This window comes from Mobula hypostoma, chromosome 10 (assembly GCF_963921235.1).
Source record: "Mobula hypostoma chromosome 10, sMobHyp1.1, whole genome shotgun sequence".
NCBI lineage: Eukaryota > Metazoa > Chordata > Chondrichthyes > Myliobatiformes > Myliobatidae > Mobula > Mobula hypostoma.
In genome coordinates this window covers 14,520,134-14,664,312 of record NC_086106.1, presented here as the reverse complement: position 1 = coordinate 14,664,312, position 144,179 = coordinate 14,520,134, and the positions used below count along the sequence as shown (strand labels likewise).

Here is a 144,179-nt window from a genome sequence, read left to right as displayed (position 1 = left end):
GACCGGAAGCTGAGCCTCTGGCCCTGTGGGTGTGGGGTCGGGCTTCCTGTCCTGTCCAGTTGGCGGACCATCCTCCTTGTGCCTCTTGCTGCTCTGATCTCCCCCTGCGGCCACAGGACCAGCAGAGTTCGGGATGATACCCACCATGATCAGCTTGCAGGGTGACTCCTTCCCAGCGGCAGAGGCCTGGCTGCTCTGGGGCTTGGGTGCCCCTGCCTCAACCTGGGAGGCCTGAGACACTGGGGCCCTTTTGCCTGCTTGGCCCTGGCCAGCTGGGGGGTGGATTTGAGATGGGACGCCAGTGGGCTCTCCCCGGCCCCTTCGCTCCAGGCCACGGCAAGCCTTAAGACCCGAACTGTCAGAGGGCTCCTGAACCCCAATCTCTGGGCCCCCACCGAGGTAGTCGGTCCGCGATGACACTTCTGGCTGGAGGGATCCAGGAGGTGCCCTGCCCTGGTCTGCTGTGCCCATCGGATGCAGCTTCTCACTCGCTAGCTTGCCCTCCACCGTTGTCACTGGCTCCTGGCCCGAGGCCCACTTCCGGGCCTTGACGATCTTCCTCTTCTTGCTCTGGCACAGCTTGGCCTTGGTGTCGGCAGAGGAGCCACTGCCCAGCGCCTGGAGGTCGCCCAAGCCCACCTGGGGATTGGCATCGCCCTCCTCAGCCTGGGGGCCCGGATCGCGCTCCAGGCTGCCGGCCAGGGGCGGCATTGTCTTTGGCTGCTCGTTCTTGCTGAAGTTTGTGCCCTGGCCGGCTTTCTCATTCTCCCTGTCCTTCAACGGCACCTCGGCGGCCTGCGGTGGGACTTCCTGTTCCCGCGGGGGGATGGGAGTCTCTGAGTGTGTGTTACCCATTCTCGGCGCTAGTCGGGGCCCACTTGGTCATCTGGAAACAGAAGCATTTCACTGGGTTAGAGAGGATTGTCACTGAGGGCTAGGAGGGCTAGGGAGGGCTTGGTTAGGTTGGGAGTGTTTTCCCTAAAGCGTAGGAGGCTGAGGCCTGGCATTAAAGAGATTCATAAAATCACGAGGGGGCATAGATAAACGAAATGGTCACATAGGATTTTTTTTAATGGGTGCAGAAGTAGGCCATTTGGCCCTTCGAGCCAGCACCGCCATTCACTGTGATCACGGCTGATCATCCACAATCAGTACCCTTTTCCTGCCTTCTCCCCATATCCTTTGACTCCACTATCTTTAGGAGCTCTATCTAACTCTTTGGAAAGAATCCAGAGAATTGGCCTCCACTGCCTTCAGAGACAGAGCATTCCATAGAACCACAACTCTCTGGGTGAAAAAGTTTTTCCTCAACTCCGTTTTAAATGGTCTACCCCTTATTCTTAAACTGTAGCCTCTGGTTCTGGACTCCCCCAACATCGGGAACATGTTTCCTGCCTCTAACGTGTCCAATCCCTTAATAAACTTATATGTTTCAATCAGATCCCCTCTCATCCTTCTAAATTCCAGTGTATACAACCCCAGTCGCTCCAATCTTTCAACATATGACAACCTGCCATCCCGGGAAATAACCTCGTGAACCTACGCTGCACTCCCTCAATAGCAAGAATGTCCTTCCTCAAATTTAGAGACCAAAACTGCACACAATTCAAATTTAGAGACCAAAACTGCAACTGATGTTTCCCAAGGTGGGGGTGGGGGGCGCAGAATCAAAGACCAGAGGACACAGCCTCAGAATAGAGGGGCGTCCAATTAGAATGGAGATGAGGAGATATTTATTTAGCCTGAGAGTGGTATATCTGTGGATATCTTTGCCACAGGTGGCTGTGGAGGCCAAGTCTTTGGGTATATTGAAGGCAGAGGTTGATGGATTTTTGAATGGTCAGGGCATGAAGAGATACGGGGAGAAGGCAGGAGATTGAGGCTGAGAGGGAAAACGGATCAGCCTTGATGAAACAGTGGAGCAGATTCGATGGGCCAAATGGCCTAATTCTGCTCCTGTATCTTACAGGTCTATTTTATCCGCCCTCCCCCCAGGGTAGGCGAGTATAAAATGAGAGGGTGGGTGGGGGGGGGGTAGATTTAAGAGAAGCCCGAGGAGCAACGTTTTCATGCAGACGATGGTGTGTGTATGGAGTTTGCGTGTTCTGCCTGTGACTGCACAAGAGTTCCTCCAGGTACTGCGGTTTCCTCCTATATTCCGAAGACCTAAATAAAATTCTCAATGAATTTCTGTGACGTAGCCGTCGTCACGATGCAGGAAGTGGGGTTAGTCGGCCCGGCCAAGGCAACATTCCAGGGCAGAGTAATCTTCCGCTAGCACGCACAAAACACCGGAGGAACTCAGCAGGCCAGGCAGCATCTGTGGAAAAGAGTCAACAGTCAAGGTTTCGGGCCGAGGCCCTTCGTCAGGACTGGAGAGGAAGAGGAAAGGTCAGAGTGAGAAGGTGGGGGTGGGGAGGGAAGAATTACAAGGTGGAAGGTGATAGGTGAAACTGGGAGAGGGGAGGGGTGAAGTAAAGAGCTGGGAAGTCGATTGGTGACAATGATAAAGGGCTGGAGAAGGGGGGATCGAATAGGAGAGGACAGAAAGCCATGGAAGAAAGGGAAGCGGAAGGTGACGGGCAAGGTCGCAAGTGAAGGTGTGAGAGGGAAACAGGAATGGGGAACAGCTGAGGGGGTACAATTACTGGCAATTACCCCCTGCCCTTCCCTCACACACCTATGTCAGGATGCTGTTCATGACCTGGATCTGGGCCGTACCCTCCAAATATCCGGACCTGCCTCTCAGTTTTTTTGCACTACCTTACTTTCCCTTTTCTATTTTCTATTTATGATTTATAGTTTAAATTTTTAATATTTACTATCAATTTGTACTCCAGGGAGCGCGAAGCACAGAATCAAATATCGCTGTGATGATTGTACGTTCTAGTATCAATTGTTTGGTGACAATAAAGTATAAAGTATAGATCAGCATTTAATACCAGCATTCCCACAATCCTGATTGAGAAGTTGCAGAACCTGGGCCTCTGTATCTCCCTCTGCAATTGGATCCTCGACTTCCTAACCGGAAGATCACAATCTGTGCGGATTGGTGATAACATATCCTCCTCGCTGATGATCAACACTGGTGCACCTCAGGGATGTGTGCTTAGCTCACTGCTCTACTCTCTATACACACATGACTGTGTGGTTAGGCATAGCTCAAATACCATCTATAAATTTGCTGATGATACAACCATTGTTGGTAGAATCTCAGGTGGTGACGAGAGGGCATACAGGAGTGAGATATGCCAACTAGTGGAATGGTGCCACAGTAACAACCTGGCACTCAACGTCAGTAAGACGAAAGAGCTGATTGTGGAGTTCAGGAAGGGTAAGATGAAGGAATACATACCGATCCTCATGGAGGGATCAGAAATAGAGAGAGTGAGCAGTTTCAAGTTCCTGGGTGTCAAGATCTCAGAGGATCTAACCTGGTCCCGACATATTGATGTAGTTATAAAGAAGGCAAGACAGCGACTATACCTTATTAGGAGTTTGAAGAGATTTAGCATGTCAACAAATACACCCAAAAGCTTCCATAGTTGTACCGTGCAGAGCATTCTGACGGGCTGCATCACTGTCTGGTATGGAGGGGCCACTGCACAGGACTGAAAGAAGCTGCAGAAGGTTGTAAATCTAGTCAGCTCCATCTTGGGCACTAGCCTACAAAGTACCCAGGACATCTTTAGGGAGCGGTGTCTCAGAAAGGCAGCGTCCATTATTAAGGACCTCCAGCACCCAGGGCATGCCCTTTTCTCACTGTTACCATGAGGACTGAGGTACAGGAGCCTGAAGGCACACACTCAGCGATTCAGGAACAGCTTCTTCCCCTCTGCCATCCGATTCCTAAATGGACATTGAACCTGTGAACACTACCTCATTTTTTAAATATACAGTATTTATGCATTTGCACATTTAAAAAAAATCTATTCAATGTACATATACTGTAATTGATTCACTTGTTTATTTATTATTATTTATTTATTATTTTTCTCTCTCTCTGCTGGATTATGTATTGCATTGAACTGCTGCTGCTAAGTTAACAAATTCAACCTCACATGCCGGTGATAATAAACCTGATTCTGATTCCTTCACGCTGCCTGGCCTGCTGAGTTCCTGCACCATTCTGTGAGTGAGCGCGTTGCTTTGGGTTTGCAGCATCTGCAGATCTCCTCATGTTTGTGACCTCTCAGTATTGCTGGAGAGAGACCAACTTTGTTCGGGACCCAGGGTGGGGGGAACTCCTGAGGCCACTTTGACACGACTGCCCGTACAGCCTGGAGCCTGCGTGTTCCCGGTGAACATACTCGTCGGCACATGATCCCCAAATCCAGTAACAGCAGCATCGGCAGTGTGGTCTGCTACCCGGTATCCGAGCCCTGGAAATCCTCAAAACACCTCCCTGTCTTTCTTCCAAAGTTCAAAGAAAATTTATTATCATCATATTTTTTAAGGCATCCGTTAGTCTTGCGAGACCATGGATCTGCGCCTGGAAAGTCTTCACTCTCCAGGTCGCAGGCCTGGGCAAGGTTGTATGGAAGACCAGCAGTTGCCCATGCTGCAAGTCTCCACTCTCCACGACACTGATGTTGTCCAAGGGAAGGGCATTAGGACCCATACAGCTTGGCACCAGTGTCGTCGCAGAGCAATGTGTCATTATGTGCCTTGCTCAACACAACACGCTGCCTCGGCTGGGGCTCGAACTCACGACCTTCAGGTCACTAGTCCAATGCCTTAACCACTTGGCCACGTGCCCACTATCACCATATACTACCTTGAGATTCAGGTTTTTGCAGCCATTCACAGCAGAATAAAGAAATAAAATAGATTAAGTCCATAAGTTATGGGAGTAGAATTAGGCCATTTGGCCCATCAATTCTGCTCCACCATTTCATCATGGCTGATCCATTTTCCCTCTCAGGCCCAATCCATCAACTTCTTGCTAGGTTCAAGTATAGCGTCACAGAATCACTACACACAAAGACTGACAAACAACCAATGTGCGAAAGACAGTGTGTGAATACCAAAAAAAAAATAGTACACATATGTCACCATATACAACCCCCTACTTCTGTAAAACCCACCTTTTCAACCAATCCTCTGAGCAGATCCAATTCTCTGTCTACGCCCTGTGGACTTGCTGAGGCAATGTGGCTTGTTTTACCAAGGTAGGGGGTGGATGAGGTCATTACCCGAGAGCTATTGTTCAGCCTGGTGATGTCATAGCTGGAGTTGTGATGTCACGGGGGCAATGCCACACAGGCTCGCCGTTGAGGGACACCCGCCATAACTTTTTATACGGTCGTGCCTCCAATAACATATCCATAGCAGCTCCCCCCCCTTATCTCCACTCACCATGTGGCTTTCTCCATTCCCCCGTTCCTCTTTGTCTCCTTCCACCAGAGACCCCCGTCCCGAGGAATGCTCTCTGTCCAGGAACCCCGCTCTGGGACCCTCCCACCCCTCTCCCAATCAACAGTCCTTGCCCTTAAGGGGCGGGTTTCACAGTCTGAGGGTTTTACTTTCTTAGAAATGTTCCCACCGCCAATGGACTGCTTATTCATTGATATCGTTGTCTCTTTTTTTTGCACCTGCTCTGTTTGCCATCTTCTGCACTCTGGTTGAAGGCCCTAGTTCACTGATTCTGCTATAGCTACTAATCTATAGATTTACTGAGTATGCCCACAGGAAAATCAACCTCAGGGTTGTATACGGTGACATATATGTACTTTGATAATAAATTTGCAGGAGGGGAGGAGAAGATGACGGCGCGACGCAGCGCACACGGCCGCTCCAAATGATATCATATTTGTGAAGTAGGATGCCGTGCACAATGCTGATTTGGTGGAGGCAGCCATGAGAAGCACAGAGGAACATCTAGACAAACTTCTGAAATGCCCGGTTTGCTGCCGCTGCTACTGTGCGATCGAGAATCTCCGGAGGGGAAGGCCCCAAATCCTCGGCTTTGCCTATTGCCTGGGGCCGGGGTTGAAGTGCTCGGCAGAGATGGTACTCGGTGCTCGGTGTCGGAGAGCTGGTTGGAGGCTCGGAGTTTTCCGACGGACTCGGAGTCGGACTGTGGTCGGGTGCTTCCAGGATGCTGCATCGGCAAGTTTGCGGCGCTGGAAGCTCATGGCAGGGAGAGTTTCTCCCTTCAACCATCTGCGTGAGATGATGGGACTTTCGAGAGACTCTGAGACTTTTTTTACCGTGCCCATGGTCTGTTCTTCATCAAATTACAGTATCGCTTTGCACTGTTGTAACTATATGTTAAAATTATGTGGTTTTTGTCAGTTTTTTTAGTCTTGGTTTGTCTTGTGTTTCTATGATATCATTCTGGAGGAATATTGTATCATTTCTTAATGCATGCATTTCTAAATGACAATAAAAGAGGACTGTGTGTCCTCATAATCTAAAAAAAATGTAAACTTAAACTTAGAGATATAGCACAGTAACTGGCCATTCTGTCCGTCCCACAAGCCTGCACTGCCCAATTACACCCATGTGACTAGCTAACCCATAATCCTTTGGGACGTGGGAGGAAACCAGAGCACCCAGAGGAAACCCATGCATTTATTGGGAGATCACACAAACTCTGTACAGACAGTGGCGCTATCGAACCCGGGTCGCTGGCGGTGAAATAGCGTTACACTACCGTGCCGCCCAAAGCATTGTTCTAAAGCATGCTGTGGCCACTGGAGTCCGTTTGCAATGTGGATGCTGTTGTACTGTAGGAAGCCTGAGACTGATTTGCGCATCACAAACTCCTTTCAACAGGGAGGTTACAATGTTCAGAATATTCAGACCTTCTACTTCAGAATCAGAATCAGGTTGATTATCACCGGCGTGTGTCGTGAAATTCGTTAACTTAGCAGCAGCAGGACAATGCAATACTTAATATAGAAGGAAAAAAAAACAGTAAAACAATTACAGTATACATATATTGAATAGATTAAAAACCGTGCAAAAATAGGACTAATATATATTTTTAAAAGTGAGGTAGTGTTCACGGGTACAATGTCCGTTTAGGAATCGGATGGCAGAGGGGAAGAAGCTGTTCCTGAATCACTGAGTGTGAGCCTTCAGGCTTCTGTACCTCCTTCCTGATGGTAACAGTGAGAAAAGGGCATGCCCTGGGTGCTGGGGGTCCTTAATAATGGACGCTGCCTTTCTGAGACACCGCTCCCTGAAGATGCCCTGGGTACTTTGTAGGCTAGTGCCCAAGATGGAGCTGACAAGATTTATGACCCTCTGCAGCTTCTTTCTGTCCTGTGCAGTAGCCCCTCCCCCCATACCAGACAGTGATGCAGCCTGTCAGAATTGAAAAGAGATTGAATTTATCCGGGAACAAGCCGGAGAGGAGCCACCCTCTTCATGGACTGAGATGGTGCAATCACAGCAACTTGGAGCGGAGTGCCCTCAAAACTGCAGAGATGCACATCGGCTTCAGGAGAAAAGCGCATCTCCGTCTGCACTGTGAGGCCTGGTGATGAGTGGTAGGCTTTACAGTAGGGGTTCAGTTCCCGCTGGTACTTGTAAGGAATTTGAACATTTTCTCTCCCGTGACCCCGTGGGTTTCCTCCGGGTGCTCCGGTTTCCTCCCACAGTCCAAAGAGGCACTTATTGGTAGGTTAATTGGTCATTGTAAGTTGTCACATGATCAGGCTAGATCGGGAGGTTGCTGGGCTGTGCAGCTCAAGAGCCAGAAGGACCTATTCTACGCCATAACTCAATAAAGATCAAATAATGAATAAATAAGGAGGAGGAGAAGATGGCGGCGCGACGCAGCTCGCAGCGGCCACTCCGGTAAATGATATCTGTCATCTGTCAAGTAGGGTGCCGTGCACAATCCTGATTTGATGGAGACGGATGTGAGAGCACGGAAGAACATTTGGTGAAACTTCTGAAATGCCTGCTTCACTGCTGTTGCTACTGTGTGATCCGGAATCTCCGGAGGGGAAGGCCCTGAGTCCTCGGCTTTGCTTGTTGCTCGGCGGCCGGGGCGGGGTCGAAGCGCTCAGCAGAGGATGGTGCTTGGAGAGGTTGTGTCGGAGGGGCTGGTCAGAGGCTCGAAGTTTTCGGACGGACTCAGAGTCGGCTGTGGTCGGGTGCTTCCAATGCATCGGCAGTTGTCGGCGCCTGGAGGTTTATGGCAGGGGGAGTTTCTCCCTTTTGCCGCCTGCTATCGGGGCTATCGGGAGTCGATCGGAACTTTGAGACTTTTTCTTACCGTGCCCATGGTCTGCTCTTTATCAAATTACGGTATTGCTTTGCACTGTTGTAACTATATGTTATAATTATGTGGTCTTGTCAGTGTTAGTCTTTGGTTTGTCTGGTTTTTTTTGTGATATCACTCTGGAGGAACATTGTATCATTTCTTAATGCATGCATTTCTAAATGACAATAAACGAGGACTGAGTGTCCTCGTAATCTAATCTAATAACGTATCTCCTCTGCAACCACTCAGCATCAATAACCCTACATTCAGCAGCATTCCAACATTCAGGTCCCTGGCCACCGTGACTTTGCAGGGCCTCATGTGGAAGAACCGTATCTCCTTTGTTAACAAGAAGGCTCGGCAGAGGACGTGCTTCCTGCAGCAGGGAGTAAAATTCCATCTTGGCCAGAACATGCTGGTGCAATTCTACACTGCCATTCAAGGAGAGTGTCCTCGCATCGGCCATTACACATTGGAGCATGTAGTGAAATGTCGGGTCGGCATTAAATCCTCATACAGGGACCAGGAGTGGAGAGAGTGAGCAATTTCAAGTTCCTGGGTGTCAATTTCTCTCAGGACCAAACCTGGACCGGACATATTGACACAGCAATAAAGAAGGCAAGACATTTACATTTCATTAGGGGTTTGAGAAGATTTGGTATGTCACCAAATGCACTCACTGATTTCTACAGATGATTCGAACCAGCTGCATCACTGTCTGGTATGGGGCTGGGGGGGTTGGCTGTTGTACAGGATTAGAGTAAGCTTCAGAGAGTTTGTAAGCTTAGTCAGCTCCATCGCGGGCACTAGCCTCCATAGTATTTTGACCGTGGAATGATTGTTGGTGCCAGACAGGGTGGCTTGAGTATCTCAGAAACTGCTGATCTCCCGGGATTTTCATGCACAACAGTCTCTAGTTTCGCAGAGAATGATGCGAAAAACAGCAAAAAAAAAAAATTCAGTGTTCTGTGAGTGAAAACACCTTGTTAATGAGAGAGACGGGAGGAGAATGGCCAGACTGGTTCTAGCTGACTGGAAGGCGTCAGTAACTCAGATAACCACGCGTTACAACACTGGTCCTCCAAGAGGGCCACAATCTTTCCGTAGTTCGGAGGCTTGTGTGCCTCGATGACCCGGAGAGCTACGTCGGCAGGAGTCAGGGCTTTATGCGTTGGCTTTTGGGAGGGTCACCCTTGCCAAACAGGTCAAAGGGCAGAGGTCAGATAAAGAGGTTCAGGGGTTCAGCTAACATCCGGTGAAACAGAATTGTTATGGAAACAGCAATGAAGAATCCTTCTACATCTGAGTGTGATGGTATTCCTGAGTCTCCACCCGGGACTTGAATGACTGAACAGTAGTGAAAACCGAGAGGAAGCGACTCTCATGATGAAGGAAGCCCTGAGGTAAAGGACCATTATGACTGCTCTGAACACCAGCGACGTAACGGGCTGTAGTAATTACAACAGGAGAGCATCTCTGAACACACGATGCGTGGAAAGGTAGCAGAAGACCGCACACATACGCTCAGTGGCTGCTTTATTAGGTACAGGAGGCAGCTAATAAAGTGGCCACCGAGAGTCTATGGGAACAAAGCTGATGCTTGATCCTTGATGAGAAGAGACCTGTTTATGCAGGGGGGGCCTGAAGGAGATCAGGCACCAAATAAATAAATTCAGGACTGAGACTGGTGGGTTTTTTTTTGGCCTAAAGCAATCGGAGTGGGCTAGGAACTGGACAGGATTAGTCCCAATCCAACTGTCAGAGCGGGGTTGAGGCTCCCTCTGCCTGCTCTGCTTGAGATATTCTGATCATCAATGGGAACCAAGTTGCATCTTCAATCCCACTCTGTATCTAGATGAATACAGATTTGCCCTAGATATCAGATGTATTTTATAGGCTATTTCCAATTACAATATATAAACATTGCCACTATATCAAATTATCAGAGGGGGATAACTATCGAGGGTGGGTGGATAACCATGGGGGGGGGATAAACATCGGGGAGGGGGGTTGTTGATGCTTTTCCCTACCACTGTGTAAAAAAAAAGCTACCTCCGATATCCCCCCTCCTATATTAAGCTGGAGAGTTTTCTTTGGACGGGGGTGGAGTGGGGTGGGGTGGGGGGGGTAAACATCAGGAAGGATACAGGGAGCAAACGCACATAGAAAACATACAGCTCAGTACAGGCCCTTCGGCCCACAAAGCTATGTTGAACATGTCCTTACCTTAGAAATGACCTAGGGTTACCCATAGCCCTTTATTTTTCTAAGCTCCATGTACCTATCCAGGGGTCTCTTAAAAGACCCTATCGTATCCGCCTCCACCACCGTCGCTGGCAGCCCATTCCACACACTCACCACTCTCTGTGTAAAAAACTTACCCCGACGTCTCCTCTGTACCTACTCCCCAACACCTTAAAACTGTGCCCTCTCGTGTTAGCCACTTTAGCCCTGGGAAAAAGCCTCTGACTATCCACGCGATCAATGCCTCTCATTATCTTATACACCTCTATCAGGTCACCTCTCATCCTCCGTCGCTCCAAGGAAAACAGGCCGAGTTCACTGCACGTAACTTGGGGTTTTTATTCTCGGGAGCGCCGGAGGCTAAACGGGAGATTTGATAGAGCTTTACAAGATTATGGGGCGTAGATAGAGTAGACAGGGAGTATCTGCTTCCCAGGGTCGAAACCTCTAATACCCGAGGGCATGCATTGAAGGTGAGACGGGGCAGTTAAGGGGTGAGTGATGGATGCCTGGAATCCGCTGCCTGGTATGGTGATAGAGGCTTTTAAGAGACGTTTGGATAGGCAGGTGGGGTGGGGACTTGGAAGATACTGTAAACTGACAGGACTTGGAAGGAGTTAACCTGTAGAGGGTAGGGAAATGACTTGCAGAGGGCCGGTACGGACAAAACGGGACCAATCGGTCGTCACTCCGTACCCTTACCATTTCGTGATTCGTGCAAGGTCCAAAACCCCCTCCAGTCCAGGGACACCCCTTTCTCTCCCCCTCCCCCGACCCCCTCCACGGAACGCTGTTCTCCCGTTCCCTGGGATCTCCTCACCTGCTCGGGTACGCTCGCCTCGCTTCGCCGCCGCTCCGAGGGGATTTGTTTAACAGCAACGGTGCGTTCTCTCCGCCCGTTCTGGAACGCGGCCCCCCGCTCAGAAAACAACATCGCCGGCGCTGAGCCCGGCAGGAACCTAGACACACGGACCAACGGCACAGGCTGGAACTCCCAGTACCGGCCCCTCGTTCCACCCCCACCCCCGAATACCCTATCTTCAGACTGCTGGTGGAGCCCCACCGTTCACCGCGACCAGATGCTGCCTGGCCCACTAAGTTCTTCCAATTTTTTACCCCCTTGTTTCTGTAAAGTTAACTGCTGTAAAGTCCCGCAACTTGTAACCGAACCTCGCGCTACCGAAGCCTGTCTTTGGGATTTGACTATAAACATCCACATTTGTAGAAGTCCCTTGCGGTACGGACATCATTGCCCTCCCGCCCTCTCGTAATCACACGACACTCATATACATTCACATGTCCGGACACCCCCTGTGCACCCACACTCCGCGGCGTTGCTGTAAGTAACCTCAATCGTGGCCGGTCCTTCAGCGGACAACTCACCCACCAACCCGCACATCTTTGTCACGGGGGAGGAGACTGGAACAAGAGTGTGGTGGGGGTGTGGGGGGTCAGGTCACTCGTCTGAGTGCTACTGGGACCATGTAACCCAGTACTACCTGTCGCACGGTTGGGAGGTCGGCGACTAAACCGGCTCCCCCACCAGGCTTGCCCGGTGAGGAGGGTGGCTGGACACCCTGCAGGATGAAAAACAAGACCTGTCGAAGGGCGGATGAACCCTCTCGTAGGGTCATTGGCCATCTGGCAAACACGTGCGGAAAGGGCACCCCTTGCTTCGAAGCTTGGTCTGACCATTCACTGCAACAGAACTTCCCCCAGCCGTCTTGGACCCCACCACGCCGCTGGATCCGGGAGGGGATGTCGAGAGGCTGGGTCCGGACCTGTGCAACCCCCTACTCACCTAAAATCCACTCACGCACACGCTGTTCCTTTCTGAAGAGTGGGGTATCCTCCAAACCCCACTAACTGACTGAAAGGAACCATCATCGTCCTATGGGGAAGGAATCACATGGCCACAAGGAGAAGGTGCAAACTTCTGTAGTTGCACAGGGGAGAGTATCCTGACTGGATGCGTCACAGCCTGGCATGGAGACGCCGATGTCCAGGAACGGTAAAGTCTGTAGAAAGTGGCGGCTACAGCCCAGTCCATCACAGGCAAAGCCCTCTCCACCACTGAGTACGGTTAGGTATGGAACTGCCAGAAGAAAGCAGCATCCTCCACCAAGGACCCTGGCTGTCCAGACCATGCTCTCTTCTCCCTACTACCAATGGGCAGGAAGCACAGGAGCCTTGGGTCCCACTCCGCCAGGTTCAGGAACAGTTATTAGCCTTCGAGCATCAGGCTCTTGAACAGGATAACTTAACTCACCCCAACTCAACTGATTCCACAACCCACAACCCCATTTTAAAGGACTCTACAACTCAGTATTACTTTTTCTTCTTTTGCACCCTGCTTGCTTGCTTATGTATAGTTTTTCATAAATTCTTTATTTTCCTATCGATGTCTGCAAGAAAATGAAGCTCAAGGTAGAGCCTGCATATGGGAACAAATACATTGCTTAGGAAAGCCCACCACCGCTTCCGGGACATAGGCAGCCCAGAGCAGCTCGCCAGAGTTCTCTACCCTGGGCCAGACTTTCAAGTTGTCCCCCAGGTGTAGCCCATCTTCATAGTGTGTCCTTCCTGTCCCAAGGTCTTTGGAGCTTCTGTTGGTGATCTGGCATGTCAAGAAATACACTCAAAACTTCTATAGTTGTACTGTGGAGAGCATTCCGACAGGCTGCATCACTGTCTGGTATGGAGGGGCTACTGCACAGGACCGAGAGAAGCTGCAGAAGGTTGTAAATCTAGTCAGCTCCATCTTGGGCACTAGCTTACAAAGTACCCAGGACATCTTTAGGGAGTGGTGTCTCAGAAAGGCAGCGTCCATTATTAAGGATCTCCAGCACCCAGGGCATGCCCTTTTCTCACTGTTACCATCAGGTAGGAGATACAGAAGCCTGAAGGCACACACTCAGCGATTCAGGAACAGCTTCTTCCCCTCTGCCATTTGATTCCTAAATGGACATTGAACCTATGAACACTACCTCACTTTTTAAATATATATTATTTCTGTTTTTCCGCACGATTTTTAATCTATTCAATATAGGTATACAGTAATTTATTTATTTATTTATTTATTTATTTATTCTCTTCTATATTATGTATTGCATCGAACTGCTGCTGCTAAGTTAACAAATTTCACGACACGTGCCAGTGATAATCAGCCTGATTCTGATTCTGCAGCACTGGGTTTTTACAAGATGGGGTTGCCAGCCCTATGCTCAATCCAGCTGGGCTTGAGACTATCTGTGGTGGAGGTTAACATAGAGTCACAAAGAAGAACAGCACAGAAACAGGCCCTTCGGCCCATCTATTCCATGCCAAACTAATCAGACTGTCTACTCCCAGCAACCTGCACCGAGACCATTGCCTTCCAAACACCTCCCAACAACATTCCATAAGACCTTTAGGATATAGGAACGGAATTAGGTCATTTGGCCTCCACAGCTGCCTGTGGCAAATAATTCCACACAGTCACTACTCTCTGGCTAAAGAAATTCCTCCTCATCTCTGTTCTAAAAGGATGTCCCTCTATTCTGAGGCTGTGTCCTCTGGTCTTAGGTTTCCCCACCATAGGAAACACCTTCTCCACGTCCACTCTATCATGGCCTTTCATCAGTCGATAGGTATCAATGAGGTCGCCCCTCATTCTTCAGAACTCTACTGAATACAGGCTCAGAACCATCAAACACTCTTCATATGACAAGCCATTCAATCCTGGAATCATTTTCGTGAGCCTCCCTAGAATTCTCTCCAGTTTCAACACATCCTTTTAAAGATAAGTGGCCCAAAATAGCTCACAATACTCCAAGTGAGGCTTCACCAGTGCTTTATAAAGTCTCAACATTACATCCTTCCTTTTATATTCTAGTCCTCTTGAAATGAATGCTAACATTGCATTTGCCTTCCTCACCTCAGACTCAACCTGCAAATTAACCTTCAGGGAATCCTGCACAAGGACTCCCAAGTCCGTTTGTGCTTCAGTTTTTGTATTTTCTCTCAATTTAGAAAATAGTCAACCTTTTCACTTCTTCTACCAAAGTGCATGACCATATACTTCCCAACAATGTATTCCATCTGCCATTTCTTTGCCCATTTCCCTAATCTGTCCAATTCCTTCTGCAGCCTCTCTACTTCATCAAAGCTACCTGCTCCTCAAACTATCTTCATACTGTCTGCAAACTTTGCAACAAAGCCATCAATTCCATCATCCAAATCATTGACGTACAACGTAGGAAGAATCTATCCCAACACAGACCCCTAGTCACTGGCAGCTAATCAGAAAAGGCTCCCTTTATTCCCACTCTTTGCCTCCTGCCAATCAGCCACTGCTTTATCCATGCTAGAATCTTTCCTGTAATACCATGGGGTTGTAGCTTGTTAAGCAGCCTCATGTGTGGCACCTGGTCAAAGGCCTTCTGAAAATCTTAGTACACAACATCAACTGGTTCTCCCTTGTCTATCCTGCTTGTTATTACCTCACAGAATTCCAGCAGATTTGTTGGGCAAAATTTTCCCTTGAGGAAACCGTGCTGACCATGGCCTATTTTATTATGTTCCTCCAAGTACCTTGAAACCTCATCCTTAACAATCGACTCCTAATCTTCCCCACCACAGAGGTCAGACTAACTGGCCTATATTTTCCTTTCTTCTGCCTCGCTCCCTTCTTGAAGAATGGAATGACATTTCCAGTCTTCCAGAACCATTCCAGAATCTAGTGATTCTTGAAAGGTCATCATGATCGCTTCAGCCACCTCTTTCAGGAACATTGGGAGTACACCAACTGGTCCAAGTGACTTATCTGCCTTCAGCCCTTTCAGTTTCCCAGGAACTTTATCTCTAGTTATGGTAACTTCACACACTTCATGACCCCTGACACCTGTAACATCCACCACATGGGTTGTTGACGTACCTATACAAACTTCTCTTAAACTCTAAAATTGAGCTTGCATGCACCACTTGCACTGGTAGCCTAATGGCTGACGGGTAAAAACTAAGGCTCCTGTGCCTCCTTCTTGATGGCAGCAGCGAGAAAAGGGTATGGCCTGGACAGCGGGCATCCTTGATGATGGATGCTGCTTTCTTGTGGCAGCGACTCATGTCGATGTGCTCAATGGTGGGGAGGGCTCTACCCGTGATGAACTGGGCCATATCCACTACTTTTTGTAGGATTTTCCATTCAAGGGCTTTGGTGTTTCCGTACTAGACTGTGATGCAGCTGGTCAATTTACTCTGTACCTCACATCTACAAAAGTTTTGTCAAAGTTTTAGATGACATGCTGGATCTCTGCAAAATTCTAAGAAAGTTGTGGTGCTGCCATGCTTTCTTGATGATGGCACTTATGTGTGGGACGGATCCTCTGAAATGATAAAGTAAAGGCATCCGTTAGTCTTGCGAGACCATGGATCTGTGCCTGGAAAGTCTTCACTCTCCAGGGCGCAGGCCTGGGCAAGGTTGTATGGAAGACCAGCAGTTGCCCATGCTGCAAGTCTCCCCTCTCCACGACACCAATGTTGTCCAAGGGAAGGGCATTAGGACCCATACAGCTTGGCACCAGTGTCACCGCAGAGCAATGTGTGATTAAGTGCCTTGCTCAAGAACACAACACGTTGCCTCAGCTGGGGCTCGAACTCACAACCTTCAGGTCACTAGTCCAATGCCTTCACCACTTGGCCACGTGCTCACATGATAACAGGGAATTTAAGGTTTCTGACCCTCACCACCTCTGATGCCCCAATGAAGAATGGCTCGTGGACCTCTGGTTTCCTCTGCCTGAATTCAGTAATCAGCTCCTTGGTCTTGCTGACATGGACTGAGAGGTTGTCGATGTGGTGCTCTGCTGCCCTCTCTGTACACGTGTACAAAGCTGGGCAGGGAGTTAAAGCTTTCTTCAGGGTTTCTAGCGCAGAAAGTTAAATTTGCATTAAATTCAGTACGGGTTTGTCACACGTCTGAATATTCTCATACTGATTATTCTCATGATCAGTGTTAACTAAGTTAAGGCTTAGATCCCAGGAAAGGCATTTCTCAGCTAGATTTTCAATCATCAGGAAGGAGGTACAGAAGCCTGAAGCCACACACTCAGTGATTCAGGAACAGCTTCTTCCCCTCTGCCTTTCAGTTTCTGATTGGACATTGAACCCATGAACCCTACCTGACTACTTTTTTTATTTGTTATTTTGTACTACTTATTTTAACTAATTAATAGACATATATGTGGGCACGTGGCCAAGTGGTTAAGGCATCGGACTAGCGACCTGAAGGTCGTGAGTTCGAGCCCCAGCCGAGGCAGCGTGTTGTGTCCTTGAGCAAGGCACTTAATCACACATTGCTCTGCAATGACACTGGTGCCAAGCTGTATGGGTCCTAATGCCCTTCCCTTGGACAACATTGGTCTCGTGGAGAGGGGAGACTTGCAGCATGGGCAACTGCCGGTCTTCCATACAACCTTGCCCAGGCCTGCGCCCTGGAGAGTGAAGACTTTCCAGGCGCAGGTCCATGGTCTCACAAGACTAACAGATGCCTTTATTATTATTACTTACTGTAATTTATTTTTTTTCTCTATATTTATTTATCATGTATTTCTTTGAACTGCTGCCGTAAAGTTAACAAATTTCACGACATATGCTGATGATATTAAACCTGATTAATTCCCTCTGTTGTGCCAATGCATCCTCATCTTTGAGTCGGCTGACGGCAGTGCTGTTGTTAGCAAACTTAAATATGGCATTGGAGCCACACTTAGACCCACAGTTGTAAGTATAAAGTGGGTAGAGCAGGGGCTAAGCACACAGCCTTGTGGTCCACCTGTGCTGATGGAGATTGTGGAGGAGATGAGTTTGAAGAGAAGATGGCGGCGCGATGCAGCGCGCAGTGGCCACTCCGGAATGAATATCTATTATTTGTTAATTAGGGTGCCATGCACAATCCTGATTTGATGGAGACGGACGTGAGAAGCACAGAGGAACATCTGATAAAACTTCTGAAATGCCCGCTTCGCTGCTGCTGCTACTGTGCGATCGAAAATCTCCGGAGGGGGAAGGCCCCGAATCCTCGGCTTTGCCTGTTGCCTGTTGCTGGGGCCGGGGTCGAAGTGCTCGGCAGAGATGGTGCCCGGTGCTCGGTGTCGGAGGGCTGGTCGGAGGCTCAAAGTTTTCAGACGGACTCAGAGTCGGCTGTGGTCGGGTGCTTCCAGGGTGCTGCATCGGCAAGTTTGCAGCACTGGAGGTTCATGGCAGGGAGAGTTTTTCTTCTTTCTACCGTCTGCGTGAGATGTTGGGGCTATCGGGACTCTGAGACTTTTTTTTTACCGTGCCCATGGTCTGCTCTTTATCAAATTACGGTACTGCTTTGCGCTGTTGTAACTATATGTTATAATTATGTGGTTTTTGTCCGTTTTAGTCTTGGTCTGTCTTGTGTTTCTGTGATATCATACTGGAGGAACACTGTATCATTTTTTAATGCATGCATTTCTAAATGACAATAAACGAGGACTGAGTGTCCTCATAATCTAATCTAATCTAAGATGTTGTTGCCAATCCCATCCGACTGGGATCTGAAGTCAGGGATCTGGTTAACGGGGGGGTGTGGTATTGAGACCTAGGACTTGAAGCTTATTGAGTAGTTTTATGAGGATGATGGTGTTGAATACTGAGCTGCAGTCGATGAAGATTGAATACTGAGCTGCAGTCGATGAAGATTGAATACTGAGCTGCAGTCGATGAAGAGCATCTCATTGTGTGCACCTTCGCCGTCCAGATCTTCTGGGGTTGAATGAAAAGCCAGTGAGATGGCGTCTGCTGTGGACCCATTGTGACAGCAGGCAAACTGGAGTGGGTCCAGGTCGCTTCTCAGCTGGGAGTTGATGTGCTCCATCACCAAACTCTCAAAACACTTTGTCGCTGTCAAGTGCTACTGGACGATCGTCAATGAGGCAGGCTTCCACGTTCTTCTTGGGCACCGGTGTAATTGAAGGCTGCTTGAAGCAGACGGGTAGCTCAGACTGCCAAAGTGAGAGGTTAAAGGTCTCAGTGAACACTCCAGCTAGTTGATCAGCACAGGTCTTTAGTACTCAGCCAGGTATCCCCACCGGGACAGATGTTCTGTGGGTTCACCCTCCTGAAGGATGATCTCATGTTGGCGTCGGAGACTGGAATCACAGGCTCGAATAACATGGCCACTGAGTGAACTTGCTAATTGTTTTTCCAAATGTGTTGTCCCTTCTTAACCTTTAGCCCAGACAACCCACTATATTTATGCGGCCATTTCTGCCATAACACTAAGTCAGATCTTCACTCTGCACAGAGATGACTTGACCTGCTGGCCACCTCCAGCACTCTCCCCGCGGTTTCAACCCCTGACCTGCATTTTCACAGTTCTTCACGTCCCAGTTGCCAAAGCCAAGCTCTAGAGAGCATAGCTGGACGGAGTGAGGGGGAAATGTTAAAGGAGATTAACGAGGCAAGACTTATTTACACAGAGACATGATTCATTTATTGCAACACACACAGAATGCTGGAGGAACTCAGCAGGTCGGGCAGCACCTGTGGAGGGGAATAACCATATAACAACTACAGCACGGAAACAGGCTATTTTGGCCCTTCTAGTCCATGCCGAACTCTTACTCTCACCTAGTCCCACCGACCCGCACTCAGCCCATAACCCTCCATTCCTTTCCTGTCCATATAGCTATCCAATTTAACTTTAAATGACAACATCGAACCTGCCTCAACCACTTCTGCTGGAAGCTCATTCCACACAGCTACCACTCTCTGAGTAAAGAAGTTCCCCCTCATGTTACCCCTAAACTTTTGCCCTTTAACTCTCAACTCATGTCCTCTTGTTTGAATCTCCCCCACTCTCAATAGAAAAAGCCTATCCACGTCAACTCCGTCCAATTTTATCCCTCACTATCCTTTTGCTATTAATATAACGGTAGAAACCCTTGGGATTTATTTTCACCTTATATGCCAAAGCAACATCATATCTTCTTTTAGCTTTTCTAATTTCTTTCTTGAGATTCTTTTTTACATTCTTTATATTCCTCGAGCACCTCATTTACTCCAAGCTGCCTATATTTATTGTAGATATCTCTCTTTTTCCGAACCAAGTTTCCAATATCCCCTGAAAACCATGGCTCTCTCAAACTTTTAACCTTTCCTCTCATCCTAACGGGAACGTAAAGAATAAACAAGTGAAGTTTGCCATCTACTAGATTTCATTAGGAGTTTGAGGAGAATTGGTACCAAAGATACTCGCAAATTTCTACCCGTGCCCCCGGAGGGCATTCTAGCTGGTCGCATGGAGGGGCCGCTGCACAGGATTAGAAAAAGCTGCAGAAAGTTGTAAACTCAGCCAGCTCCATCACGAGCACTAGCCGCCCCAGCATCCAGGCCGCTTTCAAAAGGCGGTGTCTCAAAAGAAAATGGCGTCCACCTCTAAGGAGCCCCATCACGCAGGGCATGCCCTCTGCTCATTGCTATCATCAAGGAGCCTAAAGTTACACACGCAATGATTCAGGAACAGCCTCTTCTCCTCTGCCATCCGGTTTCTGAATGGACATTGAACTCATGAGCCTCCGTATTTTTTCTTCTCTTAAAATAAATAAGTTATATTTTATTGTAATTTATAGTTTTTATTATTAGGTAGTGCATTGCGCTGCTGCAAGACAACACGTCCCTTGACAAATTCCAGTGATGTTAAACCTGATTCTGAATTCTGAAATTCTTAGCAACCATCCCAACCCAAGGACGTGCTGGGGACGGCCCACGGGTTTTGTCACACATCCCCACAGTGCTCAGCAGAACAATCAGTGTTCGTCCATCGTCAATGTCGATGAGGACCTCGACACCATTATGGTGGTGTCGAGACTAGCGTGTGACTTGGATTTAAGTGAGGGAGAGTTGTGCAGCGTCAGCCTCACTCTCTCTTCCCAATTCCCATCTGGATCCAGTGGTAAGACAGAGTCGAGATGGCTGGAGATGGGACGAGGCGCAGTGGATGACCAGGACGTCTTCTGTGTCTTGTCCTGCTCTGCACGTTCCACGACGCTTGCAGAGACCGCCTTCTTGACCGTTGGACCTTCCATTGGTCTCGTCCGCTCAATCCGCCGGAGTCTGTCTTCACATGCTGGGATAGACAACTCCCTGTCTCACCGAGGGTTTGAGACCCGTCGGCTGCCCTCACCTGATTTAGCCGGCTTGTCGAAGCCGTTGGCCGGGGTGTGGCCGCTGTCGCATGCAAACAGCTACGGGGAGCTACAGGTGAGAGCTGAGTGCCAGGTGGGGACCAAAGGTGGACTAACCGCCCTGAAAAGGACGCGACATGTTCCCCCACCAGAGGTGCTACCCCTCCCTGACACCCCAGACAGCCATTGTGCCTGCAGATTGGAGACAGTCTGTTTTCAACTCCATATACGTCCTCCCTCATCCGGGCGGGAAGGCCTCACAGAAACTGTTAGCTCTGAGGTTTGCGTGGCGCGGCCTCAGAAAGGACTGTAGACTGGGTGGAGTGGAGTGCCAGAAAGTAAAAACTAACCATCATATCCAGGCGCCACTGGCACCTTTTGAGGTCCCTGAGCGACGGTTTTGACCATGTCAATGTGGACCCTGTTGGTCCTCGTCCTCCCGCGGTTTCACGCACCTTCTAACCATGGTGGACCGCATCACCAGGCGGCCGGAGGTCGTCCCTTTAGCATCGTCGATGGCCGCAGACGTGGCTTAGGCATTCACCAGCACTGGGGTCGCATGGTTTGGCACCCCATCAGATATTTCCTCTGAGCACGGTCCCCGAATCACTTCAGACCTCTTGGCTGCGATGGCCCAGAGCCTCGGCTTCAGGCTACACAGCAACGCGGCGTATCACCCGCAGTCCGGTGGCCTATGCGAGTGGTTTCACCGCTCCTTAAAGGCTGCTCTGATGGACGAGTGTTGGCATGATCGTCTCCCGTGGGCCCTGCTGGGGCTCAGAACAGCTCCAAAGCAGGACCTGCGGTTGACCGTGGCTGGGTTGGTATACGGGAAGCCAGGTGATTTCATTCCTGACGCCTGGTCAGCCTCTTTATAGCGTTCCACCCTCCTCAGTAAATTCAATTCCTTCTCGCCTATCCTTACCTCCCATCAGGGCGTACAGCACTCTTGGGTTCCTGTTGACCAACATTCTGCCTCCCTTGATTTTGTCCGCCGTGACGCCCTCCAACATCCCCTCCTGACGGCTCATTCTGCGTTTTGAAACGGGGAGAACAGAATTTTAATCTTAGATAAGAGGGGGTAAACCTGGATGTATTTCAGCAGATCACCTTGAAGCGGCCCACCAAGATTTGGAAGATTGCGCTCCCATGCCCCCCGGCATCACAACATGACCAGGAGCGTGTCAACGCGCCTCTGGATAAGCCTGCAGTTCCTCCACCCATGGAATATAGGACCTGAGCCGGGCGGCTTATCCGAGCTCTGCCGGCTCGCAGTGCCGGTTTTAGTGAATTCTGAGGGGCGGGGGGCTGCTGAGTAGGGTAACGCATTGGAGAGAAGTGTACATAATTCACAACCTCCGATATTCATTTGGGGTTTCGCTTTAAGCGGCTGGTCTGACGTGATGACATTGTTAAAGGTTTTCAGCGTGCTTTTGGAGTTCAATAAAATGTGTTATGGGTTTCATTAAACACAAAATGCCTCACATCGTTTTATTTGTGAAAATCTACATTAGACGTTAAGATGGGCACGTGAATATGAGGAAGATGGGGGGGATATGCATATTGTGTAGATGGGAGGGATAAGTGTTTGTGAGTTTTTGATTTGCTTTTTAGCGGGTTAGACACAATGTAGTGGGCCGAATGGCCTGCTCCTGTGCTGTACTTTTCTATGTCTCTATCAGTTTATCATCTAAACTCTTCCACTCTGGTGGAATGTCCTCCCTTGCCCCCGTCCTTGAACACTTCCGATCCCCAGCGTCTCCAGCGCTCGCCTTCCTTTGGCAAACCCTCTCTTTCTCTCACGCAATCCCCACTGGAGTTTACAGCCCTGCTTTCCTTCATGAACTACAGCCGTTCAGTGGGGGGGGGGGGCAGAGTCATCCAGGCCCTTCTGCCCCACCCACACTGACTATCCAACACTTACACTGTGGTGTACGTCCACTCGAACAACGAGGCCAAAAGCTGACAAGTGCAAAATGTGTTTTATTAGAAAAACTTTTTTTAAATACATTTTTTTTCATTTGCCACAAACCCATCATCTTCCTCACTCACGTTTTTAAATAACACTTTTTGATTTTTTTTTAAAAATGGACTCATAACACAGTGTCAGGGGACGTGCCTCCTTTTCAAACCTGCTCAACGAAGCAGGGGGTCGTCCCCCACCCCCCCTCACCCCACCGAGGTCCTCATCCAGACACAAGACAAGGCTTTACGATACAGAGTGTACAAAGCAGCAGATATGGGACAATAAAATTATATTGCAACCCACAAAAGGTTCATCGTATCTCGTAAAAACACTGGTTGAACACCTTCAATACATGAGACACCCTTCAACTTCTTGAAGGTCCTGGACTGACATGGTGCAGGGTTGAATCAGTACAATTATATGCAAGTTTCAGATATATGCGAATCACGTATACAAAATCCAGATACCTCTTTATCCATACATATAATTATTATCTTATAAAGTGTTTTCTTGCCACACCTCCTGCCCCCATCACAGGGATCCCCACGGGTTAAGTAATAACGTGTTCCCCAGTTCACCTTTCCCGTACCGGGACACGCGTGAGACACGTTCTGTACATTGTTACCCACAGTGTCTGGCTGGGCTGCTCTTGGCCTGTGTTGAATCGTCCCCCTTTCCCCCCAGTTCAGTGCGCAGGTCACAGGCCCGTACCTCCCTCGAGCAGCAAACGATGGAGCTGCCTCCGATCGCGGCGCGATTGCTGCCTTGGGGTCTGGGTTAAACTTTCACCCCCTTGGAGCTGCAGATTGGTGCACTGCCCTGTCCCTCCCTCCCTGACCCCTCCTGTCGATGATGTATACCAGGCAGAGGGGTCTGGGAATATAACCGTCTCTAACAGTGTAATCTACAGTACTGTGCAAAAGTCTAAGGCCATTGTGTAAAAAAAAATCTGGAAAGCGAAGTGCTTTCAAAAATAACGAAAAATCTTGAAACGTCGGGAAATTGACTATAGCAGTAAACAGCAAAAAGCTAAATCAAATTGATATTTGGTGCGACCATCCTTTGCCTTTAAAACAGCATCAATTCTCTTAGGTGCCCTGTCGTGCAGTTTTATATGAAAATCGGCTGGTAGGTTGTTCCAAGCATCTTGGAGAACTTGCCACAGTTCTGCGGACGTTGCCTGTCTCACTTCTGTCTCTCCAGGTAATCCCAGACAGCCTCGATGATGTCGAGATCACCTTCTGAAACCATATACAGAACCTAGCAGGCCTCAGACGTTTTCACAGTACTGTATGTGCATTTAAGCGTTCTGCTGCTGATAAAGTCAAAAATCTATAAGGTATACGAGGATTTTTAGTACATTGGAGACTGGCAGAGGTAATTTTTTTGTTAACGAAATGCCTTAAGAGGTTGAAAGTGATAAAAGTGCCATTTTGACTGCCAGCCAGTTTCAGATTACAACGCACTGAGGAAAACTAATAGTATCAAAAGGATCTTCTGTGACATCACGCAGATGATATCCAATGGCATTTACATCTATCCCATGACATCACACTAAGGATAACCAATCACATCAAGGATATCCCTTGGCACCAGGGCAACAGTCTGCAAATATCCAGACGTGGTGGACTCCATGGCATCTTGCTGCAATATGACGTCACACTGCGAGTACGCGCCAATACTCGGTGAACTGATGACATCAGGATGGGGGTGAGCAAGAAGTTGCGAGAAAGGGACGACAGAGACAGAAAGAACAGAAGAGATTCAAGTATGAGGAATGTGTCGAAGGGGTAGTCAGCTGTGGACACAGATCCAGGCCCTTCGGCCCATCTGCTCCATGCTGAACAAGATATCCATCTAAGCCAGTCTCATTTGCCTGCTTTTGGCCCACATCCCTCTAAAGCAGGGGTTCCCCAAACTTCTTTTATGCCATGGACCAATACCATTACGCAAGGGGTCTGTGGACCCCAGGGTGGGAATGTGTGCGCTAAATCTTTCCTATCCGTGTACCTGCTCAAGTACTTTCTAACTGTTGTTAATGTATTAACTGTTGGTAGTGTAACGTAGGGGCTGGAGGCTTGCATGCCTCAGCGGCTTTCTCTGGTAACACATCCCACATACTGAGCACCCTTTGGGAGAAGAGGTTGCCCCTCGCGTTCCTTTTAAATCTCTCAAACCAGTGCCGTCCAGCTCTTGATTTCACTGACTGCTCACACTGACCCTACCTATGCCCTTTGGAATTTTATACAGCTCTGTACGGTCATCCCTCCTCCTACGCCCCAACGTAAAAAGTCCCAACTTTCTCAACTTCTCTCTGTAACTCAGTCCCTCGAGTCCCAGCAAGAGTGTGACTCTCTCCTATCTATGCCCCTTGGAGTTTTATACACCCCAGTAGAGTCATCCCTCCTCCTACACCCCAACATAAAAAGTCCCAACCTTCTGAACTTCTCTCCGTAACTCAGTCCCTCAAGTCCCAGAACCTCCTTTGCCATTTTTCCATCTTAATGGTATGGCAGAAAAAAAAAACAGCTGGACTTCAGGGGGTGCAGGAGGTGGTAGAAGAGAAGAGTCAGAACAAGGGAGAGACGGATGTAGAGAACTTAAAAGCTTGAGCTAAGGACAAGAAACGAGACAAAGGAATGGCTGTAGGAATCGAATAAACAAGTGGGATAGGAAAATGCAAAGGAGGTATATAGCAGGGTGGAGAGAGGGAGAGAGATATAGACACAGGGAGCAACGTGGGAGTAGAATGGCAGAAGGAATAAAGTGAATGGATAGCACCTTTTTCCCAGGGTAGAAACATCTAATCGTCCAAGAGGACCACAATCTTGTCATGAGGGTTGGAGGCTTCCATGCCTCAATGACCTGGAGACCCATGTTGGCTGGAGTCAGGGCTCTGTGCCTGTTAGAAGGGTCACCCACGCTAAACAGGTCAAAGGGTAGAGGCCAGACCAAGAGTAGTCCACCGGTCCTCCAGGTTCTGACTAGCAAAACAAAGCTGTTATGGAAACAGCAATGAAGAATCCTTCTACATCTGAATGTGACGGTATTCCTGAGTCTCCACCCAGGACTTGCATAGCTGACAGTAGTGAAAACCAAGAGGAAGATACTGACATGATGAAGGAAGCCTTGAACACCGCCAGAGATTGCTGTCCTAAACGCCAGGGACGTAACGGGCAAAAAGTAAAAAATGTCTAATACAAGAGGATGTGTATTGAAAGTGAGAGGAGATAGGTTCAAAGGGGATGTGAGGGGTAGGTTTATTTCACTCAGAGAGTGGTGGATGCCTGGAATGGTGGTAGAGTCAAAAAAATTATAGATGTTTAGATAGGCACATGAATATGAGGAAGATGGAGGGATATGGGCATAGGCATGATTAGTTTCTGGGTTATTTAAAATTTACTTTTTAGATGGTTTGGCGCAACATCGTGGGCATGTTCCTGTGCTGTTCGATGTTGACAGAGAAGATAAATTAGTACTAAAAACAGAGAATGAAAGATGAATAAGGGAGACGTGGGTTAGAAAGAGAGAGGCAGATAGGGATGAGAGGGAAGCAAAGAAAGAAGGGTTCCTAGGACTAGTGTTGAGATAACCACTGGGGAGAGAGAGATCGAGAGAGAGAGTAAGGGAGATGGACACCAAAGGAGGCCAAATAAGGCAGAGGGGATGAAAGGGAAGAGCGAGGGAGGGATGTTGAGGTGAGTGGAGTGATAGGTTGAAGGGGGGAAAGGATGGCGTGAAATTTGTGAAGAGTTGTTAGGAGGGAATGAGCAAGAGGAGGGGAGATGGTGGGAGGTGATTATCATGGGTGACAGTGTTGGTGAGGAGGGAGGGGGAGAGTTGGAGGGTGGCTTGCAGAGATCAAGTGAGGGGAGAGATGAGGAAGGAGATTGGTATGGATTGGAGTATAGGTGTTCTGGAGTAAATGGGGGGAGTTGGAAGGAGGGAAAGATGAAAGAGGGGAGCAGAGACTAGGGGAATGAGGAATGAAGATATGATCTCAGGCAGGAGGATGAAGAAGATTTGCAAGGGAAGACAATTAGAGAGAAAATGGGAAAGTACAGTTTGATATGGGTAGGGGGAAGTTACGACAGAAAGAAACAAAAGGAGGGCATTAAGGGGGCAGGAGAACAAATGTGAGAAGAAGGAGGGACAGGGAGAAGGGATGTATTGACATCAAAGATCAAAGGAACAAGGTGGTCGACATTGTACAGGAGAAGCTCATGGGAGGGAGAGAGAGCCGAACAAAACAGTTATGGAAACAGCAATGAAAAATCCTTCAACATCTGTGTGGGACAATATTCCTGAGTCTGCACCGGGGACTTGCATGACTGATGGTAGTGAAGATCAAGCTACTGACGTGATGAAGGAAGGCGCTGAAAACTACCAGAGATAGATGACCGTTGTTGCTGCCTTAATCACCAGTGGCGTAACGGTGAGTGAGGAGGTAAATACCAGGGGACACAGCTGGATCTAAGAGGGTAGTGGTCGATGCCAATGCCATGGGGCTACCATTTGTACATGGTGAGTTCTATGACATCAACTGCTTCTGGTTCCTGTTGAGAACCCCAACTCACAATTAGACTCCATTAGACAAACAAGGACTTCATTCACCAGCTGAGCTACAGGTTTGACTGTTGAAGGCAACACAAAGGCCCTAACATCAGAATTTAGCCACTATTCCCTGCTTTTCTTTCAATATCCTTCCCGATCTCTTGCCTCCTCTCCGGATTGGGCTCATGGCCTCTTCTGCAAAGTGCGTAATGGATGTCATAAGTGTTTAGTTGTTACTGTGTTAGTGCACGACAGGATTGCAGGTTAGAGTTTTCTTGCGGCCAGGGTGGTGCTGGTGTGCTGGTTGAGGAATGGATGCTGGTCGGGCCGGTTCCTCGCCTTCACATAAAACTAGTCTTTCCCACTGCTGGTAGCAGGAAGCTAACTGGCTGACATAGAGCTTTACTGCTGGTCTCTCAGTCGACACCATCAAAAGAGCAAGGGCATGTCAGTTATTTCTATAGAAAGACTAATTGTGATGCACGGTGCAGGGTGTGTGAGATGGGACAACATCAGCTCGCATTCTGGCCGTCATTTCTGACGTGGCCAGAGTCAGAAGGGAGAGCAGTTGGGAGCCCTGCCTACCTGTGTCCATGGCAACCAGAACATTGCCAGGGATCTTAGATTAATCGCCAGGACCCTGCCATAATCAATAAGCAGCCGGGAAGGAGAAGGAGGTCAAAAAATTGCACTTTGTAATTCTTGGGAGCTTTCCAAGTGTTATTGGTGGAAAGTTTGAGAACGTAGAAGTTTTTCAGAGAAAACATCCAGCTGGAGAAGAAAATGGAGGAAGTGGTGGAAGCTGAGTTTCTGACAGCACTTCAGAAGTGTCTAGACAAATACTTCAGATCACCTTCGCACTGAGGCTGCAGACCAAGTGCTGGAAGATTTGATGCATATAGAGAGGTGCCCATTGGTTGATGTGGACCTGGTGGGTCAAATGGCCTGACCTGATGCTGTATTCCTCTCCCTACGAGCCTGTTGCTTTCCCTATTGGCCGTGTTTGGGTGACAATTGGGAAGTTGGTAGAGATGTGTTGGTGATGGCACTTCTGGTAGGTAAGTTGGTGAGGATGGGCCAGTTAGTGTTAACAGGGTCATTTGGCAGTGGGACTGGCTGATGAAGATGGGCCAACAGGAGGGGATGGAGATCAGTGATAGTTTGTCTGGGTGGTGATAATCAATCAGTGATGAAGGGTTGGTGATTGGACACGTTGATATTAATATGACAGTGATGGTCCAACCAATAGGTTTTTTTGGTAATGTTGATCTGATGCTGTCGATGTATGTGATGGGAGATGTAAGAGATTGATGGAGATGATGGAACCGGTCAGTGTTGGGACGGTGTTGGTCAGTTGATGACAATGTGCCAGATCAGTAAAGGGGGAGTACTGAGGGGGGAGTCAGGAATGGTGAGTAGGTGATGGTGGGAAGAGTTGGTGTGTTGACATTGGTAGGGTAGGTCAGTGACTGGAGGACAGTGATGATGGAGAATTGGTGAAGAATATTGATGGAGTGATGGTGATGGGGATGGTAACAGTGGAGTGGTGATGGTGATGATGACGATGACAGTGTTGGTTATGGTGACAGTGATGGACAGTTTGGTGATGGTGTTGGTGATGTTGATGATGACGGTGATGGTGATGATGATGGTAATGGTGACGGTGATGATGGTAACAGTGATAATGATGATGGCGGTGATGTTGATGGCGATGTTGATGGCAATGCTGATGGTGATGGCAACAGTGATGCTGAACTGATGGAGATGGTGATGATGACAGAGATGGGGATGGTGACTAATGATGGCAGTGACGATGATGACAATGACGGTGATGGTGATGATGAAGACAGTGATGTTGAAGGTGATGACGACAGTGAGGAAGATGGTGATGGTGACAGTGATGGGTGATGACGGTGATGTTGATGGTGCTGGTGATGTTAATGATGACAGTGATGGTGATGATGTTGGTGATGGTGACAGATATGGTGACAAAGATGATGTTGATGGTAACGGTGACAGATATGGTGATGGTGTTGATAATGGTGATGGTGACAGTGATATTGGTGGTGACAATGACAGTGATGGTATCGATACTGGTGATGGTGACCATGATGACGGATATGGTGACAGTGACAGTGATGGGATGATGATGGTGACTGTGACGGTGATGTTGATGGTGATGGAAGTGGTGATGCTGACGATAAGGGTGATGTTGACAGTGATGGTGATGATGTCGGTGACGTTGACAGATATGGTGACAAAGATGCTGATGATGACAGTGACAGATATGGTGACGAAGACGTTGATGGTAACGTTGATCGTGATGAAGATGTTGATGACAGTGACAGATATGGTGATGATAACAGAGATTGTGATGGTGTTGATGATGGTGATGATTACAGTGACTGTAATGGTGATATTGATAGTGACCATGATGGAGATGGTGACAGTGGCAGTGACGGTGATGGTGACGGTGCTGGTAACAATGATGTTGATGCTGCCAGTGATGGTCATGATGATGGTGATGGTGACTGTGACGGTGACCATGACAGCAACGTAGATGGTGATGATGACAGTGATGGTGACAGTGTGGGTGACGGTGATGTTGAAGGTGATGGTGATAGTAAGGGTAACAGTGACATTGACGATAATGGTAACTGTAATGGTGATGTTGATGTTGACTGTGATGATCATGATGGTGTTGATGGTGAAGGAGATGGTGATGACGGTGATGGAGATGGTGATGAAGATGATGATGATGATGGTAATGATGACAGTGATAGTGACAAAGATGGTGATGATGACGGTGACAGTGATGATGTTGATAATGGTGGCGGTGACTGTAATGGTGATGGCGATGTTGATGGTGACAATGATGGTGATGTTGATGATAGTGACGTTGACAAAGATGATGATGACGGTGATGGTGATGATGGTGATGATAATGATGATGGTGACAGTGAGAGTGATGTTGATTGTGACAATGACGATGATGGTAATGGTGGTGGTGATGGTGATGCTAACAATGACGGTGATAAGAAACGGTGATGGTGATGTTGACGAAGATGATGATGATGGTGTCAATGACGGTGATGGTGACTGTCATGCTGATGGTGATGGTGACAGTGAGGTGATGTTGATGGTGATAATGACGATGATAATGGTGATGGTGATGCTGATAATGACGGTGACAAGAAACGGTGATGGTGACAGAGAGGGTTACTGATGATGGTGACAGTGATGGTGATGTTGACGAAGATGATGATGATGGTGTCAATGACGGTGATGGTGACTGTGATGCTGACGGTGATGGTGATAGTAATGGTGACAGTGATGATGATGGTGAGAGTGATGTTGATGGTGACAGTGACGGTCTGCCAGTCAGTAATGGATGTGTGGAGATGTCTGTTCTGGTGTTGATGGAGATCTCTGCTGGACAGTTGTGGCGGGACAGGACAGTGATGTTGATCGGAGATGGGGTGGACCCCTGTGCCAGTGATGAGCAGATTAGTGGTACAAGGGTCACAGCTGATGGGACAGTTTGATAGCGATGGTACCAATGGGCTCTGGTCCTTTATTTTTGTCTGGGTCAATGTCGAGGGTCAGTCAGTGATGGTGGGCCAGGTCCATGAACATGGGCTGTGCGCGCGGAGTGGGTCAAAGGAGAGGGGCTGGGGTGAGCCGGAGGTGTTGGGGGAGTCAGAGTGACGATGTGTCATGGAATGGCCAAATCTCAATAGTGAGTGTGTGTGTGTATGCGTGTGTATGCGTGTGCAATGTGTATGTGTGTATGAGAGAGTGTTTTGAATGATGTGGACATAGGACGTAGGTGTGTGGACAAGCGTGTCAGTGTCAGTGTGGGTGTGTGTGTGGGGGGGCAAAAGCATGTATGAGGTTTGCGTGGGGTATGGATGATGAGTACATGACAGGGGGTTTGGTGGGTGACGAGTGGGGGACGGATCTTGGGTGGGTGATGAGTTGGATGGGGGATGGGTGGCTGATGGGGTGTTGGGTGGCTGATGGGGTGGTTGGGGGAGGGATAATGGGGGTTGGAGATTGGATATTGGGTGGATGGGCCTTGGGTGTTGTGTGGGGGTTGAGGTGGTTGGGTTATGGGTGACCAGGTGGATGGTGATCGGAGTGAGTGTGTGTGTGTGTGTGTGTGTGTGTGTGTGGGTATATGTGTGTGTGTGAGTGTCTGGTGTGTGTGTGTGTGTATATGTGTGTGTGTGAGTGTCTGGTGTGTGTGTGTGTATATGTGTGTGTGTGAGTGTCTGGTGTGTGTCTGTGTGTGTGTGTGTGTGTGTGTGAGTGTCTGTGTGTGTGTGAGTGAATGTGTGTGAGTGTGTGTGTGTGTGTGTGTGTGTGTGTGTGAGTGTGTGTGTGTGTGTGTGTGTGTGAGTGTCTGTGTGTGTGTGAGTGAGTGAGTGAGTGAGTGAGTGAGTGAGTGAGTGTGTGTGTGTGTGTGTGTGTGTGTGTGTGTGTATATGTGTGTGTGTGAGTGTCTGGTGTGTGTCTGTGAGTGTCTGGTGTGTGTCTGTGTGTGTGTGTGTGTGTGTGTGTGTGTGTGTGTGTGTGCACACGCGCGCAGCACAAACCCATCACCTTAGTAGCCAACAGCACCCTGACCTGGTCTCCCAGGGGACAAGCAGAGGCCTCTGGACACGTGTATCAGTCCCACCCCTCAGTGGGCGATTCCCAAACTCTCAGCTGAAGACCAACTCTAAGAATGGCTGTTGGTGCTCTGGCACCTGAAACATCTATCTCTGCCACTGGGAGCAATACAACCCCGTCCCTCCCGTAACCACTATCCAACTAATCCAGCAGGGATACTATCTTTCTGGGGCCCATCACCTCACAGGAGCCTCGGCCATCAGCACTGGGGGTCTTTGGTCTCCATCCATGGAGGGAAGCCGTCACAACTAAGCTGGCATCCCGTCTCTGCGGTCTGGCTCTCATTCTGGAAGCTTCTAGGGGATTCTGGGTTAACTTCTATTCACATAAGAGAGAGGGAAAGCACAATTTCAGTTTAGTAGCGTTCCTCGGTGAGAAATTCTGAACTTCTCCCGTGGGGAAGGACAGCCAGCCCCAGAGTACTCAAACCGAGTATTAAAATTGATTTAGTACAGAATATTACGGTCAAATATTAATATAAAAGCTCTATTAAATATTAGCGAATTCCAAATATTATTCTATTTTGGAAGTGAGAAGTATCTTTGACATACTCTCAATTACTTGGCCCCACTTTGAAAACAAGCATTAAAACTGATAACTGTTATGCAGACTGCTATTATGAAATATTATTTGTAAGATTAGTAAGATTATCAAAGATTCATACTGAATATTAATAGTGTTACTATCAAATACTGAGTGTTATTAACAACACTGAGCAGTGGAGGGGTGAGGAGGAATTTCTTTAGCCAGAGAGTGGTGAATCTGTGGAATTCGTTGCCACAGGCAGCTGTGGAGGCCAAGTCATCGGGTATATTTAAGGCAGAGGCTGATAGACACTTGATTAGTCAGGGCAGGAAGGGATACAGGGAAAGGGCAGAAGATTGGGGCTGAGAGGGGAAAATGGATCAGCCATGATGAAATGGCAGAGCAGACTCGATGGGCCAAATGGCCTAATTCTGCTCCTAGATCTTATGGTCTTTTAAGAACACAAATGAAACATTAATATAAATATTAACTGAATATTAACTTAGGTGTGAGAATGCTCAGTCTAACTGTTAGAAATCAGGATAAAGGGAAGCAAATTGAAAAAGAGAATTTTGACTATTGTTTGGCCCAAATGTGATGGAGTTAAGTGACAGGCGATTAGTACAAATCCTCACATCTACAGTATGTGTGCAACACTACAGATATTACTTCATTACAGATGCTAAAAAACAACTGTGGGGAGAGTCGGGTGAGAAAAAGCGATCCATTTCCCCAGGATTGTCCAAGCAGTCACAAGTAACTATGGATTGCTGCCCCACACTGCCTGCCCGGTCAGTAGAGCAGAGTTTCCCAGCCTTCCTTATGCCATGGACCGACGCCACTACGCAATGGGTCCATGGACCCAGGTTGGGACCTCCTACTCGAGTGGGGTCCCCGGACCCCTTGGTTAATGTTAGGGGTCCATGCCATATAACGAAAGCTGGGAAGCCCTGTAGTGGAGGTACAGGTGCAGACCAGGATCAATACAAGCAACCACCAGTCACCAACCTCACCGGGAAACCACCAGTTTCGTCGTAACCAACCCGCAAAGACAAATCAAAAAGATCCCGTTCCCAGTCTCACAAGCTATCTCCAAATGTCCCACACCTGGATCACGCTGACTCTGAACAGATTTTTTTGGAACTGACTGCAACTGGGGAAGGCACCACCCAACCCTGAGCGCTCCCCTGGAGGCCATTCAGTCCATTCCAGTTTGCACCCAACTCTCACACAGCAGTCCTAGCGATCCCAAATCCACCCCTCCCTCCCCACCTCTCTTCTCCCCACAGCCCACGGTGGCCAGGCAGTGGAGAGGACCTTTCGAAAATCCAAAATCCATGCATACTACCTCACAAAGAAGGGGTCAAGTTAGATCCCAATGTACGTTACCTCACAAGGAATGGGTGAAGGTTGAATCCCGCTAGTTTTTCTCTCTCTTTGCATTACTTATTTAATTTCATATATACATATTTATTATTGTAATTTATATTTTTTTTACTGCTGCCCCAAAACAACAAATCCTGCAGTGATACTAAATTTGATTCTGAGCGTGGACGAGGAGCAAGAAGGGTACATTCACCACCCACATCGTCACTTCCAGCGGAAGTTGAACCGTTCGGAAATCCCCCACGCGGGCTACGGCGTAAAGCGGGTGAGACGAGGTGGGGGGGTGGGAACTACCGAGCAGGTTGCTTGCACGCTGGTCTTCAATCGCAGCTGCGTGCCAGGGCGGGACGAGGGGTCAGACCGTAGGGCCACGGGTGAAGGGGGTGGCGGGAAGTCGGAGAGGTAGGCGTGCGTGTCGGAGGGAGGGAGAGCGAAGATGAAGCACCTTCACGCAAGAGGCGGGCCAGGTGGCGCGTATATACAACGGGAGAGAGCCCGTGTTCCTGGAGCGAAACCCAAACCACTGGACAAGGGAACACCGGCGCCCACACTGATCTGCTGTACAAAGGTAGTTCGGAAGATGAACCGCAAGTATATAAAGGAGGGAAAGAATTCCGCAGAACTCTTCCCCGAGCTCAGGGGCAACCACGTTACTGTAGCAGTGGAGGAAACCTGGACCTCCCATTAGAACAAATTTCACCAGGTACAAATCGGGGGTAATAGATTCTGATGCTGGCCCATCCGTCGGTCCCTGGGTGGGCCTGGGTAGGTAGGGGTCAGTTTGTGAGGGGGAACTGACTTCTAATGACAAGGTACCACCTTATTTAAGTGCATCACACAAGACAGACTGACTTCTAAAGTTAGCCCCCAGTGTCCCATGGACGAGGGGTGCAGTCAAACCAACGCTGCCCTCTCCGGTGCCCGGGTCAGTAAAGACTGGCTAAGGTGAGACAGACGCACAGCCTCAGACTCCGCCACACAGCCGTCCAGACGTCGCCGCGGGACGGCCGCCGCCGTCAAAGCGCCCGTTTGCTTTGCCTTGTTGGAGCCGCTCTCCCCGGGCGGCCGCTCAGCGCACGGCCTTGTGTTTGCCCCCGCAGCAGCCCCAGCGCTCGCCGCAGCGGTGGCAGGCCTGCAGCGGGAGGTAGCAGCACATGCAGGGGGCGAGGAGGGAGAGGGCGGCCAGTGCCAGCCAGCGGGCGCAGAAGTGGCGGCTGCTGGTGTCGCAGGAGCAGGGGTCCGAGTAGTCGCCCTCCGAGTCGGCCATGCAGTGGTAGAGCAGGCTCTCAGCGCACCACATGCAGCTCAGCTGGTGCACGCAGCGCTGCCCGGGGTCGGGCGCGTCCTGGCAGCGGCCCCACCCGTTCTCGCGGTCGCGGAACACGCCGCGGCAGTACACGCAGCGTGACGGGGCGGCGTCCTCCTCGGCGGCAGCGGCGGCGCCCGCCTTCTTCAGGCAGGGCGAGGAGGCGGCGGCGCCGCGGACCCGGCAGGCGGGCGAGCCCCGCGGTGGGCACTCGGACAGGCCGCCGGCGCCCTCCCCCGCCTCGCCCTTGGCGAAGTGCACGCTCAGCTCCGGCTTGTCCTGCTCGCCTGGATGGCCGTGCAGGGCGGCCCTGCGGTAGTCCTCATAGCCCTTGGCCACCCACGGCTCCTTGCAGGGGTTGATGGCCTCCAGCTCCTCCTCCTCGTCTGGCCGGGACGTCCTGCCGGGGACCTGGGGGCACAGAGCACAGCGGCAGCTCCTGACCCACTTCAACTGGCCGAAGGGTGGGGGTGACGGGGTGGAGGTGAGGGTGGGGGTGACGGGGTGAGGGGGGTGACAGGGTGAGGGGGGTGGGGTGAGGGGGGTGGGGGTGACGGGGTGAGGGTGACGGTGAGGATGACGTGGGGTGAGGGTGGGGTGAGGGTGACGGGGCGGGGTGAGGGTGACAGGGTGAGGGTGACGGGATGGGGTGAGGGTGATGGGATGGGGTGAGGGTGACGTGGTGAGGGTGGGGGTGACCGGGTGAGGATGATGTGGGGTGGGGGTGAAGGGGTGGGGTGATGGGGTGAGGGTGACAGGGTGGGGCTGACAGGGTGAGGGGGATGGGGTGGGGTGGAGGTGAGGGTGACGGGGTGGGGTGAGGTGAGGGGGCGGGGGTGGTGGGGTAGGTGTCGTCGCCCACTGCATCCCCTCCCCACCCAGAAAGCAGTCCAGCTCATCCAGTCTACGCCTGCCCCTCGAAAAGTGATCCCACCCATTCCGTTCAGCAAACGAGAGGGTCTGCAGTTGCTGGATAGATACATGGATGGGAGAGGACTGGAGGGTTATGGACTGGGTGCAGGTCGATGGGACTAACGGAATAAAGTTTCGGCACAGACTAGAAGGGCCGAATGGCCTGTTTTCTGTGCTGTAGTGTTCTATGGTTCTATGGAAAACCGAGCATCACACGCACTCAAAATGCTGGGGGAGCTCAGCAGGCCAGGCGGCATCTCTGGAAAAAAGTACCGTCGACGTTTCGGGCCGAAAACCTTTGGCAGGACTCATCCAGCATTGATCCCAATCAACTCTCCACTCCAGCCCACCTATCTTCACCCCACAGCACCCTGGGTGCCCCAGGCAGTGGCCGGGTCCAAGAGGGTAGCACGATTGAATGTCGCTGACTGGCTTGCCCCATCATGAGCTGGCACAGTCTCACTGGGCAGAGTGGCCCAGGTTTTGAACTTCAATGGCTCTTCCTGTTCTACAGTGCCAGACCACCAGTGGAGAAAGACGGTTTGGCAAGCCGGCAGAGAGGCAGAAACTAAGAGCTGCCTCCTGCGGTCAGCTCTCACCAGTAAGCATTGATGCCTGTGGTAATCCGCCCCACGCATTCGGGAGAGGGGCCAAACGCAATGTACCCACTCTGATATCTAAAAGACTTTAGATACTAAATGGAGATATATTTTAAAAAACTGAAAGCTTGGATCAAGAATAACGTGTGATAAAAACACTCAGGAGGTCATGCAGTACCTGTGGAGACAAAAACTGTGTTAAAGTGCCAGGTAGGAAAGAGCGTTAGTTTAAAGCTGCACAGAAATTGTCGGGAGTGGATAGGACAAAGGGAATATCTGTGAGAGGGTGAGGTACGGGTTGCCGTGAGGGTAGGTCGTCTCTTCAAATGGGTTAAGGAGGGCAGCTGAAGGATAAGCACCCCACACAAAATGCTGGAGGAGCTCAGCAGGTCAGGCAGCACCCATGGAATTGAATAGGCAGTTGTTGTTTCGGGCCGAGACCCTTCCTAAGGAATGGCGTTTCTCCGCCTTCTGTGTTACCCATAGACGGGTTAGGGTGGGACATGCTTAGTAGGGCAGTCTGTGATATTTTAATGTTTCCTGTGAGAGAATTTAAATACCAGCCCTTGATGGAACCCCCTGAAAGATTCCCCAGAAGGGATGGACCGGGCGTGATCCTTCACAGCTCACACACAACCCACACGGTTCAGGCCTCAGTTTACCCCCTCTCTCCTTGCACACAGCATCTTGAAGGGAGGGCCAAGCTCCCAGGCTCACAATCCCCCTCAGCTCCACCAGGTAGGGGTCTGGCCTTTCTGCCCCTCACTGCCGGATGGCCCTAGCCCAGTGGGGCCACCCCCTCCGTCCACCGTGGAACACATTGCCCTGCCTGTAGGGAAACCGGAGCAGCAGACATCTCGGTGGACTACAGGCTTGGTGGTTTAAGGGAACACAGAGGAAAAATGCCACTATTACACGGTAAATTCTCAGTTTCTCTCACCATATAGGAGGCCATTTGGCCCATTAAGTCAACACCAGCTCTCAAGAGCATTCAAGGCAGAGATAAATAGGTTTTTGATTAGCCAGGGCATCAAAGGGTGAAAGCAGGGGAGTGGGGATGACTGGAAGAATTGGATCAGCCCATGATTGAATGGCGGAGCAAGCTCGATGGGCTGAATGGCCTACTTCTGCTGCTATGTCTTAAGGTATCTTAATATCATTCCCCAATTATTTCCCTGTAACCTTATCTCTCACCCCTCCCCCCAATTCACACACCAGGAGCAATTTACAGTGACCAATTAACCCATCAGACCTGCACATTCTTGGGATGTAGTTGGAAACCAGAGCTCACGGAGGAAACCCAGGGAGTACGTGCGGACTCCAAGTTGAGGCGGCACTGGAGAAGCTGCTGAGGAGATTCTCCAGGGACGGAGCAGAGACGCTGCGCCGGTTCTATCTGGGGCACAGGTGAGTGAGGGGCGATGTGATTGAGGTAGGTCAGACTATGAGGCATACAGACAGTCAGGGCAGACTGTACCCCTGACAGAGGCAATAAAAACAGAGGCGACTGATTTGGGGCAAGGTGGAAGACATTTAGAGGGGATCTGTGAGAGTCCCTTTTCAACCAGAGTGTGCTAAGTACCCGAAACACATTGCCAGAGATACTGAGAGCAGGACCCCCATCACCCAGGCCATGCCTTGTTCACATTGCTACCATCAGGGAGGAGGTACAGAAGCCTGAAGGCACACACTCAGCGATTCAGGAACAGCTTCTTCCCCTCTTCCATCAGATTTCTGGATGGACATTGATCCCATGAACACTACCTCACTACTTTTTAAAAACAAAATTCCTATTTTTTGCATTATCTATTTAATTTAAGTAATCTACACATATAGTAATTCACAGTTTTCTTTCCCATGAACCATCTTGCTCTCTTTTTGCACGACTTTTTATTATATACAGTACTGTAATTTGCAGTATTTGTCATGTTTGCTACGCACTGCCGCCACAAAACAACAAATTTCACAAGATATGTCAGTATCAAAACCTGATTCTCATTCTGTTTCTGAGCAGGGAGGGAATGACGAATCTGTGGAATTCGTTGCCACAGGCAGCTGTGGAGGCCAAGTCATTGGGTCTATTTAAGGCAGAAGTTTATAGATTCTTGACTGGTCAGGGCATGAAGGGATACGGGGAGAAGGCAGGAGATTGGGGCTGAGAGGGGAAATGGATCAGCCATGATGAAATGGTGGAACGGACTCGATGGTCCGGATGGCCTAATTCTGCTCTTACGGTCTAAGTGGTCACTTGAATTGCCTAGATACAGAAAGCTACTAGTCAAGTGCTGGAAAACTGGACTATTACAGATGGTTCCCCCATGGGTTGGTGTGGTCATGATGGGCCAAATGGCCTGCTTCTGAGACTCAAGACACTGGGAGTCAGATTGTCCCGCGGTCACTGTGGGACAGCAGTACTACCTGCTGAACCATTAACTGCCCAAAATAGTAAGGAGCAGAGAAAATGAATAATAATTTAAAGTAGATACAGAGTTTGCAGATTGCACTAAGAGTGTCTGAGACAGGTTAGGTCCTGAAGGGCAACTGTCCACTGAACTCCTCCAGCCCTGTGTGTGATCCATGTTCCATCATCTGCAGTCATGTGTCTGCCTTCTGTTGCTATTTAATTCCATGACTCTTAATAATTTTTTTCAAGACTGTCTATGATGCAGTTTTATCATTGCGAACCATGCCGGGTCTGACTCCTGGCCTCATGTTCAACGTTCAGTCTGGGTTTAGACCCTGTGTGCGTCACTGCCTGGTATGGAAACACCAATGCCTTTGAATGGAAAATCCTACAAAACAGCGGATTCGGCCCAGCCCATTGCGGGCAAAGCCCTCCCCACCATTGAGCTGTCTATGTGAAACGCTGTTGTAGAAAAGCAGCATCCATCAACAGGAATCCTCACCACCTAAGCCGTGCTCTTTTCTCACTGCTGCCGTCAGGTAGAAGGTACAAGAGCCTCAGGATTTGCACCACCAGGTTCAAGAACAGTTACTACCTCTCAACCATCAGGCTCTTGAATAGAAGTGAGTAACTATACTCACTTTCCCATCCATTGAGATGTTCCCACAACTAATGATCTCACTTTTAGGACTCTTTATCTCATTATCTCATGTTCTCGTTATTTATTGCTATTTATTCCAATGTGGAATAAATTGTGGCTATTTATTGCTATTCCCACAACTAATGATCTCTTTATCTCGTTATCTCATGTTCTCGTTATTTTATTGCTATTTATTTATATTTGCATTTGCACAGTTTGTTGTCTTCTTCCCTCTGGTTGATCTTTCACTGATCCTGTTATAGTTACTATTCTACAGATTTGCTGACTATGCCCACAAGAAATTGAATCTCAGGGTTATATGTGGTGACATAGATGTACTCTGAGATTATAAAATTGACTTGGAACGTTGATGTCTGCAGTACTAACAAATACCAGCAGGTGGCAATGGTGAGCCATTACTGACCCTCCCAACAGCGCCACCGGCAGGCGGACCATCATACTACAATCTGAAGCCATTTGATCTTCTATCACTGGGGCCATTCTGACAGCTTCCCCTCTTGTTGAGTGCTACAACAGGCCAAAGGGACTGAATGGCCAGCTTCTATTTTTTACACGACAGATAGTTGGGCGGGGGAAAAGAACTTTGGTAATGAATAAAGCTGCAGATACTGGAAATTTGACAACCAGGAAAAAAACACGACAGGTCAGAGGAGGAATGAACAGGTGTATAGGTTGCTGAGTATTTAAAAAAAACAGACTCGCTTTTATTGTAATTCTTTAAAAGTAGTTCCTTAGTGTTTTATGTCTAATAAGAGCATTTGAAGTGTAGCACAACAGAAATGGTGCCAGAGGAACTCGGGAATGAACAGAGACTGTGGGAAGTAAAGGATTGGGTCGAAACCCAGCAGGAGACTTTGAGGAGGTGGTCTCCAGAAATTACCCAGCCTCTGACCTGTGGAATTTAAGGAGGCTTTAGTGGTGATCCCCAGTTGCTGATGGTGTGAAGGGCAGGTATGTAGACTCTCTTGGAGGCCAGTAAATACACAAGGTGTGACAGGCCAGGGCCAGAGAGGAGGCAGGTGGAATATAAGGGTGTCAGACGACAGAAGCTAACTATTCCAGGGCCGAGAGGGAGTCAAATTCAGTGGTGAGTCAGGAAGTTTGTAACATGCCGAGTCAAAATGTGAGGTTTTAGCTCACTTTGGTCCACACTGGAATAGTGCAGGACAGGTGAGCCAGAGTAGGAATGGGTTGGAGAACTAAAGAGGTTGGAAACTCAGAGTCATGCTTGTGACTGAGGCGACGCGGGAGAGCGAATCGTCAAGATGGCTGTCGGAGGCCTCCCCACTCTCTCTCTCTTTCGATGGTGAGTGGGAGTTTGCTGATTCTCGAGTCAGGGGAACTTGAATAAGGGACGGTGCACATTGTAACATTGAAACAGCGTTGTCGCCCCCCCCCCTTGCTGCAGAAGGAGTGATATCTCTCCTTAGAGAGAGAGAGAGCACCTGTTGGGATGGACAGTAGTTTTTGATGGACTCTAGTTCATGGTCTCTGGGAGCTTGCTATTGTTTGCCTGGTGAGTGGTGGTGGTGGTGGGGGAACTGATGCTTTTTGCTGGAACAAGTAGGGTAGGGGGTGGATTGTTGCTTTGCTGCTGTTTGTGTGTGGGAAGAACGAGGTCGCTTTGGGGTTCTAACGCTTTTCTGTAATTTATTCTTTGGGATTTTTTTCCCTGTGTTTCGAGGATGTCTGTGAAGAGTAAGAATTTCAGGTTGTATACTGTACACGTTCTCTAACATTGAATTGAACCATGGACCATTGAATGGAGGTGTTCTGCGAGGAGCTCCCAGTACAGGAAACAGCCTCTCCTCTATGAACTCTGCCTATACTTCTCACTGACTCGGTGAAGCAGCTGATATAATCAAAGGCATTCTCTCTTCTCCCATCCTACCTTTGGGCAGAAGATACAGGGCAACACACACAAAATGCTGGAGGAACTCAGCAGGTCAGGCAGCATCCATGGAAATGAACAAGCAGTTGACATTTTGAGCTGTGACCCTGCTTCAGGACTGGAAAGGAAGGGTGGGTGGGGGGGGGCGGGAGAGACGCCAGAATAAAATAGTGGGGGGAGGGGAAGGAGGCTAGCTGCAAGGTGATAGGTGAAGCCAGGTGGGTGGGAAAGGTCAAGGGCTGGAGAGGAAGGAATCTGATAGGAGAGGAGAGTGGACCCTAGGAGAAAGGGAAGGAGGAGAGGCACCAGGTAGAGTTGATAGTCAGGTGAGAAGAGTGGGGAATAGAAGAGGAGATGGGGAAGGGAATTTTTTTTACTAGAAGGAGAAATCGATATTCATGCCATCAGGTTGGAGGCTACCCAGATGGAATATAAGGTGTTGCTCCTCCACCTCGAGAGTGGCCTCATTGTGCACAAGATGCAAGAAGATATTAAAGCCTGAATGCACATACTACCAGGGTGAAGGACAGCTTCTATTCCACTGTTACCAGACTCTTGTACGATCAGATGGACTCTTGACCTCACAATCTACCTTGATACGGTCTTGCACTTTATTGTTCTGCACTGCACTTTTTCGGTAGAGTTTACACTTTATTCTGCATTGTTATTGTTTTACCTTGGTCTAACCTCAATGCACGGTATAATGATCTGATCTGTATGCAAGGCAAGCTTTTCACTGTGACAATATTAAACCAGTTCCAATACCCTCATCTGTGTTTCATTTTGCCAGAGTGGAGGAGAGAAGCATTGCGAGCAAGGCACTGAACCCTTTAGAGCTGAGCGTGGACTGTAGATTAAATTTAAAATGCAACTCTGGACAAGAGGGTCCTAGAGTTGTGATACCACAGTTGATTGAAAACCAGACTCTGCTGATTAACATTAACCTTGGGTGTCTGGACTGTGTGTGTGAAGAAGGGGGTGTGAAGGTTGTACGTAATTCAAAGGAAGCATTGTAAATATAGAATTGTCCTTTGATCTTTAGCATATAAAATATCATGTCATTTCTTCCTCTGATAGGGTCTCAATGTGATGCCTGCTGCTCATTTTTGTTGAATAAAACAGTTAGTATCCTCTCTGGTGACTTTGTGTCTGTTTCTGTGTGTGTGTGTGTGTGTGTGTGTGTGTGTGTGTGTGTGTGAGAGAGAGAGAGAGAGAGAATGTGAGAGAAAGAGAACAGGCCCTTCAGCCCGACTGGTCTGTGCTGACCCAGACGACCCATCCAAACCAGTCTCATTTGCTAGTGGTTGGCCCATAACCTTTTAAACCAGGGGTTCCCAACCTGGGGTCCATGAACGCCTTGTTTAATGGTATTGCTCTGTGGCCCAAAAAAAAGGTTGGGAACCCTTGTATTAAACCTTTCCTATCCAGGTACAATAACAACTTCTAAAACAATCATGGTAATGGGACCATGATTGCCTACGTCACACAACATGGCTCACAATGATGATAAGTTCTCCTCCCAGTCTCCTACACTTTGAGGAATAAAATCCTAGCCTGTCCAACTCAGTCCCTCAGGTACTGGCTAAATCATTGTCTATCTTCCCTGCACTTTTTCCAGCTTAATATCACCTTTCCTATGGCAGGGTGCCACCAGGAGGACCACAACCTTGTCGTAGGGTTTGGAGGCTTGCGAGCCTCACTGACGCGGAGAGCTACGTTGGCTGGAGTCAGGGCTTGGTGCTTTGGCTCTTGGTAGTGTCGCCAGTGCCAAAAAGGTGCAACAGCCCGGGAGAGGTTTCACTGCTAACGTAATGGTCGTTCTGTAGATGCCATGTTTGGGTTAGGGTTAGAGATAACGGGTGCTCTGGAAGGGGAACCCCCAATAGGGGAGTGCGTTTTTGTGTTGTCTGCCTGACGCTGGTGTGGAGCTGGGGTCTTTGTTCGGCGGGAGAGGAAGAGAAAAGACACTGGAGAGAACCGGTTGCAGGATTCAACCCGATGGGGGACCATGGCTCGATGGAGCAAGATGCCGAGGTCTACTGAGGATCGGTGAATATGACTTTTGGGAAGAGTTGAGCTCCAACTTGCGCATATCTGACTTTTTAAATTACAATGGGCCATTTTTGTTTTTATCTTATTTTTCTCTTTACTAACCCTTTAGTTAAGATTCATAACTATAATTCCTTTAATCGTATGCAGTGTGCTGTCTGTTATTCGTTGGCACCGAGTTGTAACAGGGCAGCAAATTACACAGCATCCACACAAACCGGGGTTCGGGATGGGAGAGCCGTCCCAATCTCACGGTTTTGGCGGGACTGGAGTGCGTATTCCCGAGACTCACGCAGCCCAAGGAAACCAGAGGGGCTTTCGCAGGTCAAAAGGTAGAGGCCAGATCAGTGTGACTGTGTAGGTACGTCTCTCTGTGTGTAGGTGTGTGTCTTTCTGTGTGTAGGTGTGTGGCTGTGTGTAGGTGTGTGACTGTGTACGTGTCTGACTGTAGGTGTGTGACTGTGTAGGTGACTGACTGTAGATGTGTGACTGTGTGGGTGTGTGTAGATGAGTGTAGGCTTTTTTTGTCTGTGTTTAAAGGTGTGTGCCTATATGTAAACATGTGAGTGTGTGTTTCTGTGTGTGTCTGTGTATAAGTGTATGACTGTGTAGGTGTGTGTCTCTCTGTGTATAGGTGTGTGACTGTAGATGTGTGACTGTGTGGGTGTGTGCAGATGAGTGTAGGCTTTTTTTGTCTGTGTGTAGGTGTGTGGGTGTGTGTAAGTGTGTGACTGTGTAGGTGTCTGACTGTGTAGGTGTGTGACTGTAGATGTGTGGGTGTGTGCAGATGAGTGTAGGCTTTTTCTGTCTGTGTGTGAAGGTGTGTGTCTATATGTAAGCATGTGAATGTGTGTTTCTGTGTGTGTGTGTGTGTGTGTGTGTGTGTGGGGTGTAGGTGTGATGTGTGTGTGTGGGGTGTAGGTGTGATGTGTGTGCGTGTGTGTCTGGATACAATTGAGTGGAGTACTCAGCCACATCGCCTCTCAAAGATCCACGTCAGGGAAGAAAGGACACTGACCCTGGAAGCGGAAACTACCCGCATGCCTGCAGGCGAGGGAGTGGGTGACCGAAGTGGCTGTTAGTACAACAGGCTTCACAGTGACAGGGACGTCCAGTTACAATCGTACACGACCAATGTGTGGCATCTCCTTGAGGAAAGGCGTGCTCTGGAGAACCCCCTGGAGTTCATTGCCACCACTGGCTGTCAAGGCCAGATCATTGGGTTATTTGCAATGAAGGCTGGTAGGTTCTTGATTGGTGGGAGAGAGGTTGAGAGGGTAAGTGGATCAGCCATGATCGAGTGGTGGGGTGAAATTGATGGGCTGAATGGCCTAGTCCTGTTCCTATATCTTATTAACTTACGGTCTTCGTATAGTGGGAGTTCAGCGAAATGTCACCACTCTGTTTCCCGGATCGGAGGGCTGACATGGTGAGGTGGGCTTGGTTGAAACCTGGAGTTCAGAAGAATGAGGTGGGGCAGGAAGGATCAGATACAGAAGTTCTGGTGACGGTGGTGTCGTGGACCAGAGATCACTATGGCAAGAAGCAACGGGAGGCCATTTGGCACTGGGATAAGGAGACATTTCCCTGGGATGAGGAGAACCCGGGGCATTCTCTATCACGGGGGGGGCATCTGAGGTTGAATCACCACATGTGGTTAAATAGGCCACAGTTATCAGCCGAGGTCTGAATGAAGAAGCTGTCTGATCATTAAAATCCCACAATTCCGGGCGACTTGAGGATTTTGACAGGCCGAGGGACTGTAAGGCCATGGGGGGAGGGGTCTCTGGGGATCTAATGTTTTTTTTCTGTCAATCATTCTTTGGGTTCTTTTTCGTGGATGTCTGTGAAGAGTAAGAATTTCTGGGTGTATACTGTATACATTCTCTGATACCAAATTGAACCATTGAAACTTGGGTTGTTCTCATTGGATCATCAGAGGCTAAGGGGAGACCTGGCAAAAGCTTATAAAATTATGGGAGGCAGGGATAGAGTAGACAGTCCGAGCCTTTTTCTGGGGGGAATGTCAAACTCTGGAGGACATGCCTCAAAGTGTGGACGAAATCACCCTACATTCCGACTGGGAAACCTCCAACCTGATGGCATGATTATCTATTTCTCTTTCTGGTAAAAAGAAAATTCCCTCCTCCTCCCCACTTCCTCTATTCCCCACTCCGGCCTCTCGCTTCTTCTCACCTCCAACTCCCTCCTCCTTCCTCATTCTCCCATGGTCCGCTCTCCTCTCCTATCAGAATCATTCTTCTCCAGCCCTTCACCTTTCCCAAACACCGGCTTCACCCATCACCTTTCCAGCTTTCCCTCTCCCCCCACCTCTTATTCGGGCACCTTCCCCCCCCCCGCCACCCCGACCCCCACTTCTCAGACCCGAAGAAGGGCCTCGGCCCCGAAACACCGACTGTTTGTTCGTTTCTGTCGACGCTGCCTGGCCTGCTGGGTCCCTCCAGCGTTTCGTGCAGCGTTGCTGGAAGGCGCGAGGCGGGAAGTTGAAGGGAGACGCGCAGGGCGGTTTTGGCGGCTGCCGGGGTGTGGCGGTGGAGGCCGCTCCGACGGAGGCGGGGAAGGTGGAGACAGGGACCGTGTACAGGCCGAAGGGATTAACTTTAATTCAGCATCATGTTACGGCACACACATTATGGGCCTGAGCTGTACCATTCTCTGCTGTGCGTTAAAAGGTAATTCAAGGAGCTGGCCATGGATTGATGGGCTGAATGGCCTCCTGCTCCTTGTCACTACTACAGAACGCTCTCCCCCTGGGTCACCTGGGCCTTACAGCATCATCCTCCCTGAGCCTCAATCCAATGTGGCGTGAAGGGGTCTGGAGATTCAGACTCGCCCCACCATGCCTCGGGCCTACTGAGGTGGGAAGGCCACACTACTACAGAGGTGGTGGGGAAGAGGCGGAGGAAAGGCGGCGGGTACGGGTGGGACGCCGGTGACCGGTTACCTGGCCGTGTGGCGTGTCTGCCTCGGTGTGACTGAGCCAGAATTCATCGGAGACGGGAGACCGGATATAGCAGCTGCAGGACGATTCGCTGGTTACTATGGTGATGTGTTTCGGGAGCATCTCCTTCCTGCTGTTGGACGATGACTCGCTGTCCGTGCGCGTCTAAAAGGCAAATGAAGACCGTCGGAGAGGCGGGTACAGGGCCCGGGCCACCGGCTCCAACGCCTGGACGTGGGCCCCACGTTTCCACTGGATCCTCCCTCTCTGCTTTCGGCATCAGCGTCTCCGATCACCCTCCTTCACTCCCGGCACTCTGTCCTCCCTCCACCGGCCTCCCTCATTCCCTAGTGTCCACCCTCTCATTCCCCAAGGGCCCCTCCTCTGCACGCCTCTATTGACCCCTCTCTTTACCCTCATCTCCTGCCCCCTCCCAAACACCTCATTCCACAGTTTCCTCTCCCTCCCTCTATTTCTGTTTCCCCCTCTCCATCCGCTCTAATCTCTCCATTCCCATCCCCTCCCTCCCTTCCAGCACCCCTTTCCCCTTCATTGGGACTGTGAGGGATATTAATTCAGCCTCGATTGAATGGCGGGGCAGACTCGATGGGCTGGATGGCCCAAGTCTGCTGCCATGTCTTATGGTCATGATCTTGTACCTTCCCTCCACGACCTCTCAACCCCCTTCCCTCCACGACCTCTCAACTCCCTTCCCTCCACGATCTCTCAACTCCCTTCCCTCCACGACCTCTCAACTCCCTTCCCTCCACGATCTCTCAACTCCCTTCCCTCCACGACCTCTCAACCCCCTTCCCTCCACGATCTCTCAACTCCCTTCCCTCCACGACCTCTCAACCCCCTTCCCTCCACGACCTCTCAACCCCCTTCCCTCCACAACCTCTCAACTCCCTTCCCTCCACTCCTCCACTCGCCTGCCCCTCTATATTTTTTCTCATTCCCCACTCCCCTTTTTACTTCCAACTTTCTTACACCCTGCTCTCCCCGTCTTAATTTCTCACACTTACCCTCACCTTTTATCCTCTCTCTCGACATGCCTATGTTTCCATTGTCTCCCTGTCCTTCCCAATCCCCTATGGTCCATCCCTTCCCTCCCTGTCTTTCCCATTCTCCTCCCTGTCTCTCCCGGTCCACTCCCTGTCTCTTCCTGTCTCTCCCAGGCCCCCCCTGGTCTATCTCGGTCTCGCCCATTCTCTTCCCTGACCTTCCCAGACCCCTCCCTGCCCCATTCACCATTCTTCATCTTCCCCAATTCCCAGTGGCCGACGTTCCATCTCGTAATCGCACACCCACATCCCACCCACCTGCACTCCCTCCCTTCACGTTAACCCTTCGCACTCGCTCCTCCTCACTCTAAACATTGATACTCCCTCCTCATGCTCCCCTACCCTCCCTTCACTTTCATTCTTCCTCCCCCATTCCCTGTCCCAAACATTCCCACCACCCACCGTGATCTCCAGCTCACACTCCCCCTCCCCCTCTTCCCTCACACTCCCTCCCCTCTCCCCTCACACTCCCTCGCCTTCTCCACTCACACTCCTCTACCCCCTCCCCTCACACTCCCTCCCCCTCACACTCCCCCTCCCCCTCACACTCCCCCCTCCCCTCACACTCCTCTCCCCGCTCCCCTCACACTCCCTCCTCTCCCCCCACACTCCCCTCTCCCCTCACACTCCCCTCTCCCCTCACATTCCCTCCCCCTCTCCCCTCACACACCTTCCCCCCTCCCCTCACACTCTCTCCCCTCACTTTCATTCTCCCTCCCCCATTCCCTGTCCCAAACATTCCCACCACTCACCGTGATCTCCAGCTCACACTCCCCCTCCCCCCTTCCCTCACACTCCCTCCCCCCTCTCCCCTCACACTCCCTCCCCTCTCTCCTCACACTCCCTCGCCTTCTCCACTCACACTCCTCTCCCCCTCTCCACTCACACTCCTCTCCCCCTCTCCCCTCACACTCCCTCCTCCTCCCCCTCACACTCTCTCCCCTCTCCCCTCACACTCCTCTCCCCCTCTCCCCTCACACTCCCTCCCCCTCACCTCACACTCCCCCTCTCCTCACACTCCCTCCCCCTCTCCCCTCACACACTCTCCCCCCTCCCCTCACACTCTCTCCCCTCACTTTCATTCTCCCTCCCCCATTCCCTGTCCCAAACATTCCCACCACTCATCGTGATCTCCAGCTCACACTCCCCCTCCCCCTCTTCCCTCACACTCCTCTCCCCCTCACACTCCTCTCCCCTCACACTCCCTCCCCTCTCCCCTCACACTCCCTCGCCTTCTCCACTCACACTCCTCTCCCCCTCTCCCCTCGCACTCCCTCCCCCTCACACTCCTCTCCCCTCACACTCCCTCCCCCCTCTCCCCCACACTCCCTCCCCTCTCCCCTCACACTCCTTCGCCTTCTCCACTCACACTCCTCTCCCCCTCTCCCCTCACAATCCCTCCCCTCTCCCCTCACACTCCCTCGCCTTCTCTACTCACATTCCTCTCCCCCTCTCCCCTCACACTCCCCTCTCCCCTCACACACCCTCCCCCCTCTCCCCTCACCCTCCCCTCACCCTCCCCTCTCCCCTCACACTCCCTCCCCACTCTCCCCTCACACTCCCTCATCTCTCCCCTCACACTCCCTCGTCTTCTCCACTCACACTCCCTCCCCCCTCTCCCCTCACACTCCCTCGCCTTCTCCACTCACACTCCTCTACCCCCTCCCCTCACACTCCCTCCCCCTCACACTCCCCCTCCCCCTCACACTCCCCCCTCCCCTCACACTCCTCTCCCCCACTCCCCTCACACTCCCTCCTCTCCCCCTCACACTCCCCTCTCCCCTCACACACCTTCCCCCTCCCCTCACACTCTCTCCCCTCACTTTCATTCTCCCTCCCCCATTCCCTGTCCCAAACATTCCCACCACTCACCGTGATCTCCAGCTCACACTCCCCCTCCCCCTCTTCCCTCACACTCCCTCCCCCCTCCCCTCTCTCCTCACACTCCCTCGCCTTCTCCACTCACACTCCTCTCCCCCTCTCCCCTCACACTCCCTCCTCCTCCCCCTCACACTCCCTCCCCTCTCCCCTCACACTCCCTCGTCTTCTCCACTCACACTCCTCTCCCCCTCTCCCCTCACACTCCCTCCCCTCTCCCCTCACACTCCCTCCCCTCTCCCCTCACACTTCCTCCCCCTCTCCCCTCACACACTCTCCCCCCTCCCCTCACACACTCTCCCCCCTCCCCTCACACTCTCTCCCCTCACTTTCATTCTCCCTCCCCCATTCCCTGTCCCAAACATTCCCACCACTCACCGTGATCTCCAGCTCACAGTCCCCTTCCCCCTCTTCCCTCACACTCCCTCCCCCCCCTCTCTCCTCACACTCCCTCGCCTTCTCCACTCACACTCCTCTCCCCCTCTCCCCTCACACTCCCTCCTCCTCCCCCTCACACTCCCTCCCCTCTCCCCTCACACTCCCTCGTCTTCTCCACTCACACTCCCTCCCCTCTCCCCTCACACTCCCTCCCCTCTCCCCTCACACACTCTCCCCCTCCCCTCACACTCTCTCCCCTCACTTTCATTCTCCCTCCCCCATTCCCTGTCCCAAACATTCCCACCACTCATCGTGATCTCCAGCTCACACTCCCCCTCCCCCTCTTCCCTCACACTCCTCTCCCCCTCTCCCCTCACACTCCCCTCTCCCTCCCTCCCCCCTCTCCCCTCACACTCCCTCCCCTCTCCCCTCACACTCCCTCGCCTTCTCCACTCACACTCCTCTCCCCTCACACTCCCTCCCCCCTCTCCCCTCACACTCCCTCCCCTCTCCCCTCACACTCCCTCACCTTCTCCACTCACAATCCTCTCCCCCTCTCCCCTCACAATCCCTCCCCTCTCCCCTCACACTCCCTCGCCTTCTCTACTCACATTCCTCTCCCCCTCTCCCCTCACACTCCCTCCCTCTCTCCCTCACACTCCCTCCCTCTCTCCCTCACACTCCCTCCCACTCTCCCTCACACTCCCTCCCTCTCTCCCTCACACTCCCTCCCACTCTCCCTCACACTCCCTCCCTCTCTCCCTCACACTCCCTCGCCTTCTCCACTCACACTCCCTCCCCCCTCTCCCCTCACACTCCCTCGCCTTCTCCACTCACACTCCTCTACCCCCTCCCCTCACACTCCCTCCCCTCTCCCCTCACACTCCCTCGTCTTCTCCACTCACACTCCCCCTCTTCCCTCACATTCCCTCCCCACTCCCCTCACACTCCCTCCCACCTCCCCTCACTCCCTCCCCCTCCCCTCACTCTCCCTCCCTCTCTCCCTCACACTCCCTCCCACTCTCCCTCACACTCCCTCCCACTCTCCCTCACACTCCCTCCCTCTCTCCCTCACACTCCCTCCCTCTCTCCCTCACACTCCATTCCCCCCACCTCTCACACTCCCTCCACCTCTCCCCTCACACTCATCCACTCTCCCCTCACACCCCCCTCCCCCACACTCCCTCCCCTCTCCCCTCACATTCCATCCACCTCTCCCCTCACACTCCACCTCTCCCCTCACACTCACTCCCCCAACACTCCCCCCTCCCCTCACACTCCACCTCTCCCCTCACACTCCCTCCCTCTCTCCCCTCACACTCCCTCCCTCTCTCCCTCACACTCCCTCCCTCTCTCCCTCCAACACTCCCTCCCTCTCTCCCTCACACTCCCTCCCTCTCTCCCTCACACTCCCTTCCCTCTCCCCTCACTCCCACCCCCACTCCCCTCACACTCCCTCCCCACTCTCCCCTCACACTCTCTCCCCCCTCTCCCCTCACACTCCCTCCCCCTCCCAACACTCCTTCCCCTTTCCTCCCACTCTCCCCCTACCCCTCTCCCCTCACACTCCCTCCCCTCATACTCCTTCCTCCTCCCCCTCACACTCCTTCCCCCTCCCCCTCACACTCCCTCCCCCTCACACTCCCTCCCCCTCCCCCTCACACTCCCTCCTCCTCTCACACTCCCCTCTCCCCTCACACTCCATTCCCCCCAACCCTCACACTCCATCCGCTCTCCCCTCACACTCCATTCCCCCCAACCCTCACACTCCCTCCCCTCTCCCCCACACTCCATTCCCCCACCCCTCACTCCCTTCCCTCTCCCCTCACACTCCATCTCCTCTCCCCTCACACTCCATTCCCTCTCCCCTCACACTCCATCCGCTCTCCCCTCACACTCCATTCCCCCCAACCCTCACACTCCCTCCCCTCTCCCCCACACTCCATTCCCCCACCCCTCACTCCCTCCCTCTCTCCCCTCACACTCCCTCCCCCTCTCCCTCACACTCCCTCCCCTCTCCCCTACACTCCCTCCCTCCTCTCCCCTCACTCCCTCCACCTTTCCCCTCACACTCCATCCCCCTTCTCCCCTCACAATCCCTCCCCCTTCTCCCCTCACACTCCCTCCCCCTTTCCCCCCACACTTCCCCTCCCCCTCTCCCCACACTCCCTTCTCTCTCCCCTCACACTCCCTCCCCCACTCTCCTTACACTCCCTCCCCTCACACTCCTTCCCCCTCCCCCTCACACTCCCTCCTCCTCTCCCCTCACACTCCCTCCCTCTCTCCCTCACACTCCCCTCCCACTCTCCCTCACACTCCCTCCTCTCCCCTCACTCCCTTCCCTCCTCTTACCTCACACTCCCTCCCCTCTCCCCTCACACTCCTTCCCCCTCCCCCTCACACTCCCTCCTCCTTTCCCACACTCCCTCCTCCTTTCCCTCACACTCCCCTCCCACTCTCCCCTCACAATCCCTCTCCCCTCACACTCCCTCCTCTCCCCTCACACTCCCCCATCTCCCCTCACACTCCCCTCCCTCTCCCCTCACACTTCCTCCCCCCTCAAACTCCTTTCCCTCTCCCTTCACACTCCTTTCCCTCTCCCCTCACACTCCCCTCCCCTCCTCTCACACTACCCCTTCTCCCCTCACACTCCCTCCCCACTCCCCTCACACTCCCTCCCTCCCCCTCACACTCCCTCCCTCTCTCCCTCACACTCCCTCCCTCTCTCCCTCACACTCCCTCCCTCTCTCCCTCACACTCCCTCCCACTCTCCCTCACACTCCCTCCCTCTCTCCCTCACACTCCCTCCCTCTCCCCTCCCACTCTCCCCTCAACTCCCTCCCCCTCTCCCCTCAACTCCCTCCCCCTCTCCCCTCACATTCCATTCCCTCTCCCCTCACACTCCTTCTCCCCTCTCCCCTCATACTCCTTCTCCCCTCTCCCCTCATACTCCCTCCCCCTCACACTCCCTCCCCCTCTCCCCCCACACTACCCCTCCCCTCACACCCTCCCCCCTCCCGTTTGGAGGAACACGATGTTGAAAGAGAATTTGCCTCCTCGCCCAGCATCACTGGGGCTACGTGGTAGCCTGGCAACACGGGAGCACGATGGTTGCTGTGACGCTACTACAGCTCGGGAGTTCGGAGTTCAATTCCAGCGAAAGTTTGTACTTTCTCCCTGTGACCGTGTAGGTTTCCTCCAGGTGCTCCAGTTTCCTCCCACAGTCCAAAGACGTACCGGTTGGTAGGTTAATTGGTCATTGTAACTTGTCCCGTGATCAGGCTAGGGTTAAATTGGGGGTTGCTGGGCAGTGGGGCTCAGTGGGCCAGAAGTGTCTATTTTTGCACCGTATCTCAATTAAATAAACTTAACGTACCCAATCACATGCAGCGCAGGTCACGTGACCCATTGTTCCAGACGGCTGAGGTGAGTTGGGGATTAGGAGGTGCATCCTAGGATTGAATTGCGCCTCACTCTGGTGGTCCACGGCTCATTCAGTGAGCAGATGCTGACCTGTGACCTCAGTCCACCTCCTGCCACCCACCACCCCCCCCCGAACCTTTGCTTCGTAGAAGTATCTCAGATTTAAAACTAACTATTGATTACCATTCATCAAAGAGCTTCTCTATGTATGGAAGTTTTTTTTAAGCCAAATTCTCAGCCATCTTCCCCAACACTTGGAGAACTTTCACCACGTTCCCTCTAATTCCAGTTCAGGAGGCACTTTGTCTTTGAGAGCATTTTGCTCTAAAGCAACTCTTTCCATGTCCATATTTCCACGTGGTCTTATGATTATAGGCCATTCAGCCCATCTAGATCATGCTGGCCCACAGAGTATTCCCACATCACCCCCCCCACTAATTTTCCCTGTAACTGTCTTCCCCAAACTCCCATCAACCCACCCCAGAGTCTACCACTTAGCTACAGACTGGGGAGCAATTTACGGTGTCCAATTAGGCCACCGTCCCGCAAGTCTTTGGGATGGGGGGGGGGTGGGGAACTGGAGCAACTGGTCACAGGGAGTGCATGCAAACTCCACACAGCCAGCACCAGAGATCAGGATTAAACCCGGGTCTCTGGATCAGTGATATCTCTCTATCTTTGGCTACATGGAAGGAATCCTCATTGCTATTTCCATAACAATTTTCTTTTCCCAGTCAGGGTTGTTTTCCCAATCTGGAGGACCAGTGGACCACACTTAGTCTGGCCTCTGCCCTTTGACCTGTTTGTCATGGGTGACCCTGCCAAGAGCCAAAGCACAAGGCCCTGACTCCAGCCGACATCGCTCTCCAGGTCATTGAGGCACGCAAGACTCCAAACCCTACGACAAGGTTGTGGTCCTCTTGGAGCTGTGCCCTGCAGGAAGTAAATCAAACGCACCAGCTCTGAAAGGTCTCTGAGCTTGGTTTCTGCCTCCACAGATGCCGCCTGTTCCTAACATTGTTTTTATCCCTTGCTGCAGGAGGTGGACGGCGATGCTCCAAGTGTGGCCTACCCAGGGCTATACAGACTGCAACGTTAACTCGCGGGTCTTGAACTCAATCCCCTGACTAGTGAAGGCCAACACGCCATACGCCTTCTTAACCATCCCCTCAGCTTAAGGGGTCTACGGAGATTTTGCAGCTGGTCTTACCTGCACTGGGACCACGGGCGGATCCAGGCTCACACCAATGCATTTAATGCTTTAGCTGCACCCTGAGATGCATTGCCGTGCCACTTGCTGGGCTTCAAGCTGTTCAGGGAGACTAGCGCCAGCTTCTTGGGGGAACCCGAGGACGGGCAGAGGCTGGGTGTGCCAGCGGTGCCCACATGCTGAAGGAGCGCAGCAAAACACCAGAGCAGAGGCCACCCCAGCGATCGGCGGCCGTTTACTTACGGCAGTGATGTCCTCGGCGGCGTCAGCTCCTCCCTGACTCGGTGAGGAAGAGGTCAGAGACCCTGCGGGGAGGACGGAGAGGCGAGTGAGCGGGTGGTGGAGGAGTGGGGGGGGGGGAAGCGAGGCTGTCACAGCACGTCAGACGCATCGTTACCCCACACTGAGTGCCCGGGGTCCACGCCACAGCTACAGCGAGCTGGGCGCAGGTTACAGATTTGATAATGGGCACCGATGGGAGGTAAAAGTTATAGTCTCGAACCCCGGAGGTGGGGTATACAAAGCTGCTGATCTCCAGGAAGGATTTATAGTTGGAAATAATTCAAAGATTTGGAGGAATTGCCAATTCCCTGCAAATGATTGCCAAATCTGCTGAGAGGACCTTAAGACCATAAGACATAGGACAAGAATTCAGCCAATGGACTCATTGAGTCTACTCCACCATTCCACCAGGTCTGATTTATTATCCCTCTCAACCCCATTCTCCTGCCTTCTTCCCGTAATCTTTGACTCCCTGATTAATCGAGAGCCTATCAACCTCAGCCTTAAATGCACCCAAAGACCTGGCCTGCACAGCTGCTTGTGGTAATGAATTCCATAGACTCACAACTGTCTGGCTAAAGAAATTTTTCCTCATCTCTGTGCTAAATGGGCATCCCTCTACCCTGAGGCTGTGTCCTCTGGTCCTGGCCTCCCCCACTAAAGGAAACATCTTCTCCACACCCACCCCATCTAGGCCATTCAATATTTAACAGGTTTCACTGAGATCCCCTGCACCACCCTCCTCATTCTTCTAAACTCCAGCGAGTACAGACCCAAAGCCATCAGATGTTCCTCATACATTAACCATTTCATTCCTGTGAACCTCCTCTGGACTCTCTCCAATGCCAGCACATCTTTTCTTAGATAAGTGGCCCAAAACTGCTCACAATACTCCAAGTGTGGTCTGACCAATGCCTTATAAGGCCTCAGCGTTATGTCCTTGCTTTTGCATTCCAGTTCTCCTGAAATGAATGCTAGCTTTCCATCTGCCTTCCTTAACTCATTCTGCATGTTAACCTTTAGTGAATCTTGCACGAGGACTCCCAAGTCGCTTTGAACCTCTGATTTTTGAACTTACTCCCCATTTAGAAAACAGTCTATGCCTATGTTCCTTCTGCCAAAGTGCTTGACAATGATCTTCCCCACACCATATTCCATCTGCCCCTTCTTCACCCATTCGCCCAATCTGACTAAATCATTCCATAGACACCTTGCTTTCTCAACACTGTTTGCCCTCCCCACCTATCTTCATATCATTCACAAACTTGACTACAAGGCCATCAATTCCTTAATCCAAATCGTTGACACATAATGTGAAAAGAAGTGGTCCCAGCATTGACCCCTGACGCACACTTCCAATCACCGGCAGCAAACTGCAGGGGGGCCCCTTTATTCCCACTCTTTGCCTCCTGCCAGTCAGCCAATCTTCTGTCCATGATACTTTCCACGTAATACCATGGGCTCTTATCTTGTTAAGCAGTTTCATGTGTGGTACCTTGTCAAAGGCCTTCTGAAAATCCAAATACCAACACCCACTGACTCGTCTTTGTCTATCCTGCATATTATTTCCTCAAAGAATTCAAGTAGCTTTGTCAGGCAAAATTTCCCCTTAAGGAAACCATGCTAACCTTGGCTTACTTCATCAAGTGCCTGCAAGTACCCTGAAACCCCATCCTTAAAAATGGATTCTAAAATCTTTTCAACCACTGAAGTCAGGCTAACTGGCCTATAATTTCATTTCTTTCGCCTCCCTCACTTCTTAATGAGTAGAGTGACATTTGCAATTTTCCAGTCCTCTGGAACCATTCCAGAATCTAGTGATTCTTGAAAGATTATTACTAATGCCTCCACAATCTCTCCAGCTACCTCTTTCAGAACCGTGGGGTGTAGTCTAGCTGGTCCAGGTGACCTATCTACATTCAGAGTTTTCAGCTTCCCGAGCACCTTCTCCTCAGTTATGGCAAAGACACCCACTTCTGCCTCCCGACAGTTTCACACCTCCGGCGTACTGCTAGTGTCTTCCACAGTGAAGACCGATGCAAACTACTTATTCAGCTTGTCTGCCATTTGTTTATTTCCTCTTACCACCTTTCCTGCATAGCTTTTCTGCATACGCTGTAAATCTAGTCAGCTCCATCTTGGGTACTAGCCTACAAAGTACCCAGGACATCTCAGGGAGCGGTGTCTCAGAAAGGCAGCCTCCATTATTAAGGACCTCCAGCACCCAGGGCATGCCCTTTTCTCACTGTTACCATTGGGTAGGAGGTACAGAAGCCTGAAGGCACACACTCAGCAATTCAGGAACAGCTTCTTCCCCTCTGCCATCTGATTCCTAAATGGACATTGAATCTTTGGACACTACCTCACTTTTTTTAAAAATATACAGTATTTCTGTTTTTGCGGTTTTTAAAATCTATTCAATATAGGTAATTGATTTACTTGTTTATTTATTATTATTATTTTTATTTTTTTTTTCTCTGCTAGATTATATATTGCATTGAACTGCTACTGCTAAGTTAGCAAATTTCACATCACATGCCGGTGATAATAAACCTGATTCTGATTCTTTCCAGCAGTCCAATATTACTAGAGTCTCTCTTCCACCCATTAGAGATATTTATGCAGAGCACTGTGAATGCAGGGCCCTTAGCATGGTCAATGACCCCTCCAATTGCCCAATGATCTCTTTGATCCCCTACCATCAGGCAGGAGGTATCATAGCATTAGGATGAGAAACAGCTTCTTCCCCAAGTCTGTAGGACTACTGAACTCCCTGACAACACCCAGGTCTCTTCACGAACGAAGCGCCAGTAGCGTGATTTAGCGGCCAGTAGTTTGGAAATCGATCAAATAACCTTGCGCTCTGCTGGATCCGGACAGGACCGAGAACATGAGCTACCTCGAGGAAAAGGCCAGAGACGGGGTGTGGGGCCGTGAACGACTCCATTCACATTTGTACCTGGTGCGGCATTCGCTCTTCACGGAAGGACTGAGACTGTGTAACCGCTCTCCTCGAAAGCTGACGGAAGGATGTTATCGATATTCTGAGATTCATGTGACTATTGGATTGTATTTTCTACTGGTCTCCTTCAGTCTCCGGTGTTTTTCTTTCTTGTTGCCGATTGGCAGGTGGGCGATCTGTTACTTTTTACGTGAGGGAGGATTTGGGGTCTGATGTTCTTGTTGGTGGTTTTCTGTGTGGGGGGGTGTTGGGGGTTTTGACGCTATTGTCGCTTTTTTTTCTGCGAGGAGGTGGTCGGGGATTTGATGTTATCGTCACTGTTTTTTTTTTGCGAGCGAAGGAGTTGGGGATTTGGTTTTTTTGGAGGTGCGGGCAATCCAATAGTTTTTTGTGTAAGGGAGGGGAGGGGTTTTGGGGGTTTGCAAGATATGGTTCTTTTTCTTTCTTGTGTTGGGGGGGTAAGTGATGGCTTTTGTTTTCAACAACACCTGTGTTTTTTCTGTACTTCATGACTATCTGGAGAAGACGAATATCAGAGTTGTATTGTACATGCATACTTTGACAATAAAATGAACCTTTGTTTCCTTTTTAACTTGCATTGTATATGCACCTTATCATTTACTTGTGATATTACTTTATGTGTTATATGTCTGAGTTGTATGTATTGTGTTGTGCACCTTGGTCCGGAGGAACATTATTTCATTTGGGGGTATACACGTTAACGGCTGAATAATAATAACCTTGAACTGGACCTTGAACTTGAGTTTATATTTATGCACCAACTGAAATATTAACTCTGCTTCTCTCTCTACAGATACTGAATGACCTGTTGGGTTTTTCCAGATTTCTTTGATTTAGCAATGGACATCTGGGAAGGAGCTACAGGCTGGAAAATGATAAAGAACTTTGAAAGGTTTATAATATGCTTGAAATCCTGAGTTTTTGGCTCCCTGTCTAAGAAAGGATGTGCTGGCATTGGGCAGGGTCCAGAGGAGGTTCACAAGAACGATCCCAGGAATGAAAGGGTTAATGTATGAGTTGCGTTTGATGGCACTGGCTCTGTACTCGCAGGAGTTTAAAAGAATGAAAGTTCAAAGTTCAAGTTACTATCAAAGTACATTTATGTAACCATACACAACCCTGAGGTTCATTTTGTTGTGGGCATACTCAATAAATCCAAGAAAAACAATAGAATCAATGAAAGACCACATCCAACAGGGCAGGCAAACAATCAGTATGTAAAAGACAACAAACTATGCAAATATAAAAGAAAATAACAATAATAATAATAAAATAAGCAATACATCAGAATCAGATATCACCGGCAGGTGTCGTGAAATTTGTTAACGCCAAATTTGTTTAATCTCTGGTGATATTAAACCTGATTCTGATACCCATTGAGAGCAGAAAATGAAGAGTCCTTGAAAGTGCGTCCGTAGGTTGTGGGAACAGTTCAGGGACGAGGGACCTCACTGAAACCTATCGAATATTGAAACGCCTAGATGGAGTGGATGTGGGGAATCTGAGGAAAGGCAGTGGATGTTCCCAGGCATCTAGGACCAGAGGACACAACCTCAGGACCCATTAGAATGGAGATGAGGAGGAATTTCTTGGGCCAGAGGGTGGTAAATCGATGGAATTCATTGCCATAGATGGAGGCCAAGTCATGGGTATGTTTAAAGGGGAAGTTGATAGGATCTTGATTGATAAGAGTGTCAAAGATTATGGGGAGAAGACTAATGGGTTTGGGAGGGATTACAGATCAGCCATGATTGAATAGTGGAGCAGACTCGATTCTACTCCTACATTATCAAAGAACCTCACCAGCCAGGCCGTGCTCTTTTCTCGCTGGTGCCATCAGGTGGAAGGTACAAGAGCCTCAGGTCTCGCACCACCCAGTTCAAGAACAGTTACGACCCCTCAACCATCAGGCTCCTGCATAGAAGTGAATAACTACACTCACTTGTCCATCTACTGAGATGTTCCCAAAACCAATGATCTCACTTTAAGGACTCATTATCTTGTTGTTTCATGTTCTCGCTATTTATATTTGCATTTGAACAGTTTGTTGTCTTCTGTACTCCGGTTGATCTTTCACTGATCCTGTTATAGTTACTATTCTAGAGATTTGCTAAGTATGTCCACAGGAAAATGAATCTCAGGGTTGTATATGGTGACATGTATGTACTTTGATAAAATTTACTTTGAACTTTACTTTGAATCATGTGGTCTGCTCCAGTTTATTATTTCTTATACTTGGCTGACTGCCCTGAATTATGGAGGACCGGCGTTGTGCCTCAGGCCAGTGTTGGGGACCCTACCCCACAGACACAGGGGAAATTTGCTTCATTGCTGAGGCAGTGAGACATCCGCAGGCAGCTGATGGATCTTCTGCCCCTGCCTTCCCCACTTCTCCCTCTAGCCGTGTGCTGTCAGGCTTTCTAATGGCATCTTGGTCATGCGGTAATGAGGGGAGCAAGATCAGGTCCATCTCGATCACCCTTCTCTTTCTGATGGGACTGATTGTACTGATGCTGTCACAGTGAGAGTGATGTCAGAACGCAGAATAGTTCAACACAGGAAGAGTCCCTTTGACCCACAATGACTGTGGCAAATTCATTCAATCAGTAACGAAATGCTAATGAAACAAAGCCTCTCTGCCTACACAGGTCAACATTCCACCAACCTTCACACTCACATGCCTATCTAAGAGCTTCTTCAATGCCTCCACCGCCACTCCGGCAGTGCAATCCAGACCCCCACTCAGTGTCCGTGTAAAAAAAAACTTAACCATACCTCTCTTTTAAACTTACCTTTCTCAACCTAAAGCGTAATACCCCTCTCTCCCTCGTTAGTGAGAGAGAGAGAGAGAGAGAGAGAGCGCGCGCACACATGGGCGCCTGTGGGATGAACAGTTTGTTTTTGATGGACTCTAGACCATCAAAGTCTCTTTTTGGGGACTTTGCTGTTGCTGGCATGGTGGGTGGTGGTGGTGGGGCGGGGGGGCTGATGCTTTTGCTGAGGTGGGGTAGATGCTTTGCTGCTGCTTGTGCTGGGAGGGGGGGGAGGGAAGCTTTGAGGTTCTAGCATTTTTCTTTCATTCGTTCTTTGGGTTTTTTCCCTTCTGTTTTGTGGATGTCTGTGAAGAGTAAGAATTTCAGGTTGTATATTGTATATATTCTCTGATATTAAATGGAACCATTGGACCATTGAATTACTTGCCCTGTAGTATTCAGTATTTTGATCCAAGATACCAGCTGTTTACTCTGTCTAACTCTCTCAATCACATCTATTAGATCTCTCTCCAGCCTCCACTACTCTGCAGAAAACATCCCAGGTTTGTCTGACTTCTGCTGATAGCATAGGTCCTCTCATCCAGGCAGCATCCTGGCGAACCTCTTCTGCACCCTCTCCAAAGCCTCCACATCCTTCCTGTAGTGGGGTACACTACACTCTAAGTGTGGTCTATCCAATGTTGAATACAACTGCACGTGACTTCCTGACCCCTGCTCCGAATGACGAAGGCGAAGTTTCAAAGTTAACTTATTATCAAAGTAAGTCTACATTATGCAACCTTGAGGTTTGTTTGCCTACAGGCAGCCGGGAAACAAGAAACCCGAAAGAACCCAATTTAAAAAAGAGACCAGCACCCAAAGGGGGGGGGGAAGAAAGATGGAGGGAGGGAGAGAGAGCAAGGGGGGAGGGGGGAGGGGAGGAGAGGGAGAGGGGGAGAGGGGAGGGGAGGGGGAGAGGGGAGGGGAGGGGGAGAGGGGAGAGGAGGGAGGAGGGAGGGGAGAGGAGGAGAGAGGAGAGAGGAGAGAGGAGAGAGGAGAGAGGAGAGAGGAGAGAGGAGAGAGGAGAGAGGAGAGAGGAGAGAGGAGAGAGGAGAGAGGAGAGAGGAGAGAGGAGAGAGGAGAGAGGAGAGAGGAGAGAGGAGAGAGGAGAGAGGAGAGAGGAGAGAGGAGAGAGGAGAGAGGAGAGAGGAGAGAGGAGAGAGGAGAGAGGAGAGAGAGAGACACAAATCGTGCAAACAATAAAAGCAAGCAATAGGATTCTGAATGAAATTGAGTCCATAGACATGAAGCCAAGAGCAGCTGGAACAAACTCATAGCCTTGGTTTCAGCTCATCACACAGCGGGGCAAATCAGCGCAAAGCTCACAGACACGAAGCCGGCAGCAGCCTCACAGCCTCAGCGCCGCGGAGAGAGGGGTAACTGTCACGGAAGAGCGAGCAGAATCAGTCCGGCCCTCTCCTCCGGTCCCGGCACCCCTGTCTTATCAGTCTATCTGGGCCGGCATTTAAACTGTCCAACACCAGGCCGCCCTCCGCGCTCTGGGCCTGGGCCCCGCCGCCCAGCCCCTGGCTGTACGCAACCTTCCCAAATCAGCTTGGTGCGTAGATTGATCCAACCTTGCTCCCGGTATAGGTGGATGGGCTCTGAAACGATTCCGCTCCATTTCCGATAAGAATACCATCCATCCTCTTTACCACCCTGTCAACCTACGTTGGCACTTTAGTGGATCGATGGACTTGGACCCAAAGATCCCAATGAACATCCACACTATTAAGGGTCTTACCATTAGCAGTGTACGGTCCCTTTTTATTTGATCTCCCAACGTGCAATACGACATATTTGGCCAGATTTAACCCCATCTGCCATTCCTCCACTCATATCTCCAACTAGTCTATATCTTGCAGTATCCATTGGCAATCTTCTACACGGTCCACAATGTCACCTGTTGTTGTATCATCTGCAAACTTACTTATTCACCCATCTGCATCTTCATCCTTAATACCGGGAGTGGTAATGGGGACAAGCTCCCACTATCCATTAAACACTCTCAATGACGTGCACTTCACGTAGCCTCTGACAACCAAGTCCAGCTCCAGGCCTTCACGTGTGGCGTAGCTATTAAGCCCGGCAGAATCAGTTCTACAGACAGGAAAAGGGGCAAAGTCGGGTTACTGGCACCTTCAAACCAGTCACTTCGGGCAGATGGGTCTCGTCAGCCGTGGTTGACAGCTCAGCTAGGAGAAGGAAAACTCTGATCTCAAACCTCCGCTGTCCTGTGGCCATACCCACTCATGGGAAAGGATTTGGGAGTGAACCCCGAGGGAAAAATCCAGAGCTGGAGTCCCTAAGGCTGTCCCACATTGAGTTCAATGCTGACTGGCAACTCCTGCGATGCTGTTGGTACCAAATGTATCGGTTTCTGCCGTTCCTTTGGGTTCATCAGATGCATGGAGAGAGGGAGCTTGCTACATGGGCAACAGCTTGCTCTCCATATCGTACTGCCCTGGCTTGTGTATCTAGGTAGCTTGGACAAAACATCCATGGGTGACCCTGACCAACGGAGGCCTCACATTTTCATCCCGATCACCTGCTAGGCATCTCACAAGCAACAGAGGTCTCAGTATGGATCCCTGCAACAGATCACCAGTCACGGACCTCGGGCCAAAATAAGTCCCAGCGACCACTTCCTTCTGTCTTCTGTCAATTCTAGATCCAAATGGGCACGTCACCGTGCATCCCTTGCATCTTAATCTTCTGGATGAGCTTCTTATGAGGGACTCTGTCCAATGTCTTACTAACATCCACAGCTCTACCTTCATCAATCATCGTCATAACCTCCTTGAAAAACTCCATCAAGTCAATGAGACACAACTTGCCCTCCAGAAAGCCATGCTGACTGTCCCCAATTAGGCCATGGTTTTCCAACTGCTCACAAACTCTATCCAGAGGACACGCACTGAAGGCGAGGTGGGGGTAGGTTCGGGGGGGGGGTGTGCGAGGGGTAAGTTTTTTACTCAGAGAGTGGTGGATGCTTGGTATGGTGGTGGAGACAAATACATTAGAGGCCTTTAAGAGATGTTCAGACGAATGTGAGGAAGATGGAGGGACATAGAGATTGTGTAGGTAGGAGGGATTAGTTTTTGATTTACTTTATAGTTGGTTCGGTACAATATGATGGGCTGAAGGGCCTTTTCCTGTGCTGTACTGTCTAATGTTCTAACAATCCACTCCAATGGCTTCCTTACTACTGACATGAGATTCACTGGCCTATCGTTTCCATTCAGTATTTCCCTCCTCGAATAACGGAACAGCATTACCTACCTACCATTCCTCTGACATCTGGCCGGTAGCTATAGGGGGACAGAAAAATCAACACAAACAACATGACGATCTTGTCTGAGGCCCCAGCAATCTCACCCTTTGCCATTTTCAATAATCGGTGGTACATCCCATCAGGCTTCAGGGGCTTATTCAAAGTGTTGTTTGAGAGACCCGGTGCTACCTCCTTCTTTACCACAAAACACCCTCGCACAGCATCATGCTCCTCTCTGATCTCACCATGCTCCACTCCTTCTCCTTGGGAAATACTGATGCAAGTTTCTCAGTTGGGACCTGGTCCACATCCTCCATTTCCAAGCACATATTCTTTTTGTTTTATCCTTGAGTGGTGGTACCTGCTCCCTAGTGATCCCCTTGCTCTTCATATACGTACTGAATGCCCCAGGGTACTCTTTAATCCTACTTGCCAAGGAATTTTCTAAATCCCCTCGAGAGTTCTTTCCTAGCTTCTCTGTCATCCTCAAGGGCTCCATTTGATTTTAGCTTCCTGAACCTTACACATGACCTTCGGCCCATCTAATCCATGCCAAAACCATTTCAACTGCCTACTTCCACCCCGACCTTAGCCCTCTGTACCCCTACTATCCATCTACCTATCCAAACTTCTCTTAAACATTGAAATCGACTTCACGTGCACCACTTGCACTGGCAGCTCATCCCCTAATGTTGTTTCCCTCATGTTCCCCTTAAACACTTCACCTTTTACCTTTAGCCTCTGGTTATATTCCCACCCAACCTCAGTGGAAAAAGCCTGCTTGCATTTACCCTACCTAAACCCCTCATAATTGATGTAGTCATAAAGAAGGCAAGACAGCGGCTATACTTTATTAGGAGTTTGAAGCGACTTGGCATGTCAACAAATACACTCAAAAACTTCTATAGTTGTACCATGGAGAGCATTCTGACAGGCTGCATCACTGTCTGGTATGGAGGGGCTACTGTACAGGACTGAAAGAAGCTCCAGGAAGGTTGTAAATTTAGTCAGCTCCACCTTGGGCATTGGCCTACAAAGTACCCAGGACATCTTCAGGGAGCGGTGTCTCAGGAAGGCAGCATCCATTATTAAGGACCTCCAGCACCCAGGGCATGCCCTTTTCTCACTGTTACCATCAGGTAGGAGATACAGAAGCCTGAAGGCACACACTCAGCAATTCAGGAACAGCTTCTTCCCCTCTGCCATCTGAATCCTAAATGGACATTGAAGCTTTGGGCACCACCTCATGTCTTAAAAATATACAGTATTTCTGTTTTTGCACATTTTTTAATAATCTCTTCAATATACGTAATTGATTTACTTGTTTATTTATTATTATGTTTTATTTTATTTATTTACTTTGTTTTCTCGCCCTCTCTAGATTATATATTGCATTGAACTGCTGCTGCTAAGTTAACAAATTTCACGTCACAGGCCGGTGATAATAAACCCAATTCTGATTTTGTACAGCTCTATCAAATCTCCTCTCAATCTTATGTTCTAAGGAATAAAGTTCTAACCTATTCAATCTTTTGTCATAACTCAGGCCCTCAGTAACTTTTTCCTCTCTTTTGCACTATATATTTAACTTAAATTTCTTCTATACTTTTAAATGAAATTTATAGTTTTTACTATTATATTTTGCAATGCAGTTCTGCGGCAAAAGAAAAAACAATCACCACACGTGCCATATGGTAAAGGTCTCCCAAACATCGAGCACATCTACATGAAACACTGTCGCAGGAAAGCAGCATCTGTCATCAGAGATCTCCACCACCCAGGCCGTGCTCTCTTCTCGCTGCTGCCATCAGGTAGAAGGTACAAGAGCCTCAGGACTCGCACCACCCGGTTCAAGAACAGTTACTCCCCCTCAACCAACAAGCTCTTGAACAAAAGAGGATAACTACACCCATCTATCGAGATGACCTCCCCCTCCCCCTCCCACTTTCAAATCTCCTACTAGCTCTTCTTTCAGTTTGTCCAGAAGAAGGGTCTCAGCCTGAAACGTCGACTGTACCTCTTCCTAGAGATGCTGCCTGGCCTGCTGTGTTCACCAGCAACTTTTATGTGTATCTCACTTTAAGGATTCTATCTTGCTCTCGTTATTTATTGTTGTTTATTTATATCTGCCTTTGCACAGTCTGTTGTCCTCTGTTGCTCTCTCAATAATCTTGTTTACAGTTACTATTTTATAGGTTTGCCAAGTATGCCCACAGAAAAAGAATCTCGGGGTTTGTATGTGGTGACATGGTAATAAATTTTACTCTGAAATTTTTACTTTCTTGAACTTTGATTCTGATATTCTTGGATGGACTATTTTTTGCTGTTCATCAGATTAACCTGTGGGGCACCGAATTGCCGGAAGGCAGCGTCTACTCCTAAGGTCGTGGGGACATACAGCAGGGGACAGGCCCCTTGGCCCCCTGCGTACACACCCAGTGCCCAGTACCTACCTTCGGCCAGTTCCTCGATGGCGCTCTGAACGCTCCTCTCAAAGCTGACTGCGTCGGCGGGGCTCTGGAACGTGAGGCCGAATTTGTCCTCGTCCACTTTCCAGTGGTGGAAGATGGGGTTCACCTTGTTGTACACAAGGTCCCTCTTAAGGCAGCACTCCAAGATCACCTGCACGGGAAGGAAACAGCGAGGAGAGGGGACCCGTCTCAGTCAGTCCTCTCAAGCTTCAGGAGAGCTGAAGCTGTGCCCGGGAATTGGGCGGGTGGGTGGGGGTGGTGGGTGGTGGGGTGGTGGAGGGAGGGGAGGGAATTCCAAATCTATCCTCGCCAAAATACGCACGCTGTTGGAGAAGCGTTCTGCTGTTGGGTTAACTTCTGGTCAATCTCATTCTCCGCCTCAAGAAATGGAGGAAGATGGAAAAGTGTGAGTGCAGGGAAGAGCTGGAGTTGGGGGGGACTGGACAAGGGTGTTGGAATTGTTTACTCAGGACACTTTTCTGTTCTTCTCCCCATCCTCCACACCTCCCCCATCACCTCCTTCTGGTGCCCGCCCCCACCCTTCCCTTTCTCCCATGGTTCACTCTCCTTCTTCAGCCCTTTTCCACCAATCACCTCCCAGCTTCTTCATTCCGCCCCCCCCCCCAACTGGTTCCACCTATCACTTGCCGGCTTGTACTCCTCCCCTTCTCCCCGCCTCCTTATTCCGGCTTCTTCCCGCCCTTCCTTTCCAGTCCCGGTGAACTTTGACTGTTCATTCCTTCCCATAGATGCTGCCCAACCTGCCAAGTTCCTCCAGAATTTTTGCATGCATTTCTCCGGATTTCCAGCACCCGCAGAGTCTCTTGTGTTTGTGATTTTCATCTCCCTATTACGCTGATCAAACAGCTGATTTGCCTCTTAACCACCACTGCTTTATCATTTCCTGTCAGACTCACCTAATGTACAGACACTCCTGTGCCTAGTGTCACTTTATGGACATACAATCAATATATGTATATAAGCTATCTTATGTAGTTATATTTATTGTGTTCTTTATCTCATTGTGTTTTTTTTTGTGCCGCATTTGATCCGGAGTAACAGTTATTTAATTCTCCTTTACACTTGTGTACTGGAAATGACATCAAACAATCTTGTGTCACGGTACGCACCGGACCACGCCGGCCTCCGGGGCCTGGACGCTCCGAATCTCCGGAGTGCAGGTAGCTGGTGCAATCTCTTTAAAGATTCCGGCCCGCTCCGCTAATTGGCGGCCAGGTTTTGGTGCCAAGCTTTGGATTTTTAAAGAGCAGCTGGACCCGGGTTCGGGGGCTCAGTCGTCAGCTCAACTTTGGTTCAGTTTGCGATCGCGTTTCGGATCTCTGTCTCGTTTGGGTTCTCGTCTAGTCTCATCAGGTTCTCATCTAGAGTCTAGTCAAGAACGCTGTTCTCGTCTCAGTCTCGAAATTGTGTCTCGATCTAGTCTCGGGTAGAAGCATAGAACATAGAAACATGGAAAACCTACAGCACACCACAGGGCCTTCAGCCCACAAAGCTGTGCCAAACACACACCTACTTTAGAAATTACCTCGGATTACCCATAGCCCTCTATTTTTCTAAGCTCCATGTACCTATCCAGGAGTCTCTTAAAAGACCTTATTGTATCTGCCACCACCACTGTCGTCGGCAGCCCATTCCACGCACTCGCCACTCTCTGCTTAAAAAAACTTACCTCTGACATCTCCTCTGTACCTACTTCAGAGCACCTTCGAAATATGCCCTCTTGTGCTAGCTATTTCAGCCCTGGGAAAAGGCCTCTGACTATCCACATGATCAATGCCTCTCATCATCTTATACACTTCTCTCAAGGTCACCTCTCATTCTCCGTCGCCCACGGAGAAAAGGCCGAGTTCACTCAACCTATTCTCATAAGGCATGCTCCCCAATCCAGGCAACATCCTTGTAAATCTCCTCTGCACCCTTTCTATAGTTTCCACGTCCTTGGGTCCTCACCATCCTTGCCTAGGCCGCTGGTCACACCTCGAGTCGTGAATTTCAGCTGGCACTTGTCCAACGGAGGGCTGTCAAACCCGGCTGTGAAACTCGGGACCCACGGGGAGAGCATGGCATGGGGTCGGACGAAGGACGGATGAGGGAGAGACAATGGGGGACAGAGCGGTAACGGGATGGTGGAATAATATGGGTTCAGAGAGAAGGGAGAATGGTGACCTGGTAGGTGACGGGGATGAAGAGGGGCAATAAAGTCACTGCGTCACAGAGGACAGAAACAGGCCGCTTGGCCCAACTCATCCATGCTGACCCAAGGGGCCTTACTAGCTTAGTCTCATCTGCCTGTGTTTGGCCTTTATCCCTCTTAACGTTTCCCCTCCACGAACATGTCCCAATGCCTTTGAAATTTAGTAACTGTTCCCATCTCTCCTACTTTCTCTGTCAGCTTCTTCTATATACCCACACACACTCTAAATGAAATAGTTGCATCTCTTAGATGCTGAGCTACATCCTAAGATGCACTGGGACACATCACCAGCGATATAACCTGGGGTCATTGGGTGTTTCGGGTCTTTCAACATCAGGCACTCTCTCCCAGGTGACCCAGCCAGGGTTGATCAGGCCCCAGCTTGTGTCCCAGCTACATTGGTCCACAGGTCACAGCTCTTGATCAATAGCCATTTATGGGCTCGCTCAGCAGTCTCTGTGATGGTCCTGGTGGCTCTTTTCTTTGCAGCCCCCGTAATGCCAAGGAGAGAGTAGGTTCTGCACGGCGAGTGGCCAGCGAAACCTTTTCGCCCGACCTCTATGGGCTCGTATTGTGCCCTCCACCCGTCTCTGGCTCTGCTCTACCAACTCCTGGTATTTGTCCTTCTTACACTCCAACGTCTCCTCAATCTGTTCTTCCCAAGGCACTGTCAGTTCGACCATGACCACCTGCTTTGAGGTTTCTGACAGAATGGCCATATCAGGCCTCAGTGATGAGGATGCAATGAAGACAGGGAACTTCAGTTACTTGCGAAGATCAATTGCCAGTCAGATGCCGTGGCGAGCAAGCCTGCTGGTGGTCCGGGCTGAGGCTGCGGCTGGTCTCCAGCTTTGATAAAGGTTGTGGGCTTTCTGGGTTGGTGGATGTGCCTACTGTTGTTAACGGCCAAGCAGACAATTTCTGCCTCTGCCTTCAGTGCCAGTGGTGGCATCCTTCTCCCAGGGTTTTTGGGCAGCCCCAGGGTCCTTCTGCCAGGGCTAAGAGGTAAGGGCCTCACCTTTGCCCCAATCAAAGGGGTTCACCCTTCAAATCTGTCCCCTCTCACCTTAAACCTGTGCCCTCTAGATTTAGACGGCTCTACTCTGGGAAAGCAACTTTATTTACGCCCCTCATAAGACAATAAGGCATAGGACCAGAATTAGGCCATTCAGCCCATCGATTCCACTCCGCCATTCCATCATAGCTGAATCGAGATCCCACTCAAGTCCATTCACCTGTCTTTTTGCCAAATCCTTTGATGCCCTGACCGATCAGGAAACAATCAACTTCTGCCTCAAGTATATGCACAGACTCGTGATTTTATAAACATCTAAAAGCCTCCTTCTCACGTGGCTTACCTAGTTTCTCAGGCCCTCCCGTCCCTGCAACACCCACATGAACATCTTCTGTACCTTCTCTGGCACAATGACATCCCCTACTAGAGCATGGTGATCAGAACTGTACAAACACTCCAAATATGGTCTCACCAATGTCTTATTGGTGTAAAGCAACGTCCCAACTCTCAACCCCAGTTGGATGGTCTTTCATTGATCCTGTTATAGTTACTATTCTATTGATTTGTTGAGTATGCCCACAAGAAAATGTACTGGATTTGGAGGCGGTGCAGAGGAGGCTCACCAGGTTGATTCCAGAGATGAGGGGGTTAGACTATGAGGAGAGATTGAGTCGCCTGGGACTGTACTCGCTGGAATTCAGAAGAATGAGAGGAGATCTTATAGAAACATATAAAATTATGAAAGGGATAGATAAGATAGAAGCAGGAAAGTTGTTTCCACTGATTGGTGAGACTAGAACTAGGGGACGTAGCCTCAAGATTCGGGCGAATAGATTTAGGATGGAGATGAGGAGGAGCTGCTTTTCCCAGAGACTGGTGACACTGTGGAATTCTCTGCCCAGTAGAGCAGTGAAGGCTACCTCAGTAAACATATTGAAGACAAGGTTGGATAGATTTTTGCACAGTAGGGGAATTAAGGGTTTTGGAGAAAAGGCAGGTAGGTGGAGATGAGTCCGTGATCTTATTGAATGGCGGTGCAGGCTCGACGGGCCAGATGGCCGACCTCTGCTCCTATTTCTGATGTTCTTATGTTTCTCAGGGTTGTATATGGTACTTTGAACTATTCATTGTCCTGACTGATAAAGACAAGCTTACCTGTTGGCTTTCTTCACCTGAGTCACCAAAGTGGGATAAAAATAAAGATCTTTGTGAAGAGATTTAGAAATTAGCGTTGAAAAATATTGTGAACTCTTGTCGTTTTGCTTCAATGGCAGGCACATACTGAGGATTGTGTTGTGGGCAAGTGTCCGCGGACTTCTGCCACCAATTCACGAGCCCTAGCCCGTCCGTCTTTGGGAAGTGCGAAGGAACCGGAGCATCCGGGGGAAGCCCACGTGCGTCATGGGGGGAGAACGTGCAAACGCCTTACGGGCCAGCGGCGGGAGTCGAACCCTGATCGGCGACGGCTGGCACTGTGCCGGATGGAGGGGCAACGGGGCACGAAGAGCCATCGGGGCGGTGGGGGGAGGAGGGGAGGTGATTGGGATGGAGGAGGAGGAAGCGGAAAAGAGGCACAGAGGGCAATGGTGGATGGAGAGGCGATGGGGGAGAGGGGAATGAGGAAGGGCCAAAAGACCAGTGGGCTCATTCAAATGCCAGACTGGTATTGATTGGCGCTTCTGTAGCTTCAAGCTGGTTGACCACAAGATCATGAGACATAGGAGCAAAATTAGGCAAATCGGCCCATCGAGCCTGCTGTGCCATTCCATCATGGCTGATTTATTATCCCGCTCAACCCCATTCTCCTGCCTTCTCCCCGTAACCTTTGATGCCCTGACTGATCAAGAACCTATCAACCTCTGCTTTGGATGACTTGGCTTGCACAACCATCTGCGGCAATGAATTCCACAGATTCACCAGCCGCTGGCTGTAAAGCATGTCCTTGTATTCTGAGGCTTTTCTCTCTGGTGATATTGAACCCGATTCTGATTCTGAGCACCAAGGAGCCGTGACAATATCAGGACTGGCTTTCCGTTAGCTCATAGAAGTGCCTGGCCTGGTGAGTTGGAGAGTGGGCGGGCCGGGGACGTGAATCTATGTACCTCCCTCTCTGTGCTAACAGAGGCCCTGCCACACTGTGTCAATCCCACTAGTGCCCCATGTGGACCTTGTCTGGTAATGCTGACTCTTTGCTAACTAAGGAGACACCCAATGAACTGCACTTTGATGCCACATGCAGCTTGGCTCTGGTAGAGCAAAGGAGTCTGGGAATACAGGTCCATCATTTGTTGAAGGTGACATCTAGGATTGTAAAGAAAGCTTCTGGCACATAGGCTTTCATAAATATTGAGGACGGAAGATAGCATGTTATGTCGGGAGTTGTGTAAGACGTTGGTGAGGCCTAATTTGGAGCATTGTGTGCAGTTTTTGGTCGCCTACCTACAGGAAAGATGTAAATGAGGTTGAAAGAGTGCAGAGAGAATTTCCAAGATTGTTGCCAGGTCTGGAGGGCCTGAGTCAGAAGGGAAGATTGAACCGTTTACGACTGTTTTCTTTAGAACGCAGAAGACTGAGGGGAGATTTGATAGAGGTGTACAGAATTATGAGGAGAAGATAGGGTAGATTCAAGCAGGTTTTTTCCACTGAGGTGGGTGGGACTACAACCGGAGGCCGTGGGTTAAGGGTGAAAGGTGAGAAGTTTAAGGGGAACATGAGGGGAGACTTCTTCACTCAGAGATTCAGGAGCGTGTGGAATGAGATGCCAGTGTAAGTGGTGCATTCGGGCCTGATTTCAATGTTTAAGAGAAGTTTGGATAGGTTCATGGATAGTAGGGGTGTGGAGGACTACGATCCTGGTGCAGGCTGATGGGTGTAGGCAGTTTAAATGGCTTCGGCATGGACTAGATGGGCTGAAGGGCCTGTTTCTGTATTGTACTTCTCCATGGTGCTGTGAGTTATCTCAGAGTCATGGAATCACAGAGTCCAACAGCATGGGAACAGGCCCATCAGCCCATCATGTTCATGCTAACCCTCAGTCACTCATTTACACTGATTCTCCCCTTAGTCCATTAACTCCTTCCACTCACTGGGGGCAATTTACGGCTGCCAATTATCCGACATCTTTGGGATGTGTGGCGGGTGGGGGGGGGGAGAACTGGAACGCCTGGAGGAAAGTCACGTGGAAACGGGGAGAGCATGCAAACGCCACATAGTCAGCACCCAAAAGGTCAAGCTCGAACTTGGGTCAGCAGAGCTGTGAGGAAGCAGCCCCCCTCCCTGCGCCACCCTTATTCTCTCACGGGCACCTACCCCACAACCACTCGTTCCTTTCACGGCGCGAACCGTTTTCAAAAACGCAGCAGGCTACTCTGACGGCACCTCCCAAACCCACAGCTTAAACCCCCCCACTCCCCTGACCCCGAAAAACACATGGGCAGCAGGTATGGGGGAAGCACCACCACCTACGTGGCCCCCTCCTGGTCACGCATGTTCTTGGAAATGTATCACTGGTCCTTCAATGTCCCTGGGTCGAGATCCCCAACAGCACTCAAAGTCTTTTGTTATCATATTACTTTCTGTGTTACCAGATACTACCTTGAGATTAATTTTCGTGCAGGCAAAATCAAGAAATACAACAGAACTCACACACACACACAAAATGCTGGAGGAACTCAGCAAGCTGGGCAGTGCCTACGGAAAAAAGTAAACAGTCGATGTGTCGGGCCGACCTGGATCCGCCTATCACCTCCCTGCTAGCCTCTTCCCCCTCTCCCCACCTTCTTATTCTGGCGTCTTCCCCCTCAGTCTTGAAGAAGAGTCTCGGCCCGAAGCGTCGACTGTTTATTCATTTCCGTCGATGCCGCCTGGCCTCCTGAGCTCCTCCAGCATTTTGTGTGTGTTGCTCTGGATTTCCTGCATTTGCTGACTTCCTCGTGTTTGTGGTTAAGAAATCCAGTAGAACTTATGAAAAACTATAAGTAAATAAAGGCTGACGACCAACGTGCAAAAAAAAAGCGCAAATTAAAAATAATAATACCACGATCATGAGTTGTTTAAGAGTTTACAACTTACGATAATGTAGTAACGCTAACCTGCGTTCAGTTCTGCCGCTGCCTGTAAGTTAAAGTTAAAGTCTGTGGCCCATCAGGCTTATGCCGGTTTCTGTGGCGTGATGCGACTTCGAGTACGAGACTCCCCACCGGATAGGACGCCAGTCTATCGCGAGGTTAACCCCCAGCATTTCGCCGGGACCCATTTTCAGCTGGGTAGACTGGAGCAGTGTGTGGTTAAGTGCCTTGCTCAAGGACACAACACGCTGCCTTGGCCGGGACTCGAACCCACGACCTTCAGAGCGTGAGCCCAATGCTCTAACCACTTGGCCACGTGCCACACACTGTCTGTAAGGAGCCTGTACGTTTCCCGTGTGGGTTTCTTCCAGGTGCTCTGGTTTCCTCCCACATACCAAACACATATACATTACGGTGGAGAAGTCTTAGGCACACATATATAGCTAGGGTGTCTAAAACTTTGCAACATACACAAAATTCTGGAGGAACGCAGCAGGCCAGGCAGCATCTATGGAGAAACGTACACAGTCAACGGTTTGGCCGAGACCCTTCATCAGGACTGGAAAATTTCTTTCTTTTTTTTTCAGGGTCTTGGCCCGAAATGTCGACTGTTTACTCTTTTCCATAGATGCTGCCTGACCTGCTGAGTTCCTCCAGCATTTTGTGTGTACTGCTTGGATTTCCAGTATATGCAGTTTTTCCCGTGCTTGTGCTTAAGACTTTTGCACAGTACTGTAGTAATTTTATGTGTTGCACTGTACTGCTACCACACAAAAAAAAACAAATTCCATGATGTATGGAGTGATTCTGATCTGGGTCTCTATTGTGGACTGAGAGTGGGAAGAGGGCAGGGAGAGGGGAATCATGGTTGGGAAAGGGGAAGGGAGAGGGAAACACCAGAGAGACATTCTGTAATGATCAATAAACCAATTGTTTGGAATCAAATGATCTCGCCTGAGGTCTCAGGGCTGGGTTCGTCTGCACCCCTCCCACCACCGGCCCCCTGGCCCCTGACATTCCTTCTCTGCCACCCGTCCCACACCCCTCCCGTGGCGCTCCATCCTCGCCATTCCCAACCTCCTTTGCTCCCGCCAGATCTACAACCTCGCTCTCCGCTCCACGTTGGCCAATACAGTACTGTGCTAAAGGCTTAGCCACCCCAGCTACATCAATGTGGCTAAGACTTTTGCACAGTCCTGTAGGTTAGTAGGTGAATTGGTCAACATGTGTGTCATTGGGCAGCACAGACTTGTTAGGCTGGAAGGGAGTGTGACTGTATTGTGTCTCAAAGTAAATCAAATCAGAACAATCAGGCACTTGGTGGGGGGGGGGGTCACCTTCTTACTCCAGTCAGTGCTGTCCATTAAATATTGACCTGCAAGTGATGGCCACACCACATGGTTGAGTAAAATAAAGAAACGATTCCTCATCCATATCTGCATCCCCCCCCCCACCCTCTGCTGCTCACTGACCCAGTCCAGCTCCATCTCCGCTGAAGGTGGAAGGAGGTAACGGTCCCACGCTCAGAGCCGAACCTGGCCACCAACCAGCCTCCTGCCCTGGAGGAGGCCGCGGCTTGCTGGACGAGCTGCATGGCTCCCGGTCCAGAGGGTACCGTGTCAAGGGCAAAGGTCAGGAGGGCAGGAGAGCAACCCCTGTCCTATCAGAGGGGCGGAACAGAGGCGCTGACCTTCCAGGATTCCGCCACCCTTCGGGAAGGTGGAGGGGCTGGAGCATCACGCTCCCCCCATCTCAACCACCCGCACCCCCGACCGGTCCTCGGAGTCTGGGTGCAAGCGTCTCCCTCTGCACCGGTAGATGCCGACGTGGGGGCTGAGGCGCGGTCCGTCAGCTGCGCCGCGCCTGTCCTAAGCACAGCTGTCACCCTGCTCGCACACGGGACAGGCCGGTCCCCAGAGCTGGGGACGGACCCCCGGCGCTCGGCGCAGGCACGGAATTCCCGAGCCCTGGGAGCGTCTGGGAATTCCTGAAAAGTCCAGAGCCCCGGTACAAGCCTCCCCAATGTTGGGAATTCCTTCAGAAGGCTGTGCCTCAAGAAACAGCACCCATCATTGAGGACTACCACCAACCAGGATGTTACTGTCGTGAAGGCAGAGGTAGAGGAGCTAAAGACCATCATTAGGAACAGCTTCTCCCCTTCCACCATCAAATACCTGAAAGGCCCATGAACTCATGAACACTATCTCACTATTCTTATTAAACTATTCACTTATTTTGTAATTTTTATAAATTTTAATGTCTCTATACTGCACTGCTGCTGCAAAACCACAAATTTCACGTCATGAAAGTCAGTGATGATATACCCAATTCCGATTCCGATTGCCGAGGACTTCCTGGCAATGCTCCAGGTGCCTGGAACGCCCAGGAATCCTTGGGAGCATCCCAGATCATTTGTACGTACCTCCTTACCCTATCTGTTGTCCTATTGAAACACCCCCCCCCCCGCCCCCACTGGTTCCTCCACACCAGAGCTCGGCTGTAAATTTGATCCGGGAGACACTGTGCCATCCCTTCCCTCAATCAACCCAGGAGCTCACCGCTCATCCTTCCTTCCCGCTGCCAACCTCGTTCCCGAGGAGCCAGAGGCTCCTGGAGTCAGCCAGAGTGACGGACTGCCCTCTTCTCCCCCAACCCTCCAGCCCACTTGCTCCCGCTGGTGCGAGAGGAGGCAGGGTTACTGGAGGGGACTGTGGGGGGGGGGGCGGGGTATGCTTACAACATCTTCAGCCAAAGGCCATCTACTTGCACCGTTAACTATTTTTCTCCCCTTCAGACGCTGCCCAGCCTGTGGAGTGTTTCTGGTAGTGTCTGGACTTTCTCTCAGATTTGTGGCAGCTGCAGTATTGTACGAGGCGCAGCAAGGGGTTTCCTGTTTGGCGGGACCGCTGTGCGGCCTTGGTCGTAGTGAGGACTGGGCCTCACGCCGCGGGCTCGCCTGCTGCAGCTGTCCAGGAGGGGTGACGCCAGAGATAGTGTGGTGCACGTCCATGCTGGATTGGAGGTCGGCCCTCTCCCGACAGTGCTGCCCTCCAGTGTTCGCTTGGTGGAAGACAAGCTGGATTGCCTGCGCGTGTACGTGCATACATCTATGGACTGCTGACAGGTTGTTCTTGCTGATAGTACCACTGCACCACCATTTTAGAGGATATGTCACTCAGGGACTTGGGCTATATATATATATTTTGTGTGGCTGCATGTTTACTGCTATCCTACATGTGCTATACGTGCCTTGTGCTGTGAATGACCATTGGTTTTGTGTTTTGGACCTTGGCCCTGGAGGAACACTGTTTTGTCTGGCTGTATACAGGGATATTCAACTTAAACTTGAACTTGAGATTCTGCAGATGCTGGCAATCTTGAGCAATCAACACAAAATAATGGAGGAACTCAGCAGGTCAGGCAGCGTCAATGGAGGGGAATAAACAGTCGATGTTTCCAACATTTCCTTCCGTAGATTCTGCCTGACCTGCTGAGTTTCTCCCGTATTGTGTGTGTAGTATTGCACCTCAGGAACTCTGTGGCGGCCACGCCAACGACAGTTAGCAACATCTCCTTCCGCCTAGTGCTCACATTTTCTGTGCTCTGAGGGTTGGTCATGTCACGGAGCAGTAGTTTGTAGAGTGCGTGGACGTTGTGAGGGTTCTCTGGCATTTCAGTAGTCCCTGGTGGGTTCGTGCACGATTGGAGTGGCAATGCGATGGTGGGGGGGGGGGTGGGATTGTGTATTAAGTATGGGTTAGTGTCTGGGGTGAATGATGCGCTTGTTGGGTCTCAAAGTGTCACCCACTGACCTCATCTGTCCTGCTAAGGTCCTGAAACAGTGACGTGAATGCAGGGGGCACCCAGAGAGAGCCGGTGAAGTGGCCCTTTCCCCACGGAAGCTGAAATCCGACGTTCCCGCCCCTCGCCATTGCCTCCGGCAACCTCCCAAAACAACTTCCTCCAGCGACTGCTCCCCTTTGAGAGGCAGAGGCACGGCTTCGGCCCAGTTGACCAATCACAACGCGGCCTCCGCACGAGGCTGGCGCCGGGACGGTGCCGACAATCGCGGTGGCTTGTGATGTGGGGAGGTCAGTGGTCAGGCGCCTTGGTGTCGGACTGGCCGGAGTCGCCCTCCCCCACCCAGCGCGCAGGGACACTCAAGGGGGCGAGGTCAGGGCTGCCCACCGCGTGACCACTTACCGCCTGGTCACGGAGGCGCTCACCGCGGATCAGGAAGCCGCCCTGGCCGTTGGCGTCCGACCTCACCGCCCGGCCAATGGTGACGTGGCTGAGGCCTGCTCCTCCCAGGGGCACCCATCCTCCACTGGAGTCGTCACGGGTCATCACTACTGCTCGCACTCGGACCACGTAACTGCAGAGAAACACAGCGTCGTCAGAGAGAGCCCCCCTGCCCGGACAACCCTCCCGCGGGTTCATCAGACCAGACGCAGTGGATGGCCACTGCCTCTTCCCACAAGGGGGGAGTCTACAACTAGAGGTGAATGGGTACTTGAGGGGCAACAGTTTGGGTATGTGGAACGAGCTGCCGGGACAATGGGTAAAGATGGACACATTTACAAGAAAATAAGACCATGAGGCATAGGAGCAGAATTAGGCCATTCGGCCCATTGAATGTTCCCCACCATTCCATCATGGCTGACAGATTTTTTCCTCTCAAGCCGACTCACCTGCAACCTTTGACACCCTTACTAATCAAGAACCTATCAACCTCAGCTTTAGATATGCCCAATGACTTGTCCTCCACTACCCTCTGGCTATAGAAATTCCTCCTCAACTCAGTTCTAAAATTGGACAGGTACCACAGATATAGGCTGGAGGGTTGGAGATACGTCTCTACTGAAGGAGGTGTGAGGCACTCCTTCCCTCTGCGAGCCTCCAGGTCACCCTTGGGCGAGGTATAGCACCTGCTGAGCTCCCCGATCAGGGTCATGTGAGGCCACGGGAGCAGGTGGTGGATGGTCGTACGAGCAGCCGGCGCAGATCACAAGTCCTGGTTGTGCGACCACTGACGCCAGGCAGACAGTTGCTGAAGGGTATTGATAATGGCTGGGGTCACCCGTCTTGTAAAAGCACTGCCCAGGAGAAGAAAATGACTTGCTTGTGTAGAAAAGAAAATGCCAAGAACAACCTCGGTCACGAGACCACGATCATCTACTTCATACGACATGGCACATAATGATGATGATGACGATAATGACCACAGATAGAGAAGTTTAGATTGAGACGGATATGGAGCAAACTTGGGCGATTGAGACTAGCTCCAGAAGGCACCATGGACAGTACGGATTAGATGGGCTGAAGGGCTTATTTCCATGCTGTATAACCCTACAACTATATGACCTCATGTATTCATGATTCTTTCAAAGAACATCAAAAAATGTTTTTAGAGTCATAGAAAATTACAGCATAGAAACAGGCCCTTCAGCCCATCTAGTCCATGCTGGAGCCATTTAAGCTGCCTACTCCCATCAACCTGCACCAGGACTATAGTCCTACCATCCACGTACCTGTTCAAACTTTTCTGAAATGTTGAAATCAAGCTGGCAGCTCGTTCCACACTCTCACCACCCTCTGAATGAAGAAGTTTCCCCACGTTTCCCTTAAACTTCCCACCTTTCACCCTTAACCCATGACCTCTGGTTGTATTCCCACCCAAACTCAGTAGGAAAAGCACGCTTGTATTTAACTTATCTATAACCCTCATAATTTTATATACTGCTATCAAATCTCCCCTCAATCTTCTACCTTCTAAAGAATACAGTCCTAACCTACTCAGTCTTTCCGTATAACACAGGTCTTCAAGACCCAGCAGCAATTCTTGATAGGTTTCCAAATGTCCAGTGGAGGCATTTGTCGAGGGAGGGGAGGAGAAGATGGCAGCGCGACGTACCGTGCGCGGCTGCTCTGAAATGATATCGGTATTTGTTAAGTCTATATCCTGATTTGATGGAGACAGACGTGAGAAGCACAGAGGAATATCTGGAGAAACTTCTGAAATGCCCGCTTCGCTGCCACTGCTACTGTGCGATCGAGAATCTCCAGAGGGGAAGGCCCCAAATCCTTGGCTTTGGCTATTGCCGGGGCCGGGGTCAGGGTCGAAGCACTCGGCAGAGATGGTGCTCGGTGCTGGAGCTCGAAGTTTTCGGACGGACTCAAGAGTCGACTGTGGTCGGGTGCTTCCAGGGTGCTGCATCGGCAAGTTTGTGGTGCTGGAAGCTCATGGCAGGGAGAGTTTCTCCCTTCTACTGTCTGTGTGAGATGATGGGACTTTCGAGAGACTTTGAGACTTTTTTTTACCGTGCCCATGGTCTGTTCTTTATCAAATTACGGTATTGCTTTGCACTGTTGTAACTATATGTTATAATTATGTGGTTTTTGTCAGATTTTTTAGTCTTGGTTTGTCTTGTGTTTCTGTGGTATCATACTGGAGGAACATTTTATCATTTCTTAATGCATGCATTACTAAATGACAATAAAAGAGGACTGTGTGTCCTCATAATCTAATCTTAAAAGCAGTTGACGGATACCGCAGCGTGAAATCTAGTGTAACGCTAGCGGTAGGATCAGGGTTCGATTCCCGCTGCTGCCTGCAAGGAATTTGCACGTCCTCTCTGTGACCGTGTAGGTTTCCTTCGAGTGCTCTGGTTTCCTCCTACATTCCAATGATGGACAGGTCAGGGTTGGAGAGTCGTGGCGAGCTATGTTGGTGCTGGAAAAGTGGGCTGCTCGCTGAAGTGATACGATGCAAATGGCGTATTTCACTGTATGCTTCAAATAAAACTAAACTCTATTTTAAAAAATCTTCGAAGGCCTTTGACCATGACAGCCTGTCGGATGGCTGCGGCTGGGCGGGAGAGAGGCCGACATTCAATATGCCCAGTGCCACTCACAGTGGGCAATAAAGCAAGATGGCCTGGCCTCGTGCAATGGGAGTGGGCAGCGAGGAGGGCAGTGGTCAAACAGGTAAGAAATCAATGCGTTGCGCAGTATCTGTGTGAAAAAAGGCATCGTCGATGTTTCGAGAGGAAGCCCTGCCTCGCGACGTACGGCGCAATTTTTCGCTGCTCCAGCGTGTTGGTCCGATTAGGACGTGGGAAGGCTGCGGCGTTAGTGTGAGAGGTGTGGGTTGCAAACACGGTAAGGGTGGAATTGGTGGCGGGCGGGGAAGATCGGGGATGGAGACCGGGATGAAGACGAGAGAGGGAAAGAAGAAGCTTCCAACGTCTGGATTGTTGCGGAATTATAGAGTCATAGAGCACTACAGGACAGAAACAGGCCCTTCAGCCCATCTAGTCTGTGCCGAGCTATTTATCTGCTTAGTCCCATTGACCCGCACCCAGACCATAGCCCTCCATGCTCTTCTCATCCATGTACCTATCCAAACTTATCCTAGATGTTGAAATCAACCCCACATTCATCACTTCTGCTGTCAGCTCATTCCACACTCTCACCACCCTCTGAGTGATGAAATTCCCCCTCATGTTCCCTTTAAACATTTCACCTTTAACCCTTAACCCACGACCTCTAATCTCAGTGGAAAAAAGCCTGCTTGAATGTATGCTGTCTGTGCCCATCATAATTCTGTACACCTCTATCAAATCCCCCCTCAATCTTCTACACTCTAAGGATGAAAGTCCTAACCTATTCAACCTTTCCCTATAACTTGGGTCTTCAAGTCCCAGCAACATCCTTGTGAATTGTCTGCACTCTTTTGATCTGTGGGTAGTCATAGTCATACTTTATTGATCCTGGGGGAAATTGGTTTTCGTTACAGTTGTACCATAAATAATAAATAGTAATAGAAATAGTAATAGTAATATTACTATTAGTAAATAGTGATAGTCATAGAAATAATAAATAGTAATAGAAAATAGTAATAAATAGTTAAATAGTAATATGTAAATTACGCCAGTAAGTTATGAAATAAGTCCAGGACCAGCCTATTGGCTCAGGGTGTCTGACCCTCCAAAGGAGGAGTTGTAAAGTTTGATGGCCATGGGCAGGAATGACTTCCTATGATGCTCAGTGCTGCATCTCGGAGGAATGAGTCTCTGGCTGAATGTACTCCTGTGCCCACCCAGTACATTATGTAGTGGATGGGAGACATTGTCCAAGATGGCATGCAACTTAGACAGCATCCTCTTTTCAGACACCACCGTCAGAGAGTCCAGTTCCATCCCCACAACACCACTGGCCTTACGAATGAGTTTGTTGATTCTGTTGGTGACTGCTACCCTCAGCCTGCTGCCCCAGCACACAACAGCAAACGTGATAGCACTGGCCACCACAGACTCGTAGAACATCCTCAGCATCGTCCAACAGATGTTAAAGGATCTCAGTCTCCTCAGGAAATAGAGACGGCTCTGATCCTTCTTGTAGACAGCCTCAGTGTTCTTAGACCAGTCCAGTTTATTGTCAATTCGTATCCCCAGGTATTTGTAATCCTCCACCATGTCCACACTGACCCCCTGGATGGAAACAGGGGTCACCGGTGCCTTAGCTCTCCTCAGGTCTACCACCAGCTCCTTAGACTTTTTCACATTAAGCTGCAGATAATTCTGCTCACACCATGTGACAAAGTTTCCTACCGTAGCCCTGTACTCAGCCTCATCTCCCTTGCTGATGCATCTAACTATGGCAGAATCATCAGAAAACTTCTGAAGATGACAAGACTCTGTGCAGTAGTTGAAGTCTGAGGTGTAAATGGTGAAGAGAAAGGGAGACAAGACAGTAGGTGACCAAATTTGCACGCAATATTCCAAATTAGGCCTCACCAACGTCTTACACAATTTCGGCATAACATTCCATCTCCTGTACTCAATACATTGATTTATTAAGGCCAGAGTGCCAGAAGTTTTCCTTACAACCCTATTTACCTGTGATGCCACTTTCAAGGAATTATGGATCTGTATCCCCAGATCCCTCTGTTCTACAGCACTCCTCAGTGCCCTGTCACTCACCATGTACGACCTACCCTGGGTGAAGTGCAACATCTCACGTTTATCTGCATTAAATTCCATCTTCCATTTTTCAGCCCGTTTCACCAGATGGTCCAGATTCCACTACAAGCTTTGACAGTCTTCCTCGCTGTCCACTACACCCCCAATTTTATTGTCATCCACAAATCTACTGATCCAGTTTACCATATTGTCATCCAGATCATTGATATAGGTGACATACAACGAATCCAGCACTGATCGCTGCAGCACACCAGCCTTCAGAGAGGCAACCATCTATTAGCACTGTCTGGCTTCTCCTTCAAAGTCAATGTCTAATCCAATTTACCACCTCATCTTGAATGCGAAGCGACTGAACCTTCTTGACCAATCCCCCGTGTCCCAAAAGCCTTGCAGAAGTCTAAATGGTCAACATCCACTGCCTTGCCTTCATCCACTTTCCTCGAAAAACTCTAAGATTGCTTAGACATGACCTATCATGAGCAAAGATATATCGACTTTCCCTAAACAGTCTCTGTCTATCCAAATACTTATCTATCCAGTCCCTTAGAATACCTTCCCACTACTTACCCACTACTGATATCAGGCTCACCGGGCCTATAATTTCCTGGTTTATTCTTAGAGCCTTTCTTAATCAACAAAACAACAAAAGTGATCCTCTAATCCTCTGGCACCTCAACCATGGCTAAAGAGATTTTAATTATCTCTGCTAGATCCCCTGCATATTCTACATTTGTCCCCCACAGGGTCCAAGGGAACACCTTGTCAAGACCTGGGGATGTAGCCACCTAAATTTTCCTCAAGACAGCAAACACTCCTCTGTCATCTGTATATGGTCCATGACTTCATTGCTGTTTTAACTATCTCCTATAGACTCTGTGTCTGCCTCCTAGGTACTGTAAATACGAGTGCAAATTTAAAATCTCCTCCATCTTTTTTGGTTCCAGCATAGACGACCACTCTGATTTTCCAGAGGCCCAATTTTGTCCTTTGCTATCCTCCTGCTCTTAATATACCTGGAGAAGACCTTGGGATTCTCCTTCACCTTATCTGTTAGAGCAACTTCACATCGTCTTTCAGCGCTCCTGATTTCCTTCTTCAGTGTTTTCTTACGGGGGGGGGGGATAGCCTCAACACTCGTGGGGAGTAGACTTAGAATGGAGATGAGGAGGAACTGCTTTTCCCAGAGAGTGGTGAATCTGAGGAATTCTCTGCCCAATGAAGCAGTGGAGGCTACCTCAGTAAATATATTTAAGACAAGGTTGCATAGCTTGTTGCATAGTGAGGGGAATTAGGAGTCATGGGGAAAAGGCAGGTAGGTGGAGATGAGTCCATGGCCAGATCAGCCATGATCTTATTGAATAGTGGAGCAGGCTCGATGGGCCAGATGGCCGACTCCTGCTCCTATTTCTTATGTCCTTTGCATTTCTTGTACTCCTCAAGTATCTCATTTGCTCCTTCCTGCCTATACTGCTGTGCACCTCCTCGTTCTTAACCAGAGCCCGATTATCTCTTGGATGTTGTTTGGAAACGTCTCTGGTCATCATTCAAAGGCCTCTGACTGTGAGGTAATGATCTGGGAAAGGGCGTTGGGGTCTCACTCCTGAGGTCGTACCAGCTAGGCTGATTCTCTGTAAACGTGATGGATTTGTGGGGAGGGAGATTTTGGGAAGGAGGCAGGATCCAGAAGTAATTATCTCTTGGTCTCATCTCCAGTTTACATGGATTAGTGTCAACATTGAGGAAAGGTCCCGGGAATGATAGGATTGACGTATGAGGAGCATTTGTTGGCTCTGGTCCTGTACTTGCTGGAGTTTTGAAGAGGTGGGGGGTGGGGGAGAAACTTTTCAAAACCTATCAAATATTGAAAGGCCTAGATAGAGTGGCGGTGGAGAGGATGTTTCCTGTAATGGGCGAGTCCAGGTCCAGAGGGACATCAATTTGAAACAGAGATGAGGAGAGGTTTCTTTAGCTAGAGGGTAGTGAATCTGTGGAATTCATTGCCACGGGAGCCTGAGGAGGCCAAGTCATTGAGAATATTTAAAGCTGAAGTTAATAGGTCCTTGATTAATCAGGGCGTCAAAGTTTACAGTGAGAAGGCAAGAGGATGGGGTTGAGACAGATAATGGATCAGCCGTGGTAGAATGGAGGAGCAGGCCTCAATGATATTCTGCTCCTACGTCTTATGGTAAAGGACACCAGAAATGGGGGAGGTCCTTCAACGGAACAGGAGTGCGGTGAGGGTGGGAGATTGGGGGGAACTGAAGAAAACAAATTAAGCGGACAAAGAGGGGCCCTGAAATATCACTGGCACTTAAGATCAAGGAAAATTCAAAGGCACTTGTTAAGAGGTGGGGAAGTGTAGGGCCCTATTTGGGACATAACGAACAATCTGCGCGTAGAGGCAGAGAACAAGGTGGAGAACCAAAGCTTTTAGTCAAGGGGAAAGAGACTGAGGTTGGAGATCTCATCTGGGATGGTGAAATTCTGGAACATGTTAACACTCGAAAGGAGGAAGAGGACTTAAAGTGGAACAAGTCTCCGGCGCCTGATGAGCTGTAGCCCAGGTCGCTCTGGAAGGTAAGGGAGGAGGCCCACGGGCTGCCTGAGGGAGATCTTCGATCAGCGGACACAGGCGAGGTGCCAGATGACTGGAGGCATCATTGAAGAGGAGGAGCAGGGAGAAGCCAGGTAAATGAAGGTCAGAGAGTTTAATAAAATATCCTGGAGGATAGATCAGAGATATTCCACACAGATTTGTTGGTGGGAACTCCTGTCTGATGGAATTAATTGATTTTGTTTTTGAGGAGGATAATATGGTGGATATGATTACACCATGGACCATACGACAAGGTCCCACATAGATTAGAGCCAGTGGGTAAAAGGGGAACACCAGGAAATCTGCAGATGCTGGAAATTCAAGCAACACACATAAAAGTTGCTGGTGAACACAGCAGGCCAGGCAGCATCTCTAGGAAGAGGTACAGTCGACGTTTCGGGCCGAGACCCTTCATCAGGACTAAATGAAAGAAGAGCTTCAGTTAGTCCTGACAAAGGGTCTCAGTCCGAAACGTTGACTGTATCTCTTCCTAGAGATGCTGCCTGGCCTGCTGAGTTCACCAGCAACTTTTATGTGTGTTGGTAAAAGGGGATGGTCTTTTGTGACCAGCTGTGTGCCAGAGCGGTTGGGGACTGGGAGCCTTGCTGTTCATCACTCGTAATAACGTTTTACATCTGGATGCATAACAGCTTGGTAGGGCAACTGCTCTGCACGTGAGCACAAGAAATGGCAACGAGTCGTGGACACAGCTCAGCACATCACGGAGACCAGCCTCCCCTCTACGGACTCCGTCTACACTTCTCACTGTCTCAGTAAAGGAACCAGCATCATCAAAGACTCCACCCACCCCAGATAATCTCGCCTCTCTCCTCTCCCATCGGGCAGAAGATACAAAAGCCTAAAAGCACCTACCACCAGACTCAAGGACAGCTTCCATCTCGCTGTTATCAGACGCTTGATCAGACATCGTGTATGATAAGATGGGCTCTTGACCTCACAATCCACCTCTTCGTGACCTTGCACTTTATCGGCTACCTGCACTGCTCTTTCCTGGAAGCTTTTGCGTTGCTATTGTTTTACCTTGTTCTACCTCAGTGCACAGCATGCAAGACAAACTTTTCACTGCATCTCGGTACATGCGACAAGAATAAACTTAACTTAAACCTCTACCTGAATGTAGGAGGTATAATTAGTAAAGCTGTAGATATGGGATTGGAATAGAAAGGTACTTGATGGTCAGCATGGACTCGATGGGCTGAAGGGCCTATTTAGACCACTAGATCGTTCAGCCCATCGTGTCTGCTCTGCCATTTTGTCATGGCTCTCAGCCCCAATCTCTTGCCTTCTCCCCGTATCCCTTCATACCCTGACTAGTCAATGATCTTTCTACCTCTGCTTTAAATACACCCAATGACGGCCTCCACAGCTGCCTGTGGCAACGAATGCCACAGATTTACCACTCACTGGCTGTAGATATTCCTCCTCATCTCCATTCTATTCTGAGGCTGTGCCCTCTGGTCCTAGACTCCCCCACCAGAGGAAACATCCTCCCCTCACCTACTCAATCGAGGCCTTTCAACATTCCATATGCTTCAATCAGGTCACCCCTCATTCTTCTGAATTCCAGAACCGTCAATCGCTCCCTCTATGACAAGCCTTTCAATCCTGGAAACATTTTCGTGAACCTCCTCTGAACTCTCTCAAATGCCAGCACATCTTTTCTTAGATAAGGGGCCCAAAACTGCTCACAGTACTCCAAATGAGGCCTCACCAGAGCCTTATAAAGACTAAACATTATAGCCTTGCTTTTACATTCTAGTTCTCTCGAAATGAATGATAACATTCCATTTGCCTTCCTCACCACCAACGAACTTGACCTTCAAATTAACCCTTTAGGGAATCCTGCACCAGGACTCCGAAGTTCCTTTGCTCCTCAGATTTTTGAATGTTCTCTTCATTTTTTTTTTAACCATTTCCATGCTCCGTGATGGCATGACTCCATTAGAATGAGAGGCGACCTCACTGAAGTCTACAAAGTTCTCAGAGTCCTCGACAAAAACGACACAGCGGGTGATTTTCCCTTAACTGGAGTGTTGAAAACCGGGGACAGTCTCACAATAAGGCGCCGGCCATTCAGAAGATTCTTTTTTCCACCAGTAGAGTATGAATCTTTGGAATTCTCCACCCGAGAGTGCTGTGGAGACTCAGTTACTGAGTGAAATCAAGAACTATCTTGGCCAACAGGGTCACAGTGTGACTCAGAGCCCAACCGACCTGTTGCCCTAGCCACAGAATGATACAACATGTTTCAAGAGACTAGTTTGATCCAGAACTGATCGCGTGTCAGAGAAGGAGAATCCTCTCTCCTGCATCAGGGAATGGGATGGATACCTGAGGAAAAACAGGTTTGCTGGCCTCTGGGGGGAATAGGGAATGGGACTGATAGTGGTCCGTCAAAGTTCCAAGAAAATTTATTATCGAAGTGCGTATATGTCACCACATACAACCCTGAGAATCTTTTTTTTTGTGGACATACACAGTAAATCTAAGAAACATAATAATGTCTGTTATGAAAGACTCCACCCAAAAGGACGGATAAGCAACCAAAGGGCAAAAGAGCAAACTGTGAATACACAAAAGAGAATAAAAGAAATAATAATAAATAAGTAAGCAATAAATATCGAGAACATGAGGTGAAGAGTCCTCGAAACCGTGTCCATAGGTTGTGGGAACAATTGAGTGATGGGGGGGCGGGGAAGTGAAGTTCACTGAAGTTATCCTCACTGGCTCAGGAGCCTGGTGGTCGAGGGGGGGTAATAACTGTTCCTGAACCTGGTGGTACGAGTCCGGAGACTCCTGTATCTTCTTCCTGATGGCAGCAGTGAGAAGAGAGCATGACCTGGGTGGTGGGGATCCTTCATGATGGGTGCTGCTTTCCTGCAACAGTGATCCATGTAAATGTGCTCAATGGTGGGGAGGGCCCATGATGGATCGGGCCATATCCACTACCTTTTGTAGGATTTTCCATTCAAGGGCATTGGTGTTTCCAGACCGGGCCGTGACGCAACCAGTCAATATACTCTCCACCACACATCTATAGAGGTTTGCCGAAGTTTTAGGTCAGGGGTCCCCAACCTTTTTTTTGCACCGCGGACCGGTTTAATATTGACGATATTCTTGCCGACCAGCCAACCCGGGGGGGGGGGGGTGGTGTTCAAGTGGGGTTAAACTCACCTCAACATCTCTTTTACAGTTAGGGTTGCCAACTTTCTCACTCCAAAATAAGGGACAAATGTAGCAGTCAAATCCCGGGACACTTTACTGGAAAAGACTACCATGACCAAGAAGCCTTGCACATGCGCGTACGTTCCTTCATTTTCTGGACTATACTGTACATACATTATTTCTACTTTATATAGGCTGTGTATTTATCATATCATTAATACATTTACTATATGTTAGTTTTGTTTATTTTAGGTTTTATGTGTTATTTGGTATGATTTGGTAGGTTATTTTTTTGGGTCTGGGAACGCTCAAAAAATTTTCCCATATAAATTAATGGTAATTGCTTCTGCGCTTTACGCCATTTCGGCACGAAAGGTTTCATAGGAACGCTCTACCTTAGCGGAGGAAATACGGGACAAGGGCGGTCCCATATGGGACAAACCAATTTAGCCCAATATACATAGAAAACATAGAAAATAGGTGCAGGAGTAGGCCATTCGGCCCTTCGAGCCTGCACCGCCATTCAGTATGATCATGGCTGATCATCCAACTCAGAACCCTGTACCAGCCTTCCATCCATACCCCCGATCCCTTTAGCCACAAGGGCCATATCTAACTCCCGGGTTGTCCCAGCAAATACAGGACAGTTGGCAACCCCATGTTCAGGTTCAACAGTGCGTGACAGGGAACGAGGAAAGGTGCAGCTGACTCATATCGTTTCCTCGCGGCCCGGTGGTTGGGGACCGCTGTTTTAGATGCCACGAGGAATCTCTGCAAACTCTCCACCACACGTCTATAGAAGTTTGTCAAAGTTTTAGGCTTCAAGCCAAATCTAAGCAAACTTCTAGGAAAATAGAGTTGCTGCGTGCTTTTTCACAACTGTGCTTTAGTGCTGGGCCCAGGATAAATGCTCGGAAATTATAACAGTGAGGAACTTAAAGTTGCCGAAACTCAGTCATGAATTACAGCCCACTTCCCCGGGTGTCAAAGAGATACTCAATCCAATCCTGGGTCCACGCAATGTGAGAATATCTGATCATAGTGCAGGTAGAATAAATAGAAATATGTCCCTCTGATTCACCAAAAACCCCTCATACAATATAACTTAATTTTACTATATATAGATCTCATAAGTCACCTCTCACTCTCTTTTATTCCAAAGAAAGCCACTATTTCCCAAAGCTGTAACTCAATCACATGTCCCAGCACTGGGTCGCTAACCCTGCAGGTGACCCCTGTTCCACGACGTTCACTCCACTCTCCGCGGCACTGTGGCCGAGGCTGTGTCGTGCTCCGGGCTTCGCGACGGTCCGCCCCCGCTGTGTGATGGACTGAGGCCGAGGCTGTGTCGTGCTCCGGGCTTCGCGACGGTCCGCCCCCGCTGTGTGATGGACTGAGGCCGAGGCTGTGTCGTGCTCCGGGCTTTGTGACGGTCCGCCCCCGCTGGGTGATGAACTGTGGCCGAGGCTGTGTCCTGCTCCGGGCTTCGTGACGGTCCGCCCCCGCTGTGTGATGGACTGTGGCCGAGGCTGTGTCACGCTCCGGGCTTCACGACGGTCCGCCCCCGCTGTGTGATGAACTGTGGCCGAGGCTGTGTCGTGCTCCGGGCTTCGTGACAGTCCGCCCCCACTGTGTGATGGACTGAGGCCGAGGCTGTGTCGTGCTCCGGGCTTCACGACGGTCCGCCCCCGCTGTGTGATGGACTGAGGCCGAGGCTGTGTCGTGCTCCGGGCTTCGCGACGGTCCGCCCCCGCTGTGTGATGGACTGAGGCCGAGGCTGTGTCGTGCTCCGGGCTTTGTGACGGTCCGCCCCCGCTGGGTGATGAACTGTGGCCGAGGCTGTGTCCTGCTCCGGGCTTCGTGACGGTCCGCCCCCGCTGTGTGATGGACTGTGGCCGAGGCTGTGTCACGCTCCGGGCTTCACGACGGTCCGCCCCCGCTGTGTGATGAACTGTGGCCGAGGCTGTGTCGTGCTCCGGGCTTCGTGACAGTCCGCCCCCACTGTGTGATGGACTGAGGCCGAGGCTGTGTCGTGCTCCGGGCTTCACGACGGTCCGCCCCCGCTGTGTGATGGACTGAGGCCGAGGCTGTGTCGCGCTCTGGGCTTCGCGACGGTCCGCCCCCGCTGTGTGATGGACTGAGGCCGAGGCTGTGTCGTGCTCCGGGCTTCACGACCACGAACTAAGCCGGAGGCTGTGGGCCTACCCCGGCTACTCCGCGCTTCGTGTCCACGGACTCACTTACGTTCTGAATGCTGCTTGCTTGCTTTTATTGTTTGCACGATTTGCGTTTCTTTTTCTCTTTGTGCCTTGGCATTGGTCTTTTTTTTTCCCCAAATTGAGTTCTTTCGGGTTTCTTGCTTTGCGGCTGCCTGTAAGCAGACGCATCTCAAGGTTGTATAATGTATACATACTTTGGTAATAAATATACTGTGAACTTTGCACTGTGTAAAAGTTTTGAAGGTTCCCGGCCACATCATCCTCTCACGCAGTGAAATCCACACCCCACTATTTCTGGGTAAAACAGTTTCCCTCTGTTCCCTTATACACTCTACCAATTACTTTTAATCTCTGCTGCTTGCTTTCTGCCCTCTCTGCTATGGGACATAGATCTTTTCTGGTTAAGTGTCTCAGTATTTGATATACCTCCTGTAAGTCTCACATAATAGAAGCAACAGAAGGTTGACATCAGCTTCAGCATCTTCTTTCCAAAGAAAACCACCTGACTGATTCAATCTTTCCTTAAGATACATTTTTCCAGGGAAAATCCTTCTGCACCTTCTCCAGTGCAATCACACCTTCCCTGTACCGTGGAAACCAGAACTGCACCTAGTGCTTGAGCTGTGGTCAAACGAATGCTGGACATGGCTCTTGCTTGTAGATTCCATGTCTTGACTGGTGAAGGCAAGCAACTTGCCTAACTTATCAATCAACTTCTAGATCTCTCCGGCTACACTTAAGGGTCGGCGGATACGCACCCTTTGTTTCTTTAAAGATTAAAAAAAAGATCAGTCATATGTACATCGAAACATTGAAACCTATGGTGAAGTGGGTCGTTTGCGTCAAATCCGTGAGGTTTGTGCTGGCGGCAGCCCACAAGTGTCGCCACGCTTCCGTTGTCAGAACAGCATGCCCACAGCTCACTAACTCTAGCCGAACGTCTTTGGACTGTGGGAGGAAACCACAGCACCCGGAGGAAACCCACGCAGCTGGGAGGAGAACGTACAAACTCATTGCGGGCAGCGGTAGGAATTGTCGTTTGGTATGGGGGCGAAGAGTGGGGGGGGTGGGCTACTGCAGAGGATCGAAGTAAGCTGCAGAGGGTTGTAAACTCAGTCAGCTCCATCACGGCCACTAGCCTCCGTAGTCTCCAAGACAACTTCAAGGAGTGATGGCTCAGAAAGGCGGCATCCATCACCCAGAACTAGCCCTCTCCTCATTGCCAGCACCAGAAAGGAGGTACAGAAGCCTGAAGGCACACACTCAATGATTCAGGAACAGCTTCTTCCATTCTGCCATCAGATTTCGGAATGGACATCGAACCCATGAACACTACTTTTTATTTCCTTTTTTTTTTACCCTAGTTAATATAGATATATATTTACTGTAATTCAGTTTTTTCTCTCTGTTATAATGTACTGCATTGTACTGCTACTGCAAGGTTAACAAATTTCATGACATAAGCCAATGACATTAAACCTGATTCTGATCTGCGATGCGCTAACCACGCCGTGCTATCCGTTTCCCATTCGCCTATACTTTTATTCCCACGCCCCATTGCGCGTCTTCACTTTTTGTGGCCTGGAAACAACTTCTCACGCTTCTGTGTGAAACAGTCGGTCGATCTGCAGAGGGTCCTCGCGGCCTGTGGCAGCCCTGGTCGGCTCACCCACCGTCAACCCTCTGTGGAAAAACCCAACACGCGCAAAATCGCTGGAGGAACTTGGCGTCTACAGAGGGAAACAAAAAGGCAAGGACCACAGAGCCGACCTTTCAGGCCAAGACCCTTCATCAGGACTAGAAAGGAAGGGGACGGAAGCCAGTTCCTTCAGCATTTTGTGTGCGTTGTTCAAGACTTCCAGCATCCGCAGAATCTCTTGTGTCAGCAGTTACATACAGTCATGGAGTACTACAGTACAGAAACAAGCCCTTCGGCCCATCTACTCTGTGCCAAACTATTAATCTGCTTAGTCCCGTCGTGGGTGGTGGGGTGGAGATATGAATCTACCAAAGGGGGTGTAAAGCGCTCCTTCCCTCCGCTAGCCTGCAGGTCACCCCTTGGGCAAGGTGGAGCACCTGCTTAACCCCTCGATCAGGGTCATGTGAAGCCATGGGAGCAGCTGGTCCATATCTCAAGTCCTGGTTATGCGACCACTGACACCAGGCAGACAATCTCTGAAGAGGATTGATAATGGCTGGTGGTCACCCATCTTGTAAAGACACTGCCCAGAAGAAGGCAATGGCAAACTGCTTCTGTAGAAAAATTCTGCCAAGAACAATCATGGTCATGAGACCATGATCACTCGCGTCTTAAAACACAGCACATGATGATGATAATGAGTCCCATTGTCCTACACCTGGACCATTGGCTTCCATATCCCTCCCATCCCTATACCTATCCAATTTTCTTAAATGTTGAAATTGAACCCACATCCACCACTTGTGCTGGCCAATTGTTCCCCACTCTCACCACTCCCTGAGTGGAGAAGTTCCTCTTCATGTTCACATTAAACATCTCACCTCTCACCCCTAACCCATGACCTCTAGTTTTAGTCTCGCCCAATCTCAGTGGAAAAAAGCCAACCCCAGTTTTTATTCTCCCCACATTCCCGCCAACTCCTGGGGACAATTCTGCTGGCTATCTGACGCGCAGACTGACGCATGGGAGGAAATCCACACGGTCACAGCGCACTCAAACTCCACGCAGAGAGCACCGGAGGTCAGGATTGAACCCCGCGTCTCTGGCACCGTGAGGCAGCAGCACTACCCGCTGAGCTACAGCACCACCCGTTAACACGGTTGCTCTGAAGCGTGGCTTCTCCTGTCAGAACAGTCCCCATTCCCAAAGTACTCCCTTATTAAGTCTCTTCATCCAGGAAGTTAGCCCATTCTAAATTTCTAAAAAGAAAATAAAACCTTCGGATGCTGGAAATCTACAGGAAAAGACTGAAATGCTCAACTGGAGTATTGCGTACAGTTCTGGTCACTTCACTGTAGGAAGGACATTGAGGCTTTGGAGAGGGTGCAGAAGAGGTTTACCAGGGTGCTGCCTGGTTTAGAGGGCATGTGCTATCATGAGAGGCTGGACAAACTTGGGCTGATTTCTCTGGAGCGTCGGAGGCTGAGAGGAGATCTGGTAGAGGTTTACAAGGTTATGACAGACATAGACAGAGTGGACAGAGAGTATCTGTTTACTAGGGTAGAACTGTCTAATACCAGAGGTCATGCATTGAAGATGAGAGGAGGTAGGTTCAAGGAGGATGTGAGGAATAAGTTTTTTACTCAGAGAGCGGTAGATGCCTGAAATGTGCTGCCCAGTATGGTGGTAGAGGCAAATACATTAGAGGCTTTAAGAGACGTTTGGATAGGCACCTGGATGTGAGGAAGATGGAGGGATATGGACATGGTGTAGGTAGGAGGGATTAGTGTTTGGTGTTTTTGATTTGTTTTTTAGCTGGTTCAGCACAACATTGTGGGCCAAATGGCCTGTTTCTATGCTGTATTGTTCCATGTTCTAATTTTATGTTAGGTCAGGCAGTAGCTGTGGAGAGAGATTATTTCAGGCCAAAGTTCCTTCATCAGAACCGGGAAAGAGAGGACATAACAAAATGAAGAAAACAAACTGATGGGTAATCTTTGACCTGAAGCAATTACTCTTTTACTCTCTCCCACATTTGCTGCCTGACCATTTGAATATTTCCTGCATTTTCTGTCTGCTTACAACTGGAATTAGCTCATTAATCCAACTGCAGTGAATTGGAGAGGGTTCAAAGGAAGCTCACGAAAATTATTCTGGGAATAAAAGGCTTGTCATATGAGGAACATTTGATGGTTCTGGGCCTGTACTCAATGGAATTCAGAAGAACGAGGGGTGACCTCATTGAAACCAAACAAATGGCAAAAGGTCTCGATAGAGTGGATGTGGAGAGGACATTTACGGTGGTGGGAGAGTCTAAGACCAGAGGGCACAGGCTCAGAATAGAGGGACGTCCATTTAGAATAGAGATGAGGAGGAATTTCTTTAGCCAGAGAGTGGTGAATCTGTGGAATTCATTGCCACAGGTGACTGTGGAGGCCAAGTTATTAGGTATATTTAAGGCAGCGGTTGATAGTTTCTTGATTAGTCAGGATGTGAAGGGAAATGGGGAGAAGACAGGAGATTGGGACTGAGAGGAAAAATGGATCAGCCATGATGAATTTGCGGAGCAGACTTAATGGGCCAAATGGCCTAATTCTGCTCCTATATCTTATGGTCCTTTGATTAAGGGCTTCACAACTATGTCTCCCAAGTGGCTTTAACTTAGAACACATTCCTCTATGCTTACCCTGTTTAAGAAAACTTTTGAAACTTTGCACTTCAACTACACCCTCGTCAAATCAACAACTTGCTTATCTTAATAGCTCATGGTCCCCTACAGAAGAAATTGTCAAACAATATTCGCCCCGAGTGTCACAATGCAATGACCCAGACAAAAGAGATTTTGCAGAGTCGGTAATTTGGAGCAACACACACAAAATGCTGGGGGATCTCGGCAGGTCGGGCAGTGTCTACGAAGGGAAATGAACAGTTGACGTTTCGGACTGTGACCCTTGCTGCCTGACCTGCCCAGTTCTTCCAGGACAATGCGGTGACCAACAGATAGGTATAAGAGGCAAGTTTTGTCTGTAAGAAACTAGAAGGCTGTGGGACCGAGTGAGCCCTGGGGAGAGGATTCCAGGTCTTGGCAGATGAGGGAAAGATTGGATATGCTGGGTTTGTGTTTCCGGGGGCAAAGGAGGCTGAGGGAGGGTTTAATAGAATCATGGCCAGTTGGAATTTTCTTCCAATAGCGAGTTTAAAGCACAAGGCTATGGGTACAAGGTGAAAGGTTTAGAAAGATCTGTGGGGGAAATCTTCCACCCAGAGGATAGGTGGAATCTGTAGTGCACTGTCTGAGGAGGTGGGGGAGGCAGAACCTCTTACAGGTAAGAAACATAAGGCAATTAGGGTCATAGAAAAGTAACAGGACCTTCGGCCCATCTAGTTCATGCCAAACCATTTGAACTGCCCACTCCCATCAACCTCAGCCCTCCATCCATATACCTAAATGGATATAGGTATATAGGTATATACTACCATCCATATACCTATCCAAACTTCTCTTAAACATTGAAATCGAGCTTGTATGCACTACTTGTGCTGGCAGCTCATTCCGCACTCTCATGACCCTCTGAATGAAGACATTTCCCTAATTACTTTGCTTTTCACCCTTAACCCATGACCTTTGGTTGTAGCCCCACCCAACCTCGGTGGAAAAAGCCTGTCTATACCCGTCATAATTTTGTATGCCTCGATCAAATCTCCCCCCAATCTTCTTGAAATTCTGGAGATTTATGGATTGGACTGTAGCTCATACTAGCTGGAGTTTCTATTGGTCTCTTTCAGTGCTATGTTTTTTTTCGTGTTCGCGCCCATTCTTTCTTGTTGCCGATTGGCAAGCCGGGGGTTTTGGGTGTGATATTCTTGTTGCCGTTTCTCCTTGTATGTGATCCGTTAGTTTTTGTCTGAGGGAGGGGTTGGGGATCACGACCTTTTGTTTCTTTTCCTTTTCTTGTGGGGGGTGGATTGGTGTCTTTCTTTCAACTACTACGGTTTTCGGTATTTTATGACTATCTGGAGAAGACAAATCTCCGAGTTGTATTCTGCATACATAATTTGATCATAAAATGAACCTTTGAACCTTTATGTTCCAAGGAGTAAAATCCTACTTGAATCACCAAAGCATAACAGCCCAGAGTAAATTTCAAAGTACCCCAAGATTCATTTCCTTATAGGCTTTCACAACAGAACAAATACAATAGAGTCAATGAAAAACTAACACAAGCAAAAACGGACCAACAACTAACGTGCAAAGGAGTTCAAACTGTGCAAATACATAAAGACATATAATATTAACAATAAGCTATGAATAATACAGAACATGAGTCGTAGGGTGCTTGAAAATGAGTCGCTAGCTTATAGAATCAGTTCAGAGCTGGGTTGAGTGAAGTTATCCATACTGGTTAAGGAGCCTGATGGTTGAAGTTGTTCCAGGACCTAGTTGTATGGGACCCAACGGTCCTGAGAAGAGATCATGCCCTGAATGGTGGTGGTGATGGGGGTAGGGGGGGGTCTTTGATGTTGGACGCTACTTTCCTGTGGCAGTGCTCCTAGTAGATGTGCTAAGGACCTGATCTGGATGAACAATTGGGCTAGTATAGATGGGACGATGGTCAGCGCGGGGTCTGTTTCGCTGCTGACCCATTCTCGGGCTCTAAAACCCCAGCTGCACGCCAAATGGCGGGCAAGAAGCCAGAAATGGGGCCTCGTCCAGATGTTCAGCCCTTTCACTTCCAAGCTGCCAGAAGCCTTTGTTGGCCCAAGCAGTCTTGAAGCCTCGCAAGAAAGAAAAGCAAGTTCTGGACCATGAGAAGGAGCCGAGTTTTAGACTGGGCTCTGTTTAATGTTTATCCACCGGAAAACAGAAACCACTGGAAAAGATTGCTGAATGGAGGGGAAGCGTGGCCAATCTGGTTGCTATGTGCAGTGAGATAGTAACCGTGTGCAGAAGGTTTATGTTTGTACCGTTGCTAGACTGAAGCGGCAAGAACAGTTCCCACAGTCACAGAGCGCAGGAGTTCAGTCACTGATTAGCTCAGAGATGCCATGCGGCTGTTCTGATAACAGGATAAAAGACTGTGATTCTCTCTGCAGTCAAAAAGCTTTCTGACCAGGCATCAAACGATCAAAGTAAGTGGGTTCAACGTACCTCCTGCAGGAGGCAAATACAGAAATTGCCGGGGCCCTAGCGGAGATATTTAAGTCAACCTCAGCAACAGGTGAGGTACCAGAGGATTAGAGGATGGCCAATGTTGTTCTGCTGTTTAACCAAGGCTCTAAAACTAAACCAGGAAATTATAGGCCTGTGAGCCTGACATCAGTGGTGTGAAAGTTATTGGAAGGCATTCTAAATATTTGGTTAAACATAGGCTAATTAGCGATAGTCAGCATGGTTTCATGTGTGATACGTCATGTCTACCCAATCTTTTAGAGTTTTTTGAGGAAATTTGGCCCATCCAGTCTGCTCCGCCATTTCATCATGGCTGATTTAATTTTCCTCTCAGCCCCAGTCTCCTGCCTTCTCCCCGTATCCCTTCATCCCTGACCCATCAAGAATCTATCAACCTCTGCCTTAAATATGCATAAAGACTCTACCTCAACAGCTGCCTGTGGCAAAGAATTCCACAGATTCCCCACGCACTGGCTAAAGAATTACCTCCTCATTTCCTTTCTGAAAGGATGCCCTTCTGTTCTGAGGCTGTGTCCTCTGGTCATAAACACTCCCACCACAGGAAACATCCTCTCCACACCCACTCCATCAAGGCCATTCGATAAGTTTCAATGAGGTCACCCGTCAGTCTTCAGAATTCCAGTGAATACAGGCCCAGAGCCATCAAACACTCTTCATATGACAATCAATTCAATCCTGAAATCATTCTTGTGAATCTCCTTTGAATCCTCTCCAGTTTCAGCACACCCTTTCTAAGATAAGGGACCCAAAACTGCTCACAATACTCCAGTGAGGCCTCTCTTGTACTTCATAAGTTTCAACATTACATCCTTGCTTTTGTATTCTAGTTCTCTTAAAATGAATGCTAACATTGTATTTGCCTTCCTCCCCTTAGACTCAACCTGCAAATTAACCTTCAGGGAATCCTGCACAAGGTCTCCCAAGTCCGTTTGCAGGTCAGTTTTTTGTATTTTCTCTCTATTTAGAAAATAGTCGACCCTTTCATTTCTTCTGCCAAAATGCATGTCCATACACTTCCCGACACTGTATTCCATTTGCCATTTCTTTGCCCACTCTCCTAATCTCTCTAAGTCCTTCTGTATCTTCTCTGCTTCCTCAAAACTACCTGCCCTTCCACCGATCTTCATATTGGCTGCAAACTTTCCAACAAAGATATCAATTTTCATCATCCAAATCACTTGACAAATAACTTTAAAGAATTGGTCCCAACACAGACCCCTGTGGAACACCACTAGTCACCGGCAGTCAGCCAGAAAAGGCTCCCTTTATTCTCATTCTTTGCCTCCTGCCAATCAGCCACTGCTTTATCCAAGCTAGAATCTTTCCTGTAATACCCCAGGCCTGTAGCTTGTTAAGCAGCCTCATGAGTGGCACTTTGTCAAAGGCCTTCTGAAAATCCAAATACACAAAATCAACCAATTCTCCATTGTCTATCCTGCTTGTTATTTCTTCAAAGAATTCCAACAGATTTGACAGGTATGATTTTCACTTGAGGAAACCATGCCGACTACAGCCCATTTTATCATCCGTCTCTAAGTGAAAAGCAGGAAGTTTTTTGATGGAGTACTGCGTAGACACAACAGAAGCATTCCCACACAGTTTCAGTGAAGAACTCTGAAAATTCAGTCTCTAGAAAAGACAGGTACCGCCTAGCAGTCATCGTCGGAATAGTCTGAGTCAGATTAGTAAGGCTTTAGTGAGAACAGGCAGAGGCAAGGTAAGTAGGTAAAATTAATTCTTATTTCTTTTTTTCTGAATTAACTCTTGAGACAAGAGGAGGTATGTCTGCAGAGCCAGCGTTCTGTTCTGCGTGTCAGATGCGGGACTTCCAGGAGACTACCGGCCTCCCTGATGGCCACATCTGCACCAGGTGCATCCAGAGGCAGCTCCTTAGAGACCAACTTAGGGAACTGGAGCTGCAGCTCGATGACCTTCGGCCTGCTAGGGAAAGACAGGACCTGCAGGGAGGTAGTCACCCTGTGGTAAACCATATATATACCTTGTAACTGGGTTAACTGTCTGGACACGCCCCTCTGCTGACTGCCCCCGTGGCTCCTCCCACAGACCCCTGAATAAAGGCGATTTTGCCCTGGTCCTCCCCCTCAGATCAGGGGCAGACACTCAGCATGGAGGTCATGTCTTACTGCGAATAAAAGCCTTTCAGTATTTACCCTACTTCAGTCTTTTGGAATTATTGAAGGTGCTTCACACCCCAAGGTTATGGGAGACAGATAAATGGGTAATTGTCAGGAGAGGGAAAAGAAAATGTCAGATAGCAGACAGTCCCCTCAACAGTAACTACTCCATTTAAGTACTGTTGGGGGATGACTTACCTGGGGGAGGCAACAGTGACAGTGCCTCTGGCACTTGTTCTGGCCCAGTGGCTCAGAAGGGCAGGAAGCTGAAGAGGATGGCAGCAGTAATAGGGGACTCTGTAGTTAGGGGGATAGATAGGCGATTCTGTGGAAGCGAAAAGGAAACAAGGATGGTAGTTTTCTTCCCAGATGCCAGGGTCCATGATGTTTCTGAACGCGTCCACAATATCCTGAAAAGGGAGGGCGAGCAGCCGGGAGTCATGGTACATATTGGTAGCAATGATATAGGTAGAAAATGGGAGGAGGTGCTGAAAACACAATACAGGGAGTTAGAAAGGAAGCTGGGAAGGAGGATTTCAAGGGTAGTAATCGTGGGATTGCTGCCTGTGCCACGTGAAAGTGAGGATAGGAATAGAATGAGGTTGTGGATAAATGCGTGACCGAAGGATTGGAGCAGTGGGCAGGGATTCAGATTAGTGGATCACTGGGACCTCTTCTGGGGCAGGTGTGACCTGTACAGAAGGGACAGGGTGCACTTGAATCCGAGGGGGACCGATATCCTTGCAGGCAGGTTTGCTAGAGCTGTTGGGAGTGGTTTAAACTAATATGACAGGGAGATGGGAACAAGTATGACAGAGCTGAGGATGAGCCAGCAGGTTTACAAGCAGATGATGGATGTAATATTAACGTAAGGAAGGACAAGCCAATGATTGGGTACCACTGCAGAAAGAGCAAAGAATTAAGTTTTACCACAGAGGCAAAATTCAAAAGGACGAAGAATGCAGGACTGAATGCGCTGTGTTCAAATGCATGTAGCATTCGGAATAAGATGGATGAACTCGTGGCGCAATTAGAGATTGGTTGGTATGATGTTGTGGGCATCACAGTCATGGCTGAACGAAGGCCGTAGTTGGGAGTTTAACATCAAAGGCCAGGCAGGAAGGTATAGGCGGTGCTGTGGCTCTGGTGGTAAGAGATGGAGTTACATCTTTAGAAAGAGGTGACATAGGGTCAGAGAATCTTTGTGGGTGGAATTAAGAAACTGCAAGGGTGAAAAAAAGCATTATGGGAATCATATATAGGCCTTCTAATAGTAGCCAAGATGTACAAAGGGAACTGGAAACGGTATGTAATAAGGGTAATGTCACAATTGTAATGGGGGACTTCAATGTGCAAAGGGATCGGGAAAAATCAGGGTGGTGTCGGGCTGCAAGAGATGGAATTTGTTGAATGCCTTCAAAATGGCTTTTTAGAACAACTTGTTCTTGAGCTTACTACAGGAATGGCTATCTTAGACTGGATGTTGTGTAATAACCCAGATCTTATTAGTCAGCTTAATGTAAAGGAACCCTTAGGAAGCAGTGATCAAAATATGATTGAATTCATACCGCAATTTGAGAGGGAGAAGCATAACTCACATGTATCAGTATTGCAATGGAATAAAGGAAATTAGAGGCACGAGAGAGGAGCTTGCCCAGGTGGATTGGAGGAGGATACTGGCAGAGATGATGGCAGAGCAGAGATGGCTGAAGTTTCTAGGAATAGTTCACAAGGTGCAGGAAAGATATGTCCCACAGAAGAAGTTCTCGAATGGCAGGGACAGGTAACTGTGGCTGACAAGGGAAGTTAAGGACTGGATAAAAGGCAAGGAAAGGGTATATAAGGTAACGAAAGTGAGTGGGAAGTTGGATGATTGCAAATTTTTAAAAATCCAACAAAAAGTAATTAAAAAACTATAAGAAGGGAAAAGATGAAATTTGAGGGCAAACTAGCAAATAATATAAAACAGGAAACTAAATGTTTTTTCAGTTACATAAATAATAAAAGGGAGGTGAGAGTTGATATTGGACCACTGGAAAATGATGCTGGTGAGGTAGTAATGCGGGACAAAGAAATGGCAGATGAACTGAATGGGTACTTTACTTTTGTCTTTACTGTGAAAGACACTAGCTGTATGTCAGAGGTCCGTGAGTGTCAGGGAGCTACTATAAAGGAAAAATGCTCGGCAAACTGAAAGGTCTTAAGGCGGATAAATCACCTGGGCTAGATGGACTACATCCCAGAGTCCTGAGAGAGGTTGCTGTAGAGACAATGGATGCATTAGTCATAATCTTTCAAGAATCACTTGATACTGGCACGGTCCCAGAGGACGGGAAAATTGCAAATGTCACTCCACTCTTTAAGAAGGAAGGCAGACAAAAGAGAGGAAATTATAGGCCTGTTAGCTTAACCTCACTGGTTGGGAAAGTGTTGGAGTTCATTATTAAGGACGAATTTTCGGGGTGCTTGGAGACTAATGATAAGTCAAAGTCAGCATGGTTTCTGCAAAGGAAAATCTTGCCTGACAAATCTGTTAAGATTTCTTTAGGAAGTAACAAGGAGGGTGGACAAAGGAGAGGTAGTGGATGTCATTTACTTGGATTTTCAGAAGGCATTTGATAAGGTGCCACACGTGAGGCTGCTAAAGAAGATAAAATCCTATGGCGTTACAGGAAAGATACTGGCATGGGTAGAGGAATGGCTGACAGGCAGGAGGCAGTGAGTGGGAATAAAGGAGGCCTTTTCTGGTTGGCTGCCAGTGACTAGTGGCGTTCCTCCGGGGTCAGTATTGAGACCGCTACCATTAACATTGTTTGTCAGTGATTTAGATAATAGAATTGATGGCTTTGTGGCAAAGTTTGTGGATGATACGAAGATAGGTGGAAGGGCAGGTAGTGCTGAGGAAGCAATGCAATTGCAGCAGGACTTATAGACAAATTGGAAGAAGGGGCAAAAAAGTGGCAGATGGAATATAGTATTGGGAAATGTATAATAATGAATTTTGGTAAAAGGAACAATAGTGCAGAGTATTATCTAAATAGGTAGAAAGTTCAAGCATCAGAAGTGCAGGGGGACTTGGAAGTCCTCGTGCAAGACTCCCAGAAGATTAATTTACAGGTTGAGTCTGTGGTAAAGAAGGCAAATGCAATGTTGGCATTTATTTCGAGGGGAATAGAATATAAAAACAAGGAGATAATGCTGAAGCTTTGTAAGACACTGGTCAGGCCGCACTTGAAGTATTGTCAACAGTTTAGGGCCCCTTATCTCAGAAGGGATGTGCTGTCATTGGAGAGAGCCTAGGGGAGGTTTGAAGAGATTAACATATGAGGAGCATTTGGCAGCTTTGGGCCTGTACTCAATGGAATTTAGAAGAATGGGTGGGGGATCTCATTGAAACCTACCGGATGTTGAAAGGACTAGATAGGGTAGATGTAGAGAGGATGCCTCCTCTGGTGCGGGTATCAAGAACTAGAGGGCACAGCCTCAGAATTGAGGGGTGACCCTTTATAACAGGATTTAGGAGGAGTTTTTTTAGCCAAAGAGAGGCGAATCTGTGGAATGCTCTGTCACTGGCTGCGGTGGAGGCCAAGTCCATGGGTATATTCAACATCAAGGTTCATAGATTCCTGATTGGTCGGGGCATCAAGGATATTGTGAGAGGGTAGGTGTATGGGGTTGAATGGGATCTGGGATCAGCTGTGATGAAATGGCAGAGCAGACGATGGGCTGATTGGGCTAATTCTGCTCCTATGACTGATGGTCTGATGGTCTTAAGTACCTTGAGCCCTCATCCTTAATAATCGACTCCCAACATCTTCCCAACCACTGAGGTTACCCTAACTAACCTTATTGTCTTCTTTCTTCTGCCCTCCTCCCTTCTTGAAGAGTGAAGTGACATTTCCAATTTTCTAGCATTCTGGAATCATTCCAGAATCTAGTGATTCTTGAAAGATCATTAATAATATCTCCACAATCTCTTCAGCCATCTCTTTCAGAACTCTGAGGTGTACACCACCTGGTCCAGGTGACTTATCTACCTTCAGACCTTTCAGTTTCCCAAGAAACTTTTCTCTTGTTATGGTAATTTCACACACTTCATGCAGCCTGACACCTGACACTAACCATTCTGCCCGTGTCTTCCACAGTGAATACTGATGCAAAGTAGTTATTCAGTTCGTCCTCCATTTCCTTGTCCCCCATTACTACCTCTCCAACATCATTTTCGGAGGTCCAATATCCACTTTTGTCTCTCCTTTACACATTATGTAGCTGGAGAAATTTTTGGCATTCCGTTTAATATTATTGGCTACCTTACTTTCTTCTTCCATCTTTACCCTTTCAATGACTTTTTTAGTTGCCTTTAATAGGTTTTTAAAAGCTTTCCGATCCTCTAACTTCCACTAATTTTTGCTCTATTATATGCCCTCTATTTGGCTTTAATGTTGGCTTTGATTTCTCTTGCTAGCCATGGTTGTGTTATCTTGCCTTTAGAATCCTTCTTCCTCTTTGGAATGTACATGTCCCAATTGCTTCTGAATTCCTTCCAGAAATTCCAACCATTGCTGTTGCGCCATCATCCCTGCCAGTATTCTTTTCCACTCAATTCTGGCTAACTCCTCTGTCAAGCCTCTGTAATTCCCTTTACTTCACTGTAATACTGATACATCAGACTTTGGCTTCTCCTTCTCAAATTTCAGGGTGAATTCAATCATATTATGATCGTACTCCTAAGGGTTCTTTTACCTTAAGCTCTCTAATCAATTCGGGTACATTGCACAACACCCAATCCAGAATATCTGATCCCCAAGCTGATATAAAATGAAATAAATAAAAATAATAATAAATAAGCAATAAATATCAAGAACACGAGATGCAAGTGAGTCCATAGGTTGAGGGAAAACTTCAATGATGGGGCAAGCGAAGTGATCCTCTTTGGTTAAAGAGCCTGATGAGGACCTTCAAGAAGAAACCCTCATATTTTTGTCACTGGGTACAAAGCAGGATTGTGACAGAGGTTGAGGAGGAGCAGGAGATGTAGGGAGAAGAGGTAGGTGAGTGGAGGAGGTCGGGCACTGCCTAAACACTGATGGTGATGGATAATGCTAGGAGGCTCTTCTCGGCATCAAGGAATAAAAGCAAATTGCAAAAAGATAGGTCTGGTCTGCATGTTGAGCTTCTAAATTGGAGAAAAGCCAACTATGATGGCATCAAAAATGATATGGCAAGTGTGGATTGGGACAGGTTGTTTTCTGGCAAAGGTGGACTTGGAAAGTGGGAGGCCATCAGAAATAAAAGTTTGAGAGTACAAAGCTTGTAAGCGCCTGTCAGAATAAAAGGTTAAGATAACAAGTGTAGGGAACCTTGGCTTTCAAGAGATTTTGAGGCCCTGGTTAAGAGAAAAAAAGAAGGTGCATAGCAAGTATGGATAAGTGAGTGTGGAATGAGGTGCCAGCACGTGGTCAATGATGATGATGATGATGATGAAGATGAATGAGATGATGATGATGAAGATAATGAAGATGATACACTAGGGGCAACTTAGATCGGCCAATTAACCTACCAACCCATTTCCCTGCACTGCCTTCATAATGGTTGATTCCCCTAGCATTGAGAAATGGGCACCAAAGTAACGAGGTCATTCACGTGACGCTATTACAGTTTGGGACATCGGAGTTTGGAGTTCAATTTCAATATCATCTGTAAGGTGTTCTCCCCATGGACTGTGTGGGTTTCCCCCAGAAACTCCAGTTTCCACCCACAGTCCAAAGACATACTAGGTAGGCTAACTGGTCATTATAAATTGTCCCATCATTACGTCAGGGTTAAATTGGGGTTGCCGGGGTTTGCTAGGGCGTCGCAGCTCGAAGGGTCGGGATGGGCTTACTCCATGCTGCAATAAATAAATAAACAAACTATGTTTCTCTGTTTGGAAAGGGCAGAGTCTGAGCCCCTGCAGCCCTGTAGCCGGAGAGACCCAAAGGTTCTCCATCTTCTGGAGAAGAAACTTCTCTTACATGGCTGAAACCTCATACTGCAACTCTGATTCTTCCTTCACAACTCCTCAGCTGAGGAAGCATCACCCCTGCTGAGCCCTGTCGGGGTCAAAGGTCAAGGGTCAACTTCACTCATCACCCACAGCATAGTTACATCCGTTTGCTGCGGTGCGTTGGCACACCATGGTACAAAAAACATTTTACAACCATAAAAATTAAAAATATATTAAGTTAAAGTACAGATATGGAATATAATGTGCATAAATACATGTTGAGCACTCCTTATCTGAAATGCTGAGGTTTCATATTTTGCTATATTTGCTATAATGAGATATCGGGGATGGGACCCAAGTCTAAATACAAAATCAATTTACATTACGTATACAGCTTATACATAAATATGCTGAGGGTAGCTTTATATAATATTTTAATAAGTTTGTGCATGAAACAATAATGTATATATTGAACCATCAGAAAGGTAAGCTGTCACTACCTTGGCTGCCCTGGTGGACAGTCAGTGGCTGTGTGTGTGTGTGTGTGTGTATGTATATATATAGTGCCTAAGACTTTTGCACAATACTGTAGTGGGAAGGGGGCAGGGAGAGGGGAATCATGGTTGGGAAAAGGAGAAGGGCGAGCAGAGGGCACGGGAAGCACCAGAGAGACATTCTGTAATGATCAATAAACCAATTGTTTGGAATCAAATGACCTTGGCATCTCAAGCCTGGGTGTGTCTGAACTCGCGTCAACCCTCGCGCCTGGCACTCCTCCTCTGCCACCTGTTCCACAACCCCTCCCGTGGCACTCCACCCTCACCATTCCCAACACCCTTTGCTTCCGCCAGATTTACAAACTTGCTCTCCGCTCCACGTTGACAAATACTGTACTGCGCAAAATTCCTAGGCACCCAAGCCGAATATATGTGCCTAAGGCTTTTGAAGAATTCTGTATGCACCCTACTTAACAGTAAAAATTATTACATAACAGTAATATAATGAAAGTATAATGTGTGCATTACTCAGACCTGCCTGTGGTGCGCAGGGACCTGCATATCCACTAGGAACCACCCCAGCGCCTTGTGGAATTTTCCATTTGTGGAGTCACAAATTATTTTCTGCTACTTATCTATTTAATACTGTTTTTCTATTACTGTCTTGCTTTTATCTACTGCTTTTTTTAATTGCCCGAGAGGAACCCAAACAGAGTTTCATTGTACCGATGTATAATGACAATAAAGATCATTCGATTCAATTCAGTTCAATTCAATTTACATCAGTGCTCAAAAATATTTCAGATTTCAGAGGTTTTAGGATTTTAGATTTTTGGATAAGGGGTGTTCAATCCGTATTTACAACGCAAACAGCATTATAAAATGTGGCTTAAAGTGCTTACAGTGCAGTGACTGAGGTTATAGATAGAGGGGGGGTGAGGAGGGCTAACTAGACTGGTTGATCAGATTAACTACCGGGGGGAAAGAAACTTTTAAGAAGTTTTGTTTTAAAAGCCCCAGCAGGGAGTTTTTGGAAAAGGCAGTGTACTGGGTGGGTAGTGTCCACAATGAAGCTTCCTGTCCGCTTCTTTGTCCTGGACACGCACAGGTCTTGCAGTGATGATAGACTGCAACCAATGATCTTTCCTGCTGACCTGACAGTTCACTGCATGAGTTTTGTAAATTTCAATGAGATAATAATCCCGGGAATGAAAGGGTTAATGTATGAGGCCCGTTTGATGGCTCTAGGCTGCATTCACTGGAGTTGCGAAGAACGAATGGGGGCATCTCATTGAAAACTATCGAACTTAGAAAGCAACCTATCAAATATTGAACGGTCTAGATGGAGTAGATGTGGAGGTTTCCTATAGTTGGGGAGTCTAGGACCAGAGGGCACAGCCTCAGAATACATGGATGCTCTATACAATAGAGATGAGAAGGAACGTCTTTAGCCAGAGGATGGAGAATCTGTGGAATTCATAGCCATGGACACCAGTGGAGGCCAAGTCATTTCGGTATATTTGAAGAAGTTGACCGGTTCTTGACTAGTCGGGGTGTCAAAGTTTATGGGGAGAAGCCAGGAGAGTGGGGGTTGAGAGGGACCCATGATAGAATGGCGGAGGTGGGCTGAACGGCCTGATTCGGTTCCTATGTCACATGGTCTTATCTCCTCCCATGTCCCTAGTCAGCAGAGAACATGTGCCTGGTCACTCAGCCCCACCGTGCCTGTTCCCAGTGAACCCCCACTGCACTCCCTCTGCGACAGGTACAACCTCTGCTGATGTAGGAGATCCAAACTTTGCAGCAACCTCTGGGGGTTTGAGGTTGCCTCACTGTGTAGCAGCAACAAAGGATGCAGTGAGAGGCGCTAATTAAATGCAAGCCTTCCTTTCCTTTCTGCTACCTCCTCTTCACAGCTTGCTCTCACAGAGAATTGTTCCTGAGAAGCTACAGCTAGCAGTATTGTATAATGACAAAAATTGTTGGAGGAACTCAATAGATCAGGTAGCATCGATGGAAACGAATAAACAGTTGATGCTTCAGGCCAAGACCCTCCTGAAGAAGGGTCTTGGCCCAAAATGTTGACTGTTTATTCATTTCCATCGATGCTGCCTGACCTGCTGAGTTCATAGTCATACTTTATTGATCCCAGGGGGAAATTGGTTTTCGTTACAGTTGCACCATAATAATAAATAGTAATTGAAGCATAAATAGTTAAATAGTAATATGTAAATTATGCCAGTAAATTATGAAATAAGTCCAGGACCAGCCTATTGGCTCAGGGTGTCTGACTCTCCAAGGGAGGAGTTGTAAAGTTCGATGGCCACAGGCAGGAATGACTTCCTATGACGCTCTGTGCTGCATCTCGGAGGAATGAGTCTCTGGCTGAATGTACTCCTGTGCCCACCCAGTACATTATGTAGTGGATGGGAGACATTGTCCAAGGTGGCATGCAACTTAAACAGCATCCTCTTTTCAGACACCACCGTCAGAGAGTCCAGTTCCATCCCCACAACATCACTGGCCTTACGGATGAGTTTGTTGATTCTGTTGGTGTCTGCTACCCTTAGCCTGCTGCCCCAGCACACAACAGCAAACATGATAGCACTGGCCACCACAGACTCGTAGAACATCCTCAGCATCGTCCAGCAGATGTTAAAGGACCTCAGTCTCCTCAGGAAATAGAGACGGCTCTGACCCTTCTTGTAGACAGCCTCAGTGTTCTTTGACCAGTCCAGTTTATTGTTAATTCATATCCCCAGGTATTTGTAATCCTCCACCATGTCCACACTGACCCCCCTGGATGGAAACAGGGGTCGCCAGGACCTTAGTTCTCCTCAGGTCTACCACCAGCTCCTTAGTTCCTGCATCATCTTGTGTGAGTTGCTATGGATTTCTGCTTCTCTCTTCCACCATTCCCCATTCTGACTCCCCTCTTTCCCCTTTATCTCTCCTACCCACCTGGCCTCACCTATCACCTTCCAGCTATCCTCCTTTCCCCCCGCACCCCCACCTTTTTATTCTGGAGTCTTCCCTCTTTCTTTCTAGTCTTGACGTAGGGCTCCATCTGAGATGTCGACTGTTTATTCAGTTCCACAGTTGCTGCCTGGCCTGCTGAGTTCCTCCAGCATTTTGTGCGTGTTGCTTCGGATTTCCAGCATCTGCAGATTTTCTTGTGTTTGGCATCATATAATTGTGGGTTATTGTTGCCCTGGAGAGGCAAATTCCCCTTTTAGCTGTAGAGCCTGCAGGAGGCCGCAGGGCATCCCTCGCTAACCGCGGCCCGAGACCCGAGACCAGCCTCCTGGCCGGTCTTCTGCATTGCACTGACTGTGCCTCACCCAGCCCCCATGGACCTCCATGGAAAGGCACCGTGGAAACTGACCCCTCAACTGAACCTCCTTGTCACAAAAGATTCAGCAGATGATGCCAATTGTTGAGGAACACACACAGAATGCTGGAGGAGCTCAGCATGCCAGTCAGCAACAATGGAGGGGAATAAGGCGCCGATATTTCGGGCTGAGATAGAAACCAGTGCAATACAGGCCCTTCGGCCCACAATGTTGTGCTGACCCTTTAAGCTACTCCAAAATTGATCTAACCATTCTCTCTCACATAACTCTCCATTTTTCATTTATCCATGTGCCTGTTTAAGGGTCTCTAATATACCTGTCTCTAGCACCAACCCTGGCAGTGTGTCCATGCACCTACCAAGTCAGATCATAGGACCATAAGATATTGGAGCAGAATTAGACCATTTGGCCCATCGAGTCTGCTCTGCCACTTCATCATGGCTGATCCAATTTTCCTCTCAGCCCCAATCTCCTGCCGTCTCCCCCATATCCCGTCATGCCCTAACTAATCAAGAATCTATCTGCCTATGCTTTAAATATACGGAAAGACTTGGCCTCCACAGCTGCCTGTGGCAAAGAATTCCACAGGTTTACCACTGTCTGGCTAAAGAAATTCCTCCTCATCTCTGTTCTAAAAGCAGGCCTCTCTATTCTTAGATTCTCCCACCATAGGAAACATCCTCTCCACATCCACACTATTAAAGCCTTTCACCATTCGACAGGTTTCAATTAGGCCACCCCTCATTCTTTCTGAATTTTAGTGAATACAGGCCCAGAGCCATAAAACGCTCTTCGTATGACAAGCCATTCAATCCTGGAATCATTTTCGTGAATCCCCTTTGAACCGTCTCCAGATTTTAGCACATCCTTTCAGAGATAAGGGTCCCAAAACTGCTCACAATACTCCAAGCGAGGCCTCACCCGTGCTTTATAAGGCCTCAGCATAACATCCTTAGGTTTTATATTCCAGTCCTCTTGAAATGAATGCTAACATTGCATTTGCCTTCCTCACCACAGACTCAACCTGCAAATTAACCTTCAGGGAATCCTGCACAAATTCCTGACGAAACCGTGTTCCGCTGGGGCCAAGGTGCAAAACACAGCACCAACAGTCACACAGGAGCACACAGCACATATAATTACGATAGCAGAAAGACATACTGTCATAAAAAATTTATGTAAAATTAAAAAATTGTCCAAGTCCCTGAGTGTTATAGTGTGTAGACTGATGGTGCATCGCTGTTCTCCTGCTGCCATGTTTCTGTACACACCCTCTACCTCTGAAATCCCTCCCATACTTTCCTCCAATCACTTTAGAAGTATGTCTTGTAATATTAGCCATTGCCATTCTGGGATTAAGGCACTAGCTGTTCACTCTACCGCTGCCCCTGGTCCACATGAAGTGTTTCACCCTGAAATGTTGACTGTCCATTTCTCTCCACAGGTGCTGTCTGATCTGCTGAGTTCCTCCAGCACTTTGTGTGTGCTTCCATGTCATCCCGGGGCCTCCTCATCCCTCCTTCCCTCGCCCACCCACCTCTTCGAGCCCTACCTTCTCACTGTATCTCTAGGGGCACGTTGGAGGACTTTGCAGTAGACCCTCAAGGCCATCAGGTGGCAGTGTAGGAGGAGGACAGAGGGTGTAGAGCTGAATCTCAGCCATAGAGCCTGTTAGGCCTACACATCTACGCGGGGACGACCTCCCTCCAGCAACATTTTATTGTGACACACCCCCCCGCGCCCGGATGGTCAGGCATCGTGGTCTTAGGGGCTAACAACTCTGATTGGTTGATTCCACTACTTTGGCTGTTGTGTTTCCCACTGCCTTTTCATTAGTTGGAAGGACTTGGGACAGTGGCTAAACAGGGGACAGCACTCTCGGACTGTGTGACACTCTCCTCTTTGTGCTGTCAACCCCTTTGCCTGGGGGTAGGGGCAGGGTAAAGGCAACGTATAAAGGCAGATGGAGTCCACCGATTCCCGCTGATGTCAGGAAAGGGTTAACATGGGGGCTGCAGAAGGGAAAAGGCAGCGAGAACATGGGACTTCCCCAGACAGCCATCGCCGATCTCTCCACAAGACGCAGGTCCCTTTCCGATCCTCTATGAAGCCCCCATCCTCACCTCACTTAGAAAAGCCACAGCCCACCCTCTCCCAGCCAACGGCCGAACACCCATCACTAAAGCAGGAGCTTGGAACTGGCTTAGATTCTGCACACAAAGTTTCATGCAGAAAGCCTCAAGGCTTCTGGTTGCTTTGAATCCAAGAAGAGAATTTTGGGGTTGTGCTTACCATTGTAATGCAGCAGTGTTCCGAGGTGGAGATGCGTCTCCACCAAAGGAGGTGTAAGGCACTCCTTCCCTCTGCTGGTCTGCAGGTCACCCTTGGACAAAGTCTAGCACCTGCTTATCCCCCTCCCCCTTGCCCCGATCAGGGTCACGTGAACCCATGGGAGCAGGTGGTGGATAGTACGAGTAGCTGGTGCATATCAAAAAAGCCTTGGCTTAAAGCGACCACTGACACCAGGCAGACAATCTCTGAAGAGTAATGGCAATGGCTGGGTGTCACCTGTCTTGTGAAGACACTGCCCAGAAGAAGGCAATGGCAAACCACTTCTGTAGAAATATTTGCCAAGAACAATCATGGTGTGGAAAGACCATGATCGCCCATGTCGTAGGACACGGCACATGATGATGATGTCATACAACACGACACATAATGATGATGTCATACAACATGGCACATAATGTTATTTGTAGTACAGAGAATAATTTGCACAACAGTTGTGTAATAGCAGTCGGATATTCATGTCATTTGGGATAAATATTAGATCATGGAACATATACTCAGTGGCCACTTTATCAGGTCCACCAGAACACCTATTCATTAATGTAAATATCTAATTAGCCGATCATGTGGCAGCAATTCAATGCATAAAAGAATGCAGACGTGGTCAAGAGGTTCAGTTGCTGTTCAGTCCAAACATCAGAATGGGGAAGAAATGTGACTTTGGCAGTGGAATGATTGTTGGTGGTTTGAGTATCTCAGAAACTGCTGATCTCCTGGGATTTAGATTAGACCATTATAAGATACAGAAGCAGATTTAGGCCATTTAGCCCATCGAGTCTGCTCTGCCATTTCACCATGGCTGATCCATTTCCTTCTCAGCCCCAATCTCCTGCCTTCTCCCTGCAACCCTTCATGCCCTGACCAATCATGAATCTGTCAGCCTCTGCCTTAAATATACCCAATGACTTGGCCTCCACAGCCGCCTGTGGCAATGAATTCCACAGATTCACCACACTCTAGCTCAAGAAGTTCCTCCTCATCTCCGTCCTAAATGAGTGACCCTCTACTCTGAGACTGTCCCCTCAGGTCATAGATTCCCCCACCACAGGAAACATACTCTCTACATCCAGTCTTTGAATAAAATCATGTGCTCCTCATATGATAAACCATTCAATCCTGGAATCATTTTTGTGAGCCTCCTTTGAGCTCTCTCTGCAATGTCAGCACATCCTTTCATAGATAAGGGGCCCGAAACTGCTCACACTACTCTGAGTGAGGTGTACCAGTGCTTTATAAAACGTCAGCATTCCATCCTTGCCTTTGCATTCCAGTCTTCGAAAAATGAATGCGAACATTGCATTTGCCTTCCTCACCACTGACTCAACCTGCAAGTTAAAATTTAACGAATCCTGCACAAGGGCTACCAAGTCTCTTTGCAGCTTGACTTCTTGAATTTTCTCTCCATAGTCTACCCTTTTATTTCTCCTACCAAAGTGCATGACCAAACACTTCCCGACACTGTATTCCATCTGCCATTTCTTTGCCCTTTCTCTTAACCTGTCTAAGTCCGTCTGTGGCCTTCCTGCTTCCTCAAAACTATCTGCCCTTCCACCTATCTTCATATCATAGAAACATAGATATATACAGCAAATTACAGGCCCTTCGGCCCACAATGTTGTACCAAGCATGTAGGTGACTAGAAACTGCCTAGAATTTTTCTACCGCATAACCCTTTACTTTTCTAAGCTCCACGTACCCATCTAACAGCCTCTTTAAAGACCCTATTGTATCCGCCTCTACCACCTTCACTGGCAGTACATTCCATGCACCTACCGCTCTCTGCATGAAAAAATTACCTCTGACATCCCCCTGTACTTACTTCCAAGCACCTTAAAACTATGCCCTCTCATGTTAGCCATTTCAGCCCTGGGAAAAAGCCTCTGGCTATCCACACAATCAATGCCTCTCATCATCTTATACACCTCTTATCAGTTGCCTCTCATCCTCCGTCGCTCCAAGGAGAAAAGGCCAGGTTCACTCAAACTATTTTCATAAGGCATTCACAAACTAGGCCACAAAGCCATCAATTCTGTCATCCAAGTCATTAACATATAATATAAAAGGAAACGATTCCAACACAGACCCCCGTGGGAGACCACTAGTCACCGGCAGCCAATCAGAAAAGGTTATTTTATTCCCACTCTTTGCCTCCTGCCAATCAGCCACTGCTTTATCCATGCTAGAATCTTTCCTGTAATACCATGAGCCTCATGTGTGGCAACTTGTCAAAGGCCTTTTGAAAATACAAGTACACAATATCAACTGAGTCTCCTTTGTCTCTCCTGCTTTTTATTTCCTCGACGAGTTCCAACATACTTGTCTGGCAAGATTTTCCCTCGAGGAACCCATGCTGACCTTGGCCTATTTTATCACGTGCTTCCCAAGTACCCCGAAACCTCCTTCTCAACAATCCACTCCAACATCTTCCCAACCACTGAGGTCAGACTAACTGGCCTACAGTTTCCTTTCTTTCGCCTGTCTCCCTTCTTGAAGGGTGGAGTGACACTTGCAATTTTCCAGTCGTCCGGAAGCATGCCGGAATCTAGTGATTTTTGAATGATCATTACTAATAATTCCTCAATCTCCTCAGCTACCTCTTTCAGAATCCTAGGACGTAAATCATGTGGTCCAGGTTTTCACACACAACTGTCTCTAAAGTTTACAGAGAATTTTGTGAAAAACAGGAAAACATCCAGTGAGCAGCAGTTCTGAGGGCAAAAATGCCTTGTTAATGACAGAGGTCAGAGGAGAATGGCCAGACTGGTCCAAGCTGACAGGAAGGTGACAGTAACTCAAATAACCACACGTTACAACAGCGGTGTACAGAAGAGCATCTCTGAATGCACAACAGGTTGAACTTTGAAGTGGACGGGCTACATCAGCAGAAGACCACGGACATACGCTCACATAGAAGGTGCCTAATAAGGTGGCGTCTCAATACATAGTACACCTCCTAGACCACGGCCTTGTCGTGGTTTGGAGGCCTGCGTGCCTCCGTGACCCAGAGGGCTGGAGTCAGGGCCTTGTGCTTTGGCTCTTGGTAGGGTCGCCCATGCCAAACAGGTCAAAGGGTAGAGGCCAGACTAAGAGTGGTCCACCGATCCTCCAGGTTCGGGGGTTCAGCTCAGGGCTAACAACCCTCAATGATTAAAAAAAAAACATTCTGGACACAGCAATAAAGAATTCTCTACATCTGAGTGCAACTGTATTCCTGAGTCTCCACCCGGGACTTGCGTGACTGAGAGGAAGCTACTGGCACGATGAGGGAAGCCCTGAACACTGCCAAGATCAAGACCAAAAATTGGGTTTTGGAACGTACAACCCTGGACTACACCTGTGGGTCGATGGCCAAAGGCAGACAGAAATGGAGGACCCTCACTGCTGCTCGAAAAGCCAGCGGCGTAACGGGCAGAGACTAACTAACGAACTTCTAGCCTGTCCTCCTTTCCCTCACCCACCTTTTTATTCTGGCTTCCTCCTCCTTCCTTTCCCATCCTTACGAAGGGTCTCGGCCTGAACACATCGACTGTTTATCCATTTCTACAGATGCTGCCTGACCCGCTGAGTTCCTCCAGGTGTGTGTGTGTGTGTGTGTGTGTGTGTGTGTGTGTGTGTGTGTGTATATATATATGTGCGCACGCGCCGGATTTCTGACATCTGCAGAATCCCTTGTGTTAAAAAAAAATCCACTGATTGTCTGGAGGTTCTCTGAAGGTCAGAGCCGAGACCAATCCTTCGACTCATTCCGATCAGGCTGGCCAAGTTGTCTAGTTGACCTAGTCCCGTTTGGCCATGTTTGGCCCACATCCCTCGAACAATTTGCTGAAACAAACCCGTCTAAGTGTATTTTAAACGTAATATTTGCATCTGCCTCTACCACTTCCTCTGGCAGCTTGTCTCTTAAACTCACAGCCCTGAGAAATCTGCTCTCAGGTTCCCTTTAAATAGACACAAAACGCCGGAAGAACTCAGCAGGTCAGGCAGCATCTACAGAAACAGTTGATGGTTTGGGCTGAGACCCTTCTTCAGGACTGGAGGGGAACGGGGAAGGCGTCAGAATAAAAAGGTGGGAGGAGGGGAAAGAGGACAAGGTGATAGTTGAGGCCAGGTGGGTGGGAAAGGTCAAGGACAAGAGAAGGAGGAATCTGATAGGAGAGGAGAGTGGATGATGGGAGAAAGGGAAGGAGGAAGGGCACTGGGGGAAAGGTGAGGAGAAGAGGCAAGAGGCCAGAGTGTGGAATAGAAGAGGAGGGAAGGGGGAGGGATTACTTTTAACTGGAAGGCTACCCGGACGGAATATGAGGTGTTGCTCCTCGATGCTGAGAGTGGCTTCACTGTGCTAGAAGGAGAGGCCATGGACCGACAAATCGGAATGGGGACTGGGATAGCAATTAAAACGGCTGGCCACCGTGAAATTCGAAATTCTACTTTTGGCGGATGGAACGGAGTCTCTTTAAACAGCCCCCACCCCCCCTCACTTTTAACCTACTTTTACACTTCCTACCCCGGGGAAAGGTCCGTGACCATCCACCTTGGATGCTCTGCATCCGGGCCATGATCTCTTTTCCGTGCTGCCATCACACAGGAGGTGCAGGAGCCTCCGGTCCCACACTGTCACGTTCAGGAACAGTTATTGCCCCACAACCGTCAGCTCCTGAACCAGCGTGGATAACTTCACCCACCTCAACGCTGAACCGACTCCACAGCCTGCGTTCTCACTTTCAAACAGCCCTGAAACTCATGTCCTTGGTATTATTTATTTTACTTTTTTGAAATCACTTGCACAATTTGTCTTCTTTCGCACGTTGGCTGCTTGTCAAATCTTTGAGCCCTGAAGAAGGTCTCGGCCTGAAATGTCGACTGTTTATTTTTTCCCATAGATGCTGCCTGACCTGCTGAGTTCCTCCAGTGTTTCGTGTCTGTTGCTTTGCTATTTACAGTTTACCATAACTTCTATTGTATTTCTTAATTTTCCTGTAAATGCCTGCAACAAAATAAATCTCAAGGTCGTATATACTGTTAGGGTATATTCTGGAGTTAGAACGTAAACACAGAACATAGAAATTTACAGCACATTACAGACCCTTCGGCCCACAATGTTGTGCTGACCATGTAACCTACTCTAGAGAGTTAGGCTATATAGCAAATTCTAACTTCAGCAACCAATCTTTAACCTGAACGTGGATTGTAGACTAAAATCAAAATGCAGCTTTGGACAAAAGTTTCCTGTAGCTGCAGACACCAGTTAAATGAAAACCAGACAACGCTGATTAACGTTCATTTTGGGTGTCTGGAGTGTGGGTGTGAAGAAGGAGGTGTTTGAAAACTATATGTAATTCACAGGAAGCATTGTAGATACATTGTAACTATAGAATTGTCCTGCTGTTACCTTTGATCTTTAGCATATAAAATATCATGTAATATTGGGTCAAGCAGGCCTCTTCCTCTGAGAAGGTGTCGTTTTGTTGAATAAAACATTTCTATATCTGCAAGAAACTTGTTCATGCCCCTCATGATTTTATACACTTCCATAAATACACCCCTCAGCCCCCTCACACTCCAGAGAAAACAGTCCTCGCCAAGGCCTTTGCTGAAGTGTTAAAATGCTAAAACACTTCCATGCAGGACTGCACCCAATTCAGATGGGCGTTCAACTCAGCGCATCCTGGCGGAGGAGCTGGTGAGCGGAGTCTCTCTCACTCACCCATGTTCATTCTCATTTTGTTCCACTCCCACAGCCTCACCCGTCCAGGTCTTCTGAGACCTTCTCTGGCCCTCCGAGATCTCTGCACTGGCCCAGTTCCGGATCCTCGAGGAACTGAATCGAAACACGCCACTCACTATAAGCACAAGAGATTCTGCAGACACTGGAAACCCAGAGCAACACACACAAAATGCCGGAGGAACTCAGCAGGTCAGGCAGCATCCATGGAAATGAATAAACCGTCGACGTTTCAGGCTGAGACCCTTCATCAGGACTGGAAAAGAAGGGGGGAAGATGCCAGAATAAAAAGGTGGGTGGGGGGGGGGAGGGAGGAGAAATAGAAGGTGATAGATGAAGCCAGGTGGGTGGGAAAGGCACGGGGCTGGAGAGGAAGGAAGCTGATAGGAGAGGAGAGTGGACCATGGGAGAAAGGGAAGGAGGAGGGGACCCAGGGGGTGGTGATAGGCAGGTGACGAGAAGAGGAAAGAGGCGACAGTGGGGATTAGTAGTAGAGAGAATGGGGAGGGGAAAAGAAAACAAAACGAAAAAAAAATATCGGAAGATGAACTCAATGTTCATGCCACCAGGTTGGCGGCTACCTAGACGGAATATGGGGTGCTGCTCCTCCAGACCGAGAGCAGTTTCATCGTGGCAAAGGAGGAGGCCACGGACCGACATGGCGGAACGTGAATGGGGACGGGAATTAAAATGGCCGGCCACCGGGGAATCCTGCTTTTGGCAGATGGAGTGGGAGGCGCTCGACAACGCGGTCCCTCAATCTATGTTGGGCCTCAGCAGTGTAGAGGAGGCTGCACCGGGAGCAGCAGGGTACACTGGACAACCCCAGCAGATTCGCAGGCACAGGTGAAGTCCCCCACTTGCTGTTCCAATCCAAGTCCTGCCATCCTCTTCCTACACCTCCTCCCTTTTCCCCCTCAAACTTAGTTCCTTAAGCAGATTTTTCTCAGCTCTTCCAACCTAGCTATGTTATAGCTTATTTTTGCTGCCAGCAAGGAAGGCCATTCAACCCATCGAGCCTATGCCAGCTCTCAGAGCCATCCCGTCACATCCCGAGTCCCAATGAAGTGGTTCATAGATGCTGCTGGCCCTTTGAGTTCCTCTGGCATTGTGTGTGTGTGTGTGTGTGTGTGTGTGTGCGCGCGCGCGCGCGCGCCCGTTTCCAGTATCTGCTATCCCTCTTGTGTCTCCATCATTTCCTGAGTCTTGATGAGGGTCTCACCCCGAAACCACGACTGTTCATTTCTCTCCAAACATGCTGCCTGAGCTGCTGAATTAGAAACATAGAAAACCTACAGCACAATACAGGCCCTTCGGTCCGCAAAGCTGTGCCGAACATGTCCTTATCTTAGAACTTACCTTGGGTTACCCATAGCCCTCTATTTTTCTGAGCTCCATGTACCTATCCAGGAGTCTCTTAAAAGACCTCATCGTATCCGCCTCCACCACTGTCACCGGCAGCCCATTCCACACACTCACCACTCTCTGTGTAAGAAAACTTACCCCTGACATCTCCTCTGTACCTACTTCCAAGCACCTTAAAACTGTGCCCTCTTGAGTTAGCCATTTCAGCCCTGGGAAAAAGCCTCTGACTATCCACATGATCAATGTCTCTCATTATCTTGTACACCTCTATCAGGTCTCCTCTCATCCTCCGTCGCTCCAAGGAGAAAAGGCCGAGTTCACTCAACTTGTTTTCATAAGGCATGCTCCCCAATCCAGGCAACATCCTTGTAAATCTCCTCTGCACCCTTTCTATGGCTTCCACGTCCTTCCTGTAGTGAGGCGACCAGAACCAAGCACAGTACTCCAAGTGGGGTCTGACCAGGGTCCTATATAACTGCAACATTACCTCTCGGCTCCTAAACTCAATCCCACGATTGATGAAGGCCAATGCACCGTATTCCTTCTTAACCACAGAGTCAACCTGTGCAGCAACTTTGAGTGTCCTATGGACTCAGACCCCAAGATCCCTCTGATCCTCCACACTGCCAAGAGTCTTGCCATTAATACTATATTCTGCCATCATACTTGACCTACCAAAATGAACCACCTCACACTTAACTGGGTTGAACTCCATCTGCCATTTTATGAGGGTTTTCCAGTACTTACACTTGCATTGCCCACATAATTCCTAACAATTTACTCTCCCCATCAACACCCCCCCCACCCGTTTCCGTCCCCCCTCACCACCCCGATGTCCCAACAACAGCGGGAGTCAGTCACACGAGAGATCCTGCCAATGCTGGAAATCCAGAACAACACACACACAAAATGCTGGAGGAACTCGGCAGGTCAGGCAGCATCTATGGAGGGGAATGAATGGCCGAGGCCCTTACAGCAGACAGTTACCTACCAACTGGGAGGATAGCGGAGTGTCAGGGGTATGCCCCACGCGGTCACAAGGAGGACACGTAAACGCCTCAAACACAGCAGTGGAAGTCAATATCGAACCTGGGTCGCTGGAACCATGCCGCATCATAAGACCATATGACATAGGAGCAGAATTAGGCCATCTGGCCCATTGAGTCTGCTCCACCATTCAATCATGGCTGATCCTTTTTTCCTATCTCCTCCTCAATCCCAGTTCCCGGCCTTCTCCCTGCAATCTTTGATGCCATGTCCAAGCAAGAACCTATCAATCTCTGCCTTAAATACACCCAACAACTTGGCCTCCACAGCTGCAAGTGGCAACAAATTCCACAAATTCACCACCCTTTGGCTAAAGAAATTTCTCCGCATCTCCATTTTGAAAGGACGCCCCTCTATCCTGAGGCTGTGCCCTCTTGTCCTAGACTCCCCCACCACGGGAAACATCCTTTCCACACCTACTCTGTCTAGGCCTTTCAACATTTGAAAGGTTTCAATGAGATCCCCCCTCATCCTTCTGAATTCCAGCGAGTATAGACCCAGAGCCAGGAGACAGACTGAGCACGATGAAGTATGTGGGATTAATTCAGAGTGCGTTCATCTGCTCCATCCTCCAAAAGTGGCCAAACATCCTAATTCCCATTCCGACACGTCAGAACCAACTTTCGCCTGACGCCACTTTCGACAAGCGCGGGGCGATGGGCGCGGAATGACAGGAGTTTTCCACTAACACTAGAAACCCTGGAAATACGGAGCGGCGCGCGCACACACACACACACACACACACACAGTGCTGGAAGAACTCAGCAGGTCAGGCAGCACCTGTGGAAAATGAATAGACTGTCGATGTTTCGGGCAGAGACCCTTCATCAAGAATGAAAAGGAAGGGGGAAGATGCCAGAATAAAAAGGTGGAGGGGGGAAGGGAAGGAGAGTAACTCGAAGGTGGTGGGTGAAGCCATGTGGGTGGGAAAGATAGAGGGCTGGAGAGGAAGGAATCTGATAGGAGACCACAGAAGAAAGGGAAGGAGGAGGGGGAAATATACAGAAATGGTGGGGAGGTGGCAATGGGTAAAAGGCTGGAGTGGGGAACAGAGGAGGAGGGGAGGGGGAGGGAATTTTTTTTTAAACTGGAAGGAGAAATCGATATTCATGCCATCAGGTTGGAGGCTACCCAGACAGAATATAAGGTGTTGCTTCTCCATCTTGAGGGTGGCCTCAGCTTGGCACAAGAGGAGGCCGTGGACCGACATGTCGGAACAGGAAAGGGAATGGGAATGGGAATTAAAATGTTTGGCCACCAGGAAGTTCCAAGCAACAGGCTTCAGATTAATCCTTCGGACCTCACAGTGTTCAGTCTGCAGCCCCACAGGTCACAGCAGTTCAGAACGCCACCCGCTTTCAACATGCTGACCACTTCTGTCTCCACTTTGCCCTCAGACCCTCACAAGCCGGAGAGAAATCATTTTCCTTAACCCTTCTGTCAACTAACTTAAAGTCACCCACCTCCCACCCCAGTTACTGACAACTGCCCCAGGATTCCCTTTGCCCCCATTCACCCTGCCCTCACCACAACACGATTTATTTTTCTAAATCTCACTTTCCCAGCTCTGACAGATCATCTCTGACCCGGAGCATTTTCTCTCCACAGACGCTGCCTGAACTGCTGAGCGCTTCAATCACAAACAGGAGAAAATCTGCAGATGCTGGAAACCTGAGCAACGCACACAAAATGCCGATGGAACTCAGCAGGCCAGGCAGCATCTACGGAAAAAAAAGTAGGGTTGACATTTCAGGCCGGGTCCTGGAGAAGGGTCTCGGCCTGAAACGTCAACTATTTTCTCATTTCCATCGATGCTGCCTGGCCTGCTGAGTTCCTCCAGCATCTTGTGTGTGTGTGTGTGTGTGTGTGTGTGTGTGTGTGTGTGTGTGTGTGTGTGTTTTGCTGCTGAGTGTTTCCTGCATTTTGTTTCAGATTTCCAGCATCAGGCATCATGGATTACTCTGTGACAGCATATAGGACGGTCTGTAAGAAATAATTTTCCTGGGCTGGTCCTCTCTGCTAAAACTACACCAAATACCTTTTCAATTTAAAAAAAAACATGTCTGACACACCTGACCTGGAAGGGTTCAACAAACTGGTGAAGTCATCCCCCTCTCCAAGGTGAAATATAAACACTGGCATTTCACCACAGAACACATTTAATATCACAAATGCCCCCTTTTGGAAAATAAAACAGATCTATGCACCGTATATATACATTTTAAAAACTCAACAGAAACATGAAAATCCTCTGGTTAGTCCTGCATTTAACGTATTTGAGCAGGAGTTGAAGAAAGCTAACTCAAGAGCGGAACTGTGTGGTGCGTGGACTGTGGCCCGCAGGTCCTGGAGACCAGAGCTGGATACATACAGTAATGTATAAATTTTTTTGTGAATGGAGGATCACGTGACCCACCCAGGGCTCTTTGTCCTCCGCCTAAAAACAACAGGTGAAGGGGACGAGAATGTAATGTAACAGAACCAAATGTAACAAACTAGAAACAAAGGGAGGGGCTGTTGAAACAATTCGCCCCCAACACTGGCTAGAGCACATTATTTTTTTTAAAAAAAACAACCCCGATATAAATGGATATTTTTTTTATGAATGGAACCTAAATGCAAATGAGACCGATTCAAAAAGGAATGGCCATTCGCCCCCTCCCCCCTTTAAAAACAACGATTAATTTCATTCACAAAAATAAAAAGTGTCAATTACAGTCGGGCTGAAATTGCAAGGGCTTTTTAAAAAAAAAATGGATGTTTCCAATCAGGGTATTACAGTAGTGTACGTATATATAAATATATTTTTGTTTTTTTTTCAATGGTCGTACAGTGCCGCCCTGGTCGTACTGGATTTTATATTTGTTTAATAATTATTATAGCAGGCCTGCCAATGATGTTGTTAAAGGCACAAAACTCACTCCTCATCCATGCTCGGTGGTTGCAAATTAGTGCATCATCCTTTCCCAGTCCAGCATCGTGTAGTCTCCATCAAACAGCAGCCATTTTCATCCAGGGTGTTATTTTTTTTCCTCTCTCCCCAAAAATAAAATTATATTATAAAGAAATCTCTCCCGCTCCCTCCGCCGCCGGGACCTGACAGATTCTCGCCCCGGGAGCAGAGAGTTCAAAGCCGGCTGCTCTCGCTGCCACAGCCCGCTGGAGCCCTGCGCCCTCCGCTGGGTCCTAGCGCCCGCCCGCTCCATTAGCACGTTGGCGTTCTCCGCGGTCCTAGAGCCCACCCCGCGGCTTCTTTCGCGTCGGAGATAAACTAACGTAAAGGAAGGCAGGGGATGGTTAAATGCAGCCGAACGACACGGTCGCATTTACTGGGTAGTCCTTTCCCAAGCTTTTGCGGGAGGGAGACGACGTTCTCATTTGTAGTTTCCGCTATCACGGAGGTAATTTTGGCACAGCAAGATCACACAGTGGGGTGATGGACCCGTAATCGGCGTCGGTAGTATTGGTTGGTCAGCAAATATCTGGTGAGCGGCGCTGAAGGCAGCTTCCTTCAGTTACGATGCCAAACCCAGGCACCAGCGCTCTGAGGTAGATGGCGGTGAGGGTACAGTTGTAGGGACATAGGTTCAGAAACAGACCCAGTTTATTATCACCGACAGACTGTACATCATGGAATTTGTTGTCTTGCGGTAGCAGTACAGAGCAACGGCTCAGTGGTTCCTTTTAAATCAGAGGATGTTTACAGTAAACAACCTGAAACTCTTACTCTTCACAGACGTCCATGAAACAGAAGAAAAAAAACCCCAATGAATGAATGACGGAAAAATGTTAGAACCCCCAAAGCCCCCCCACCCCCTCCCATGAATAAGCATCAACCCTCCCCTCCCCTTACCGCACTTGTTCCCGCAGAAAGCATCAGCAGCCCACCACCCACCGTGAAAAAGCAAAGTCTCCAAAGAAACCATAATCCAGAGTCCATCATAAGCTCGACATGCCACAGGCTGGGTCTCTCTGTCTCTCACTAATGAGGGGAGAGAGGTATCCCTCCCGCCAAATTCATTAAAATTACTAAAAGTTACCATAAGAGCATATAAAAACTAAATAAATCATGAAAGAAGAGAAAAAAAATAGTAAGGTCCTCTTTGTGGATTCATGAACCATTCTGAATTCTGAGGGCGGAGGGGAAGAATCTGTTCTGAAAATTTTGAGTGTGTGTCCTCAGCTTCGTGGACCTGATGGTAGTAATGAGAAGAGGGCATTCCTCGGTGGAGGGTCCTTTATGATGAGTGCCTCCTTCTTGAGGTATCTCCGTTTGAAGATGTCCCTGATGGTGTGAGGCTAGTTTCCATGATCAATATGGCTGAGTCTACAAGCTCCTGACCCTGTGCATTGGAGCCTCCCGAGGTGCAACCAGTCAGAATGTTCTCCGTGGTACATCTGTAGAAATTTGCAGGAGCATTTGGTGACATATACCAAATCTCCTCAAGCTCCTCAAGACAAATAGCCAAGGGTGCGCCTTCTTCATAATTGCCTGGGATAAATCTTCTCGAATGTTGGCACCCAGGAACTTGAAGCTGCTCGCTCTTTCCACTGCTGGTCCCTCGATAAGGACTGTGTGTTCTCCCAACTCCTTGAGTCCACAATCAACTCCTTAGTCCTACTGACATTGAGCGCAATGTTGTTGTTGTGAGACCACTCAACCAGCTGATCTACTCCCTCCTGTACGCCTCCTCATCGCACCTCCTATAGCTACCAGGGGAAGGGGACCTGTGGGTGGGGAAAGTTGAATGAACCAAGAAGTCATGGAAAGAACAGTCCCAGAAAGGATGAGGGTAGTGGAGAAGATGTGATCAGTGGTGGGATCCCGTTGGAGCTGTTCGGAGTGGTAAACGATGATGTGATGGATGTGGTGGCTGGTGGGGATATAGGTGAGAATTATGGGAATGGTCTGTGTCCTATGTGGGAAGGGGAGAGTGACACCAGACGTGGGATGTGGAGGGAATGAGGTGGAGGGCTCCATCGATGGATGAAGATAAGGACATTTCAGAGGTCCTCAAGTGGAAAACCTGAGAATGAATGACCTTCCATTCTGCAGGGACCACTCCCTCCATGGCTCCCTGACTCACTCAACTCAGGTGCCTTCCCCTGCAATCGCAGTAGGTGTAACCTCTGCTCCTACATCTCGTCTGTCACCTCACCTCCATCCAGGGACACAAACAGCCCTTCCAGGTGAGGCAGACATTTGCATGCACCTCCCCCGACCTTTCTACTGCATTCAGTGTTTGTGAAGTGGTCTCCTCTACATCCGTGTGGGTTCAGACTGGGTGACCATTTCACACTCTATCTGCAGTGACCATCCTGACTTCTCAATTACATCATTTCAACTCCCCGTCCCGCTCCCACACCACCACCATCATCAATGTTCACCCTAAGGTGTGTGTGCACGTACATATATTTGCTTACTAGCGCACAAAGGAATTTAAACTGCGCATAAAAGGTTTTCACCCCCTACCTCATTGGCATGTTCAGTATATTTCACAATCGTACACAGTCACATTTCCGTTTCCGGTTTCCGATGCTGACGGTGTTGACGACATGGAGTTTGCGATGATTTGCCTGCAGAGTTTAGAACTGGCTTATTCATATGATTTATATTGAAGAAATCATTGATTCACTATGTCGAATTCCAAAGAATCAAAGGGTGTGAAGCGCAGAAGAACTGCGAGTGGCTTAATGAAACGGTGGAAACGGCTACACTGAAAGCCCATGAGGTCAGGAATGTGCGGGTTACAAGAAATATTTATGTACAATACAGAAATTGGTATTACCTGCATGTATTGTCGCAGAATTTGCAAATGGGAAGAAGTGGAGTGATATTTGGAACTTGGCTTTTTAAAGTGTCATTTAGCAAGCAAATCACATATGGACGGTGTGCAAAAGCTCTGGTGAGAAAATCCTTCATTACCCGCTGCAGGCTTGTTAGTATTTTTTGTGAGAGTGCAGATGAGCGAAAGCGAAAATGATCAAATCCAGAGGAGATCAAAGTTCTTATTGACAGTGTTTTGCTGGCTGTTATAATGAGTACCTCTATATATAAAATTCAGAGTGCATATGTTGTCGTCACTGGGCAAAAAATTGCACAGCACAAGACTTTTGCACACACTGGTTATTACAAATTAGAGGGAACAGTGATCATCATCATCATCATAATGTGCCATTTCATATAACATCATCATTATTCATTGTGTCAAATGACATCATCATTATGAGCTGTGTTGTAGGACGTGGGCGATCATGGTCTTGACCATCATTGTTCTCAGCAAATTTTCCCACAGAAGTGGTTTGCCATTGCCTTCTTCTGGGCAGTGTCTTTACAAGATGGGTGACCCCAGCCATTATCGATACTCCTCAGAGATTGTCTGCCTGGCGTCAGTGGTTGCATAACCAGGACTTGTGATCTGCACCAGCCGCTCATACGACCATCCACCACCTGCTCCCACGGCTTCACGTGACCCTGATCGGGGAAAAAGCAGGTGCTACACCTTGCCCAAGGGTGACCTGCAGGCTAGCAGAGGGAAGGAGTGCCTTACACCTCCTTTGGTGGGGACATATCTCCACCCTACCAACCTGATCACACCAACCTCTTCACCCTTGCCCTTCTCCACTGCCAGGGTGAGGTCAAAAGCAAACTAGAAGAACACTTCGTATTCCCATTGGGTAGCCTACAGCCAAATGGTGTGAACATTGAATCTTCCAGTTTTAGGTCACCCATTCCACCTGTGTTCCTTTCCCACTCCCACCAGTTAACAAAGGCTCATCCCCTTTTTTGTTCACTATTTCAGCAGAGAATGGCCAGACTCATTCAAACAGTCAAGAAGGTGACAGTGGTTCAAATAACCACACTTCACAACAGTGGCTTGCAGAAGAGCACCTCCGAACACACAACACATCCAACCTTGAAGTGGATGGGCTACAGCAGCAGAGAACCATGAACAGACACCCCGTGCCCACTTTATTAGGTACGGGAGACACCTAATAAAACATGTTGCTCTGCGAGGTGTACCTGCCGCTGTGCCGAACGGGCGACTGGATCAGCTGCAGAGGTGACTGGCTTCGCAGCTGTGGACTCACTTCCTTCAACTTCAGTTCTGAATGGAGGAGAAGATGGTGACGCGACGGAGCGTGCACGGCCGCTCCGAAATGATATCCTATTTGTAAGTAGGATGCCGTGCACAATCCTGATTTGATGGAAACAGACGTGAGAAGCACGGAGGAACATCTGGAGTAACTTCTGAAATGCCCGCTTCGCTGCCGCTGCTACTGTGCGATCCAGAATCTCCGGAGGGGAAGGCCCCAAATCCTCGGCTTTGCCTATTGCCTGTTGCCAGGGCCGGGGTCGAAGCGCTCAGCAGAGATGGTGCTCGGTGTCGGAGGGCTGGTCGGAGGCTCGAAGTTTTCGGACGGACTCAGAGTCGGACTGTGGTCGGGTGCTTCCAGGGTGCTGCATCGGCAAGTTTGCGGCGCTGGAAGCTCATGGCAGGAAGAGTTTCTCCCCTCTACCGTCTGCGTGAGATGATGGGACCTTCGAGAGACTTCGAGACTTTTTTTTTACCATGCCCATGGTCGGTTCTTTATCAAATTACAGTATCGCTTTGCACTGTTGTAACTATATGTGGTTTTTCTCAGATTTTTTGGTCTTGGTCTGACTTGTGTTTCTGTGATATCATTCTGGAGGAACATTGTATCACTTCTTAATGCATGCATTACTAACTGACAATAAAAGAGGACTGTGTGTCCTCATAACCTAATTATTATGACATGACTAATTTCCCCTGCACATTGGGTGTTTGACGGTCTTCTTTTTTTAATGGGTTCTATTGGGTTTCTTTGTTTTGCCTGTAGGGAGACAAATCTCAGGGTTGCATATAGTATAATAAATAATAAATGCACTTTGTGTGTTCTATGCCTCACCAATTGTGCCACCTGCCTTCTTCCCCATTCAATCTACCTGTGTTGCCACATTCACGGACCTTGAAATCCACTTGAATCCTCGAATCCGCTGTCCGTCCTTGGCGCCCAACCTTTTAAATTGGTAAGTTTGTTTATTATTGTCATGTGTACTGAGGTGGAGTGCAAAGCTTCCTTTGTGTGCCGTCCACACGGATGATTTCATCACATCGGTGCACTGAGATAGTACAAGGGAACACAGCAACAGACTCAGAATGAAGTGTTAGCTACAGGCAAAATCAGTGCAGGTAGACAATAAGGGTGCAAAACCATTATCAGGTAGGAGTTCATCTGTGTAATTCTTACCCATGTCAGACTTCTTAATGTAATACCCTGGTTAATGTTTCGCACAGAGAGTGGTGAGTACGTGGAATTCACTGCTGGTGGCAGTGGTGGATACAATAGGGTCTTTTAGGAGCTTAGAAAAATACGGGCTATGCACTAGGGAAATTCTCGGTAGTTCCCACATGCCCTTACACTTCCTCCCTCACCACCATTCAGGGCCCCAGACAGTCCTTCCAGGTGAGGCGACACTTCACCTGTGAGTTGGCTGGGGTGATGTACTGCGTCCGGTGCTCCCGATGCGGCCTTCTAATATATTGGCGAGACCCGACGCAGACTGGGAGATCGTTTCGCTGAACACCTACGCTCTCTCCGCCAGAGAAAGCAGGATCTCCCAGTGGCCACACATTTTAATTCCACGTCCCATTCCCATTCTGATATGTCTATCCACGGCCTCCTCTACTGTCAAGATGAAGCCACACTCAGGTTGGAGGAACAACACCTTATATTCCGTCTGGGCAGCCTCCAACCTGATGGCATGAACATTGACTTCTCTAACTTCCGTTAATGCCCCACCTCCCCCTTGTACCCCATCCGTTATTCATTTATATACACACATTCTTTCTCTCTCTCTCCTTTTTCTCCCTCTGTCCCTCTGACTATACCCCTTGCCCATCCTCTGGGCTTCCCCCCCTCCCCCTTTTCTTTCTCCCTGGGCCTCCTGTCCCATGCTCCATCCCTCCCCCTCCTGTCTTCTCCTATCATTTCGGATCTCCCTCTCCCCCTCCAACTTTCAAATCTCTTACTAGCTCTTCCTTCAGTTAGTCCTGACGAAGGGTCTCGGCCCGAAACGTCGACTGTACCTCTTCCTACAGATGCTGCCTGGCCTGCTGCATTCACCAGCAACTTTTATGTGTGTTGCTTGAAATTCCAGCATCTGCAGATTTCCTCGTGTTTGCGTTCTAGAGTAGGTTACATGGTTGTGGGCCGAAGGGTCTGTAATGTGCTGTAGATTTCTATGTTCTAATGATCGTGCTTTATTTTACTAATACAGTTAATGTGTTGGTTATTTTATTGTTTTGCAGATTTTCTTTTCATTAAGTGTTCCTTTAATTACATTATACAATCGAGTACTTCATTTTTTGCTGTTTAAAATAATAATTCAGTTGATTAATAAGTTAAAGTTGTCCTGTTAGCCAATAGGATTTGTCTCATTAACATGTTTTCTCAGGGGAGAGAGAGAGCGTGGGAAAGGAATGAGGGGAAGCCATTTTCCTTCTTTCTCCTTCTCCGATCCCGCGCTCTCTTGGAAAAAGTCGCTCCGTATACCGCACTGTACGCCGTGAAATTCGTAGTTTTGCGGCAGCAATACAAAACAATAAAAGCTATAAATTACAATGAGAAATAAATATTAAAAAAAAGGAAATTGAATTCAGTAAGTTGTGCAAAAAGAGGAAAAAGACTGAGGTAGAGTTCATAGGTTCACTGTTCATTCATAAATCTGATGCAGGTGTTTTGAGCCATTGAGTAAGCACCTTCAGGATCCTGTACCTTCTCCCTGATGGTAGCAATGAAAAGAGGGCCTGTCCTGGGTGATGGGGTGCTTAATGATAGATGCCACCTTTAAAAGGTGCTCTGGATGCTGGGGAGGGCTAGTGCCCATTGTGACACCAAACCAAATTATCGGGCGATTGATGCTAATGAGAGAGATAAGAGAGACAATGGAGAAACGTTCAAAATGTTAACGAGAGGGGAGAGAGAGATTAACAGAAAAGAAACACAATTCAGCTATTGACAGACCGGTTACTTTGAACCTGAACTGTTTGAAGTTTGATGGACAAGTGATACCCCAGCAGGGGGATAAAAAGAGCAGGTTCGCTAAGGCACGCGATACACCACGACATCACGAGATAACAAGACCCTGGAAAGAGCGGTGTGCCCCCACAAGTTGGTGCGAGTTTGGAGGTCCAGTTCGCGGGAATCGACCATAGACTCACAGGGTGTAAAGGTACGATCGGTGGGAACCTGGTGTGTGTGTCCACCCTTGCCTGGGTGCTGGGTTCACTGCGGAAGAACGGTCGTATCCGGAACGGAGGGGTCACAGTCGGTGACCACAGCGGGATAGAAGACATCAAAGGTCTGCCTGAAACAAACTGCATTCCCCCTCCCTCCAATGGCACAACAGCGATTACTGCGAACTGTACTAAGCTGAACTGAACTCTGCGTCACTTGAGACTGATCATTTTACCCCTAGACTACGATAGAGCTTGGTTGATTCCTATTATCCTAGTTCTGTGTACTTGTGTGTTTTATCATTGCTAACCCGTTGCATTTATATCCTTACGATTAGAGTACTGTATTACTTATTTCTTTAATACAACTTTATTAGTTCCTAGTAATCCAGACTCCAAATAGTGGTCCATTTCTGCTGGTTTGGCAACCCAGTTACGGGGTACGTAACACCATGATGGAGCTGGCTGAGTTTACAACTGTCTGCAGCATTTTTCCAGTCCTGCGCAGTGGCCCCTCCGTATCAGACGGTGATGCAGCCAGTTAGAATGCTCTCCATTCTACATCTGTAGAAATTTGTGAGTGTCAATTCTCCCCAAACTCCTAATGAAGTACAGCCACTGTCATATCTTCTTTGTAACTGCATCAATATGTTGGGCCCAGGTTAGATCCTCAGAGAGGTTGACACCCAGGAACTTGACACTTCTCGCTTCTTCCGTGGGTCATCCCTCAACGAGGACTGGTGTGTGTTTCCTCAACTTCCCCTTCCTGAATCCCACCATCAGGTCTGTGGTCTTACTGATGTTGAGTGCCAGGTTGTGGCTGGAACACCACTCCACCAGCTGATCCGACTTACTCCTGTATCCCACATGCCATAACCTCCTGGACCAGCCTACCAAGTGGGATCTTGTCCGATGCTTTATTAAAGTCTATGTAGACAATGTCTGCTGCCCTGCTTTCCTCAGTCTTGGTTACTTTCTCAACTTCTCTGCGGATTGTCACCTTGTCGCGGTGGAGAAGCTTGTGTGGTCCTGAGATCCCGAGAGTGATGCCGTCTGGAGCTATGCTCCTGGTAGGGTCACCCACGGCGGTAAGGTCGAGGGTGAGGTCCCTGACAAAGAACAATCCAACCAAGACCTCAGTGGTGGAACAGGCGGACAGAGTTACTTCAAACTCAACGGCTGTGAAGGCGGATGAAGGCTACAACAAGTCCATCAGCTCCAATCGTCGTGGTTTCCATGCCATTGGAATCAGTTGGTTGGTTTGTGAAGTATCGTGTGCTTCTTGGAGTGCAACATCAAGTACACGTTAAACAAATACACGCACAGGCGTCTTCGCTCTGTACGGAAGAAAGACCATCATCCTCGACCTCGAGGGACAGCCACGACGACGACGACTTTCTCAAAAAACACCTCAGTCTAATTACTGAGGCAAGGTTTCCCTTGCCGAACACATCTTGACCATTTCTGATCACCTTCTGCCTTTACAAGTATCTACACACTCCGTTCCTTAGTATCTTCACTGATAATTGCCCTACCACTGACATCAGGCTCCCTGGCCTGCAGTACCCTGCCTTAGCTCTGCTGCCCCTTCTAAATAAAAGAGCAGCGTTAACATTTGCTAGTCTACTGGCACCAAGGATGTGTACGGTAATGTAAAGAATGACACAGATGACCTATATTGTCCATTATAGAAAGTGTTCTACGTAATTCACAAATACCCTTATTGAGCAAAGTTATCCCCTTTGGTTCAAGATCCTGATGGATGAATGGTAATAACTGTTCCTGAACCTGGTGGTGCGAGTCCTGAGGCTCCCGTACCTTCTTCCTGATGGCAGCAGTGAGAAGAGAGCATGTCCTGGGTGCTGGGGGTTCCTGATGATGGATGCTGCTTTCCAGAGATGACACTCCACGTAGATGTGCTCAGTGGTGGGGAAGACTTTACCCGTGTTGGATGACACTGTATCCACAACTTTTTTTGGTAGGATTTTCCATTCAAGGGCATTTGGTGTTTCCAATGAAAACACCAATGACGTAAAGTAGAAATAAAAAAAATTGCCATTGCCAAAACCAACTTCCAAAAAATGAAACCCATCTTTACCAACAGACATATTTCTATGACAACAAGGCTTAGGCTACTAAAATGTTACATCTGGTCAGTCTTGCTGTATGCTTCCGAAACATGGACTATAACACCAGAACTCTAAAGAAAAACTGAGAAGCAACAGAAATGTAGCTTCTTAGAAGAATGCTGAAAATGTCATATAGAGATAGGGTAACTAATGAGACAGTACTCCAACGTGCCCACACAAAAAGATCTGTAATGAGAACATTAAATGAGAGGAAACTTGAATTCCTGGGCCATGTCATCAGAAAGGGAGAAATAGAATGCCTCACATTACAAGGCCGTATGCCTGGGAAACGTGGAAGAGGAAGGCGAAGAAGAAAATATATGGACACTGTGAAAGAACTAACAGATCTAAGTGTGCGAGATATCATTGACGCTGCGTGGGATCATTCGATGTGGAAAGACATGATCGCCCAAGCGTGTAACATGCAAAGCACATGAAGAAGGTGGTGTTTCCATACCAGGCTGTGATGTAGCCAGTCAATACACTCTCCACTACACATCTATAGAAATTTGTCAAAGTTTTAGATGTCTCTGCAAACTCATAATAAAGTAGAGGATCTGTCGTGCTTTCATTATAATTGCACTTGCGTACTGGGCCTGAGACAGGTCCTCTGGAACAATAACACTGTGGAATTTATAGTTGTCGATCCTCTCCACATCTGATCTTCTGATGAGGCCTGGCTCATGGACCTCTGGCTTTCTCCTTCTGAAGTCAATCATCAGCTCCGTGGTCTTGCTGACTTTGAGTGAGAGGTGGCTGTTGTGACACCACCCAGCCGGATTTTCAATCTCCCCCCCCCCCACACATGCTGATTCGTCACCCCCATGATTCAGCCAACGACAGTGATGTCATCAGCAAACTTAAATATGGCATTGGAGCTGTGTTTAGCTACACAGTTCTGATAATGGAGTTCAGATAGTCGGCTGGAAGTTCACCCTGGGCCAGCCCACGGAAGTCATTATATGGCGTGTAATCCAGTTGTCATTGGATACTGGTTGTGTTATCAAAGGCTGTGGTGGTTTGAGAAGGCAGCTCACCACCCTCTCCTTAGAGGCAATTCAGGAATAAGACCATAAGACATAGGAGCAGAATTAGGCCATTTGGCCCATCGAGTCTGCTCCACCATTCAATCATGGCTGATCATTTTTTTCCCCTCCTCATCCCCACTCTCTGGCCTTCTCCCCGCAACCTTTGATGCCATGTCCAGTCAAGACCCTATCACTCTCCACCTTAAATACACCCAGCGACCTGGCCTCCACAGCTGCCTGTGGTAAAAAATCTCACAAGTTCACCATCCTCTGGCTTAAGAAATTTCTCCGTGTCTCTGTTTTGAAAGGGCGCCCCTCTATCCTGAGGCTGTGCCCTCTTGCCCGAGACTCCCCAACCCTGGGAAACATCCTTTCCACATCTACGCTGTCTAGGCCTTTCAACATTCAAAATATTTCAATGAGATTCCCTCGTATCTTTCTAAATTCCAGCGAATACAGACCTAGAGCCATCAAACGTTCCTCGTATGATAACCCTTTCATTCCCAGAATCGTCATTGAGAACCTCCTCTGAACCTTCTCCAATGTCAGCACGTCTTCTTGAAGATGAGGAGCCCAAAACTGTTCACAGTACTCAGGATGAGGTCTCGCCAGTGCCTTATAAAGCCTCAGGATCACATCCCTGCTCTTGCACTCTAGACCTCTTGGAATGGATTCTGACATTGCTTTTGCCTTTTGACAACTAATGACAAATTTTTAATGACAATTAAATCTGGGGCAGCCACAGTAACACAGCAGTTAGGCCAACACTATTACAGTGTCATCGGCCTATGTTCACTTCTGCTCTCTGTCCATGAGAAGTTTCTACATTCTTCCCTTGACCACATGAGTCTCCTCTGCTGCACCGGCTTCTTGAACACCCCAAAGATGTACGGGAGGTTTATTGGTCACATGGGTGTACTTGGTCACATGGGTGTACTTGGTCATATGAGTATACTGTAATTGGTCACGTGGGTGTACTTGGCCACATGGTATAATTGGTTACATGGGTATAATTGGTCACATGGGTGTACTTGGCCACATGGTATAATTGGTCACATGGGTATAATTGGTCACATGGGGATAATTGGTCACATGGGTATAATTGGTCACATGGGGATAATTGGTCACATGGGTGTAATTGGTCACATAGGTGTACTTGGCCACATGGTATAATTGGTCACTTGGGTATAATTGGTCACATGGGTATAATTGGTCACATGGGTGTACTTGGCCACATGGTATAATTGGTCACATGGGGATAATTGGTCACATGGGTATAATTGGTCACATGGGGATAATTGGTCACATGGGTGTAATTGGTCACATAGGTGTACTTGGCCACATGGTATAATTGATCACTTGGGTATAATTGGTCACATGGGGATAATTGGTCACATGGGTGTACTCGGTCACTTGGGTGTACTTGGCCACATGGGTATAATTGCCCACATGCATGTAATTGGTCACATGGGTGTACTTGGTCACATGGGTATGATTGGCCGCATGGATATGATTGGTCACATGGGTATAATTGGTCACATGGGTATAATTGATCACATGGGTATAATTGGTCACAGGGTATACTTGTCACATAGGTGTAATTGGTCACATGGGTATAATTGGTCACATGGGTCTACTTGGTCACTCGGGTATAATTGGTTACATGGGTCTACTTGGTCACTTGGGTATAATTGGACACATGGGTATAATTGGTCACATGGGCGTACTTGGGAACATGGGTGTACTTGGTCACATGGGTATAGTTGCCCACGAGTGTAATTGGCCACATGGGTATGATTGGCTGCATGGGAGTACTTGGTCACATGGGTGTAATTGGTCACATGGGTATAATTGGCCACATGGGTATAATTGGTCACGTGGGTACAATTGGTCACATGGATATAATTGGTCACATGAGTGTACTTGGTCACATGGATGTAATTGGTCACATGGGTATAATTGTTCACATGGGTGTAATTGGTCACATGGGTGTACTTGGCCACTTGGGTGTAATTGGTCACATGGGTGTACTTGGTCACATGGGTGTACTTGGTCACATGGGTGTAATTGGGCAGCACCGGCCTATTGGGCCGGACAAGTCTGTTGCCATGTTGCATCTCAAAATCAGGGGTTCCCAATCTTTTTTATGCCATGGAGCCTTACCATTTACCAAGGGGGTCCGTGAGCCCTAGGTTGAGAACCCCTGCTGTCAATAGACAAAATAGTAAATGCCTGCGAGGAGATTATCCAGTGGAGTTGGAGGACACTGGTTGTGTATACCAGTGGACATTGAGAGAGTAGAATGGGGATAAGCACACTGTGCCTGTTTTGATGGTCAGCGGGAAAGGACATCTACCACAGGTGATGTTTCAGATAGATAGATAGATAGATATACTTTATTAATCCCGAGGGAAATTTGGTTTCATTACAGCCGCACCAACCAAGAATAGAGCATAAATATAGCAATACAAAAACCACAAACAATCAAACAACAAAATGCAAACTATGCCAGATGGAAAATAAGTCCAGGACCAGTCTATTGGCTCAGGGTGTCTGACCCTCCACGTGAGGAGCTGCAAGTTCGATGGCCACAGGCAGGAACGACCTCCCGCGCCGCCCAGTGTTGTATCTCGGTGGAATGTGGCCGAAGTCCAACAGTAAAAAGTTCAATAACCAGGAAGGTGACATCCACCGTCAGGGCCGTGCTCTCTTCTTGATGCTGGAGGTACAGGAGTCCAAAACCCACTCTTCACGGTTCAACAACAGCTTCTTTCCTGAACCAACTTGAAAAATCCCAATACCAATTCAGACTATACGATACAGTGCAGAAGTCTTAGGGACATAGGTATAGTTCAGATACCTAAGACTTTTGCACGGTACTATGGGAATTTTATGTATTGCACTGTACAAATTTCATGATGTATGTGAGTGATGATAAACCTGATTCCGATATGGGTCTCTGTTGTGGACTGAGGGTGGGAAGGGGGCAGGGAGAGGGGGATCCTGGTTGGGAAAAGGGGAAGGGAGAAGGGAAGCACCAGAGAGACATTCTGTAATAATCAATAAACCAATTGTTTGGAATTAAACGACTTTGCTTGGTGTCTCAGGACTGGGTATTTCTGCACCTGTGCCACCCCCCGCCTCGGGCACTCCTCTGCCACCCGTCCCACGCCCCCCCTCCCCCGCAGCACTCCACCCTCGCCATTCCCAACATCCTTTGCTCCCGCCAGATTTACAGAGTCGCCCTCTGTTCCACGTTGACAAATACCGGACTGTGCAAAAGTCTTAGGCACCGTAGCCAGGATTATATATGTGTGTGTACCTCACACTTTGGCACAGTCCTTTATTTCCTTCAACTTGCCCTTGTCACTTCTGTTTATTTTGTTGTATATGTATAATTTAAGTTAATTTAAATTTATAAGACTTATGTCTGTAATGTACAGCACTGCTGCCACAGCAGGCTTATTCTCATGACATTTATGGCCTGTGTGTGTCTGCTCTTGACAATAAGCTTGAGCTTGACAGTATTATCCAATGGAGTTTAAGCATACTGATTACATTATCCAATGGGAGTTTGAAGATACTGATAGTGTTAACTAAAGATCAAAGCTCAAAGTAAATTTATAATTGAGGTACATATACGTCACCATGAACAACCCTGAGATTCATTTTCTTGCAGGCATTCACAGTAATAGAAATACAATAGAAAAATTAAAAGCTACGTACAAAGATTGACAACCAATAGTCTAAAGAAGACGTTCGTTATGTGCCATATTGTATGACATCATCATTATGCGCCATGTTGTACGACATCATCGTTATGTGCCATGTCATATGATGTGGGCGGTCATGGTCTATCCATGACCATGATTACTGTTGGCAAATTTTTCTACAGAAGTGGTTTGCCATTGCCTTCTTCGGGGCAGTGCCTTTTAGAGGCACCCCAGCCAATATTAATACTCTTCAAAGGTTGTCTGCCCGGCGTCCGTGGTGGCATAACCAGGACTTGTGTTATGACCTGTTCCTGTGGCTTCACGTGACCCTGATCGGGCTAAGCAGGTGCTACACCTTGCCCGATGGTGACCTGCAGGCTAGCGGAGGGAAGTTGCACCTTACACCTCCTTTTTTAGAGATGTATCTCCACCCCCAATAGTCACCAAAAAAAGACAAGCTGTGCAAATCCACAAAGAGGATAAATAATACCGAGAACATGAGTTGTAGAGACCTTGAAAGTGAATCCACAGGATGTAGAATCAATAGAGTGTTAGGTAATGAAGTTATCCACGCTGATTCAGGTGATTCATAGGATGCTGACAACACTCCATTGTGCATCCAGTGACCTTCACCAAGCACAAATTTCTAAACTTGAATTTGAACTTGTGTTATTCAGTGTTTAAGGATACTGATTGTGTTATCCAATGGAGTTTAAGGATACTGTTTGTGTTATCCAATGGGTTTTACGGATACTGACCGTGTTATCCAATGGAGTTTAAGGATACTGTTTGTGTTATCCAATGGGTTTTAAGGATACTGTTTATGTTATCCAGTGGAGTGTAACCATGCTGATCGTGTAATCCAACGGGAGGTTGAAGATACTTATTGTTGATAACACTGCATTGTGTGTTTACTGAGCTTCATCAAGCATGAATTTCTAAGTATGTGGGCCTGACACGATGTGCTCTTTTTTTTATTTGTTTGTGGGATGTGGAAGTCTCCAGAAAGTCAACATTTATTATGCATCTGTCAAGCAGAATAACATGGGTCAGCCACTAATACAAATTCTCCTTGTAACTCCCATTACGACGTGTCTGGACAGCGGATCTGTTTGTTGGGGATGTTTTGAGCCTCATTGTAATGGTGCCAGATGGGTGAGTGGGAGCGGGAAGGAGTACTCATTTTGTTACTGGGCTACCAGTACCGTCCAGAGTGTCTTGGTGGTTGACATGGGTCCTGTCATTGACCTCCCTGAATGGGGATAACTTCCTTGCTCTTCCTCAGGCAGGGGGAAGGAGGACAGTGAGAAGGGTTACCGCTCGATAGTTCAAGATAAACTGAAAGCAGGCAAGGATGTGGCTGGGGGCAGCCTGCATTTCTCGACAGATAGCATGCCCGCAATGCCCGGTGGACTGACACAAAGATTCAAGTTACATCTATTATCAAAGTACATATGCAGTGAGCATCCCTGAAATTTGTCTTCCCCAGAGACAGCCGTGAAACACATGCGAACTGCGGAATGAACCAGTTCAAAGAAGAACGCGAAACATCAAGCCCTTTGCCTCCACGCGTGCAAAAAAAATCACGCAAATGGCAACGACAAAAAAAAAAATGAGCGAAATACACAGGATATAAAACACAAAAACAAAAGGCTTAATTCAGTGTTCGTTATTTGCGGGCCTCCCGGATTCAAAAATCGCCCAGCTGGATTGGAAGGTGGAACACATCATAAACCTGAATTAGTGTCCAATTCTATCATCTGCGCAGATTAAACCTGGCCTCGTGGAACACACTCTGAGACGGCAAAGTGCCAGGTCGCCCGACTGGCCTGAAGTCACACTGCCTGAATGTAGATTACAGCCCTAGCAGCAGCAAAACTATGTCTGAAATAAAAAGAAGATATGGAAGAGGCGAAAAGAATTGCTTCATAAACCATCTTGAGGATGTCACTTTCAGTAGCGTTGCTCGCTGGCGCCATCTTGGAGGCCAATCAGAGCACAGCAAGTGACTTAACACCAGTAGCAGAGCAAGCCCCAACCAGATGGGTGTGGATGTAATTCAGGGGAGTTCTTGCCAGTGCCAAGACCAATGTCTATGCCTCACCCAACATCAATCCAATTTAAATTGTGTTCATGCGATCTTGCTGTGCAGAGACGCGATAGAGAGAGACAGGCGGCGGATGCCGCAATTCCGGGTTAGTGCACAGAAAATTCTGGATGCTGATGAGGGGTGCCGACCAGAAACACCCCCTCTTTAGATGCGGCCCGGCCTGCTGACTCACTGGCGCGTTTTGTGCGCAACGCAAAGTCCAACCCCTGTCGCGAGAGGCGGAAACGGGTCAGGGCTTTGGCGAGGGTGTATAGGCCAACCCCCTGTACAGTGGATAACAGAAACGTTGACGAACTCCAACCACGCCATTGACTTTGGACGATGGGGACGGGAGAGGTCATCGATGGGATAAGCTCCCCGGGGAGCTAAGGGCCCAAGAAGAAGAAGAAGACGAAGGCCTCGTTGAGCCAGGCCCCGAGCAGTCAAGATCCGCAGGGTGAGCACCAATCACTGACGATCTTACTTTGGTGGCTGTATGGCAGAGCAGCCAATCAGGTCGGGTGAGAAGCCACGGTGCAGTACCGTAGAGGGGGTAAGTTGCCACGGTAACCACCAGGGAGACCACAGCTGCACACCTTGGGCCCGCATGCTCCCATCTGCGCCAACATCTGCCGCCACATCTGTGAGAGAGCAGCCACAATAGGGTTCTGGTTCGGAGAAGGTGTGAGGCAGGCGGGAGCTGGCGACTCTCTTGCTGACGGCAATAACTGCAGGAGTGCGCAGAAGGGAGAGGCTTGGAAGACAAAAAGAGGAGACGAGAGGGATCTGGCGGGCAAGGCGGGGTAAAATCTGAAGACATTCCACAGGTATATTAAGAGCTGTGGAGAGAATAGGTTCATAGATGTTTACATGACCATCCTCAGGGTGAAGGAGCAACACCTTTTATTCCGTTTGGGTCGTGCTGGCCAGAAGAAACTGCAGTCTGATCAAGGACAGAGGAAACAGACAAGCCAGTTGTCCATGTTTCCCCCCATTTTGTGGACTCCGAAGTGATTCTTGCTCTGGGATAATCTAATCAGAGCGACTAAATGTGGACACAGGACGCTTCAGGCAATGATCTGCTAAACCTGAGACCATTCTCAAACAAGTAGCCATTTGTTATGTAAAGGGTGTTTCCAGTTGGCTCCTTGGCCAGCACATTATTGCTGTCATGCACACTAAATGGACAAGACTGCACAACATGGAAATATATATATATGTATGTAATTGTGTGGAACACACTGGCAAGTTTAGCATTAAAGGCAGATACATTAGGGACATTGAAGGATCTCACAACAGGCACATAGATGAAAGAAGAACGGAGGGCTTTTTGGGAGGGAAGGGTTAGATTGATCCGGGAGCAGGTTAAAAGGATGCATTACATCAGAATTAGAATCAGATTTATTATCACCAAATGAAGCCAAATGTCCGAAATGCCGGTCCATGGCCTCCTTGCGGAAGGAAGCCACCCTCAGGGTGGAGAAGTAACACCTTATACTCCATCTGGGTAGCTGATGGCATGAATATCGATTTCTCCCTCCGGTTAAAAAAAACTCCCCCTCCCTTCCCCTCTTCCTCTATTCTCCACTCTGACCTTTTATTTCTTCTCACCTGCCTATCACCTCCCCCTGGGTCCCCTCCTCCTTCCCTTTCTCCTATGGTCCACTCTCCTCTCCTATCAGATTCCTTCTTCTCCAGCCCTTTATCTTTCCAACCCGCCTGGCTTCACCTATCACCTTCCAGCTAGTCCTCCTCCCCCTCCCCTTTTTATTTCTGGCATCTTCCCCCTTCCTTCTCAGTCCTGCTAATGGTCGACGGTACCCTTTTCCATAAATGCTGCCTGGTCTGCCGAGTTCCTCCAGCAGTTTGTGTGTGTTACAACCACCTGCAGTGTTTTCAGATCCTGTGGGTGCAGTAGATCCCCCACCTCCTACCCCCCCCATACCAGACGGTGATGTAACCCTCCACACTAAATTTGAAATTTTAAAGAGACTTTGGTGACATACTAAATCTCCTCAAACTCCTGATGTAACACAGCCACTGGATTGCCTTCTTTGTAACTGCGTCAATATGCTGGGCCCGGGATAGATTTTCAGAGACGTTGACACTCAAAACTTCACTTTAAAATTTCACTTGAAGTTGACACTTTAAAATTCAGAGATTTCGTAGATTTTAAAATAATACAAATTATGTATATAGTAAAACATGGACAGCTACCACAAGTATCCAAAGGTTGTTTAAAATGAGAGAAGGTCAACATGATTTGAGAGGAACATGTATATTTCAAAAACAAAGGATAAGAACAAATGTAAAAAATCGTTGTATTTCAGTCAGAGGGGGGAATCTATGGAACAGTTGTAGTGAGAATTTAAAAACATGCACCACACTTAACAAGGTTAAACAATTATTCAAAAATAATTTAATGAACAAGCATAAAATACATGATTTAAAATGAATGGGAGTAATGTAAATAAATGATACTTGGAATTGGATTTTGTGTTAAAAGATAATGAAATTTTTTGTTTTGATGTGATGATTGATCCAAATATGTTGTTGTGTAAGAAAGAGGGGTAGGTGTAATAAGCTGTAGCTTCAGCCTACACCCTTTCGGTCTGTTTTAAAGAATTAAAAAAAAAAGTTTTAAAGAGTTTTAAAGAATGTTATTTCTTGTAATTTTGTCCTATGAAATCATCGTTGAAAATGATGCTTTTCGCTATGTTTGTACTGACTAAAATAAATTTCATTCATTCATTCATTCATTCAAAAAAACGTTGAAGCTGCTCACCCCCACAATGAGGACTGGACCGTACGTTGGGCCCGAGGGTCCTGACCTGTGCTGTGGTGTTCTGTGGTCTTGCCAAATACCCCACTTGATCACATTGGTAAGTTTGCCTCTGCCCCTGACGTGGTAGGAGTTTCAGTCGGACCACGCCGCCGAGACTTCCTCACACTGACCAGCAGAGGGCGACGATACTCAGCAGCCGGGTCAACGGCAGCCCATGAAAATGGAGATCTGGCGCCACCTGCTGTTAGTAACTGGTAAAGCAGCTTTCCCGACAAGTGGTGTGCATGAAGCACAGGAACAGGCCCTTGGGCCTACGACGTTGTGCTGAACCAATTAAATTAGTAATCAATTAACTAACTAACCTAACCTCTTCTGCCTACACCATGTTCAATCTTCTTCACATTCTATGGCCTATTTAAAAAGTCTCTAATGATTCTGACTCTGTGTAAGAAACTTGCCCCTCATACCTCTCACCTTAAATGCATTTCCTCTGGTAATTAGTGACACTTTGAAACCTGGGAAACAAAAGATATTCTGTCTACTCTGTCTGTGCCTCTCATAATCTTATAAACCTCCACCAGATTTTTCCTCAGTCCCTGCCACTCCAGAGAAAACAACCCAAATTTGTCCAGCCTCTCGTGATCTCACCTGCCCTCTAAGCCAGGCAGTGTCCTGGAAACCTCTTCTGTACCCCCTCCAAAGCCTCAACGTCCTTCCTATAATGGGGTGACCAGAACTCTGTGCAATACTCCAGAGGTGGCCTAACTAGAGTTGACGTGGATAGGCTTTTTCCATTGAGAGTGGGGGAAATTCAAACAAGAGGACATGAGTTGAGAGTTAAAGGGCAAAAGTTTAGGGGTAACATGAGGGGGAACTTCTTTACTCAGAGAGTGGTAGCTGTGTGGAACGAGCTTCCAGCAGAAGTGGTTGAAGCAGGTTCGATGTTGTCGTTTAAAGTTAAATTGGATACCTATATGGAGAGGAAAGGAATGGAGGGTTATGGGCTGAGTGCAGGTTGGTGGGACTAGGTGAGAGTAAGCGTTTGGCACGGACTAGAAGGGCCGAGACGGCCTGTTTCCATGCTGTAATTGTTATATGGTTATATGATGATATAAGTTGCAATGTAACTTCCTGACATTGGAACTTAATGCCTTGACTAATGAAGGCAGGCACACCATATGCCTTCTTAACCACCCTATCAACCTGCGTAGCCATTTTCAGGGAGCTATGAACATTGACCCTAAGATCCCTTGCCTCATCAGCACTGTTAAGATCTTGCCGTTAACAGTGTACTACCTCTTTGCAATCGACCCAGCAAGGTGTAGCACCTCAAGTTCATCTGGGCTAAACCCCACCTTCCACTTCTCCGCCCATCTCTGCCATTGATTCATATCCCGCTGGTCATCCACGCTATCCACAACGCCACCGACTTTCACATCATCTGCAGACTTACTAACCCACCCAGAGACGGGGAGTGGCTGTCTCAGGAGGGCGGGAAGCCAGAGGGGCAGACAGTGGGAGAAGGTGGACGAAGAACGAGGTGGACAGGTTAAGCTGACGGATACAACACCGTCAGTTGGAAATGAAGGCATCGAGGCATCCTGTCTGCACGCACCACGCCTTGGCATGGCCCGTGACTGCAAGAAACCACAGAGCTGTGGACACAGCTCAGCACATCGTGGAAACTAGCCTCTGTCTACACTCCTCACTGCCTCAGTAAAGCAGCCAGCATCATCAAAAATGAACTCAGATATTCTCTCTTCTTTGTCCCATTGGGCTGAAAATATAAAAAGCCTGAAAGCCTGTACCACCAGGCTCAAGGACACCTTCTATACGGCTGTTATAAGTCTACCTTGTACAGTGAGATGGACTCTTGACCTCACAATCTACCTTACTGACTACACTTCCTCTGTAGCTGTTGCACTTTATTCTGCACTCTTTTATAGTTTTACCTTGTTCTGCCTCAGCGCACCGTGTAATGATCTGATCTGTATGAAAGGTATGTAACACAGGCTGCCTCTCAGTAATAAACTGTCAGCCAGAGCGAACGACAATCAGTGAACAGGGATGGGGGCGGCCATTTTGTGAGACGGTCCTTGCAGCCGCCATTTTGTGAACAGTTTGAACCGACATCTTGCTCTGGGATAATTTAAACAGAGCAATGGAATGTGGACGCAGGGAGTTTTTCTACTGATGGCCTGCTAAACCTGAGACCATTTCAGATAAGTAGCTATTTATTATGCATTATATTATTATGCAGGAGGAGCAGTCTGTAATCTTGTTAGGC

The 144,179-nt window shown here is 48.7% G+C and overlaps 1 protein-coding gene across 1 annotated transcript; it reads right to left on the bottom strand.

Moving 5' to 3' along the window:
- Positions 1 to 34,825: 34,825 nt before the first annotated feature.
- spred3 (sprouty related EVH1 domain containing 3) lies at positions 34,826 to 122,967 on the bottom strand. The gene is made up of 6 exons (XM_063060022.1): positions 122,808 to 122,967; positions 77,821 to 77,992; positions 66,303 to 66,471; positions 54,741 to 54,802; positions 46,548 to 46,709; positions 34,826 to 35,477 (listed from the first exon to the last, which is right to left on the bottom strand). The coding sequence occupies exons 1-6, from the start codon at positions 122,816 to 122,818 to the stop codon at positions 34,830 to 34,832; spliced, it is 1,224 nt and encodes a 407-aa protein (XP_062916092.1). The 5' UTR covers positions 122,819 to 122,967; the 3' UTR covers positions 34,826 to 34,829.
- Positions 122,968 to 144,179: the final 21,212 nt, after the last annotated feature.

What these genes read in the sequence shown, in the direction of transcription:
- spred3 (XM_063060022.1), bottom strand. An exon ending in AGCGCCTCCGTGACCAGGCG is followed by an intron (nt 66,472 to 77,820) that starts GTAAGTGGTCAC and finishes CTTCCCGTGCAG; the next exon opens with GTGATCTTGGAGTGCTGCCT. An exon ending in CATCGAGGAACTGGCCGAAG is followed by an intron (nt 54,803 to 66,302) that starts GTAGGTACTGGG and finishes TCCTCCCCGCAG; the next exon opens with GGTCTCTGACCTCTTCCTCA.